Raw genomic sequence first — 144,179 nt, forward strand, 5'->3', positions numbered from 1 at the left:
TGCTCCTCTCCTTAAAAGTTAGAACACTTCAAGTGACTATGCTGACTGCCTCAATATTTTATAGGAATGCACATTTATCAGGCATCTGTTTCAGTTCATGCGGCTTGGCTCCTTTTTTTGTAGAGGCTGCTTGCCATTCTAGTCACAGAACAGGAAGAAATTCTGCTCTGAAACATGCTAAATGAATGGAGAATCAGGACCATGCAAAATATATGATTTCATTGATGGTGATATTGAGGGGAACAGAGTGAAGGGATTTGAAATCTCAGGGTGTCTGACAGTTCCACTAACACAATATCCATATTTAATGGTATTCCTCTCTGTGTTTTCTTTATTTGCTTGCTTCTTTTCAAAGGTAATCCCTTAAGGATTCCTCATTCTTCTGCAAAAGTTTCTTAACAAGAAATGAGAAATGGCTGTGTATCCCTTTTGCAAAACGAACCAATCTGGAATAAGACTACAAACAGTAATAAAGATGAGAAAAAATCTCCTCTTTAAAAAAAATTGTTTAAATTATATAAGAAAGAGAAACAACCAACTCACATTTCATCATATATTATAAAACATTCTGTTATTTTTACAACTTTGGTGTTTTACCATGGGTAAAATCTAAGCATTTGTGGAAGTTCTGATTCAAAACTCACATTAAGAGGAAAATTCAACTTGCTGTCAGTTTGGGGATCTGATTAAAAGCTGGATAGGGAGTTGACAGGTGAGACATCAGCCTAGAGCCAAGCAGAAAAGAATCATCTCATCTGTGATGTTTTTAATATTTCAAAATTAAGTTTATTCATATTCTGAACGAAAAATCAAACTCAAATTTTTCCATCAAAGAGAAGAGCTTTTCAGCTATAGTGGCTAGCCTCTAACTCCAGAACAAAGAAATTTGGGGATGCAGTGAAAGCAGTGTGGTTTTAGTTGGCCCTGTGGCTCAAGGTGATCCATGCAGAGCAGATGTGACAGAGTCACAACCCTAGAGTCTCTGCAGAGTGCAGCTGAAATTCACACCCCGCCACAAAGAGGGAATGGCTAAGTTAGGCAGTGTCAACATGTCACTGCCAGGACCTGCTTTGGGATGCAGACCCTGAAATTAAATGCTTGAGAGGAGGTTAAAACCAGCTCCTGAAATCTTACTTTGATTCCCAACTCTTTAAATCCTAGTTACAGCCACTTCATTCCGGAGGGTGGAGAATGGATGTTAGGGGTTTCTCTCAAGAAAACCCAATAACTGTGTATTTAGCCTGTAAAAGATCATCGCTATTTCAGTCTTTCAGAAGATTTAGAAATCTGATGTTGTCTCTTCGAGATCTGATCTCAAAAATTGTATAAATGTAAGTGCAGGTGTGTGGCATAATACTTGCATCCTTAAGTAAGGCACGTATGTGAAACCCTCTGTTTCACAGAGAGCAGTGACCCACTAGAGTCCAGAAACACGGGCATGCCTTCCCAGCCACGTGCCAGGCACTGGTACCACATGAAGACAGTTTTGGTTCCAGATTTGAAGGATTCAATCCAGCCTGTTTGGGCACTGCCTACCCGTGATGCTTGGGTCTGCATCCCTCTGGAGGCACGGCACCGAAGGAAACCAACACACATGCTAAGCAGCTTGCTAAGTCAAAAGAGAATGAGTTTCTGACAGACAACTGCAATAGTGTCACCAGCTCTGCTCTCCTGGGCAGCAGGGAGCAGGGCACACTGCTGTAAAGTGGTGCTATGCTGCCAGGGACAGCAGCTGAGTCCCTCTGAATTACCCCAAATGTTCAGCTTTTGGGGAGAGGAGCTGTGCATTGGGAAGAGCAGGCTAAACTTTCTCTTCCAAAGCTGGCATGTAAAGATTTGGATAAGCATTTCTTTTTACAGAAAAGCAATTAACTTGCTGCTCCTTTAGAAGTAAGAAATATCTCATTCTCTTTCTTCCTGCAGTCTGATACCATTATTTGTTCTTTGCATTTAATATGATTATGCCCAACTACTCCAGGGTGCCAAAGCTCTAAAGAGCAAAAACCAAATATTTTTTCAATTTTACTCTGAAGATGCTTAAAAATAGCAAAAGAAATCTACCATAAAGTCTCAGTAAAATATATATATATATATATATACTTGAGCAGACCTTTTTTCTGCCTGGTTCAAATGTGCCTAATCTTTTTCACAATTAGACACATTAGAATATTTACATTGGCTGACATTAGGCAGGTTATCAACATCAGCAACAAAAATACAGCTACACAACACTTTCTGCCAGGGAAGTCAAGATATAGAAATGGATAGCATGGGAGGAACCAGATATTCCTGCATACTCTCTCCTCCTACAGCTGCTGAGTTTTGGAGAGTAACATCCTCTGTGATGGCACCTCTGCCTGCCATGGAGCATCCACAATGTGGTGTACAAAATGATCCATCCCCACCTATTGCATTTCACAGCTGTTGTGCAGGAAAGACCAGAGTTTTTGCACTAGGAATTTCAGGCTTAAATAATCAAAATCACTAATTTTTACCTGATCTTTAAAAACTTGGATTCATTACTTCTTGTTTTTCCAATTCTTTTTACCTTTTCTTTCCAGAGTTACCTACCTACATCTGCTGCATCACATCACATCATTACATCAGTCTCCTGGTTTCACTGTCTGCATTTGCACTCTCCCCACTGTGGGGAGATAAAAGACAGGCATTGCACATCTGCCCCCCATGTTTCTGCACATGGAGGATATCAGTTTTGTTGCACCTAGCAAACACAGAATACTCTCTTCATCTTTCAGTGTAACCATTTATGCTCTCACATTTTCTAGTCCTTTGGTTCAAGGTTTTATTGAAGAAAACGAAATGTGTGTAGCTTCCAAGACCGTGATAAAGGGAATGGCAAATGGAGAGGCCTCTAAAGCAAGTTCTCTCTATTCTTCATCAAATAATCTGTTCTTATTGCTTATGGACTTTTTCAATAGCTTTCCAACTTATGAAGTATGCTGTGGGGCAGTGCTACAGTACAGTGGCTTTTAAAAAAAGGCTCTCTAAAGGTTCAGAAGGAAGAAGCATATTTTATTATACATTAGATAAAAAACTGCCTTACAATAATAATTGGACAGCATTTTATATTAAAGCAGAGAGAAGACTGAATTATTTCTCTCCCTGTAAAACTGTCTCAATCTCTTAAAACATTGAAAGTTCTCAGAGACTTTTCAAGGTCCCAACTGAGGAAAAAAACAAAGTGAGTTACCAGAATCCATCAGCTATTCCTTCAGCACAGAGGAGCTTCTAGGATTTGATCTTGCCTTTTGTAAACTCTTGAGATTCAATCATAAAAGCATTTTATTTTGCTATTCCTTTCAGAATTTGCTTAATCTCACTATGCAGAGCCAGGTGGGGAAAAAATTCTGAACAGCAAATTTCTAAGAGTTGTAATGACTTGTAGTGGTTTAAAAACCACAAAAAAATATTTTATGCTAGAGAATTAGCTTAGTTCTAGATATGGTGCCACAGACAACCCATGGCTTCAAATTCCATAGCTAACCAGCATTTTGACAAAACCAGCCCTCAACAAAACATGGCAGAACTGAGAAATACTCACTGGCAGAAAAACTAACGGTGATGGAAAACCTGAATTAGCCCTGTGTGGACTGGAGAGTGCTGAAAGAGGGCACAGTATAACCTTTTGCAGCACCATAAGCACTACCTAGAGAAAGTAGGCATGTGGTGTCGACACTGAAAAGCCTCTTAGTGCCTGTAATATGTTTGAGCTTAACAGCTCTGTAGGAATGAAAGTGCAAAAATCCCAACAAACCCAAAAGTCCAGTGCAATAATTTTTAAATCTAGCTAAGAGAATTCTGTAAATATAAGAAAGATATGAAGAAGAAAGAAGAGGGGAAAAAATGGTAAAATGTTTTCAAGAAGTTTGGATGTTACCTAAACAAAGAGTTTCAAAGTCAACGTGTACAATCAGTCTGAAAAAATGCAAAAATATTTCCTCTCTCTTTTATATAATATATATATGAGCATTTCCTCAGTGGTTTTCAGCAAGATATTGTGGTTCTATAATATTTCTTTTTTATCTTTTTTTAATAATATTTCTTTTTTATCTATTTCATGTTCTAACCCATGAATCATTTGTCACCGTTAAATATTGATCACTGGTGCATATTAGTCAGAGTTGATTGCATCAGACTGGTTCTGATTATCTGTATTGGTCTAGATAGATTCCCTTCTCTAAATGACTCTGCTGAATGACTGATGACTCCAGTGACGTCTGCAGAGTCTGAATATTACTTAGACACTCCGAGGTTTCTGCAGTCTCTAGAACCGCCTGGTCTAAACAGCCATAGATCCAGGCATGTCCTAAATTGGGAGGGTTCAGAGTCAAAATCTGGACCTGGATTTCCCTGAATTTCCCCTGCTAATACAGGCCCTGGGAGCTGGAGGGCCCTTTAGTCACCTCCTTCTTGCTGCCCATGTAGGCAGGGATAGACACAGTCCCAAGAAGATCAGAGACATGGACAAGGTTGGCATGTTATGGAGACCCTTACTCCAGCACCGGGGGAGAAGGTGTGCTATGCTAGCAGGAGAGATGGTTTAGAGACTCCTGAGCTCACTCAGGGCCATCTGTGCCTACATAAACACAGGACTGGTTTTTGAGCATGTAAGGAGAGATCGAATTGGTGGGGTGTGAGTGTGAAACGCATCAAGTGCTGCTTAGGATTGCCCTGTCATCGAGGCAGAGCATCTTCACAAGGCTGAATGAGTGCTGTACTTACAAGTGACTTAGAGCTCTGGTCAGGGAACATGAGTGCACTCACATCCGTCACCTTGGTGTAAAGCTGGGGTGATGCCACTGGAGATGGGTAAAAACATCTGAATAAACAGAAGGTATGTGGGATCAGTGCTCAGGAAGTCTATGAATAGAGGGATAATTGATTACCTTGTTCTGAAGAGTCTTGAGCCTCTAAGTGTCTAGGAGCTGTGCCTTTCCAGGCAGGTTTTCTGTACGGTGCAGGAAGCAATGCCTTCCTCGGTGTGCAGCACACTCCAGCTCTTTGCAAAGGTGAGGGAGAGGTCTCTTTATGAAGTCAGGTAGATACTGACAGGGAAATTGTGATATCTTAAGCCTACAGACTTAATTGGGTTTTGCTAATATGGGAGAGCGTGTTGTTGCTTGTTTATGGATATGCCATATGACCAAAGGTAATCAAAATCATAGTAAGCTTGGCTAAACAATACTGCTGAGTGGAATATCCAGGTTCCTGGGCTTAGTGCAGGGAGGAGCTCCATGCTTTTACAGGTGCGCCTGAGTCCAGAGCTAACAGCTTGAGGTGCAAGGTAATCCAAAGCCGACAAAGCACATGGCTGGGTCCATGTGGGCTGACTTTGTTACTGGCTGTTGCTGTTGGAAAGAGCGTGTGGATGGCTGTCGTCAGAGTTATAACAAAAGAAAGCTCAAAGGAATGCCAGCTTGGCTTTGTTTTTGTTGTGGGTTGTTTTTTTCTTTTTTCCTTTTTTTTTTTTTTTTTTTTTTTTTTTTTTTTTTTTTTTTTCCTTTCCCTATCACTCAGCTGCACTGAAGCCCGACACCTCTGGTAGCCAGTGAGAGGCTGGTTTTGTGCTGCGCTTTTACGGGAGAAGCCTGGCTGCATTAACTCTTAGTAAAACAAGCACCTAGACAACCTAAGCAAAATCCAGTGATGGAGGTCAACTCCACAGAAGCCAGCAGCAGCTCCCAGGGAGGCACCGGCTGTCTGGATCTGACCTTTGTCACCCACACTGAAACGGTGACTTTCACAGAGGTGGCAGAAGAGGAGTGGGGATCCTTTTACTATTCCTTTAAGGTATTACTTTAAGGCGTGCATTACTTTTCTCAAATGCTTGTAGCTTTAGAGCATTTTCAGCACATATGTGGGGATATAACTAAGATTGTTGAACTTTTTTTTCCAGGTATTGGTGGGGTTTTTTTCCCTGCAAAGACAGCTGACAGCATGTGTGAGGCATTTACTGAAAAGCAAAATACTTGTAGAAATTTGACTTCAGATTTACTCGTTTTAGCTAACTCTATCTCCTTCCAAGAAAGGACAGTACTGGTTTTTTTGTAGAGGTATTGTAATTATACGTGCATCTTTAGGCAAAAGCTTGTATTTTTCTTAGCACAATTTTTAAATGTAATTCCTTAGAAGCATCATCTTGACATAGGGAATTTCTTTTCAATTTTCCAACTGTAACAAACATCACACACAAGCAAGAGGCAGTTTTTGTTGTTGGGATTGTTTAATCATGAGGGACAGGTTCTAATTAATTTAGTTGCTTGTTTTCTTGTTTGTTTATTTTTTGGTAAGTTGAGCAGGGGTTGCAGTGTCTCTTGAAATCAGTTTTTAAGGATGCATCAGATGAGTCATTCAGTAGTTAATGCTGTTGAATAGAATGGGAAGTGCATTCAGGCATCTCCAAAACTAAACATCAATATGTGAATGTAGGAAAAAATTAGAGAAGTTCTGAACTTTGTATTTCCTGCAGATTTCAATGCCTGTTGCTACTGCTTAATTTTGTTCTGAATGCCACGTGTCACTCTGTTGTTATGGTGCGTTGTACAAGTTCAAGTTGTTAAAAAGTCTGGTTTGGAGTACCCTGCCATTCCTTCTGGAGCTCAGCACCCAAGAGACCAATTTCAGCTGGAAAGATACAGGCATTTCTATCATTTGACAACATGTGAGGTAAAAAGGGATATATTCAGGAGCAATTTTTGTGTCTGTGAGATTGGTAGTGCTCTGACACAATCCTAGTGGAATCAGTGGAATTACAGCAGGTTCCCAGCCCTGATAAAGAAAGAGATGATTCATAGTGCTAGTCTTATTAATGAGGGTCTCTTCTAACATGCTACTTATAATAGCTAAGGTAATACTTCCTACCTAGGATCTCAAGGGTGAAAATTACTTTTTATTCCTTTTTTTACTCTCCATGTTGGACTCCTAAACTGCTCTTGAAAAAGAACTCACAAGAGACAAGAAAAAATATTTTAACGACTTTCTCTTTATCTCCTGTCTTCCTTTCACAGTTAGGGCTGTAAATCTGAACAATGTCACGGGAGCACTATTTTATAATGGTAAAAGTGACAATTAATTCCATGATTAGAAAGTCCCCAGGCAGAAAAATGCTCGTTAATAGGAGAGATTGAGTAAATTACAATAATTAAGAAACCAAGGATAGTCAGGCATGCTCATCCATTGCTAAAGGAAACGATTCTGCAGCCGAGGGCTTCTCATTTGACTGGCACTTCAGTCTCTGTTGGATGCCTGGCTCTGGCACTTGTAGCATGAACTTTGCAAGGAGACTCCCTGATTTCACATCAATTGCTAGCAGTTGATAGGCATGGAAATATTTTGACTCCAGAGATGAATGACAGCTGGTGCAGCTGTAGGAAAGGAAGGAGAAAGCACCTACTCTGATGACTACAGTGCAGGGAAGACAGAGCTCCCTGGCAGCAATTTCAGCACTCTGTAAAACTCACATGTGGAAGGTGCTGCTGATACCTGTTGACTCAGCTGGCCGTTCTCCACCAGCTCTGCCCATGTTGTGGCTGCCTCCTCACCCACTTCAGCAAGCCAAGCAGCATTGTCTTCCTCTTTACAATGCTATATTCAAGCAGCTAAGGCAATCCAAGTTTCAGTTTGGAACAGGTTGAATTAATTTGAAAAACAGAGTTCAGTGTTCAAAATGTAGCTTACAAATAGGGTTTGGATTTTCAAACATACTGTCTCCTGTGGCTGACTATGAAGGCAGGGTGGGTGAGTGGTCACTACACAGGTTAACCCCTGTGTGCTAGGGTGCAGACAGAGCACACAAGCTATTTCTGCTTGGAAAATTCAGGTGTAACCTACCTGGAAAACACAGGAGTGTCACAGGAAAACATGATCTGAGCTGATAAACTGATAAACAGAGGCTGGAGAGTGACACCCCGTACCTGTTAATGACTTTTTAATGATTTTACCCAATAAGAACTGCAAGGGTATCTCATATGCTGCTCAAACTATATGAGCATGCACTGGTGTCTTTTCCTCCCAAGCAGCAGAAAGACAGCCAGTGCCCACCCTAGGTAGTGTCTGTGTTATACTGTGGTGGCAATGTAAAAATGACAAAAGTAAAATGATTTGCATTACAGCATTTCAGCGCTTTAAGTCCTGTTAAAGGCTGAGCTGTGAGTGCTTCTCTTTCAGAAAAAAATGAGCCTCTGTCTATTCCTCTTCTAAACAGCTAAACCCTGCACAGTTTCAGATTAGAGAGTGTTTTGCTAGTTCAAGTTTTGTTGTCTTTTTGGGGGGAAGACGGGAGGGGATCTTGTTGATCTATTTTCACTCAAAGATAGAGCATTTCCTCCACTTAGAGGAATACAGATTTTCTTCTGGTAGTCATTACTACAGAAGGGCTAGCTGCTCACCAAAGCTTTGCTAATGAAGTATGATTTGGGGCCATGTAACTAGGCTGACTCTTGGCATACAGAATGGCAGCTTTTGAGGCAGGATTGGGTGTAATCATGCACCACTCAACAAGCAAGATGAGCTGGTGCTTCCCATGGCAAAGACACTGCCTCATTCCTGCTGCCATTTAGGTCTTGCTGCTGTGTTATGGCTAATTGTCCTTGAAAACCCAATCATCTTTCTTCCTGGATGCCTTTCTGTGGGGTATCCAGGTAGGTTATTGACTTAAACTGCAAGGAATTCTGCTGGCTGTTTCAGCACCTAATTCAGAACAGATGTGCAAATTGGTATTAATTGTAGATCCAGCCTCCCAATCCAAAGGGGAGTTCATTGCATCCCTTTACAATCTCCTCCATACGTGCTTAATCCATGTGTAAAAGGGCTGTAAGTAAGCATCAACTGCACCTGCCAAATACACCAGTCAAGAGGGAGCAGATATCATCTATATACCTGTAGCCTTTCTCTACTTCCTCTTCTTAATTCTGCAAACCTGACAAGATACAAACCAGAAACCTGCCTGGAGAAAAGCTGGAATCTCAGGATAGGTTTGGCCTGATTTTTCACAGGGTTTGGGAGGCTTTGTCAGGGCTGAGGGAAGACTCTTGCCCTGTCAGATACTAAACCAAACAGCCCAGAAGCTTTCACAATGGTAGGAATATGTGCTTGTCCTCAGAAAGACTGGGTAGGGATCATGTCTGTTTTAAGAGCTCTGCTGAAAAAGAAGATGCACTGCTTTTATGCAGGAAAGTAAAGATTGGAGTGCTCAAGAAGAGAAAGGAACAGCCACTGCGAGTTTTCTCAGTGGGACTGTGTTCCCACCATAATTTCCTACCTGCCAGCAGAGCTGGGAATCCATCAAGTAGTATTTTTTTTCTCTGCTGTATAGAATCCTCACCTGTGCAGCAGGACACAAAGGTTTTGTTGTTTACATCCAAAGCTGTTGTTCCCACTGCCAAGTGGGAATCCCAATCACTGGTCCAAGTGTTGACACTCTCCTGCCTCTGGCCCCATGAGCCCTGGTCCTTGTGCCACGCAGCATTAGCACAGCAGTGACACTGAAGTGTTACAGCTCTCAGGAGAAACTGTGTGCCTACCAAAACCATCACAAATTATTTTAAACATATGTCTTTGACTGTCCTCCCCACACACTGTAGGATTCAGTGTACCTGCCTGTTTTAGTCCATGTAGCTCAGATATTAAACAGGACAGCACAACCTAGCTCAAGTAAGCACAATTCTAAGAACATGGGCTGCTGATCCATGGAGCTAATGCTCTTTACAAAGGTTGGGGGTTACCATCACCAGCAAAGAGCTGAGGAGACCAATGTGACGGTTTTGTAGGACTATCCAGTTACATGGATTTGGCTCTAAGTGTTCTCAGAGACTGCTGAAGTCACAGTCTGATGTCCCTATCCTTTCATCCAAAGGTAGGAGTCGCTTCATCTGAAAAGCATTTGCTTATGCTATTGCTCATTCTGATTTCCAAGGAAATATCACAAATATAATAGAATACATAATAGGAATATAATAATAGGTGCTGTCAGATTTCTGGAGTAATCCCTGCAAATGCAATCACACATTTTAGAAAATAGGCATATCAAATAATTCAGAGGTAACTTTACAATCTTTCAGTGGGGAGAGAGGAGGAGGATTAAGTTTATACAAATAAGGTGTCAGGAACTTCTGAACGCAGCCTCTGCAATACGCTGTAATGACTGTTGCTGTTCCTGAGAGGCTGCACTGAGAATGATCTCCTTGGGAAACTGCTGCTGCAGTGCTGTTGGCCAGGCTGGCCTCATCCAGTGGCTTAAACACAAGACAGAAGTAATCTGGCAGTACGACAGCACAACAGGGAGCAGCTCTGACCTGGTTGATTTGGGCTGTTCTACACTAGCAACCCTCATATACTGTCCCTGTGCTCCACAAGGCACATGGTTTACACCTGTCTGCCTCTCCTAGATAAATATGCCTAGAAAGTATAATTTGTTACATTTTTTGAGCTCTTTTAATTTTACTGATTAGACATATTTAATAATTTTAAATGATTAAGAAAAACAACACTTCAGCATTTTAAACAGGGCTGTCAAAAATCATGAATCTATGGATAGACCTGTGAGTGACCTAATATTATCTTTCCACATAGAAAATATTCTACAAAAAAATAGATAGGTATACCATAAAAAAATTATGTTTCCTGATGACATTTAAATCAGGATTATCTGTCTAATTCTGTGGAATTTTCCTGGAGTGCAATAGGTAAAACATCCTGCAATAACTGAACAGTTCTGCCTGCATTTATTATCTATCTTGTACCAAATCACGACAGAATGGCATGTAAGAACTATTTGGTGATAGAACTGATTTGTCACATTTGTTACTGACTGTCACCATCATTCCTAAGGAGAATTTTGGGGCAGAGTTGGGGCTTGTTCAGCTGTTGAGTTTGGAAAGATCACTGCAACTAGCATGCATTAGATTGTGTGTACCAAAAGGACCCTGCTCATTCATGATGGTGAAGTCAGAGCTAAGAAAAAGGGCTTTTTTAAAAGTTCACAAAAAAAACCCCGCAAACAAACAAACAAACAAAAAACCCAACCATACAGCTTTGCTACATTTCAAAAAGATGAGAAAGTAATCTTAATAACAAAATTGCCCCTTTCCATAAGAAGGTGTCCTGGTTTAGTGAATAGACTTTCTCAGCTTCTCAGTTTCCCTAAGTCTAAAAGGAAGAAAATGTTATAGATCTCTCCTCTATGTAACTCAAAGCCATAACCGACTATGAGTGGAATACCATATCAACACAAACTCATACAAAACTGCTCCTCAAGTTCAACAGAACAGAAAAATCAACTCCAGCTGTGGGCTTTTCCCAACTATAAGGACTCCTTGGGAACTGACAGCACGTTTAATATGCTGTGAAGGTTTCATGTGGAAGTGCATCCCAGCTTTGCCAGAATGTTCTGTAACCTTGGGCTGGGAGGATAACCCAGACAGTTCAGTTAGAAAGCATCTCAGTGAGGCAGACTCTGCACAGGGGATACGAGGGCTATCTAGCACAACCAGTAGCATTTAAATGAGAAAGCATTTAAATCTTTAATTTAAAGATTCAGTCCCAGAGTCAAACCTGGGGCTGAGCTGGTGTTTGTGCACTTTGAATCAGGCTCCATTCCAAGCCACACTAATTAAAAAACAACAACAACAACAAAAACCAAAAAACTCCTAGAGGGCTTGTTGACTGCCCAAAAATGTTTCTCTCAAATTCAATCATTAAGAAAGCACTTTCAATGACAAAATATAAACCTTAGCTTTGAACTTTCTTTTCTCCCAGTCTTTCTTACCTTCACATGAGTATTCCCTGGGTTTTTAAGTGTCAATCAAATTGTTTTCCCAAAGTTTTCAGGAATATCTTGTGTGAACTTTGTGTGGAACCATCTTCTCAGTTTTGCCTTGCTGGATGGAGGACCTCCTTTCAAAATGTATTTGTATTATGGGATGGACAGTACAATTTCTGCCTGCTTGTGACAGCTAAGGCTGAAGATTTCAGTGACCTTCCCAGTTGTTTGAGCATGTTTCTTTCTTACTGAGACAAGGCCTATCAGCAAATGAATCAAGAGCTTTTCAGCCATTCTTTTCAGCTTTTCTTTTCTTGAGTATTAGGAGATGACTTGGATTAATCATCTGAATCGTCACATTTTGTTCATCAGCATTTGCTTTGTGAAGCTTGCTTCTAGCCCAAGAAATCTGTTTGTTGGCCTCTTCTTGTAAGATGTTTGGTGCCCTGTACTTTTTTTCCTTCCTGACAGGAAGAATGGCTGTCTCTACAATTAAAGTATACACAACGCACCTACAGCTTTTCTTCAAGCAGATTGCTGTTAGATTGTGGGTTTTTTTCACAACCCAACCGGTGTAGAAAGTTTCAACAAGGAAAGAAATATGGATGTTTCCTTGGAAGTTTAACTGAGTTTGTTCTTTTTGTGCATTAAAGAACACCTACTTTGTAAGCATAAATATAGTCATGACCCCTTCAGTGGCATCACACTTCATTTCTGATAGACCACAGTTTAAGCTGGTCACACCTGGCAGAAATTCATCATCTCAGGACTTCAAATAAATATAAGAAAAATGCTAACTTATGCTTTTAAAGTCATTTTTCCTAAGACTGATACGTTTTTGCCATTTCCATGCCTGTAGCCTTTACACCCATATTCTTTACTTGCAGAGCAAATTTTAATTTACAGAGATTCCCAGAAAGATCTGAGCTGTTCATGTTTCTGTGATATAATAAATAATATGCAACATGTGCAAAGCACTCATCTGATTATGTCTGTTTAAGTGCTCTTTAGTTTTAAGAATATTCCTTAAGAAAATAGGGTTTTGCATACTTGTGTGTGTGCATAATAATACAAGTAGAGAAAGACCTCTGGAGGTTGCCTGAACCAACCACTTGAAAGGAATCCAAACAATGCCAGAAATCTCAGGGCAGTATCTGTTTAAATTCTGAATATCTCCAGGGATGGAAATCCCACATCCTCTCTGGGTTCTCATCCTAGTGCTTGACCACCCTCATGAAGAACACTTTTCTCCTTACTTCTTATCAAGATGTCCCATGTTGCAACCCTTGTTTGTAGACTCTTGGCCTTTCATGGTGCACATCTGAGAAGAATCTGGCTCCACTTTCTCTGCACTCTCCTCCCAGATAGTTGTAGGCAGCACTTAGACCCCAGAAAGCTCCTTTAGGGTTTCTGCTGTGGAGGAATCTGACAGTATGGAAAAGGGATGTTTTATTATTTTTGCCTTGTTCATTTATTTAAAAATTCAATTCATTCTATCAGAGGTTTAGCCAGCTCTTTTAAAACTCCCTAATTGGGTTAATAAAAATATTCCCTCGATTCTTTTCAGTTGCAGTCCAAAGTGCAATTTACCTTAGAGCTAAGTTGACTAGAAATCCCTGACAGAAATCAGTCAAATTGCATGGCACCTGTCTGCCTCTGGAAAATTAATTTTCGTGGTGTTTTGGGATTTTTGGGGGGGTTGTTGGTTTTGGGTTTTTTTGTTTTTTTAAGGGTTTTAGATTTCTATCATAAATGGAGGATGTTAAAACAGCAAATCCATCCTAAACATTTTCAGTTTTCAATGTTCAAGATTCCAGGTCTTCTACAGTAGGATCAAAAAAATTTGCTAATCTAGACTGCTCCATTTTTCTACATGGTCTGCAATTAATGTGATTATTTTGGAGAATGAGAAAAGATTTTTCTCTTTTTATCCCTCTTTCAAGAAAGTGCAATGCAATCTACTAGTGGTGAACCTGACCACAAGCATGACAGCTAGCCAATTTAACAAGGTGATTTATATATTCTTCTCATGTGTTAAGAACACTCTTACAAAATTGTTTGGCTTTCTCCATGATTGCAGCTCTCTTACAACCTCAACTGCTGTAACCCTAACTCCATAATTTTTAAAATATAGCAAAGGCAAGATCATTTGTGTATTCTCAGAGTTTATCAACTGTCAAGAAAAAGCTATTCAGAGACTTAAGCTGCTGCTGGCTTGTGATATGAGGGATCATGTCTCTTCTTCACCTAAGAGACCAAGAACATGGTGTAGAAAGACAGCAGGTCAGCTGGACCAAGAATTTACCACAGGCCTGCAGTCCTCCTACTAAGAGGCCAGTCAGCCACTCTAGGCATGGAGTATGTCTCCTTCTCTTTTTCTAGTTGCTCATTTCTTACCTGCAAACCTATTTTTTCTAGGTTGTTTCCCAAGCAGCCTCAACAGCTAGAGTTAGACTGTTTTAAACTGTTCAAGTGCAAATAAGCTTTGTCCACTGATAGTTGAACCTCTCTTTCTGTTAGGCAATTTCTCTAATATCAGACAAAGGCTTCTGCACCTCAAGACATGAGGAGCAGCACCTCCACTGGAGTGGGCCATCAGGAATATATATATCCCCATTCCATAGTCACAGCTGGTGCTGCCCAGAAAAAGGCATACAAATCCTGAGAGAAGACAAAACAAGCAAGTTGGCTGGGGAGAACTGGAAGGAGGAATGGAATTGTGGTACCAAAATGCCACCCTACATCTCCCAAAAGGATTTAATTATGGTCTTGATTAAAAGGATTTGCAGGGGTGATCTTTGCCTCAAATATAAAGCACAATACACCTCTGGTTAGGCTTATTCCAGCCTCTGGATTCAGAAATTTTATTAGAGAAAGAAAATGACAAGCCTTTTTTTTAAAGCCAAAGGAAAATACACACAGTCTTCCAACAGGTTTTCTGGCTTATATTTCACCCATGAAGAGGCATTTTCTTCATTGACTATACCTGGTTTTAATCTTGGAGCAACATAGCAAAACACAAATATGCTCTCTGGATGTCAAGCACTTCCATGCTCCAAACACAGCAGTCTTGTGGAACAGCGGCATGTGCAGTTGTCAAGTCAAGCCAAGGAAATCCTCTTGACTTTCATTTGTTGGTGACCTTAATAATGTCAAAAGCATCTCTAACTTTTCTAACCTGAAATAACTGCTGTATTACACTAGCCTCTCATGGCATTCTCATCTAGTGTAAATATTAATGCCCATTTCAAAAGAAGTCCTTGTCAACAGATGTTTGGGAGATATTATTATCTTCCTTTTTATCAGACTGCTTCTGATGTTTGCACAACATATTATTGAGGAATGTTTTTTGTAAATTACCTTGTCCAGGATTGTTATTAAGAAAGGATTTTTGTTTGATGAATGGACAAGACATGAAATTTAACACTTCTATGTCTAAACAACCTGAAGATGATTAATAAAACTAGAGAAAATTCAGCTGGAGTGAAATTCGAAGAGCCATCATCTATCTCTCTGATCTAAAAACTATTTTTAAGGCCTTCACAGATGAAAGTTTTACTGGCTCAATCAGTCTCTCTATCTATGATATATTTTAAAGCCTTCTTTTTCTTTTTAAATTTTCATCCTGAATTCTGTACTGTAGTTTTGATTTTTATTCAGTCTGCAGTGGATCTAAAGAAGAGATTAGTCCTTTACAATTTTACATTAGTCTTTTTGTATCCTCAAGGCTATGTTCATCTTTTCCTGGACTTAGCAGTTTGTTTCATTCAGTCGTTTAGCCTGAATATGCCCTTAATGACAACACATTTGTGTGTCTGTCTTGAAGCACTGTGCCCAGCAGTGGGCATGGCCCAGTGGAATGATGAGAGCAGAGGCACATGAGCCTGGTGTTGATCCCAAAGTGCTGGTGGCTGTTGCTCTCATGGTAGGATGATGCCATGATGTTCTGGGGCACTTTGCTCTTGTGCTGCACGTGAGGGTGGATGTTTTGAAGGCTGGTCCAACCAAGTGTGCTTACACTCTACACTGCAGTGCTGAACTCCTCCTTGGTGGGTAATAAGTTAATTTTTTTCCCAGTACATGTTTCCAATTCATGAAGATAATTTTGAATTCCAACCCTAGCTTCTGCAAAGGCCTTTATCACAGTGGGCATCCCATTAATAACCATGGAAGTTTTCATTCTTCAAGTTAACACAGACTGAGAGAGGCTGTGGTGATTTAAGTTGCCTATTGTTATGGCTCCTTAATCCCCAGGAATGAGATCTTTTTGCCTTTTGTCTGAATGGCAAATAGATTAATAAAAAATTCTGCTTTATTTCTTTGTCTGCCAGACTTACTCTATTTTCAGTGTTTGCGTTTTTAAGTTATCTATCTTTGCAGTCTGGTTTAATTTCTGGAGTCCAACATTGCTTAACTGTTAGGCATTGCTTGTAAATTGGGGGAAGGAATTTAATCTGACCATTTTTGCTGTGCTCCTAGGGTGGGGAAACATCCTTCTAATACAGCCTCTGTTGCCCCTTGCTATTTCCTCTGTGGGAATCATAGGATTCTCTGGGAATCATAAACTTGTTCTGTTCCTATCTATATCAGTATAATACAGGAATATAATTCCTTTCAAGAAAATGCTCTTCTGATTTTGTACCAAAGAAAATGGGAACAAGTCTAGTCCCATAGTTTTCTTTATGTGAGAAATATGTTTTCTGAAATGGAAAAACCAAAACAAACCCTGAGGAGAAATCATTGATTTCAAGGACAAAAGTGTTGTGAAATCTTATCTTTTGTGATTTTATTGCCTTCCAAAAAGACATTTCCTTCCGATTTCTGTACTAAGAAAATCATGCCCATAAAAATAGTTTCACTGTAACTCTGCCACACGTTTTTAAGGACATTTGTTTCCAAGAAATTTAAGATTTGCAGATACCCCCAAAAGATAGCTTTTAGATTAAAAATAATAATAATAATTCCAAGTATCTAGCCCACACAGGTTGTCTCATCTAGGTCACTCTATATTCAGTGGAAACAACCCATCCCAAGGTAGGTGAGATGAGTCATCTCTGAGACACTGCCATTACCTAGACAATACTGAGACAATTTAGAATAGCTGTGTCTCTTCGGAAATTTAAAGTTAGGTTAGATGGCATGAATGGTAGATTATGCTGGTGAAAATCATCATGCTGAGAAAAATTAAATCCTCTTTACATGGCCTTCACTGTTTGCTTAAACTAATTTCTGGGCTTGGCATAGAGTGCAACACCAAATTGCTCCTCATCAGGTCTTGCTTTGCCTGCATGACTGCATGACGCACAAGGCAGTGTGGCTCCCTACCCGGAGCAAAGCTGGGGCTGGTTCCCAGGAGAGGCTGCCCAGGGGGGGCAAAGAGAGGGACTATGAGGGATAATGACTGCTGGCCAGGAGTGGGACTAAGTGCTGAGAAGGCACTAAGGCTAATTACAAAGCAAGATGTTCCATGTCCCTGTTCCTTTCATTTCGCCTTCCCTCCCCACGCTCGCATGAAGTCAGCTATTTTCTTTGCAAACAGAAAGAGCTCTAGTTTCTGCTCACCCATAGTTGCATTAAAAGGCTTTTAATGAGTGTTCTCCCTTGGCTTCTGCTCTACCATAAGCCCAGTCATGTAGGTGGGGTCTTATTGACAGCATCTTTCCCCCAACCTTCTCAAGGACATGTCCTTAAGGCCACGTCTGTAGGGTCAGCACCTGGCACTCCTCCTCAGCTCAGCCCTTACCTGCCTACTCCATTTTCCTCTAACTCCCACGTTGTGAGTTTGCCGTCTGGAATGGGAAGATCCCGGACGACTGCATTGACATTACCTAAAACTCATCCCAGTTGCTAGGACGTTAAGATTCGGTGTGCACTCACCAAACAATCAAACGTGGACACATATCCTGGCGATCTTGCAGCCAGAGCATCCTGATGCTTTGAGAGCATGAGTAGCTTTCTTACTTCGTTTTCTTTGTACACACACCACTAGGGGACGTTTTGTCATCACGTTTCAGTCGCTACACAATTACACTTTTCCTTAGTGGGTCAAGCTTCCTATTCAGTCATGGTACACATCTAGATCATGGAGTGGATGTCTGAATTTCATATGGCTCGTGAATGACCCGAAATTACTGAAGCTGGGAAAGAGAAAAGTATTTATTTCCCCCATTCCTCCAAAGGAGCCCATCTATCAACATTCCTTATGAAGTGAGGCAGCTGGTTATTTCACAGCTTGCTGGAGCAGCACAAGAAAGCTGAAAGCTGACTCTCATTTTAGCACTAAGTGCAGAATATAGACACTGATAGTGGTTTTGTGAAGAGGGAAGTAATGTACAGCCACTGCAAACCAAACTGGTGATGTTCACTAGCAGCGATGCATGTTAAGTATTTTCTGAAAAAAACCAAGACTGTCTTTTAGATTAAATAGTTGAAATCAATTGGCAAAACTCAAATTCCACTCCTGCTTTCCATTCTCATCTCGTTTGTCTAAGGATAAGTGACTGTCTATCCAATCACCCATGTATATGCTTTTTCCCTTCTTTCCATTGCAGACAGAGCAGCTGGTGACCCTTTGGATTCTCTTTATTGTTACAATTGCTGGAAATGCCATCGTGCTCTTCTCTATCTGGAGGAGGAAGCGGAAATCTCGAATGACCTACTTTGTTACTCAGCTGGCAATCACAGGTAGTATCTGGGAAGGGAAAGGGCACCTGACCTGCACAGGGATCACTATTAAAATAACAAGAAAATGCGACTTGAATGGTGAAGAATTCAGTTGCCACCTATTGTCCAGTTGCAGTTTGCCATAAAGCAAATGGATGGCTGCTTATCTTAGGGCTCATTCTGACTCTGATCTAAAAGGATGTTGCTAGATGTAGTAGTAGACAGCAGCTGCAACTCACTAAATCTTATCTTCCAGTCTGAGTTTGCATCTGCATTTCCCAGAAGGTATGCCACCAGCTGTTGTCATGGAACTGCTTAAATTAAACTAGTTTAAGATGAATCTCTTGTAGTTTTTTTAAAACTACTCCATCAGTTATGCTCCTGCAGTGAAAAGTGAAAATAACTTCATATTATTCAGTTTAATGAAGTAAGGGAAATATAATGATATAAAGGTGGAGAGGAATGTATTTAGATTTTTTTAAATGGACAAAGGGATGCTGATCCAAGGACTTTGTAGTTCTTAAACAGAATGTGAAATGTATAGAAGCCTGGTTTGTAAAATGTCAGTCTCAGCAAGAAGGAAAGGAAATGAGTATAAGCAGCACATTGTTTCTCTGTGGTCTTGAATGGACTACATTTGGGGGGGGTTAGGTTTCCCAAGGGAAAATATGTGCTGTTTCTATAACAGTGTCCTGCAACTAATCCCTGCTTACAAGACATCTGTGTTGTACTGTTTGTGTATATAGGATATATTTATATGCTTTCTATTGCTTTTTGCCCCCCTAAGCTATGGTAGGAATGACAGCATTTTTTCACTAAAGAGCCATTTAATATATGATTTTCCAACAATACCACATCCTCCTTTGTGTCTCTTGTACCTATGTATAAACTGGAAAAACAAAGCACTACACTGCCCAATTTTCAACTTGTGTTTTTGTGTATAAATTAATTCCATGGTCTCAACCACATCTTCTGAGGAGAAAGAACTGCTCTCAGCTCTCAGCTGAAACAGCTAGACCAGGGTGTCCAAACTGATGCAAAGAGGCAGTCCTGTAACAGGTGATGTAAGAATCCTTGCAAGGTGAGGAGGTGAAGGTTTACAGTGACTCCTCTTCTGAAGTGCTGACAGCTGGTTTTCCTGTTTGCCTGAGTCGTCTGTAATAAATGGTTTGACTTCTTATCTCAGTCACGACCTTTATGTCACCTCCTTCATGTGCCAGTGGTATTTTCCATCAGGTAAGGCAGGTCAATACAGCCTCACCCCACAGCTTGGAAGCATCAGTCACAGATCAAGCATTACAGTGTTCACAGGATTTTCAAAATAAACAGTTTCTGCTCAAAGAGTTCCTGATCCCAGATGAATGGAATGTACTCAGGCAGCCAAGCAGAAGTACGAGCAAAGAACAGAAGAGCAGAGGAAGCCCCAGATGGATGTCATCCATTTTCTACTTACCGTCGGTGTACTGGGAGGAGTCTACTGCTGTTGCTGTGCTGGATAAGTGGGAATTTTTCCATTTTGTACCCATAGGAAAGAGGAATTTTTGTGTTAGAGTGGAAGTACATGGAGGACTCTTCACTAGGGGTTTAAATATTGTGAGCATGAAGAGAGAAGAAGGCATTGCAAGTGCAGTTTTGAGGGAGCTGAAAGAATCAGTGTCAGTGGCAAAGACAACAAGGCAAACATACCATTATATGTGGGCAGCAAATAGTCCTATACAGCTGATGTTATAATTTGACTGAGATCCTTGTGTTCCACTTGCTGATTCTTCTGACTTCCCCTTCACTAAAATTATCCTTGACTTTTAAAATTGCCTGAGTTCAACAGTCTGTTCTATTTCATATTACAAAAATTCACATAGAAATCTCACTTGACATTCACATCTGCAACGTTAAAAGAAGTAACTCCAGCTTGAACAGCAAGGCTCCTTTCAAACAATGTTGATATCTGTTTTGTGATGCAGGAGTCAGAACTCTAATTTATCTTCCTGCACCAAGACTGCTTGTCAGTATCTTGGCACAAGGAAATGACTTAATTCTTGAAACGGAGCCATTTCACTTTCTTATCTTTAAAAATATTATTAAGAACAAAGCGAGCTGGCAGCAGCCATCATCCTTTCACAACAAGTTATGAGGTAGACGCAGAACATTATGAAAACACTGAGTTGTCACATTGCTTTGACAAGCCAAACATATTTAAATCCTACCAACTAAAGCCTAATCTCCCGGCAAACAGTTTCTGCTTAGTCAATATTACTACTTCCATCTATTTTGAGGTTCTTAAAATATTTATTATTTCTGCCCAGTAGCAGAAAGAAGAATAATGTATATAGCTTTATTAATGCAGGCATTTCAAAGCCATTTAATAACTTCTTCTCTATTGATCTGTGGCTCAACAGTTGAGTGGTGCTCTCAATTCTCATGTTTTCCCACTAATGAGGTACCAAAATGAAATTAAAATACAACCTTCGTGTTGGAATAAACAAGGTATTCAAAGCAAAATCGTGCATAATACATGAATAGGAAGTGAGTGCTGTTGCTCTTCTCGACTGGTTGCCAAGCCAGATGCAGATGAGAAGTAACTAACTGATTGAGGCTTCTTTCAACACTGACAGAATTCAATGGTTCAGCACACTCCGCAAATCTAGAGATAACCCTTTCTGACCTTTTACTACATCATAATTCAATGTGGTGCTCAAGGTTGCAGGGATCTGTAGAAATGTGAGTAATCCCTTCAACTTCAGAATGCTTAAGGATGTTCCTGAAGCCTGGATTCACAGTATTTCACATTAAATACACACTTATACAACGCTTGTGTCAGTACCACATTTAAGTTTATGTCTAGCTCTCAGTTCGTGCACAAATCTCTTTGAAATTGTCTGGGAATTAAGCGCTAGGAAATCAGCTAAGAGTTAACAGCTGAGCTGAACAATAGTACTAATCACTCAGCCTCAGCTAATTTAACAAAGAGGAATATTGCCATGTTTGCCTTGTGTTCAGTTTTCAGTTTGCCTTTGGGCATATTCCTCTTCTGTAAAAATGTTGTTCTTAGAAACATGTTCATTTGTACAGACTGGAACTAAAGCTAGATTTCCTGCAGATTTCTATCTCCAAGGTAATTTAGTTTCTCAGAAAGAGCAAGCTCTGACGATTACCCTGTGAGGAGGGTATTTCTAAACACTTTTCCCCAAGCAGATTTCTTCTGAGTTTAGCACAAGTTATGCTCATGGCATAGCTATCTCTCCTGGTAGGAAGTCTCTAACATCTTCCCCCACCTGATGTCATTTCACATAACTTCAGAATCTTAGTGTATTTAAGATGTTTGTCTCTGACTGAAATCACCGTGTGGTTCAAGATCAAAGAGTGGGATGAGTTCACAGGCACTGTAAAAAGCTGGAAATATTGAAGTAAAATATGTTATTTCCAGAAAAGATGGTTTGCCCACACATTTATATCTGTATAGATTCATTTACCCAGCTCTATCAAGTGAAAGCCTTCTTAACTTTACTCTCAAAATGTAAAAGCAGTGGACATGAGGTATATATCAAACCCAATTATTTGAGTAGTGGAGGATAAAAAATGTAATTCATGGGTCAAAGAGTTAATACAGTAAGAACTATTATTATTTGACCAATTCCAAAACCAATCAAGCAATACATTAAAAAAGTCTGAATTTGAATTTAAATAAATGAATTGAAAAGAATGAATGAAAAGAAAGAATTTTGCTTCTCATTATTTTCGATTCAACTTTAACTACTATTGACAGTGGAATGTATTTAAGTTCTTTTTATTGACAGAAGTAGGTAGTTTATTTAGATCTTTTTCTCCAACATTAACATCTGGATATTTGGAACATGAAATGTCATGACCTTTAGCTCAGTGTGTTTCTATTCCACCATTTAGCAGAGATCAATACTTTAGGAACAGTGTTACATTTTGTCCACTGTTAGGAATAGAAATACATGTAGGCACTTTACTGTATGCCAAATTATAGCTGTAGTCTGGCTGTCTTGTTTGAAAATTTGTGCTCACATAGGTATTGCTGTGGCTGTAATGAAGGGAGAAAATAGAAAGAACATCATCTAACTTCTGTGGTAGCTTACATATAAGCAGGAAAACAAAAGATTTTTTGTAAACGTATGTAGCTATACAGTTCATATTATGATATAAATACCAAATCCCAAGGGATGACTTGAGAATGACATTAAAAATTCAAGAAGGTAATTTAAAATGTGATATAAAGATATTTGTATCATTCTTCAGTTGCTTCAGCCATCTTCAGTTGCTCCTAGAAAGTTGAAGGCCTTGGTCCTTATCAGCTGCATTAATTTTGTTTAGTGTTTGGTAAAAAGCCAACACGCTGAGAACCTGCTATGAGAGGGCAATGCAAGCATACAGGTGGAAATGGACCCTGCTAAAGCAAAGTGTGCTGCTTTATTTCTGTGCTGCTTCTGCCCAGAGAGAGCATGACTCTGAGACTAAAACCAAGTGGGCTCAATCACTGACTTCTAGAGGGCCTTTGGATTAGAGGACTGGAGGCAGAGACTACCAACTAATTTTCCGGTTAACTGCACTAAATCAGTGCATCTAACTGTGCTGCTACAAGAGCTAAACATGAACAAATTTTGTCCTCCTTTTCTTCTTTTTTTCCCCCTACACCAAAACCAGTAGGGCACTGGCAGCTTTAATAGACTGTGCCTGTCCTTCAATAATTTTCTTCATTGTTCTATGTGACTTGAAAGAATGAAGATGACTTGCTAATTCATGATGTGTAGAAAAGCTTAATATAATAACACCATTACCAAAATTAACATGTAGAACATGATTAGCAGATAATGGTCTCTGTTCCAGCTTTTCATCTGGAAAATGATACTTGGAATATTTCTGCACTTTAGAGAAATCATACTTACAAATTCATCAGTTTTACAAGTACCTTAAACATCACAGTGATTAGGAGCATTAGAAGTTAATTGCACAGAGCCAATTAGCAGCTAAATCAGCAGGTCACCTTAATGGAGGTGGACTGTTGGCAGCCAAAAAGTCTATATAGTTCCCAGTTATACTGGAAAATTTTCCTATCTTGCCAGCTGGGTCTTGGCTGGAACCTGCCAATATGATCTACACGATTGTCAGCCTAAGACACAGAAACTTAATGCACAGAACTGAACTAACTCCCAGAAATCTGTCTTCCTCCTCTTTCCACACTAATTGTCTGCTAATTTGTAGGAAAACTATTAAGCTGAAGGAAGGTGAGAGGTTTCATCACCTGCAGAAGAGAAAACTTAGAGGAAGTTACAGTTGTACTGCAGAATTCATTGGTAAAATTGAAAGAAGGACATGTGCATTTCTTACATTCATTATGTCCTAAAACCTCACGAAAGTGTAACTAATGTAAGGAAACTGTCTCTGCTAATGGATCATTTGTGTTCTGCACTGCATGCTCTCATAACTGCTGATAAAGGTTTGTCGAGATTGAAAAGAGTGTAATTTGTTAATAGTGCCCCAGGCACAGACACAGAAATTTTACAGTGTACCCAATGACATCCAAATTCCCAACTAATGCAAACAGCTTGGTTCCCAAACACCCAGGTGGAAGTCTAAGAACTCTGCAAATCACCTGACTGTACATATGCCTTGATAAACAGGGAAAGGAATAGATTCCATCCACCTTTCCTCCGTAGGCTATGGGAACTATAGCATTTAGTACAACTTTCATTCACAGAATAAATGTGATACAATTCACCAAGAGCAAAAATGGTCTCTGGGAGTAAACACAGCAATATAAGTATTGCTTATTCAATGCATCCCATGAAACTATGTGAATAAGAATATTTGTTGCATAGCTGCATTAGTTTCCTGGAAAAGAAGCAATCATTTTTTCCATCCAGATTCTGCCAAGAAGACTAATTTAGTAGGAGGAGAGCAACATGGGACTTACTTTAAGTTCGGTATGTATTAGCGTGCCCCCACAAACTGAGACAAAATGCAGGATAAGATAAATGTGGTCATAGCCTGCAATACCCTGTGGCAGCATGAGGCAAACCAGATTTGCTATCCATGGCTGTTCCTGGCGATTTAGTAACATCTAGGAGAAACTCAAATTCTCCTTTGAACTTTTACTCGGATTTGAAGATGAATCATAGTTTGCTAGTTTGTCATATGAAACTTGGACACTAGTGCTGTACAATTCCAGCTTGATATTATGAATCATCTTATACTATACTCTATGGTTTCTAATGTAAAGAGCCATGAGTATTTCTGGATTTCTGTATGTATTCATTTATCTCTGCATAAATGGTTAGTCAAAACACAGTTTCTATTTTCCCGAGTAAAATATCTAATACATGCATCCCTCTTAAAATGCATTTTCTCCCAACCAGTCCTGAAGTAAATGAGGTGAAAAGTGGAATATTCTCAGAAGGTAGGAAAGGAAACCAGAAGTGAACATCAGCATCAAAACTGAGAGATAGAAAGAAGCTTTATGTGAGGGGGAAATGTACTCTTTAGGGGTATCAAGGTCTCTATTTCAGTGTTTGGTCAGGCAGCCAAAGGAAAATGCTCACAGGAAAGAGAGTAGATATCATGTTTTAGAGGTGAAGTCATGAAACAAGAGGTCTGACATAGAAAACTTGGTATCCTGAAAATTCTTTGTTCTGGTCCAGTCTAGCAGTGCAGGAACATTGAATTCGGGACTAGTGCTCAAACAATCCACGCAGTCACACTACTTCCCTGTGAGGTGTAAAGCAAAAGAAACTTCTTTTAGTGCAATATTTACCTCCTTGAAAAGGTAAAGTTATGATACACAATACTGAGACAATAAGAAAAAAAGGTAGAGAGACGTGGCAGTAATTCTGGGACCTAAGGGTGTGGGATCACCTTTAACTTTATTGTATGTGCCCAAAAGGATTGGAGTCAGGCAAGACTGAGGAAAGATATGAGGAAAGACAAAGAAACAACAATGGATCAAATCTTGATGCAGTAACCAGAGAGTTTAAGCCAGAATGAGGAACCCAAAAAACTGGCTGGGAGCTATTGTAGAGATGGGACATTTGGAGAATGCAGAAATGAGCTGCAGGTTTGCTGACAACAACTTCTGCTTTAGAATCCAATTCCAAACCAAATCCTAAGTGTCTTTAATCAGCCCACAGATGGAAGCCTGTTATGTTATATTTTTCTTAATGCTCATGTAGTTTTATATAATTAAATGCTTTCTCAGGAGCTCACTAGAAAGTCCAGGGCTGGACACAGGATTTGTAGGACTTGTGTTTGGTAAGACTCTATCCACTGGAGCTCACGGCAGTAGGAAACAGCAGCACTAGCACAAAAAAATCCAAAACAACAAAAACAACAAAAACCAAACCAACCAACCAAACAAAACCAACCAAACAAAAACAAACAAAGAAACAAAAACCAAACCAAACCAAACCAAACAAAAAAAACCCAAAGCAAGCTGATATGCTGTAACTATAAAAGTAGAATGCAGCGTCCCTCCCATTAGTGGCAATGTAAAGCTAATGAGCTCTCCAAATTTCCTACTGGAAAGCAAGCGTGATCATCCCCTTAAAACCCTGTAATGACTTTTATTTATATAGTCTGCTTTAATCTTACAAATGCAGGAACAAGATGTCCATGAATCATGATTTGTAATTAATGCAATCACAACCCACAAGGCAGACATCCTTAAACCAGTGTTTTTCTTTCTGTTTTCTGTGAACAGTGGTCTTCAGATCCCTTTCAAATAGCAAAAATCATTCTGCAGTTTAAAGCCAAGCACAGAGCTGAGATTCAGACAGGCAAGGAAAACTCATGAAAAAAGTATTTTCTTTCCTCAAAGTACAGTATCTAAATGCTGTACTAAATTGTTCTGGAAGGGGACAGTTTGTGTGTTTGTCATACACAGGGGCTCAGGGTGGAGTTTTCAGAGCACCTGGGCATATAAACTGTATCTCCCTCTGTAACTGCAAAACAAATCTCCTCTCTGCTTGTCAGTAGTTCCAGTACCACTTTTAGTGTAGAATATGGTCATGTGGGTTTTTTTCACATTCCAGTGTACCACCTGGGACCTGAGAATTTAGCAACAAAGGTGATATGCTCTCATTTCATCTGCATCTCAATCACTTCAACACTCTGAAGCCAGATATATCCTTTTTTTTTTTTTTTTTTTTTTTTTTTTTGAGTTATAAAGTATTTTCAGTAGATGTGTTGATTCTTGTACAAAGATTTTGATTATTTCCTTATATAGATTTTAGGGACTTAATAGAATTCAGTTCATAAATTCATAATCCTCTTGCTTCAAAAGCAGGGGAAAAACTAACTACAACGTGCCTATAAATACACAATACAGTGTGCAATGATTGTTCCTTTGCAGTGTATGTGTATGTTTAAAATCACAAGTAGGCACCAGACTTCTGTTCCCAAGTCATCCAGGAGCGTTTCTGTGTGTGCCATGCCTAAGGTTTGGGCCCCTGGACATCCCCCAAAAGTAATAAAGTATTAATGTAACATTAATATTGTAATGTAATTTGTGACAATTCTATCTCTCCAAGTTCACCGCAGATAATATCATTTTAAACTAAGATGAGATCAGTTGTTCTGTTTGCTCGTCCTGGCTGATAAGTCATTTCTGAAAGTATTTAAAGTGATGAATGGATCGTTTATGCCCTATCTTTATCAAAGGCATCATTTTCTCATTTCAATAGACACACAGAGCCTAAACTTGATTCCACTTACCCACCTGCAGATATCCAAATAGGAGGTCCACATCTACCATTTCTATTCTTTCAAAAGAAGCTCTCACTCCTTCAGATCTTTGCATACAAATGTTTTTCTTGACTAGACATCTGTGTGACTGAAATGAAAGCATTTCCTTTCAGCTGTTTTTTGTTGGGTTTTTTTTGCCAGTAGCTTTTTACCCCCCACTTTCACCTGCAATATAATTTCTCTAACACTGTGCTGAGACTTGCACTGTGCAGCTAAATTACTGCACTGTCACAGCTCTGCTGATACCAGTTGGGCTTTGTGGAGATTATAAATGTTTGTATGGGCAACTACAGCACTTTGAGAGCTGTAAGAAAAAAATGCAGTGTGGTCTGGGCTCTTATGTTAGAGCAGCCATGTGGTATTTGAAAGAAACAGCAAAAAGAACAACAAAATTCTAATCTTGGTAATTTTTCTAGTCAGCCATGTGAAATGCAGATTAGGCAAAGCATCTTCAGACACTTTTGTTGTCCTAGAGCTGGGTGGTTGACTAGTAGGTGACAATGTATATTTGCAGGTCTTTGACCAAAGCAATTTTAATCTGTGACCTTCTCCACCTGAGGAGGTTACTGTTATTTGGAACATTACACCTTTTGCATTATATAATATCATTAATACTGAGATTAGCTCAGCTGGTGAGAGTTTGGTGCTAATAATGCCAATGTTGTGGTTATGGGCCATTTACTTAAGAGTTGAACCCTTGAGATTCCCTTCCAACTCCGAACATTCTGTAATTCTGTGTAATAGCAGGGAGAGTGGAGGGCAGATGCCCAATTAGACTCTTGCCATGTGTATAGAAGCAGGTCTGAAGAAAGCCCATATCTTGGCATCAGTCCTGGGAAGAAAAATGGGACATAATTGTCACAAGAGATAATTGGATTAAATCTCATGACTGTATTCATGCACACCGGTGTTCATTTTAGGGATCATTCATGCAGTCTACTTCACGCGCCTCACTGTAGGCATGTAAGATACAAAGTCACCCTCCTCATGCTCAATTTATAGCTAATAGAGCAAAACACTACAAACAGCTCTATACTTGGGCTTAAGTTTCACTGACTTGCACAGAAGGATTCAATTCCTAATTTAGATCTCTAAAGTTGATTATATAAATCCTTCCAGTGTTCATACATCACCAAATATGTCAGGATTACTATTCACTTTTGAAAACTAAGAACCTAATTTTCCTCCATTTCAATCAGACCTCAGAAGGCTCTGATTCAAATCCCATCCCCAGACACAAAGTTTTACACACAAGATCTTTCTTGGAACCTTTCCATTTGTTTTTTAAGCTCAGCAAGACGTAACAGTGTTACCTGATGGAAAGTGCAGGATGACTTTTGTTCTCAGATTTGTTTCTTAATTGGCATCTGAAACTTGTCCAAGATTTTCTAGGCACTGCCCAAAAGATAATTTGTTCATAGAATCACAGAATCATTTAGGTTGGAAAAGATCAAGTCCAGCTTCACACTGCCAACTCCATCACTAAATCATGTCCCTGCATGTCACATTGACATGTCTTTTAAATACTTCTAGGCATGGTGATTAACCCCCTTCCCCAGGCAGCCTGTTCCAATGCTTGACTACCTTTTATGGGAAATCTTTCCTAGTATCCAAACTAAGCTTCCCCTGGCAGAACCTGAGGCCATTTTCTCTTGTTCTATTGCTTGATACAAGGAAGAATAGACTGCCTCCCAACTTTCTACAATGTCCTTTCAGGTACCTGCAGAGATCTAAATAGGATATGGAACAAAAGTGTAGTTTAAGTGACAAATATTACTCCAAACACGGGCATTGACACTACAGCTGCATGATTAGCCTTAAAGGAGAATCTTTAGGATCATAGAATAGATTAGGTAAGAACTTCAAGATTGCTGAGTTCAGTGCATATAAATGCTGTGCCCCACTGTGTTGGTGGAAAGAACCACTTGAAATTACTGAAGGATGCAATATGGATCTGATTCAGTTCCTGCACACATGTAATACACACACATCCACACCCACTCACCCACCCACACCATAGCTCTGAAATCCAAAAGAGACTTGTGGGTAAGTCACACGTTTCTCCACTCCTATTATGTTAGCAGGCAGTCTGCTTAACAAGAACATGATCAGTCAAAGTAGGATGGAAATTACATCTGGAAAAATCTCCAAACATTTCATTTACAAGTGAAACTCTTTTCTAGTTCTTAAGGAATAGGGATAACAGCGCTGGAAAGCAGAAGTGGTTGTTGGATTATGCCAGTTTCTTAGAGGTTACTGATAACAAACAAAAGGATTTTTTTTCTTGCAGGACATTTTTACTTTCATTGTAAACCAGCAAAAGAGAACAATAGACAAAACCTTATTTAAATATGCCAGAAACCTACACACTAGAAGAGGGGAATAAGGAGTTGTGTACATGAGGAAAAGGTTTGCTTTGAAATTGTGGGAACTTGAAGATACATGACAAAAAGAGATGTTTGTTTCCTAAAAAAAACAAAAAAAACCACAAACAAAAACTTATATACATTTTGAGATGGTATTGGTTTTTTTGATGGACATTTTCTAGTCTTGAATGGAAAAATGATTTCTACACCTTTTCATTTTCAGCTCCTACAGGCAGGGATAAAATCAGGAGCTCATACCACATGTGGAAAGGATGGAGATCCCTCTTGGAAAATGGCTTTTCTATGCTGCAGAGATAGGGACTGTATAATCACTGCCTTTCTGATGTTATGGGAGTGCTGGTATTACTGCTATATTACTAGTAAGTCCAGAGAAAAAAATTGAGATATATTAAATATGGTAATTTCAATACTTGTTATGAAACTGTCTCTCCAGTGATATCTGGTAAGCCAGCTGAAACACAAGAAATAGCATTTGTTGCTCAGCCATCTTTGTTTCAATGAAACATGCAAAACTTTTAGAAATCAAAGGGACATTCTTATTTAAACACTTTTCTTAAGAACTGCAAGGTCACAGCTGTTTGCCCGTGGAAGTCAGTAGCAGATTCCCTCTTAAAGGGCTGAAAAGTAGAGTGGCTTTTTGCCTCATCCTTCACATGGAATCCAGTGTCACCACTCCTGAGGATAGCTTTGTACACAACCCTGGTAAAGTAAGGATCTTTCAGTGTTCTGTTCCTCTTTTTGAAAGGAGGATACCATGAACATTTCTTCCATCTTTCATTCAGAGAATCAATGTAAATTTGGATTCCTGCTCATCCCTGTCAGAAACACACGCAGGCACAAAGCAAGCTTGACACATTTTAAGTACTGAGCTTGTTAGATGGCACACTCCCTTTGAAGTAATCCTCACAGTACTGGGGGCATGAGACCCATGAAGACTACTATAGCATCAATCCACTCCTGGAATCCATGCATTTGCGATCTCAGGTGATCTGGTCTGATGAGGTTTTACAGTGTTGCAACGCTCAAGTATCAAATAAGTTTCTTTGTGTCAAAGAGTTATTAGCGGCAAATCTGATTGCTCTAAGACAGAAACTGTAATTAAATTTTAATGCACAAAAGACAGCACAGCGATAAAACTACCCACCTGAAACCTTTGCTTTGCTAAGGTGCCTAATCTAATATTAATAAATGACAACCACATCAGTTGCATATCAACCTAGTTTCTCTGAAGTGTCCTTCTATAATATGCTATAAAATCTTCACTCTCAAGCTGAAGCTTCCTAGACAAACAAATCATTTATGTATCCTGTGTCTTTACAATCTGGCTGTAAGTGAAGAGCATCTCTTAAGTCTCCCTGCATGGGTATGCTGGTACTTACAGCTTGCCAGGTTCAGTGGGACACCACAATATGGGACTCATCCAGTGCCTCCCAAATTCCCCGTTTGTCTTCCATGCAGCAAATAAACCAACTGGGTTTGTTCAAAGTAGAACACTGTCTGCACCCCTCAGGTATTTCTCAAAGGCAGGTGAGTGTTTACCAAATTCTTGTTAAACCAGATGTTTTTGGGTAGTGTGGGCATGTAGCACCTCAGCTTACCTGGTCCTGGTTGTAAGAACGAGTGCAACAAGGTTCAGTGTTGGCCGTCTTCTGAGGCATTGGACAAAATGGATGGTTGATGGAAATCAGCATGGAATTCTTTTGCACTGTGTCTAGGGCAGGGAAAAGCATGTGTATATTGCCTCAAGTATGTACTTTTTGTCAGTAATGGCATTAAAAGCATGTTTTGCACTCTGAAGTTACCTCATTGTAAGTGCATACCATGCCCAAAGGCATGGAGCATGAAACAACTTGTTTGCTTGTTTACTTGTTTTACTTAAAACTGAATTTCAGCCCACTGCCTACTAACTTGTTTTTGGTTATGGTGGAGGCATAAATTCCACCACTGAAAGTAATTTTCAAGTGCTCCTTTTGAGAGGAGCATTCACACTCCTATCTAGACCAAGGTCATCCAGATCAAATATCTACATTCAGAGCTGGAAGTGGAGAATGGAGAGAGGAGCAGCGGAGAGGAAGAAATGAAGGCAGTACAGTTTACTCACTACTAAATGGGAGTCCCTAATACACCAAAATACACCAGAACGGATAGTAATTTCCATTTTAGTGGAACTCCTGAGCAAATACAGAAATTGTTATTGGGATAAAGATCTTGAGGACAACTGAAAAAATAAATCTTATGTTGACAATTTGATACTGACTTGAATAGTGCCTATTGTCTGTGTGAAGGTCTTAGATGTTCCAACATATCCTGCATCCTTTTTAACTGCAATTTGCAGAAATGTTTCTTGAGGCCACAAAATCTGGACCCTGTAGACAGTATAAAGTTTGTGCTCAGTTTACAAAAGAGCTAGGCAAGATAGAAAAAAAGATTAAGAAAATAACACCAACATTTGCAGAAAATAAAAAAGGTAGAATTCCCCAGCACACTGTAAGGATTAGAAATATTTATTCAGCTCTTGAACTCTACAGCAAGTCTTGTTGCTCTTCTCTTTCTGGGAAAAGCTCCAGGTCACCTACATAGGTTCTGATTTTGAGAGAAAGCACATTCTCAGATGTTCTCCCAGTTCTTCAGGTAAAGAGAATTCATATGTCTGAACATAACATTCATGGATGTTTCCACCTTGGGAGATGAGAAGATTGCTGCTTAATGCAAGCAGAAAATAAAGCACTATGCCATTTTCTCGGTGAACATCAGGATTATCTTTAAAATAGTTCTTTTATTATTCTAGCTGGTAAAGCACACACGGCACGTGGTCACAGATCACACTCTTGCCCTCTGTGGCCTTCTCATGTCTCCCAGAACTCTCACCTTGGGAGCAGATTCACATTAGCAGGTGAGCCAAAGCACCTTTTACAGGACTGGGCATCTCCTGAGCCTCCATGGTTTGGGAGAACACTCATTAGTAGAAAGGAAATGGTTCAGGATGCTCTGAAAAAGTTCCTTCTGTAGGAGATGAGATTACTTCAGGAAGAATGTGCCACCTGCCAGTCAGTGAGCTTCCCAGCAAACCAAGCTCAGGCTCCTGACTTCTTGAACTGGAGGGAGGGTCAGAGTCAAACCAAACCACAGTGACTGGCGGGAGAGCACAAGCTGTCAGCAGGAAAGTCACGACACCAGCTCCAAGAGAACACATCTCAATATATTACAATGCTTTAGGAGTATTAAGGCCTTCAGCTTGTGTAATTTAGAAGTTATGAGCACAAAGGGCATTTGCCTTTTAATAATGTTTTTATGAGCTGCCTGAGTGGCTTGCAAGCAGTTCAATATCCACTACTGCATACCATTACTGCTGTAGTTTCTAGAAGGCTGCTTGCGAGACACAAGAAAGAAAATTACTGTGATCAAAGTCAAATTACAAAACACAATTGCATTTCTGTGAATCGTCTACCCAGCTAATACAAATAGACTGGAAAAAATCGATTCAACAAGATCGTCAGAAAAACAAAGCCATGCTTCCAAAATCATGCCCCTTGGAGGTATGCTTTTAAATACCTCTGTGCTCCACTTACACAGTTTATAATGTCAATGTGAATTGGAAAGGATCTGTAAAAGGAAATGGTTTTGGGTTCTTCTCCTGGATCTCTTTGTGTGCAGATACTATCACAAACAAAATATTTTGCTCTTGGTAAAGACTAATTTGATCATTCTGAAATATCACAAATTAATGGACTCCTGCAAGATAGAGTTTTGCATTTTCAAATCTATCTCTAAATCTTTAAACACTCATTATTATACCAAATACATTTTTAATACGAGTGCTTTGGTGGGTTAGCATTGTTTTCAGCTAACAATATTTCCACAATATATTTTTTGTGCATGGCAGAAAACGTTTTTGAAATGAGAGTGGTTATAAATTCTTCATATTGCTGAATTTATGAAGTCTGTTGATTAGGCAATTTATTCCTCACAAAGATAGTTGCCAACCTAAATAATTCTATGATTCTAAGATGTTTATAAAAATACTCACATCCTTTTCTTCACCATTCATTGCCTCATATGCAGATAAACATACTTGGATCTTTATTAATTTTTCCCACAGTTACATTTTTGGTGTGAATTGTAAATAAACACAAAGCTTTATATTCATTCAGCATTTGGGAAGGCATTCCAATTTTAGAAGTACTTTGCTAGGATGTTGACTGACAGGATGGGAAAAAGGCACAAGTCAACTGATTTTAGCTTTCCAATTAGTCGTTTACACTCTTTATAGTGAATCAATCTCAGTCAATTACCTGCAGGGAAAATCCAAACATTTGGTTATTAATCTCAAAGATGCTCATGCATTTTTGGTCAGAAGAAGAAGCCAGATACTTTGAAAAAACAAATGTCTTTTATGATTTTAGCATGCTGAAGTTTCAATTTTGAGTTGCGACTGCAACATAGACGCAGCTTCTGGCTGGCTGGCTTAGCCCATAAACTAAAATTTAGATGAAATCCAAATACTTTTGACACTGGTGGGGAACTTTGACTCCATTATAGCAAAGCTGTGTGTAGGTCTTGGAGGTTTTTTGTGCCCTCCTATCAGTCTCAGGTCGAGCCCTTTGGGAACACAGAGAAGGAGTGTCTACACCCAGCACTGTCAGAGAGGTCTGACTTGGCCACTCTGACAACATCTGATGCTCCAGTTCCATGTAGTGCCACAGTCCAGATGTGGGCACAGCCTTCATCCAGATCACTAACATAGTTTGGGAAAATAGAGCAGCTGCATCTCTAAGTCTCACTGGAAAAACAATGGTCTGGTTTACTGCACCTTCTCATAAATTAATTTCTTCAAAACACCACATTTTCGAACAAGGCAGAATGCAAGAACATGAGAGGTTTTATTCTTCTTGCATGAAATGTGGCACGGGGGAACATGAAGGGCAGGAGGTGAACTTGGGGTTTTCTGTGGGGATCCAGAACAAAACTAGGCTTGAGAATGGTTTAGGAAGGCTATTTTGATAACCTTAAAAAGGTTATTTTGGTTGCCTTTCCTGTGGCCCAGTGGTGGCCCTGAATATGTTTTGTAGATACATTCGACAGTCAATGAAATGAACCGTGCATTTTCTAAATCAGCAGCAGTCAGCTTTTGCTGTGCCAATTTATGTCAGTTTATAGGAAGCCTTAATTTTTGTTTTGACAGCTACAGAATTGTTACGTGGTCCTGAAGGACTGATTATGGTTTTCCTATCTTCAGCCTGTTTCAGACATTCAAATCCTAATGACAGTTGTGTTATGTTTGTTTTTGGTTTTGTTTTTAATGAAAGGTGCTTGGCAGATAAATTGTATAATCCTTTGGGTCCAACATTTCAGCATAAAGAGGGGAAATGGATTTCTTTCTGAATTACTTGGAAAACATTATCTCTAAATTTTATGGATTTCTGTTTGATTCCCTGACGGATATCCAGGCAGGATTGTCACCTGACATAGAGGACATTTATTTTACAGTCACTCTACATGAGAGTTTAACTTCTATTGTTAAATATAGGTAGATGTGCAGACTTTGCTACCTGGCTCCTTCACATACCAGCAGTGAATGCTGAGAAACAGGATTGCACGAGCGTGGTGCTGCCAACAGCATGGCCATAATGACTATGCTTTACTTGGAATCATCACTTAGGATCTCATTAGCTCACATTAAAAGACATGACTTTAAACTTTTGACATCAAAAGTACAAATACATCATTAGCACTTTTTAGTCCATCATCTGTACTGCAGCACATGTAGTTGCAATCAAACAGAAATTATTCTAGAAATAGCTTTTGCATGCACTAAAGTTACATTAAGAAGATCAGGATTTTTCTATTCCCCTCTTGCATATTAAAGAAGTGATATTTTACTTAGATTTCTTTGTGTCACTAACAATAACATTGACACATTTCCCTTTACCAATCTTTGCAAAGGGCTGTAGGACAACACATCCAACATTTTCATGTGGTTGTTCATCACCTGCCAATATGTTCAACTCACGTTCATGTGTTTTACAGGTTTTCTCTGGAGACTCATTTTAACTCCATTGCCTAGCTGGTAACCAAATGTTTACAAATGATTTGCAGGATTTATGGAATTCAGGTCAAAGATATCATGTGGTGCTACAGAGACTTAGTTGCTCTATTAAGACCAAATGCTTAGAAGTCCATTTTGGCCATGTTTAGCTCAATTACAGGACTGAGATCCAGGCCAGATGTAATGAATTTTCAGCCCATTCTGGCATTGCAGCATATTTAATGGAAAACAGCTCAGTGTGTGTTTCCCTGATCTACCTTTTCCACATGATGATTTTACATGGGAATCCGCCAATAAAACTTAGCAGTGTGCTTTTGTTCATGCTATGAGCAAACACCAGGCGGGACAAAGCAGATACAAAAATAGGAATGAATACTGTTCTACTGTTCTGTGATGGTGATGCCTTGGGAAGGCTGACCTGAAACAGAGACTGGACAGAGATAGAGAATAAAGTGTATATTTATTGAAAGGCCTTTAGGGTACACCTTGGGCAGGACAAGAGCCTGACCGGGGCTACACTCAAGGTGGACTTAAAATGGTCACTAAAATGGATAACTGGTCATGAGGTCTCACACTTTTGTAAGTTTTGGTCCATTTGCATATTGGGTTTAATTGTCCAATTACAGCTTTGGGTTGTGAAGTATCATTCTTCTTGTTTCTCTCTTCAGTCCACTGTTGTTTATGCTCTTGGGCCTGAAAGTTGAATTCGTTATCCTTGGTCTTCAGCAGGAAAAGGATTTGTTTTGTCTACCTACTCTGTGAAGAGAGCTCACTAGCCCTTAATATGAGGCTCAGAACTACACCCCTAGGGAGCACAGAATCTGAAAAACTTGAAAGCTAAAACTTAAGACATCAATGGAAAGCCTAAGGTTGAACAAAAATTGAGCTGCAGCATGCAATGTCGCTGCTTGAGCACTATGGGAGTCTGATTTACCATTTGCTGTGAGGGAAGAAAGAAGGCTTTACCCTTACCACTCCTACTTAGACTAAAGTATCTGCATCAACAACATCTGAGCCAACTAAGGCTATGTTGGAAGAAATGTGGGTAATCAATTACTATAGTGACCTGGGTGCCTGAACGATGCAAACAGAAAATACTCTTAGGATAGTCCATATTTGGATGAGAATAACCACACAGTTTCTGTTGTGACCAAGATATAAACCTGTAGTCCTTCAAATACTCAAGATAAAGAGCTGGCAAAAGGATCAGTATAGAGGATTCAGAAGTAGCAGCAGAAGCATCTATATACAAGATGTTAGGGAAGAAAATAATTAAAAATGGAATTGTTTCATACTTGGTATCTCAGAAGGTAATTTTTTTCTGGAAAATTCTACAAGTACAGGCACTTGAAATATATAGAGCAGCAATGAATTACAGTGTGATTCCTTTGTCTTTTGAAGAAGCATATCCTTATTTTTCTGTGTTTAAGTAAGACAAATTGATCCAAAGGAGCGTGTCTTCTGCATTTACACTGAGACGCATGCTCTTTACACAGAATGAACCACTGAACAACTGCATGCAACAAAATAATATTTCATCTAGTAGAGAGTGGCCTCATCTATGCGCAAGCAACACAAGATGGGAGGAGAAAACTTTGTCCTAGCCTTCAGAATTATCACCAGCTTCACCTGCCCCTGCATATTCCCCCTAAGGACAACTGCCAATCCCAAACCATAGTATCTGCAGAGGTCTGAAGAAGGTGACATCTGAACGAAACTTACTTGCCTTTACTGTCCTGACTGGTTCATAATTCGTCCTGGTTCTACAAGAAAACAATTCCCCAGTCATTTCTTCAACTTTGTGGGAGGCATCAGTTTTTCTGAATAATGAGACCACTGCTGATGTGGTGATCAAGCCCTCCTTTTTGCCCACCCCTCACTGTATTTGATGTGGTGCTGCTGTTCCTGTTATCCTGCCCTGTTTTGGTAGGTGCCATGCTCCTTCTTGGCAGAACTGCTGGATCAGTCCAGCCCCCTCCAGCTGTATCCCCACAGCAACGGTGCAGTAGGAGATAATGGTAGAAAGAGATATATTAATAAAGGCAAATTAATCAAAACCTCAGTACCTTTCACAGTGGCAGGGAATGTTGAATTTTAATTCCTAGAGACCTGATCTCCAGTACTCTTGTAAGCGCTGTTTCTGAAGAGGTTGGTATTGTGCAGTATATGCTACTGTCAGCCTTTCATCTTTAAACCTGTATCAGCTATGGAGTGAGGCTGGAGCCTCACTGCATCCATCCTTTACAACATCTAGCCTAACAAGACCTGCCTCATCTCATAAGAAAGTGGATCTCAGAGCAGAAATATAAGAAATGCAACAAATAAATTAGATGCTCACACAATTCAACAAAATTTTCTGTCTCTTCCTATGAGCCAGAAAGAGAAAGAAAGCACATTTTCTGCCACAAGAAAATCCATATAGTTTTAACAGGTCAATTCAACAGGTTTTCTCTTGGTAATTTTCAAGCAGGTTTTGCTTCATACACTACATTTGGTGTTCTGTTCCAGGCTGCCAGGCTTGTAAGAGAAAATGCCCAAGAGCAGCACAGTACACATTGTTTGTACCTGTGGCAAAACTGCTCCTGCTCCAGTGCAAAACATGTGCTCCAATGCAGGCACCACAATGGAACAAAGCACTTGTGGGTGTCTGTGGGCTTCAGAGATTTTAGCCTGCCAGGCAGCTGCTAACATTTTCCCAAGGAAAAGTTTCTCAAGAAAGCTTTTTTTCAAAACAATCTTGGTAAACAACTATCCTTTCTCAAAACAATCTTTGTCCAGCTGGTGTTTTGCTATTTCTCTTGTTTAACCAATGGGATCAGAGAGGGTGTCATTTCTATTCACCAATCATGTTAAGTCTGTATTGGAAGACATCATGAAAGGTAGTAAGGATTGAAATAAAAAAGCCTGCTTTTTCTATACTTTTTGCCCTCTGAAATATTTGGAGTCTTTCATGTCCCACAGCAACAGGTGTCCTTGCTGATTTCCCACAAAAACTTAGGGCATCCCAAAGGGACATTTTTCTGCCAGATTCTCCAGCAGAGAGCTGGGGTCCTTGCACTATGTAAGCACAATCATATCCACTTCATATCAACACTTCTAAAAGAGTTAAAACCAGGAGCAGTAGATTCATGGCAGCTCCTGGGGTTGCCAACCATCCTCCCTATTGGCCCCATCTCCAGCATGGTGCCCAGATGCTCTGCAGTGCTGGAGCAAGGGGCTGCAAACCACCATAAACTCAGATAAATGCACCTGGAGGGGTTGTGAAGAGGAGGAATAAGTTGTCCAAGCATGAGGGCAACTCTTGCATCCACCCTGCTCCACACGCAGCCCCATGCTGCACCACGACGACATGGAGAGGCCACACACCAGGCTCTCGTGGCTCAGCATTTAAAGAGCTAAAATGTCATAATTTGAAAGGGCATCTTCTACTTACCTCATAAATACCTTGTCCTGCAGATACCCAGATCAGGGATACAAGCTATTTCACTATCTGCTTCTGAATGAGAGCAGAGGGCTGGGTATATTTTTTAGGAAATTTGGTCACAAAATTATTTCTAGTGCAGTGAGTACATGCAGAGCCACCTGTGAAATATTCAGTGGAAAGCACAGACTGTGGGAAGAGTGGGAGAAAACAGGCTGCAGGGGTGTCTGCAGGAGGTAGGGCACCTCCCAGTGCTCTCTCTGCCCTGTGACTGTACTAAGGCCAACCTTCAGGACCCCTAAGAACACCTAATTTAAATTGCTTGCACCCACTTGCAAGGCAAGTTCACAGCACTGATTCTGATTAGCTGACAGCACATCAAGTGTGATACAGAGCAGCAAGGTCAGAAGGCAGTGGCTGCCTCATCAGTTCAAAAATCATGGACAGTGATTGTTTTTGTCATAGGGCAGTGATGCCACTTTTGTTTTTAAGGGTCTATCACTCCATTGTAGGCAGATGTTAGTGAACTGCTGCTTCTGATGCTTCCAGAGGACATGCTCCTTGGGAAGTGGTAGGTGATGGGAATGTGCACCACGAGGTCCAAAAAAAATGAGCCATGTGAAATGCTCAACCCCGACCAGGAGCTTACACCCTTTGTCTTGCCTTACAAAACGTTGTGTTGCTTTGTGCAGCTTGGTGCTGTCTATAAAGCACAACACAATAATCCTCGTTAAAATGGAATCATTCCGTAAGTGACATGAAAAAAGAGAGGGTATTTCAGTAAGAGCCACAGCTTCACCAAGAAGTCATGGATCACCACATCCAGCTTAATAGAACTGTTCTCATCAGGGGAAAATGACACTGCAGCTGAGATGACATGTGGAGCTTTTTAACCCGTCGCAGCTTACCAGCAATCTGCTTTCCACTTCTGACAGAAAAGACTTTCATCCTCTGGGTAGAGCGTCTTCAGGGAAGAGTGGTGTCAGTACTAATAATAAAATGATAGAGATATTTTCTTGTAGACTTGCTAGTGCAGATTTTTGTCTGAACCTCCTTAGTTGTAATGAGAGGAATATCCTGAAGTCTGCACAGGTACATCCCTTTGGTAATACCACCAAGTCAATGAATTTCTATGAACATATTACTTGAGACATGGAATCTGACAGTTCCCATGCCAGATTGCTAATTACCTCCATTAGCTTTCTATAATGGACTTCTTTCTCTGTGGAGGGCTTTTTAAACAAGATTTGTTTCACTTACACCAACAGCAAGCTGACATTCAGATTTTTTCTTCCAAGGACAGTGATTCTTTTTTACATTTTTGGGGTCAGTCACATGAGGAAGCACCCATCACCCAAGGTACTGCAATCATCTCCTGAACCAAGCGGCTCCTGGGCTCAAAAGTGTAGAGGCAATGCCTGCACTCAGTCATGCCTGTAAAATAATCCAAAGGCATTTTGCTGAATGTGATGGAAACCTGGGTTATGTTGGCCTTTAGGGCCCAGGATTTTCACAGGTTGTTTCAGTACCTGACATATTTCCCAACAACAGATGCTGTAGCTCTATATTCAGCATGTTTCAGTCTCCTCTGGGAAGAACAGGGTGCTTCTCCTTCTCAGGCATTTTCTTGACCTTTTTGATAAATGCTGTTTAAAACTGCTGCATTTTGAAATGCTGACAGGTTTGTAGAGACAGACACTTGTTCTCCTTTTGAGGACTGGCTGTGGCCATGGTGGCGACAAGGAGGAGGAGGCAAATAAAGGTTTGCAGACCTGTCCAGTTGCACAAACCCTACACAGCTGTTCTTCTCTCCCTCTGCCTAGGCAAAGCCATCTTTACTCACTGCCTCCCTCTACTTTTTCTTCTTACTGAAATCTCACAGAATTTTTCTTTTACATTTGTTCATAGAAAATCCACTCTCCCTCAAGAGAAATCTTCTTCCGTTCCTATCACATTAGGGCCATGTCCTTTCTTCAACGAGGAATTGTTTAATCTGTACCCTTCTTTGAATATACATGTGGCTTAAAAGCCACAAATTACCACTTGCTGGCATCTTTATTTTGTATCAAAAGAGAATACATTTTATTAATTGAATTTCTGCCTATTTTTCTGAGTAATTAGATGGGCCTATAACCCCACTGTTGCCTAGCAATGCTGACACAGTATCACAGTAAACACACCGCTGCTTAGTAAAACAATTTAGAAGACTATGAAGAAGGCAATGGCAATGACAAGCTTGCACACAGCTGTGAGTGAAGGTTGCTTAGGACAGTTTTTAGAAATTATTTGGTGCCATTTGGCCCAGAACACTCTTCAGTGAAAGAACACAAGTATTTAACACGAGCCACCAGCTTTGTAAGGAGTGGTGAGGGTACTCAAAGTAATGAGGAGCCTGAGGTTCAGAGCAATGTATTGGTTATGCCAGCTTTCTGTACCTGACATCCATCACTTAGGGTGGCACTGATGCAATCCAGTGACACAGCTTGAGGTGTAAGCTTGCCAAAATCAGCCAGGGAGTCTGTGATCTGCTGAGATCTCATTGCTGAAACCAGCTGACTTCCACACACTGACCTCTACGAGAGCAATTCAAATTACATGACAAATGAGGATTTCAAGACACTGTGGTCATGGATATAGTTGCATCTGAGATTATACAAGGGTGAGGAGGATTCATTTACCAGTGGCAAAAGGTCTGTTGGCAATTCATTATCTCTGTACCAGGTTTATAGTGCTGGCATGCTGGGGCTTTGTGTAAAAGAATCATGTTTCTTTGTGTAAGAAAAAATGTTGTGAAGGAGTGAAAAATATAAAGTTTAGTTATGGTTAGTTTAGTTTTGGTGATCATAAAATAACAGATTAATGAGCAGCATATTTAGTGTCTAAGTCACTAATAAAGGTTTGCACTAGGTACCTGTGTCTCTGGAGAGTACATAGCAATCCTTTGTCATCATTTGGAGGTTTGCTTCATTTTCCCTTCATGCTGCCTGATCAGTGGTACAAAAAGTATTATTTACTTGGAGGGCCTACGTAAAGTCTGCAGGACAAATCCTTGAGACATGTGTGGTCATACTGAGAGAGCTTGGTCCTTTGCAGAGATGGGATAAGAAACACCCTCTGGAGCAGTCAGCAAAGGAATGAAGGATCCTCTGAGAAAAGTTAGATTGGTACTTTTAGGATTGGAAAGACAAGAGATAAAACCCAAGAAGGACGTGAGGGCACTGAATGTTTCTCTAAATAAAGGGCATTGAGAAATCTGGCTAAATTTGGCCCACACGTGCACCTGGGTGTACTGGCTTTAGTACACACGTGTGTTGTGTTCAGGGGCACGTGCTTGGAGGCTCATGCCAAGCCCTCCACAGCAATTCTGAAATTCAGCAACAGGGAGCTCTTAAAACATACTGCTGAGGGAGAGGAGCTGAGGCTGCCAGCACAAAAAAAAAGCTGTGAAGTCTAATCCTCCTTTAAAAGCCTCTGGAGTCACCTAAAAAACCTCACTCAATGGCTCTCAAGGGAAAGACAATCCTGAGTTGTCTTTAAAGCTCCTGAAGTACTTAAGGCTATAGATATATTTGTAGGTAATGACACGCAGTGGGTAGAGACTTGTAACATGAAAAGGCAGAGCTGATATCCACATTCCGTATTTCTGGAGAGGGATCTGCTTCTGCTGCATAAACTTTGCCATGGTTCCTGAGCCTGAGCACTGGCTGGTAGCTGCAGATTGTGGGATCCAAGGAGGGCAACCCTGGAGAGCATCAGCTGAGCCTCATTCCGCTTTGGCTCTCCATCACATGAGCCAGTAAAGTGGGGGTCAGCCACAGGTTAAAACCACGCTCCTAATGCAAACTAAAAAGCTGACATGGGCATAAGCTGAAAGCGTGTTGTCTGGGACTGCCAACTTGCTTACCTGAAGGAAACCATCAGGATGCTGTCCCATCTCCTGCCACAGCTGCAGGATCCATCTCTAAAGCACTCTCCTGATGCATTGAAAAGGGATATAGGAAAATGGCCATGAGAAGAGGGAAATGAGGGGGTAGCTGAGGTGCTGACCCTTCTTTCTCCCTCCCCTTCCTCTTCAGAGCACTGGGGTTGGCAGGAGGGAGGGCAGCCTCTGTGCCCTCCCCTCCGGAGGAAAACTGAGCCCTGATTTACCACCTGCTTGGCAGATGCTCAGACCATCAAAAGCCGGAGGATACCCTGAGGTGAAGCTCTATTGATGTGTAATACTTTGAACCAATATATATTTCATTACTGTAGAGAGAGAGAATATGAATTAATAATTCAGGAGTAAGGAAAGGGAAAGGGATAGGTTGGAACCGCTGCTGGAGGATGCATTTTACTATTTGAAACACTTAAACTCTGTGTTTTTCTCAAAGACTACCTTTATTATAGACCTACAGTCTTTTCAGAAAAGTCTTAAAGCCACTGTACTCATCAGAGGAACAATCATTCCTTATCCCATCACCCTAATCAATGAACATTTAGCTTCATGTTTCAAACCACAGCCTTCCTTCTGCAGATTGTCTCTGATCCAGCCTCTCTCTGGAGGCAGAGGAAGAGAGGAGATACAGAAAATGTGGCTGGAAAACACTGTGAGAATGAAGAGCAAACCAGTATTAATTGAACAGTAGTCTTAAGGAGGGAGGCAATGTAGTTGCACTAAATGTAGTTACACTAATTTAATTTTGAGCTGAGCTTGAAGAAGAAGATAAATGAAAGAAGAAAATGAGGAGATAAAAGGATTACTGATACAGAAAAAAATAACTCTGATTTTCCAGTGAAGCCAAAGAGGTTGCTTTTTCTCAAGCTGAAATCCCAATTTCCATCTCGAAATATCTGGAGTTTCTGTAATTTCAAAGGGCTTAGAAGAAAACTAATCTGCAAAACATGTGCCTATTTGCTTGGAAATACTGTCCCAAACAATTTATTTCTCAAAACATGTTTTGAAATTGTTGAAATATCTTGTTTCCAAAAGCATACATTTCAAACCAAAATCTTCTGATATGAGGTTTAAACTATCTTTATCAAACTAAAATTTTGATATGGTTTTTGAATGTGTAATATGGTAGTAGCAAAATGAAACACTACCTCACCATTTTATTTTTTTTTTAATATAGATTGAAGCTTTTTCTTCATGTTGCTCGGTTTTGTCCTGAAAAATTGCACTAAAACTTCTCTTAACCTGTTTTCTCCCTTTGTGGTAATCTGTGCGAGAAGAGCAACATGACATGTTACTTGAAGTGGCAGCACATTAGACTCATACACATTTTCTTCTATGGACTGCACTGAAAACATTTATGTTGTCTAAGTGAGAGAAGTTGGTTTTAAAGACAAAACTTATTATCACGCATATGTAAAACAGGAGTACCCATTCTTGTGATTAATTTGTAAAACGTGCATCTCTGTGAGCACTCACTTGTTCAAAAAGAAACAGAACAAAGGCTGGAATATCTCCTTAGATTTTCTTTCAGGAGCAAAAAAAAAAAAAAAGGAAGAAAAAAAGAAAAGATAGCCTGAGGTGTATTTAATTTGGCAAATATAAAAGTAAGGCATAAGTAGGTTAACTTTAAGCTGACAAAGCACAGTTAGTCATTAATTAATTAAGTTTGCAAATTAACTCCTGACAAAATTTCCACTAACTTCAGCAGCATTTGGTTGCCACTCCAGGTGATTTCGCAGGAGGCTTTTTAAAGTGAAATAACAGATAAAGAATAAAGGATGTTAAGTGGTTCAGTATTTGTCACAGCTGTAGTCAAGCTGACACACTTAGACACTAATTATGGGATGTTTTCTGAGGCTTTCCCAGTTCCTCTAGCATACTGGGCTGAGTGGTCATGGTTTGAGTGCCCCTAGGACTGGGGAGCTGATACATCCCAAAGGTCCTACCTGCCTCTGTGCTTCAACTGAAGTCATGAATTTGATTCTTTCAATGCTTCTTCATTTAATTTCTTTGTAGATTCATTCACAGGACTCATCAACATAATGACTGACATCATTTGGCGCTACACTGGAGATTTTATGGCCCCTGATATCGTTTGCAGGGTTGTTCGCTACTTCCAGGTATAAAAACCTTGTCCTTTTTGCCCCCATAGCAGTAAACTCTGGCAAAAGCACTGCATAGAATTTTTTCTAGCAGCAAAAATATTAAATGTTGAGAATGTTCATTTAAAGGTAAAACATGTTAGTTAGTAATTAAATCTTTTAAATTTTGTGGACAGGAAAAATACCTGGATAAATATACAAGGGGGAGGGGTTCCTTTTTTTTTTTTTTTTCAATTTTTTTTCTTTTAATAAGTTTTGCACCATTCCTAGTTCAGAGTTCTTATTGACATCGTCTTCTGCAATGAATGTGTCTCAACTGTTGTCTTGTTGTACTTTCTGCCCCAGGTGGTCCTTCTCTATGCCTCAACCTACGTCCTCGTGTCACTAAGCATAGACCGGTATCATGCCATAGTTTACCCCATGAAGTTCTTGCAAGGAGGTAGGAGAATTTCAGTACCTTGCTATTGCTACAGACATTATTGAGTGATTTTTAGTTTTTGAAATCCTTAACCTGGTTGCTATGAATTATTCATTCCTGCTCTAGCTACATTTGAACTCTGTTACAATTTCCAAATGACGAAGTAGCTGTGGTTTCAAGATTTATTAAACTCCACTTAGCCCTCAGCAGTTTTTGTAAGTATTGTTAGCAAAGAATGAAATGCCATTTTAAAAAGTATAGTGGTTTTCAATTGTATTCCAGCATTTTCAGAAGGTTTTAATGGACAAAAGATACCCCATGTTCCTCTAAACTGACTGTAGGAGTGGCAATGTCTATACTGTCTATTTATTCACAATACAAAATAACTTGGATGGAGGGTGCGGTACAGATAACTCATACAATAGTTTGAAGTATCTTCAAAAGAGATAGTATATAAATTTGGGTATCTGTTGTTTCTTATAATTTCCACTGTTGGTTTGGTTTCAGGTTTTTTTACAGCACTCAAATATATCCTGGGCTCTTAGCAGTACAGTTTAAACCAAATTATGTCATTCCCACAGAGCCAAAGTGGGGCATTAAGTATGTGGCTCTGAGTGAAGAAACAGAGATAGCAGGTGGGGAGGAAGAAGAACAGTTACAAGATCCATGAGGTCCGGAGGATGTGCTTTAATCAGATGCAAATATCATTCTTGTTTTGGAGTAGTGAGGGCTTTTGCCAGACAGCTCTATTAAGGGACTCAGATTAATGGTCCTTCCTGGCCTTAAAAACCTGTGAGTCAGTCACAGCTTAGACAGTGGTGCAGCTTTGGCAGATGTTAAGGTCTGAAATCTTCAAATACTTGTGTGAAATTTAACTTTGTATTCCCCAGTGTGCAGACCAACTCTTTCAGAACAGGGAGGCAGATATCAAGGTTTTCCCAGTGGGCTTTGAGAGGGGTGGCATTGCTTTACAGCCCCTTCAGGAGGGCTCATAAACCAGGAAGGGCAAGGGCTCACAAACCAGCTGGCTGAGCAGGATGAGCTGTGGGACAGACCTGCTGGCATTTCTGCTTCATGCATGGTACAGGAAAAGCAGTGCTTGTTAAACAACCCCCTGAGTATAGTAAAGAATTCGATGGGTAATCTTTGAAAAGAACTTTGAAGTTGAAAAAGAACCCATGGAAAATCACTTCAAATCTTTGAAAAAGCCTTTTTAAAATCCCATTTCCTGTACCTTTACCATAGTTTTTTGTCTTTTCTTTTTTTTTTTTTTTTTTTTTTTTTTTTTTTTTTTTTTTTTTTTTTTTTTTTTAACTGGAGAAGAGAGGATGATTGCCCCAGCTGAGGGTAGCAAAATCATCAGTTGGGTGCAGCTCTAGTCGGGGGAAAAAGGTCATGAGCAGAGAGAACACTGACAAAACCCATCGACCTCTTGCAAGGTCTGGCTACACACTGATGCACAAGCAAAGACAAGGCAAAAAGAAGGCAGCTGTAAATCCACAAGAAGGGTCTAGAGAGGTATATTTATCATAGCAACTTTCTGGAATATACATAAAATGATCGCCTTTTGCAGCCAGCTATTCCTTGCAGAGGTGCTGTGTGGGATGCTTTTGAAATGCCCTCTTAGCTATTCTACAGATAGAGAACAAAGAGATTTACAAACCTTTGTCATTGGTAATGACATAGAGGAACTTCATGAACAGTTCTGAGTCAACCTGTGGCAAATTTCTTCGCAAAATGAAACACTCATCCCCCCAAAATCCTTCAATCAAGAAACAAAAGAGTCCTTTATTCTTACTGATTTAAAAAATTATGTTTCCATGTAACCTTGAAATATCATTTTAGAAAAAAAATCAAACATTCCACTTTGAAAATGTCAAACAATTTTTTTAAATTGTGGTTTAGCTATTAGCCTCAAGTCCTATTAAAAAGTATTTGCAATGAGCTGTTCTTTGCATGTTTTTTAAGAAAACAAACTTCAACAGCTGGATATTTTATACTTTGCCAATGCATAAATGACCAGCAAAAGTGTAGTATAGGAAAAAAATATGCTTTTTAATCCTAAAGCTTTTACTATGAAACACCTAATCCTACAACAAAAAGGGTATTAAGAAAAAAATTCAAAATAAAGATCAAAAAGAAAATAAATTGAGAAGTTTATAGCAGAAAACATTTTGTGAATACTTCATTATGTTGGAAAGGCATATGCAAGCAACATGCAAACTAAACAACAGGTGAAAAAAGAACTGCTTAAGCAAATGACAAAACCCAAAAAGGTGTAAACTGATCCTTGTGTGGTTTTGGGCTGAAAACAGTGCTATCACTGAGATTCTGGAACAGCTCTAATCTCTGTGGATTTAAACCCCAACTTTAAGATGGTACTCAATTTATCAAAGGATTGCATAGCACTGACATTGTTGACGGCAGGAAGCAAAGTGCCTTACAAGGGGTGACTCTGTCCCCTATTGCTGGGAGCAGAGAGATGTACTCAAACCCACTGTCACAGTCCAGGGAAGGCAGGAGCAGAGCAAAGGGGACAGTCACGTCTGTGACATCTTTTAGGAGAGTCAGAGCCAGAGCTCACAGCTGAGATCCCCACTCCAACCCTGAGAGTTAGTCTTGGCCACCAAGGTTTGAAAAGCTCTAAAGGAAAATGCTCAGACTGGTACAACAGAATATTGTATTTCAAAAGTTATTTGTTTGATTTCATTAATAACTGATACAGCTCTAGTTATGTGATTGGCTGGCATTTAGAGCATATTAGAACTGTTAAAAATGCAACATAAAAAAGCCCTGCTGGTGAGGCAGAAAATTAACATTATTCTAATAAACCAAAAATCTGCTTACTTACCAGTGCCTTGTAAAGCCCTTTAGAATAACAAGGCCATATTCTACCAAATGCATGGGACATTTAAAAATAAAAATAAATATACATTTCAGGAACAGTATTATGAAACACAAAGAAATACCACTCTTGCTCAACCCATATTGCTCAGTTCTGTTCAATATACAGTATAAAAAAAATAAGGTTTCTTTTCTAGCTCTGATCTTTTTTAGTTAGAAAAGCACAGGTGGGCCCCACTGAGTAGCATGATTGTAGTTTAAGTAGTTAGCTCACATTTGAAATGTTCTCTCTGTCAGGAAATATTTTGTGAATTTTATTAATATTCCTTTTGTTAAGTTTATTCTGTCATACTTTGGGAAACTTCACAGCTCTCTTTTGCCTGTACAATATTTATAGCCTTAATCTAACCCTCTCACTTATGCAGATGTCATCAGAGTTCCCTTAAGCCCTAGATTAGCAAGACCATACTTTCCTGAACGTGGGTAGCATTTAAAAATGAGCAGGATAACTGAGTATTTGCAATTGATGTTTTATAAAGCATAAAATTACTTTTTGAATGTTTCGCCCACATGCTTTTGTATTGCTCTTTGAGCTTCAAGGAAGAAAGACATTCTTCTTGATATGCATAATTTAAAGTGCTTTTCTACTTCACACACAACCTCGGGTGTTTTTTAGGACAATAAAGTACTTGAACACTAAAGCTCCTCAGATTAAAAAATAAAAAAATCTGTCCTTCTTGCAATCTGGCTGAGGAGGAATAAGTGTCACTGATAATCACGGGCACTCCACAGATCAGTCCTTTTTCCCCATTTTCAATTCAACTCACTTTTCAGCTAGAGCTAGCTGGAATGCAGCCAGAAGATGCAGGTTTTTGAAAATTAAAGCCTTGGGTCTTTTTGCTCCAAACCATTGATATTCACAAAATCTTGTGGGTACCACCAGACATCATTTCATTTCCCACTTTTTTTTCCTCACTTGGCAGTGGCCGGAAATCAAGAGGATGCAGTAACCCAAACCTGATGGAGGTTTTGGGATCCTTTAGCTCCTGTTCTTCACCATGAAGTCCATCAGGATCTCCCAGTTCTTGTGTTTTGCAGCAGATAAAAACAAGGCTGGGCACTTGAGCATCATTGTCTGCCCTGTCTCATGGTTAGCAGTCCACTCCTGGCATATTTTGGGGTTATCAGCAGGAGCTAAATTTGATCCCCACCATTATACAGAGAAGCGCAGGAGATGCTCAGGCTCTTCAGGCCCACGTTTCTTTGGGACACTAAAGTTGCAGATGGAGTTAAAGGCAGCTGGTTCCGCAGTCTTGTTCTGACCCTGAACTGAGGCATTTTCTTTTTCCTCACAGGAAATGTTTTGAAATCTTTCTCACTTCAAAGTGCATCACTAGGCATGCAGTAGGGCAGGCCTGAGGTCCCTAACATGCATTAATGAAGTTCTCTTGGTGGCATAGAGATACTATTTGCATTTCATGTTTCTGACTTGCTGACCCTGACCAGTGCCTTTCCCATAGTGTTTCAGATTCAACAGGCCCTAAGTATCCTCAAATAAAACTTGCAAAGTACAAGCTCATAATGACACGACAATTTATCATGAGAAAGAGAAGAAATCCTTTTTCTCCTTTGAAGTCTTTCAGCCAGCTGCAGCCTAAAATTCCCTTTCTTCACAGAATTTCCTCCTCCTTCCTGCCTTTCTGTCAATAGTGCTGCTAGGGCTTACTTGCACCAACAGTCCCAGTGACACTGTCTCTTTGACTCTGTTACACAGAAAGGCAGGCAAAAGTGCTCATTGGAGTGGCCTGGAGCCTCTCTTTCCTGTTCTCCATACCAACTCTGATTATTTTCGGGAAACGGCAGCTCTCCAATGGGGAAGTGCAGTGCTGGGCCCTCTGGCCTGATGAGTCCTACTGGATCCCCTACATGACTGTTGTGGCTTTCCTGGTGTATTTCATTCCTCTAATCATTATCAGGTAAGTCTGAACCCCAGTCAGCAAATGTGTGGTGAAAGCTGTCAAGTGTGCAATCAGCTTAATGCTTTAATTTCTACTCATTCATTACAATTTCATTTCCATACCTGCTGCATAGCTGCTTTGGTTTTTATCACATAATACATGGGTCGTTGTACTTGCCCTTGGGTGTTCTCTGTGTGGTATTAACAGCCAGAAACATTTTCTCTGAAAAAAGGAATGAATCTCTAAATGTGACCACTTATCTCCACAGCTTCAGGCTTGAAAGATGTCTTTATAAACCCAGTATGATGATTTGTCCATTATTACAAAAGATAATTTCAACAGAGGAACAGGAAACTGCACTTAACACCAATTAAACTAAAATTAACTTGAAGTGCTCTTAAGCTTCACAGTACTCCACAAGTGTTCCTTCACCAGGATTGGAAAGAAATCTCCAAGTGCTGAAGTTGCCAACTACTCCTAAAATATGAACAAATGTAATTCTTCCGGTTTTGTAATAGGAAGCCTAAGCTGCAGATATTTTTGAGAACTGATTTGAGACTGTGCCCCAAATCACAAAGACCATCTGCAGAAACTGTACTAAACTAAGGTAAATGAACATTGCAGACTGTGCTTTGTGATCAGCCTCGCTCTAGAGCACTGCCATTAGGTGCCATTAAACAGAAGTTAACTAGCCAGGAGCAGCCACCAATGCAAAACAGGAGTCAAAATCAGATGTGGAATGGGAGTGAGGCTTCCTAACTGCCTCAAAATGCTGCCAATGACAGTGAAAGTTCTCAGAGCCCTTCGTTTTCTTTCTTTCACCAGGTAGGTTAATATCCTATTTCTTGGTGTCCATCTCTTCTTGTCAGGACCAAGAAAGACTTGCTAGGACTCCCTTTCCCCCCCATAATTTGGTGACAGGCTTCTTGGACGGTGAGAAAAGAGCTAATTTTGCAATGTCTCTTGGATTTATCTCTTGGTCCATCTGCTTTTCCAACAAGTGATGAGCCATGAGTCTCCCGTAGCTTCCTGCTCATTAGTACCCTGGGTGAGAATGGGGTGGGCAGAGGCAGATCTCTTCTAGATGATGACAGGACTGATTACATAACCTAAATAAATGCTTTGAAGTTTATTACTATTTTATCACAGAGATTAAGTTCTGCAGCTTTTAATGGCAACAAGTTTATCCCTCATAGAATCAAAACCCTGTGGTGCTTGAACTCATCTAGCTGATTTTTTGATATGGATTCAAAACAGACCAGTGTTGCTCCCTAGAGAGAAAGGATGATTTTTACACTTTGCTCATAACATGTCAGTTTGCTAAACCTTTCATTTTTTTATTTTTTTTTTTTTGTGCCAGATTGCATAGACATAATTAAAAAAATTCAAGAAAGTTCTCCTTAAAGAAAGGACAGGATGACAAGAGGAAAAACTGCTCCCAAGTTATCCTTCCTGGGTGGGATAATTTCTCTGCATGTTTTCCAGTCTCTGAAAGCCAACCTAGTTTTCAATATGCAAAAAAATATTTTTGGGAATACGTAAATAAAAATGTGGGTAGATCTGCAGCCCAGCAGTAGCAGCAAAAACAATAAACATACACTGCACAGAGAAAAAGCAATTTAACAGTGAAAGAAATGTCACTAGAAAATGTTGAGGCTGGCTATTGCTGTGAAAGGGGTTCTTTTAAGAGCTTTCTCAAATAGGTAGCAGTTGGGAATTTCTAGCCAGCATCTTAAGTGTCTCAGGAAAAAGCCCCACAGCCTGCTCAATTACCAGCCATTCCATAGGTGTGTGAAACATCTCTTTCACACTCAAACATACAGATTTGCATGGTTTCTGTTACAGACCAGCCACTCCTTTTACACACCATCTATACTTGTTTGGCAAGAAAAGGCAAGCTACAGAGCAATAAATATTTCAGAGCTGTTGACATTATGCTCCCCTCCTCCCTGCCAAAGAAAGATATTCAAACCAGATCAGCTCTGTGACTTGCTTTACAGTAAATCCCCAGAAGCAAGAAGGTGATGAAGACATGAGGGGAAAGAGAAAGGCAGCGAAACTGGCATTTCATGAGATTGGCCTGACATCTGAGACATGAATAAAACATCCTAAAATTTTTTGTGGCTTTAACCTTAAGCAACATTCACACAAGAAATTTATGGCAGGACAGGAACTAAAACCACTGGGTTTTGAGCCAGGGGCAGCGCAGTGTCCATCACCTGCCCAGAAACATTCCTGGTTTCAATGTTTATTAACACAAATGCTCCTGTGTCCTTGCCAGCAGGAGCCAGATTTTTGACAGGTCCAAAGTGGTGTCTGGCACTGGAAGGAAGGAAGGGGAGTGGTGCAGGGAAGGATTTATTTTGTGCTTATTCATTTCTAGTTGTCAGTGATACTATTTTCTTCAGAACAGAGAGGATTGTCTAAAACCACAGAAAAAGAGGATTACCATCAGGGCAAGGTCAGCAGAGATATTATGAAAAAATGCCATGCAATTTGGAAGGAAATGGCTATTTTTTAGAACATTTTTTAAGTCTCAAGCATAAAAGCAAAAGTTGCAGCTTTCCAGCTGATGTATCTGTAAAACATCTGGCAACATAGCCTGAAGGTGTGACATCAATTTCTTTAAAAATCGTTGGCAGTGCAGGAGTTTAAAGCTAATCCACCTGATGTGGCTGCAGCATACAAATACTCTGGTAAGCAGTTTGTGGCCTTAGGAGCAGCAGGAATGGCTGTTAACCTCTCCAGGGTCTTGGTTTCTCTGCAAAAGTTTTGTTCCACCCAGTGCTTTCAGATGCACAGGGGGTATGATGATAAACGAGATGCTGTTTCATAAGGGTGAGAGAGATCATGTACATTCCAGTTGTGTGTTCCTTGGTCAAGAGATTTTTTGTAAAATGAAAAGCATTATTTAATAAGTGTAGGAAGGCATTTTGTGATTTTTTTTTAATTTAATGACTTTTAGCCAATGATGTTGTTTAAAAAAACCCACAACATAAAAATGGAGAGAAGGTCCATAAATGTGCAACTGAAAAGTCAAGGATCAGTAGAAGAAGCCATGAATATATACAAGCCAGAAGCCAAGGCATACACTACACTTAGTGAGGAAGCAAGGCAGGCTGCACACAGGGAAAAAAAATTAAACCTTTTTTGCAAGAATTCATATTGTTTGCGCAGCTACTTTATTTTCTCTGCTGAAGTACTCTGATTTAGCTGCATGGCAGGTGTCTGATGCAATGTGGGACACTGGCTGGCAGAGTTAATTCTTAATTAGTTCTGCTGCCTGAATCTGCTGAAAACCTAACCTCTAGAGCAAAGCAGTTCACTGATGACAGCACTTTTTCTGGTGCTGTTCATCTGAAGTGCATACAAAGGATAAAATCTTACTTTTCAGGTGCAGGACTTAATTCCACACCAGATATGCTGCTTTGGCTGAGCTGTTTTCACTTGTTACAGTCCAGACACCATCATCTTTTAAGCTTCTCTCATCCAGCCCCCAGCTCTCTCAGTAGAGCTGTTTTCACGTGTTCCTGACAGCCTTCAACTAACTCACAGGAGTTGTGTTATTCATAACACTGCAGCCCATGCAATGAATTATTTAGCTGATAACCTTATGCTCACCGTGGAAAACCCTTCCACTGACAAGCTAAACCCCCAGATGTGGTGTGAGCAAACTCTACAGATTCCAAGCCAATACATGAACCTGAAGAGCACAGCATTCTCTCCCCCTCAGCCCCTGTTTTATAAAAAAACTGGTATGTATAGAAAAGTAATTTATGAACAAAACTGCAGCAGCCTGAAAAATTTTAATACTTCTGAGGTCTCTTCCTACTGCTTCTTCACAACTAGAGAATCAGCAATCAGTTATCAAATAGCTTGTGGTTTTTCAGCAAGTTTTTTTTTTATCTGATTATAATACCAGTGAACAAGACCTGAATAATGAAAAGAAAATGAAAAGCTATGATTGATATTTTTAACTCAAGTGTATGGACATCTTTGAGAGCTGAAAAAAGTGGAGAATATTTATTTTTTTCATATGAAAACTTCCCTTGCCCTTACTGTCTCAATGTTGTACAGGAATACCCACAGATCCTGACTCAGGTATTTCTATACAGTGCTTAAAAAATTGGCCTGTTCCTTCATATTTACATTATTCTACCACTTCTTCTGCAGTGATATTATTAACCTATGAAACCCCACAAAATTAAAAAAAGTAATTAGGGAACCTGCAGTAATTAGTTCTCTTCTCTTCTGGGACAAGTGTCATCAGCTATAACCGAAGCCTTTTCTCCCATTCTGAAATGCACTAAGTAAAGCTCAAATGGTATCTGAGATAGTTGGAAGCCTCTGGGCCACTGTTGAACAGAGGTTAAATGTGGGTCAAATCAAGATTACAGGCTGCTCTCCTGCAAATATTTTCACCTGGCCCCCTTAGAACCTGTGATGGGGAGACAGAAGAGCTACTGTCTTTCTATTCTGCATTACTACTCTGTGCCAAAACATAATTATGTTGAATATCCAGAAATTCAGAGGTTTTTTAGCTGTTATTCATGATTTCTAAATATATTTTTATATTTTAATATTATAAATATAATACATAGACATTTACCTAATATAATTGCAAACTCATGTTTTAAAAATATTGCTAAAGCTCTTGAAGCACAGAGGAAGAAGATATCCATCTGCTGCTTAAAATCTAAACTCCAAAGAGAACATTTGCTTTGGAGCAGCTGAAAAATAATTAGAAGAAAAAAAAAAAAACCAAAATCAGCTAAAAGGAAAAATATGGAATTAAACCCAAGGCATTGCAATGATAGAAAAAATAGATTAAATAAAAGGCATTTCTCTGAATTAAATCAAATAAAGGGACTGGAAATACCAATAATAAAAATACCAAAGGTCATTTTTTGAACTTGATTCAGTGAGGCCATTATTTTTTGCCTGCAATTTCCATTTCTAAATAAAAACTCTAGATCTTGTGCATATGTTCTGATATCTGCCCATCTCTTCACTTACCCATTACATGTGCCTGCAATGGTTTGTTCAGATGAGATTATTTTCCTCTTTAGACAAATAGTGCTGTAAATTAGCTGCCATAAAACAAAGCAGCTGTTTCACTTTGCACAAATAAAGTATAAGAAACAATAGGCAATACTGGATGATAAATAGAAGAGATTAACAGGGAGTTTAAGTGCTCTTTTGCCATGGTAAAGGCTCATTTTACTAGAAAGTACAGAGGCTGTGTGGGACGCTGTCATAGTGCAATTATTTACTTTAGAAAAGTCTGCATTTAAAGAGTGGGCAGATGAATAAAACTTCTGATGGTTAATACCAGTACATAGATTTACCAGAAGATATTTTATTTAAAAAAAAAAAAAAAAAGTGGACTATGAATTAAAATACAGATGGAGTGTAATTATTCACAGTTGCATTTGTATGACTAACCATAAGTTAAGTATTTACATGGATAAAAAATTCTGTAGTTACCAATGGGGCGTACTAAACAACACCATTAACTAATAGCAGGCTATGATGAACATGCCTCTTAAACATTTATAATTCGGATCAAGCTAAATTTATTTTGGAGATGAGAAGAATTTCATTTCTGAGATACATCCATAATGTGAGCCATATTTTTGTATTTTTCTGCCACTTCCCGAGATACACATTTTATCAGGGTTAGAAAAATCAGCACATTTTTAGATCAACAGCATGTCCTTTCTATCCTGTGGTCTTCAAAGCTTGAGCAGCTACTTTTCAGAATAGCTTGGATGAATTTTCCATCCAGGTTTGACTTTCCTACCTTAGTAACCTTTTCATTAGTCTCTCACCTACAACCTGGGCTGGAAGACCAGAGCACTGTGCACTTACAGATACAAAGAAGCCTGACAACATCTGGACCTCAAGAGCTGCACATCCCATCTCCCAGTGCTTTCAGTGGAGACAAGGGCAAGCAGCATGCAGGTGTGACATGGGTTGGAAAAAGAGCTTTATGGCAACATGTACCAGGTTCTTCTATGTCTTGCCAGTGAAGGCTGAGCAGTTCAATGTCCAGAGGAAGCGAATAGAGATTAGGATATGGTTGGAATGGTGCAGACTATTTCCAAACATTCCTCTGAATACCAGTTTGTCATCTGTTCCCTACTACTCTTTGCTCATCTTCCACTTCATTTTTCAAGTGAGAATTTCTTTTGAGATTTGACCAACCAGGCACCTTCTACAAGAAAGAAAGGAGTTACAAATGTATTCTGAAAGAAAGTTCCTTTTCCCTCATAAGAAAAATACTTCTCTTCCATAAGAGCCCTCTTTTTACTTCTGTGGCTTTGAAACACACATGCAGTTGTCTGTTATGATCCTATGCTTTAGGTATTTCTGGAAAATTCAGTTTCTCAGCTCTAAGCGAACACAAGCGAACATTGCTGGGAGAAAAAAGAAAAAAAAAAAGAAAAAAAAAAAAAAAAAAAAAAAAAAAAAAAGAAAGAAATTAAGAAATTAGGCACTACTATGAACTGGAGTCCCAGAGAGATGAAATAGTAAATGAATAACTGCAGCTGGCACAGGAGTTGCTCCGTTTACCCAGCATGACAAGTGACTTCTCTTTCCTGACACCAACCCTGAGCAGCTTTGCACCACCTCTAGTCCACTCCTCGTAAGGAAGGCTCCAGTGGCTTCAGCTACAGAGAAAAGAAAGATGAACAGAGGCAAAAAACCACACACAGATCCACTATGTTGGCAGCACTTTATAAGCTTATGGATGAAGACAAGAATTCAACTTTCCTCTGGAGTTCTAAAAATTAAGGATTCAAATGAATCAGTATGTGATCTCATATGTGAAATGCCAATGAGAAGACAGAGGCTGTAACTGTACCTGGCAAAAGACATGCCCCTACCAGGGCTCTGCAGCCAAGAGGGCAGGAATTCTGGGGTCAAAGGGAAAGCAAGTGAGAAGCCTGGCTTCATAATTCAATCCTTTTGGCATTTGGCTGAAAGCAGGGAGTCTGAATATTTTGACTACAGTGTTAGACTCCTTTGTCCTGATGCTTAAGAAACTCTGAATGTGTCCTGCTGAACAAAGTAAAATCTGCATCAGAGAGGACATTATCTCAACTGCAAATAAAGAGGTCAGGCTAGAGACAGCAGGCTAGGAAGAAAATAGAAACAGGACTTTTAAGAGTGAGCTAGTAAAATTTTCAAGATGACAACAATTATCATGATAATACATTCTGATTCATTGGAACAATTGAAGGAGAAACAAGTACGTGAATTTTCCACGCTCGTTTGTAAAAAGTACAAAGAAACTCTCAAGTGTATGAGCTGTTAAATAAACAGGCTCTTGAAAAGCCAGGAGATAAAAGGAAAAAGTTCAAATCAGCTGGGAGCCAAGCTGGACTTTTGAAGGGATTAAGGAGAACAAGTTGTAGTCCACGGCAGATGCAAGCAAACCCCTCACTGGGCAGGGAGGCTACTGCTCCACTGCACAGCCCAGACTGCACTTCGAATTTACAGCTCTCACCTACTGAGCCTGCAAACCAGGTGGCTCAAACTTCCACATAAAGGAAACCTCCAAACCTTCATAGTTTTTGAGCATAAATTCTGCCTTTGCAAGCACATCTAGCAGTGGAGGATGCTGTAGCAAAGGCTCATGTATCAGTCTGAAAGGACTAATAAGAATAATGCCTCTTTTCTGATAATAAAAAGAAGCTACATAACAGTAAGACACATTTTTGCCTCTATAAAACACTCAGAAATTATGTCCTTCTTTACACCTTTTTCACATAAGGACCACTAAGGTTTATGGCAATTAAAATCCTCAAGCAGGATGTGGGTTTAAACAGCTCTTGAAGGAATTATTTTTATCTATTCTATATTAGATCAATAGAAGTCCAGATTGGCTACTGCACAGGGGAAGTCCATAACTATCCAAGGTCATTGTGTACTAGGGCACTTTTCATCTTTCCTACTGAAAGTATATAAACCTCTCTAAATATGCAAATTGTGTTGGATCTGGTTTTGAATCATCTAAGTCTTCCCATTTATCTGACACTTCTCTCCTCCTTGATTTCCACCCAGGACCCTGAGACCCAAAACTGACCACTGCTGTATTTATTTGCATTTGTCATGGATCTTACCCTTATCAAATTCCCCAGGGTGAAATTTTATTCACCAGCTTCATACTCCAAAATAACAGCAAAATCAAAACATATATGCAGCAAAAGCAGGTCCCTCCGTTGCTACTCTCATCAGAGCTAGTTTTCTAGGGCTGATACTAAGATGGATTTGGCGGGCTCAAAATCACCAAAGAGCATGAAATATTTCTTGCCTGAAATATTTTTGTCTGGATCACTGCATTCCTCTGAGCCTCAGATTTGACACCTACAAAGCCAAGACAACCATAAGGACTAACATGGTGAAAAGCCTTCAGATCTCCTTATGAAAAATACTGCGGGAGAGTCATAGCATATTTATTATTATTATTATTGTCATTTACTATCATTATTCCTATGCAGTCCCACAATCTCTGTGAACTCTTTTCACATAGCTAAGAGTATTCTTAAAGCAGGAATGACCAGGATGTCTGTTAAATTCGTTGTGCCTAATACCAGCAACTCTCCCCCTTCTGCAGCGTCATATACTCAATTGTGATTCGAACCATCTGGATGAAGAGCAAAGCTCAGGCTGTCATCATATCCAGCTGTCCTGGTGAGTCTCAGCATACCTGTGACTCCAGCCTTGGGATCCAATTCCAGCTGATCCTCACAAATCTGGGAGTGCTTGGACATGCAGTATCATGTTGGGCCTCCATCACTGCAGTGGGAATGGGGTTTCCATATTTGTTCATTCATAACTCATTTCAACATTATTTACATTTTTCCTTGGACACTAAATTCTCTTAAGAGACATAATAGACAATATCTGTGAGAAAATGAATAAAAAGTAAAACCTACTTATTCCAGAAGTTAGAATTCTTATTCCTATAACTTTGTCCATTTCCAGAATAGTTTTTTTCTAGCATATACTCTGCAAATTTTTCATGTGTCTTCATATGTCCTTGCAAGTCTGAATTTTGCTCAAGGTCAGAAATTCCTGGCCACAGAAAGCTATGGAATTATCATCCCAAGACTACACATGCCTCAATGCTTCAGGAAGATCTACTCTGCTTACTTTTTCCCTTTTTGTTTTGGGTGGCTCAGATGTTGATTGTCCAGCTTGAGCAGACTTGCAAGTGTCCAAATTTCAGGAACTACTGAGGTCCTGACTGATGCCAGGGAAAGATGGCATTGTGTATTCCTCTCTTGACTGTCAAGGTACATACTGACACATCCACACACCAGTCCAATTCTTTCACCAGCTGAACTGTTCTTTTCCCAGGTGGCAAGACCTCCAGTGGCTACAGCAGTCGTGGGTTCATATCCAGGGCAAAGGTTAAAGCCATCAAGTACAGCATTGTAATTATCCTTGGTGAGTGAAAAGCCCCACAGCTGGTAGCTAGTGAGGATGCTGACGTTAGGAAGCTCCTTTTCCTCAGCAACCTCTATCATCAGAAGACAAAGTAGATGGCTTGGAGAAGGTGGAGAAGGAGCTTGACTCAGACACCCGAATTGTCTTCTGATCTTGTCCTTCCCCTCTCTCCTGGCTGATATATTTCTATTTTAGGTATCTGACATAAGTCTTAAATTAAATTAGATGCACAGTCTCTCGTGTGCATAAAGCAAGTAAAGAGACAATGTCTAAAAGGAACAAAGGAAGGGGTCATTTCTTCCTATCCAGACTGCCAAAAGATTGGGCAACTGAGTTGTCTTTTAGGCTTAGAGATGCTGAATGGAGTGTGAGCTGCAAGGGAGAGAAGAGGCGAGATGTGCAGCAATTGTATTTGATGTCACGGGTGTGTTGCCTGCCGAGATGGAAAGAATAAGCTCTCCTTTCCCAAATGGGCAGCAGATGACTTAGTGCAGGTGTTCTCTGTCTCCTAGGGAAATAATATTATTCTGATGCAATTAGGAGGCTGATATTCTATCTCAGTAAATAAAGGCAGCATTACACAGAGCTGATTAGCTGCCAGAGACATGGAGGAAAGGAACCAAAGCTGTTTACTCCCAAGGGCTGACAGTCATCCCCTGACACTGAAAAAGAGACTGCTTCTCTTTCCAGCACTGTGCAAAATTCAGATTGGAGAATATTGTGATAACAGCCACTTGAGTAGCTAAGCTCACTGTCTAGTGACAGCATCTGCAGACATGAGTGAGGCCAGTGTGATTCATACTTTTCATAAGCCCAAGAATAGCTTCTCCATGTCTGGACTTTTCTGTGTGGCAATCAGGGAAAGCTTTTGTCAGACACAACTACTACTGCAAGGCCGTCAGATATTGAGAGCTCACATGGATGCTCAAGTATTTCAGCAGGCCTTGATAATGTCAGGCACCCAGCATCTTTTGATGTGCAAACAGATTGACATCTAAAATCCGTGGATTTTTTTAAAGCCACCTAAAGTTCTGAATAGTGAGTGCTATGATGCATACTCTGACACTGTATATTGCTGTTTTGCATCTATCTGTGCATAGACACCTCCTGTTTGGTTGTTCTAGAAAACAGTATGTGAGCTTACCTCTTCTTTGCACTTTTAGTGAGCACTCAGCTAACGGCCAGCAAACAAATTCTGATTAATGTGACAAGAAAATAGGAATGGGGTTACTCTGCTGTCTCATTTGGGTCAGGATGTGATCATGTGTCTGATTTCACAATTGCCTGTATGTTTGCAACCTAGGTACTTATAGCTGTGTCGAGTGAACTGCCTGTCCCAGCATTTCTATGCAAATCATGAATCAAAAGCCCTTGTGAGAAGAGATGGCATAGAAATTTGCAAGGGACAGATTAATTCTCTATGCCTGTAAACACAGCTAGATCTGTGGCTAACCTTTTTCCCTACCACGTCTGAACAAAAGCAGAGGTGATGAGCAGTACAGTCCTCTCTTCTCTTCCTCAAATTCATCTCTCAAATGGCAGTACAGGAAATTAGAAGAATCTTCCTGCACACTGCATGTACAGAGCACCTCCAGCCAGCATGCCAAACAACATGTTGGTTTGCCATAATGCAGTGTGAAAGAGTGTCACTCCTTGCTCCTGGGTGCCTGAGAACCTTATTTTAATAGGTGGCTGTGACAAGCAGCACTGTCACGGAGCAGCACTTTGGCTGCGTGTACATTTAGATTGGCTGCTCACTCTGGGGACCATTAAAAGAGCACTTCACTATAACTGATGATGCTTTAACTGGCTACCTATTTACCCTTTATGTGTTGTGTAGTGTTCAGAAGTGTCTCAATATGTCTAGAGGGAGCACTCGAAACACTTAGAGAAACACACATAATATATTTTATAGGCATTAAAATAAAAATAAAGACAAATAAAAGCACAATCTAATAACTATTCTCTTAAATAAGATCCTGAATGGGGAGAGGGTTTTTTTTCACATGAACAAATATTTATGCGTTGTGACAGTTACTCCATGAGTGTGTAATTACCTCCCTAAATTGCCAAACTATCCAATGTCAAGCTGTTCCTCTCTCTGTCTCTTCTACAGCATTTATTCTCTGTTGGAGCCCTTATTTTCTTTTTGATATCCTGGACAACTTCAACATACTCCCTGAGACCAAAGAGCGCTTCTACGCATCTGTGATTATTCAGAACCTGCCAGCCTTGAACAGTGCCGTCAACCCCCTCATCTACTGCTTCTTCAGCAACAGCCTCTGCCCCCCTTCTGAGTATTGCTCCTTTACTCTCACTCTGACTACCCCTAAGAAGGGAGGGAACACACAAACACAGTGCCTAAACTGATTAACTGTTTTTGATTCCTTTAATTCTGACCATTCTTTATTTTTTGTAGGGAAAGAAGAACTCAGAGGCTGGGGGGAACTTTCCGGGAAAGAAGCGATGGAGGGCAGGAGATGCAGGTCCTGTCGAAACCAGAATATATCTAGCACAGACAAGGCCACACTGGCACCTGTACAGAGGAAAACAGAGGTCCTCCACCAGCCCTGCACACCGTGAAGTGGATGGACACTGACTGGCAAGAGCCAGAATCTTGTACTCTTTTGTGTTTTCTAGCACATATATTTTGGGTGGGCACTGCAGCTTCATCAATTGCACACTGCCAGTGCCAAGCTCAGTGTGAGGGGTTTGCAAGCCTCTGTCGTGAGGCTTCATCTTGACCCTCTGTTTAAAGCAAGCTGTAATCTATGTGCTCCACACAGAAAAAATAATTGTAAATGGTGTCTAGTCAGATTCTTCTCTACTTTTCAGGAGCCACTGAAAGCCATCTACTGCACCATCTGGCTCTTATAACTGATAGAGTGTTTACAAGCAATTACAGAGCAAGGACCCCAGTTAAAATGAAAACACAGGCACTTTTCCAATGAGAAAACACCATTGTCTCTCTATGTAATTATATCTTGGTTTCATACAGAGCCACTTACAAAGTCATAGCCAGAGAAGAGGGGAATGAAGGGCTAGGATACTACCTACCGCATCACCTGGTCCAGCTTCTCAGCTCACACCAGTGGCCCTGTCCCTATATCTCTTCCTCCTGTTCCAGTGTGATATTTCCCTGCTTTCCTACCTCGGCACATCAGTGGCACCCCAGTATCCCAGCAGGACTCGCACACGACACCTCTGAACAGCCATTTATTTCTGAGCTGCTCATGAATGGTTCACCAGCCCCTCCCAGACCCCATGGTGCACCCCGTGTGCAGATCCTTCCACACCTCTGTGGCAAAGGCTCTGAGCAGCCGCTTCAGGATCCTGTGGGGAGCTGCCATGAAGGACACTCAGCCATGCAGACCCATCTCACCATCCACACGACAGAATTCCCCCTGTAAATCATCCCTGTCATTTAAATATTGCAGGGAACCACACACATCTTTGCAAAAACTCAGAGCTGGAAAAAGACCCAAGCAAAATGACAAACCCAAATTACATTTAGGAAAAAAAAACCCAATCTGTTGATGTTCCAGTCTTATGAACTCAGTGTAGGTTTCACAGAGGATCAATGGTAGGCAGAAGTTTGCTGCTGAGTGCCCAAGCACCTGGGCATCCTTTTTCCTAAGCCCTCTGGGCATCTTCCCACCACACTGTTCTCAAATGTAAGGAAAAATTTCCATGCAGGTGGGGGGGTTGATATTAACTCCAATGTTCATTTTACTACAAGGCAGCTTGAAGTATTTGTATTAAAAATGCACTCTAACCAGCGGTATGGCAACTGAGTTTGTTTTCTCTCAGAGAAAAAATTATTCTTACTTAAGCAAACTCGGTTTAAGAAGGGGTTTTTATTATTGTGATCTTTTGCAATGAGTTTGTTCCCTGTATAGCAAGAACCGAATAAAATTTATTTATAATCGTTTATATTACAAAAATACATTTTCTTAAGTAGAAGATATATAAAATCATGGAGCTTTATGTTCTCAGGAAAATAAATAAGGTATCTCTTTTTATTACCATGAAGTTCTGTTATTTAGACACTATGTCTAAATTTTGCTACTGCTTAATTAAAACTATGAATCTGCAGCAGCCTTTACAGCAGCGACCTTGGATAGGCTGTATATAAGAACCAGACAACATTTTTTTTTCCCATGGGCATGTAATAACTTTCCTAAAATTGGACTGCTTTTTTTAAGCTTCATAGATTGTAGATTTTAGCTTTTTCATCTGATAAATGTACACTCGCTACCTACTTTTGAACAATTAATGGAGTTTTTAGACTTAATACCTGGAAATCAGATAGCATTTCTGAGCAGTACTTTGATTTGCAAATTTAGTATGACTCAATCCCACTAAAATTTACATAATATTCACTGGGGTCACCACATGAATTATCCCATCCATCTAAATTAAGCATATGCATGAGTCAATGTAGGACTCTGGACTGAAATAAAGTCATCATCCATTTATTTTCAAAGAAAGAGCTTTTTGTTTCATTCATTATTGTACTATGTACCATTTACAAGTTGTTCTTATCATTTTTCCTCTGGATATGATTGTGATGCCTCTCCTCATATGAGAATACTTCAGTTTAAATGGCCTCACACTGCTTTTGTCTGCATCCCTTCCAAGTGTTTAAATACAGGAATAAATAATCCATCTTATTTTCTATGCTGCTTCCTTACTGAGCAAGAGATGCCATTTTACTACCTTTTTCTGTTCTCCACACCTTCTGTTGTAAAGCTGAGTTTTTCCATTAGACTGGAAAACACTTGCATAGTTCTTCTCCTTTGTCTCGGGGGAGAGAGATTTAGGGAATTTCAGCTGTCTCCAGTTAGTTTTTTATTCCTTGTCTGCAACTCGCTCTGCATCTGTTGATTGTTTAGTTGCTTAATGGTGCTAGAGTTGTTCTGACAGAGCCCACACTTAGGAGGAGGCAGCAAAAGTCAGTGTCAAGGTCTGATTGCCCAGAGAGGGGGGCTGAACACAACAAGAAGAAGGCACCTAGCTGCTTGTCCTTGGCAGCCCAGGAGGAGCTCTGGTTTTCAACAGCTTTCACACTTCAAGAAGCATCTGTGAGATCCTTCTGACATTCCCAGAGTGAACAGAAATATTCATATGCATGACCGCTAGGACATAAAGCCTTGTATGATGATAACTGTAGGTTCCTGAGGAGCATGAAAAATCAGATACTCATCCCCTCTGAGAAGTCACATCAAGCAGCATAGGACTAGGATACTTTCCAAACTAACACTAATCCAAGAAAATATGTATGCTTCCTGTGCAAGTTTCAAATAAAATCTGAATGAGAAAGCTATTTAATTCTCCTCTGGATATTGTTGATTTAATTTAAAGTTCAGCTCTCTTATACCAGATTTCCATCTCTTGCTAAATGAGTAAAGCAGTATTTTGTCTTTCAACTTATTTTTTTTTTTGCCTCAGAAATTTTTGTAGCCTCTTTTGTTTTTACTTTGAAAAAACTAATGCAAGGCAGTAAAATTCAACATTGTCCGCTGTGACCGTTGATGCAAAATGCAAAGCAAAACTCTACCTAGAAACATGTCTCAGCCTCTTGCACACTGCTAACCCAGTGCTTAGAGGTGCAGACATTATCAGTCCAAGAAAAGAAAAATATAGCCACTACTTTGTTGTTTGTAAGTTTGGGGCTCTTTTTAAAAGATATTTTTCATAGAAAAATAATTACACTTTTTTGAGGTAACACAGGATGATTTGACTTCAACAGAGTAACAAACAAAAAAAAATTGTTCTTACACATCTCTCATTTTTGCAAGGCATAAATGAATGAAGGTCTACACTCTGCAAGTTACCTAAGCATTTAAATATGAATTTTTTTAGTGAGAATCAAGCATGTCATTATAGAAGTGGACTTACAAAACATGCTTTTGGAGTATAAGGTATTGCAAGCACCAGACCCGTCCTAATAACAGTCTCAAAAGAGAAATAAGTAAAAGTAAAAGCAAGTCTAATACTTATTTTAGTTCAAGGCCTGACATTTGAATACCAGAAATATTTTCTTGACAATACAAGATGCAGAAAATCAGGAAAATCTTCTCTCAAACCATAGGGCCCTATGAAAAACAGAAGAAAAATAACACAACTGAACCCCCCACAACACTGGCAAAGAGTTTCTCAAGATATGAGGACTCTGAGGTAAGTCTGAGGCAAGATGACTGAGAATAGTCTCTTGCCTCTCTTTGCAGGGAATATGCTTGGTGATAAGAGGCCCCAGGTTCAGTGTCCCTGTGCAGATACATTTCAGACAAGAACACAGAAAGCATCACGCTACCTGCCACTTCACTTTACCCCTCACTAGGGCTGCAGGTACTTTTCAGAAACACGTGATGGAAAAAGAACAAAAGAAAGAAATTGCAGAAAGCACACTAAAAAAAATAACTACATACATTTATGCTGTGGGCACAAGTGGCTTTTGTCAAGAGACAAATCATTCCACAAATAAAAATAAACTGGTGTAGAAGCTATCTGTGTGTACCTTGCATCACAGAGCCTTGGTGCCTACAGGAGCAAAAATTTTAGTTTATTCATCAACCTTGACAAATAGGATTAATTTCTGGAGTAAATACACTTTTTAGTGAAAGGTAAAATATACTTCATTTTCTTTAGCAAACTGATTTATTTTACACAGAGTTTAATGAAGATAAGCATTATGGCTGAATGGCTCATTAGATAATCTCTTGTCATTTTTGATGGCATCTTATTCTGAGTATGCATAAAATATGAGGGTAGAGGGTTAGGCATACAAACATATGCACGAATTTACAAATAGACATCATTGATTCCTCAGACTGAGTTGGTTACAGAGGTACATATTTAGAATCTTTGTTGATTTAGACTCAAGCAAGGCAAGCGAAAATGTGTTAAAATTCAGCAACTTTAATAAACTCAGTAAACATGAACAGAGTCCGAGGCATCACATGGAAAGATGATCTTCAGGACCCAAACAGGAGAAATGTGATAAGTACAACACTGCGTTAATAATCAATCATATCAAATATGAGAAACTCTCTTGTAAATTGGGAACTCATCAGCTGGAAATGTCTGAAGAGAAGAAAGCCTTGAGCATCCTCAGCCAGAGGATGCCTGGTTGCTGACACCACCACAGCCAGTGGGGTCAGAGGGGTCAACATGATTGCCACAGGTATCTGGTGAAGAATTTGTCAGAACTCCAAGACTGTGTGAGTGTCACTGTTGCTCTCTGATGAGACCACTTGGTGTTAAACAGGAGAAAGAGGGAACGTGGAGAAGGAAAATCTGAGCTTTTGGTTTGTGTAGGCTAGAAAGCTGAAAAGAGATATTTCTGCTCCTGTTAAGACAATAATGTCAATGGGAAAAGGAAGACAAGGAAAAAAACTACTTAAAAACGTTAGTCTGCCACACTGCAGACTGCCCTGGAACCCAGTCCCTGCCCCCTGGAATAATCTCACTATGAATAAATTTGAACAAATTCAACTAATACAATGATCAGCCTACCCAGACCTTGTTGCATGGGTTGGAAACAAGCGTTTGGGTTTAAAAGAGCCCTTCTAGTTTCTGCTATGGCTGTTTATTGACATCTAAATCCACAGCAAGGCAAGGCTTTCTCTACAAGTTTTCAAGGGGATCAGGAGTTGTTCCTCTCATTTTGGATCTTGGGAAATGGCCATGCCTCTGTAATGGTGCAGTGAGGAGACTGAATATAAATAGTATCAAAAGGGACTTCTATTTGGAGAGATAATGCTCTCTTAAGTCAAGCTGAGAGAGCTAGAAAAGCCAATGAACATACTCTCCACACTGCTGTGCTGCCAACTCGCATCGCAGGTTTCAGGAAAGTACAAGGTAGCAGCTGGGCCTTTTTGCTTGTGTTCAGGCTTCCAGGCTGAGATCAATACTGATGAGAGCAGAGTTATACAAACGGTGCTCTTTGAAGTATAATCCTCTGTCCTCTTTGCCCAAGACACTCACACTCTTTGGTCTTACATGACAACCTTGTGCTGGAGCAGCAGCCCACAGCTGCACTGGTGGCTTGCAGACAACCTGGATCCACTCACCGCTGTCTGGGCTTCCACTCTACCTTCACACATGCTCACAGTTTTACAAAGAACTGACTAAAAGCCTGTAATTGCATAAGTTATGTAGGGAGTGACAGCAGAACTCAGCCTCCTGGGCAGGAAAGACTAATGCCAATGGGAAAAATTCATGTAACAGTAAATTGATAAAGTGTCCTTAGCTTAAAGGATCTGGATCCCTTAAATGCTTTACACAGAAAATTAAAGATAAGTCAGACTCCCTTGATCATGCTAAAAGCTAAAAGGCACTTCATGTAGCTTCTAAGGAGTGAAAGGAGACTTTAAAGTGATAAAGTAGCAAAATATCACCAAGTCCCATTTGGACGTCATGGCTCAATCTCCTCATGGGGAGGATTATTCCAAGAGAGTTTTTAAAAACTTAGACAGGGGATTTACTGATTTGTATATATGTAAGGTAGGTGGATGAAGCATGCTAGGTTTTAATATGGCACCAAAATAGTAATTTAAATATGACTCAGCATTATGGTGTTTATGAGATGCTGTGGGTATCAGGTAATCCACAGAGGAAAGTCAAATATCATCAAACACTTGGCAATTCCCAGAAAATTCCCCAGAGAATGGGCTGGTAATGTGGGACAAGGTGTAGGGCCATCTGGAAATAGTTACCGTCAATCAAGCTCTTGCAGAATTTTTTTTTTTTTTTTTTTTTTTTTTTTTTGAGAACTTTGAAGTATTTTGCATGCAGGGAACATTTTCTGGATCAAATGGAAAAGAGACCCGATTCAGCATCACCATGGCCTTGGCCACAGGGTTAAGCAACATGCTTAAGCAAGGTCTTCACACAGCTTTTCAGATCCAAAATCCCTAGGGCTAGAAATAAAGAGATATTTCCTGACTTTTGCTCCCACATGGTGTCCAGCATCCACTCTGTGGTATTGAACCCCTCAGACTCATTTCATGACTCTCCATTCTAGGGAAAAAGATTCTCACAGAGGAGCACTCTGGAGCTGTGTTGTAATTTAAGCCCAGCTGGCAGCTAAACACTACAGAGCCACTTGCTCATTCCCGTGCCATGCTGCCCCACTGGAACAGGGAGGAGAGTCAAAAGTAAAATTTGTAGGGCTAAGAACAGTTCGATAATTGAAATGACGTAAAATATAATAATAATAGTAGTAAATTGAAAAAGAAAGAGAGAACGCCCAAGAAAAACAAGTGATGCGCAAGAGTTGATCACCATGTGCTGACCAATGTCAAACCCCATCTCCACAACCAGTCATCCTGTCCAGGTAACTCCTCTAGTTTAAATTTTGGGCACGACATTCTACAGTACAGAGTATCCCTTTGGCCAGTTGAGGTCAGCTGCCCTGCCCATGCTCCCTCCCAGCTTCTAGGGCACCTGCTCAGTGGTCAAGCATGAGACACGGAGAAGTCCTTGACTCAGGGTAAGCACTGCTCATCAACAGCTAATACATCAGATAACAGTATGTTATCAATGTAATTCTCATACTAGACCCAAAACACATCACTCTACCAGCTACTTAGAAGAATCTAACTTCATCTCAGGCAAAACCAGGACAAGCTGCCTCTGCTTTCACAACCCTCTGCAGCTCCTCCCCTCGTTCTTAGCCTATCTTCCCTCCTACTCCAAGATTTTCATGTGGCTTGGGGTTTCTTGTTGAGTATGGAAAAATGTCTGCATTCTTATGAGAAGGGAAAAAAAGAAAGAAATTTCATGCAAATGAGCATAACCCGGTTCAAGAGGGGGGAAATGGCTCTGCCTCAGTTTTCTTAAAGAGCACTACTTGGCCAGGAAGAATCGTGGAACACACCATACTGCATGACTACAGTAAACCTTCATTTCAAATCCCAAAGCCGTGGGTGAGATATCTAATTAACAATATATGGAGGCAAGCTGTTGATATGGCTCACACAGGGACTCAGTGAGATATCAGAAAGAGCCTGGTGGGAATTCAGCATTACACACTTCCACCTGTTTAATATTTGGAGCCAGCTTCTCTGTTTATGTGTTTCAGTAGGTCTTTATCACCTTTCATTGAAGATATGGTGGGTTCATTAGATCAGGCGCACATCCGTATATCGAGGAACGCAAGCATGAGCCATTCTGAACCACAATCAATTATCAGAAAACAGGCATAATTTTAATTTTATAATTATGAGAATAATTGCGAAAGATTAGTAGTCTAGCCAGCTGGAGACTTTGCAAATGCCTGAAGGCAATTAAGCTGCTCTATTTTGAAAGTATCTAATAAATTTAATTCCTTTTCTTAGATAAAGCAGCATGAACTTCAGTTTGCATTGTTGGAGGAGGCCTGTTGGGTGATGAAAAATATTTCTGGTAGATTAACCAAGTTCTATCACAAGTCAGCAAGATTCTTTTTGTTGGTTTCAGTAGGAGTTGATCAGGCTCTGTTCAGGAAGAGCACAAGACCTGTTTAATGTGTTTACATTTACTATTTCGGGCAGGACTGAACTGATTTAACTGCCAGCTCAAAACAAACTGACATTTAAAAAACAGGTTGCAGAGACTTCTTTTCAGGTCGGCCAAGCAGAATGCAAGGAGAAAAATAGTGCACACTGACAAAGAATTATCTAACAAAACACCTAAGAAATGGGATGGGAGGAACCACTGAAATGGTGACAGTGGTAAAACAAGTAATGCTTGCTTTGTGTTTCACAGGCCATTCCTTTTTCTTGAATAAATGCCCTGATACCCTGCTGAAATTCAGTGGATTCAAATTACACTACAGACAGGAGAGACAGGAATATCAACAGTCTTAAAACAACATGTATTTGATGACACTATGGGACACAAATCTTTCTAGGATTTTTGCACAAACCTCAGACATCTTCTTGACATTTTTATGGGTTTGGCAGTGGTACAACATAATTCCTGGATCACCAAGTATGCTCAGAGTCACATCCATAGGAACTAAAGGCAATCTCAGGGAAAATACAACTCTCTCTAGTCAAGATCTAAATTCTGGTGAATTTTACTTCTTCCCGCCACAAACTGGGATTGAGCAGCATATAATCCATGCTTGAAAGGTCCCAATAGACAAAACCCCTTAAACTCAATAAAATGTGCTACCTTACCCTCACACTTTGACAAAAAGTCATAGATAGGCTTTCAAAAGTGGGCTTGGAGTATTTCACAGGTGTTACTCTGAAGGAAATGGATTTGTAGAGAATTTTTAAAGCCTGACAGAAGGCTCACATAATATGCATCTCTGTGCAAACTTTAACATAAGAAATGCTGACTTAGAAATGCCGTGGAATAGGAGGGACATTGTTGAGAGAGTTTCAAAGGATGGCCTTCAAATAACACTAGATATTTTGGAGAAATAGAACTATGAAAGGTGCTTTGTAGTAGGATCCATGAGGGGTGATTTTAGATGACTGGCTTTAAGGCATCAGTGGCATTGTGTGGCAAAAGCTGATACGCCAAGAAACGCTTATAATGCATTGTAATTACGAAATAGTTAGCTTCTGACTGTGATGGTGTGAATTACAACATCTGTATTGTCTCACTCTTCACATGAGACTGAAAAGTTTTTAAAACATCTCTCAGTTGCCCCATCTCTGGATGAGAAAAAGGTACAATCCACCATCACTCTCATCATGGAGAGTTTGGAGACTCATTGTCATCTTCTCTTTAATCTTCTTTCTCATCTTCTCACCCTGGGGGAAACCTTGGTTTCTGTGGGGTAACTTGTACCATATACTTGGCGTCTGCAAGCCTGAACCCCACTCTGCAGAGAGAAGGAATCAGACTGAAAAAAGCACAGGAAATATTTACTCATAGTCAAAAGCCATGTCCAAGCCCATCATTTGAGTAGCCCTCCTTATAGCACTCATATGCATGAGGTTGTGGGCAAAAAGTCAGGGGTCACAGTATCCTGGTCATTCTACTCCATGTTCAGAGCCAGTTTAGATGGCTCTGCATGCTGCTGCACCCAGCTGCATCCTTAGACATTGCCTCTGCATATATACCACCCTTCTGTCTAGGAGACAGCCAGGCCAACTCTGACATCTGTCTTTTTAGTAAAGTAAAAGCTCTTGGATAAAAGACCCAGCATGTCTTTTGTTTGTGCTTTGCTGTTTCTTCAGAGAGAAGGTGAGCTTCAGGGTAAAAGGGCCCTAAGTGCTTGTCTCTGCCAAGACATTCTCATTTAAGATTAACAGTATAGCAGTCTGATTTTAATATTTCTACAGTGCAATAAAAGCCACCCACCACTCCATTTCTGCTTCACAAAGCTAATATGACTCAGATAATTAACTCAAAGACAAATGATTATCAAGCTACAGGACATTCACCAGTGGAGTCATTAAATCATTTAAACACAGAACCACTGCTCTATTGACTGACAATCTTTATATGATTAGCTGAATTCATTTCATGATCTTTTCAGCCAGCAGCACAAAATATGACTGCAGTTTCCCAGTTTTCCCCTTCTGAATTGCTACATTAGCTGCCTCTGAAGTTTGAATCACAAGGATTTGTGAAGCTTCTGCTGTTATCTATTATAGTGATTTATGGTTCATACCATTTCAGGTGGCATACCTGCAAGCAGAGACACAAGTGGCACTTCTGCTCTAAAGCTGCTTTAAGTTCTTTAAAGCATTGCTGAAAAGCAGAGGGGGGGGGGGGGGAAAGACTTTTCAAGTAGAGTGACTATCAGGAAAGTTTGTTTACTACAACTCACAGCTACGATCAGAACTGCAGCATAACATTTTTGCATACCAAACCCCCCGATTTAGGGCATTCTCCTGCCACCCCATTGCAGCTTCATAAATCCCTTACAGTGCATCAGAAATTCTCCTGTCACCACATTGCACTGTGTTGAAATCCAGAGCAATCCCACACAATCCCTGATGGCAGGGATCTCTTTTCCATCTAATCCTCCAGCTCCACTTGCTATAGAGAAAAGGGACAGGCGGAAACGTGGGGGATTATTGGGAACAGGCAGAGCCAGCTGCAGGTGCCCTCTGCCAGGACTGAGCAGGCAAAGATTGGCACTCTGCCACCTTCCACTGAAGGACCTTTCCCCAGGGCTCTTGCAATTGCTTTGCTACCAAGTGTATGCAATTTGAACCCTGTAGGCAGATCAAAAAAGAAAGTGGAGAAATATCACGTTGATCTGATTCAGTATACTTATCAGTGATTTGAAAACATAAAGGAAATCGCTTCTGCTAAGCTATGCAGATGTCAAACAGATAAACACTGATGAGGGCTGAGTGTTCACAAAAGCAGGACAAGGACATTCAGTAAATTAGTCCTATACAAAAGGTGTATGAGTGCAATCAAGCACCAAACTATGCATCAAGGGGAAAAGCATGCGCCTCTATCTAGAGAAAATGGTGATGTGGATGCAAAGACCAGGACTAGAAAGGGACTAGAGATGATAACAGTAATGAACAACAATGCATGATCTCCCAGTGTTATCAGGGGATCAAAGGAGTTCAGGGGGAAGAAACAAGGAGTCATTCAATACCCTTCCATACGCAATAGGAATGATGGACATTAAAATCACAACTTTTTCAAAAGGCTTTTACAGATTTTGGGTGTTTTTAACTACTGGAGGGAATTGCCATGAGGAAGAAATACTGGACTTCTCATCTTGGTTGTTTTTTTATCAAAGCTGAAGAGCTTCTCTTTTATAAGTGCAGTTCAGCAAGCCTTCTTCAGTTTATGGTATTTGAAAAGCAGAGTTGTATTCTGCATGGCTTTACCTCATCCCTTTTAGCAATAGTTAGCCATAACGAGTAATGGAAGAAACAAAAGTAAAATGGTTGTCCAGCTTCCAACATGATTTTTGCATCCTTGGTTTGGGATAGAAACAAAATAATGATTATTAATGCGGAATCAAGATCAGTCAAGTGCCCCAGTACATGTCTTCTAGGACACATTGAAATGGCACAGGGAATCCAGTGGCTGGGTGAGGTCCTTCATCCCAGCAGGACACAGAGTAAACAGAACATCTTAACAGAAGGGATGAACAAGACCATGGTTGGGCAGCAGCAAGAAACCCACAGGATTATGAAGGAGATTTCCTGTTCCTATTCATGTCAATGGAAAATCTGCTGTTGAAATCAAAAGGAACACACAAACATTAGTTTATCTGGGAGAAAGTCAGAATTTGGACAAGATTTTGATACTTTTTATGCGCTGTTGTGACAGGTACCTTATGAGAACAGGAATAAGATATAAAAAAGAGAGATAAAGAACAGACTGTGAAACCAGGTGCCTGAATAAATGATGCCCTTCTTAACACTAAGTTGGTATTAAGGAGTTTTATTCCTGTTTTCAGACATTTGGTGACACTCCTATCTATTTTGTCCCATGAACAAGGAACAAAGAGAACTGGATTTAATGAGAAAGACAATTACACTTGTAAGCAATCACTACAAATGAATTATTGTAATTAGCATATGTGCTGGTTTTCAGTGTCTGGAATTTAACACTCCTCTCTAACACTTAATCAGTTTAAATCTTTGTAAACTCTTAAATGATTGACTGAAATTAGCAGCACCTGCAGTTACAGTAGCTCTGGGTGGATTTCATATTGAAAATATCATGATTGCTATCTTTGGAAGTAAAAAATATCACAGAGAAGTGGTGAAATACCACTCCCTGTAATATTCATCTGTGAATGACTGCCCTGTCATACACTGCTTTTGAGTGTGTCTCCTTTTTCCTTTTTCAGATAAACCCAGCCAAGATCACAGTACTGGTAAAACAGTGTGTTGGGGGAGATGGTTTTTAATCCCTCTGTGGATGTCAGTTCCTCCTTTCCCTCTTCTAGCAATTGTTCTGCCTTGATGTAAATCTTTGCATGTGGTACTTTGCACATAGCAAGTAGGAAACGAGTGATTTTACATTTTCACAGTGCCCCACAATGATATTACAAATTGCAATTTTAATCTGCAATATGGAGTGCTTTTGGCTCTACAGCTGAGTCACTGTGACTGCTTGGACCTGCTTTTGTGATTTTGAGGAGGATTTATTTTTCTTAAAAAAAAAAAAAAAAAAAAAAAAAAAGTGCAGGGAGGTAGGAAAGTACTAAACTGGCTCATTGGTGCTTGGCAAACACCTGAGCCTTTTTCTCTTGAATGGAGGATTAGCGGGCATTAATCCTTCCTGAAGGCAGTGTATTCAGCTGATCCCCATGGGGAGTGTGGTCCACTGTGACTATTGAGATGTACAGCCTCAGAAAAACTTGACAACTGCCCTTGTCTAAGTGCCAGGATGCCTGTAGCCAAGCAGCAATGGGGCCAGACTTCCCCTTGAGAGAACCCTGGCACCTAGATGAGCAAGGAAAAATCTCTTCCCTCCATGACTCCAGAAACAATACTGGGGCTCCAGCGTGCTTAAGTTATCCTCATAAGACAGGCTCTCTTCGAAAGGACACGTATATCTGTCAGCATCTCGTGTGTGGGAGTGCAAGCACAGGGCCTGCAAGCACCAGGCAAGCCTGGTAAGAATCTTCACAAGAGTTATGCTATATTAATGCTTCATTCAATTTTCATCTCAGTTTTTTTAAGGTCTGAAACTGGAATCACACAAAGTAATGGCAAAGTTGTAGTAGCAACAAAATGCAGAATTAAGCCTGTTTTCGTTTTTTCTAATTGGAACAGGGAAGCAATATTATGACTGTTCAGGGGTTTTTCTTTAATAATGTCTCTGTGTTCAACTGCATCCAAGTTTAGTTTAAATATATTGCTCCCTCTTCAACTTCAAGCTCAGATGGTGGTATTTTTTGTTCAATAAGACAGATGTGAAAATAATTCATTACCTGATGTAATACTGGAGGCTGAGGAAATGCATTTATGAATGCTTTAGGGAATTTGTTTACATGCACTCATTCATTGTCTGTTTTACCCAGACTGAATGTCCTTTTTCTTTTTTTTCCTAAACAAGACATTTGGAGACATTTGAAGGTTAATTTAGCATTTCTCAAATGTCACCTAAACTCTGACTGATAAAATTGATCTAATTTATTTTCTACCCTTCACCACAACAAACTCTTAGCAACGTATTCACTTAAAAATTCTTTGGGCCGTAGTCTCTGCAAACTACAGACATCTAGAAGCATGAGCAGAACCCTTGGTTGTGATGGAATAAATCCCACTTCCTTGTTTTCCTTTGGTTTCTTCTTCATTACTTCTACAGAAAATAACAACAGGGCAGGCAGTTCCACCTGCAGGCATCTCCACTTACAGACAAGGGTGCTGAGAAAGAAGGGATGGGCATCCTGTAACAGCATTTAGGCTGACAGCTTGTTAGACCTTCGGGCAGCAACTCTCTGTGGGGTTTAAAGCCAGTGGATTTTCTCACAGCTGTTGGAGCCAGTCTGAAACTAAGGTGCCATGTGCATAGGAAAGACAGCTTTATTCTTGCTAGGGCTGCTTTTAGCCAGATTGTTTCTGAGAACCACTAGCATGCTGGGAGGTGGTGGAGACATGCTTGTGGAGGACAGTGGGAAGTCAAACTGCAGCGGCCCTGAGAGTTCAAATCTGCACCAGGATCACTGGAAGGGTGCACATATTCATGTGCAAAATTGCCTGCACACTGCCAAGCCTGATGAGAGACCTTTAACTGACAGAAAACTGGAGGCTCCAGTAGCAAACTCTTCACACTACACAAATTCCTGCCTCTCTCCCACACAGGGCGGTCCTGCCAAGGTCTTAACTCTGTAGACACACCAAATGAACATGAATAATGGGTACTCCAAATGGGTGCACCCGAAAGAATATGGGTGTTTCAGGTAAGACCTGTCTCTGGCTAGCCTGCCTGTTGACATTTTTATATTACTTGAAAGTAGACATAAATATCTAGATTTGTTAGGCTGCAAGTTGAACTTTAGCTGAACTCTATGGTTATGCTGTGGAAGTCAAAGATGGGTTGAAGTGAAATCTGGAGTGAACACTCTGAACATTAATAAGGGTTGTGATAGACAAAGCTAGCAGCTTAAATATTACTTAAAAATTATTTGGTAGATTGGAGAGCTCCCAGGTCATGGTATATGAACTGTAACTTACAACACTGACTGCAGAATCAGCTGAAATTTTCACCAAATCTGACCTAAGGGAATATGAAGACAACAGCATTGCATCATTTGGTAACAAAACAGGGAACCAACGAAGAGTGACCACACCCTAGACTGTTATTTCTCTCTCTGTACTGTCACATGAAGGATGAGAATTTCAAATTGTAGGAGTGTAATGAGCCAAGGATTTCTTTCTTTGGGGTCCCTCTTTAGAGGCATCTGGCTCGAGGCACCAGAGACTGTGATTGGTCTGTGCCAAAAAGTTATCTAGTGGAGATGAGAGCCTGGTGACAAAATTTCTCTAACACTGCAAGACAAAGGCAAAGTCAGGCCCCAGTGCCACTTCAGACTTCCCCAAAGTGAGCCTCTCCTTTTGCACAGGATGCATCTGTGGCCAGAGCAGGGCACGAGACACCAGCTGGTGAGTGTATTGCTCTGACCTAACCAGAGCTTCCCACCACAACTCCTGAAGAACAAATTCACTGTTAACAAACCCGTACTGAGGATGGGGAGGCTTGGTCCAAAAACTTGTGAAACCGCTGATCCCCACAATTTGGCTATTTATGCTTGCCATAATATATCTGCAGTAGTCCAACAACAGCAGGTCATCATCATTGCAAGAAGAGAGTCAGACCTCCCTGGTTACACAGTGGCCTTGAGCTGACTTCATCTGTCAGTACAGAGTGGCAGGAAAGATGAAATGAAGTTGCCTTCCCAACACAGCATCCATCCAAAGGTGTGCTCAAGTAAGCTGTCCTGAAACAGATGTGGGCAGATGGTCAAACTCCAAGTTTTGGTTATTCACACATTTATGAGAAAAACGTAGTTCTCACAATTGTTACTACAGCAAATTCTCAAACAATATTTCTTTTGCTGCTGAACGTGACTTTGTTTTATTTGGAAATATAAACCACAGTGAGTAAAGTCTGTTTCACCAAAGTGAAACAATAGCAGAATGAAGGGAAGGAAGATATTCGAAGTCACCAGGAGGAAAACTGCAATTTTCCAATCAGCTCACGAACCAGAGTTCACTGACACTCTGACAACTAGAGTTTCAATCAGCCTGCAAATTCTATTTAATCTAATTTGCTGATGAGATCAGGCCAAGCCTTCCTATTTGTTCTGTTCCTTGATCTAGTGCTAACCACACATGTTGCTGTAGCTTGTGCCATCCACCCCTGCACCCTTGGGACTCTCCAAGAACAAGCATATAATGCCTGTTACCCTTTGGTGATAGCACAGAAAAATCCTTTTTTAACAAGTCAGTGCTAGTCTAAGCAGACAAAATTAATTACCAAAAATGCAATAGAGATAAAACAGCCTTACCATGGTGCAACTTTAGAGAGAAGGAGGCTGATATTGTCTCTGTAACTATAATTACATAAGAGGCATGTAAAGCAGCAACATAATTACTCAGCCCACACTGTAACTGTGCCTTGGAATTGCGCAAAATTGACAGAAAGAAAACAACAAGTAAAGGGTCACAGCAACACATGCTGTCTCCAGGTGAGGTACAGTCAGTTACTATGTAAAAGACTAACAAGACAGGGCAAGAAAGAGAATTTGCCATGGAGAGGTCAGACCCCAGAAGATGTGGATCTGTGCCACATTCCCCCTCCCATGTGGGAAACTGAGCTTGAATTTGGCAGCTCAAAACTCCCACGACATTTGTTTAACCCAGTACAAACGATGGCAATGTGGTTTATCCCCTGATCACCTCATCTGCCAGGCAAGGAGGGAGAGGAGGAAGGATCATGAGCACATTTCCAATAGGACAAAATTGCCCCTTGCTGGCTGCATTTTTCAAAGTGAGCCAGACACTGCCCTTCCATACATTGGATCAATGCAGCACCAGCAGAACTCTAATTCAGATGGGTACTTAAAAATATAACTTTATGCCACCAATTACCCTTTTCACAAAAGGTCATGCTACCATCTCTACAACCCCATCCTCCTGCGTGCCCTGGGACATTTGCTTGAGGGGGATAAGAGCAGGGACAATCCTTTAATATGGTGCATGAAATTAACTGCATTTTCTGTAACACCACTGATGCAAAAAACACATTTAGGTGTGTATTTGAATGGAGACAGGCTGAGCACCAAAATGCAAGTTCAGTCCATCGGTTCCAGGTACCGGACACTGAGTTGTCTGCCCTGGGGGACCCCAGCTTCTCCTGCACCCTTCCAGCCCCCCATCCACAGCACACTCTATACCATTGATAAACATCTCCCAGAAAGTGAGGAAACTCCTAGTCTTGCTAATCTGAGAGCAGAAGCACAAAAGCAAGAGCAGGGACACTTCAGGGAGCTCACTAAGAGGCTACATGCCCGGCTGAAGGAAAGTGGTGACAACCACACATCTACAGAAAATCCTATCAAGCCTCCTCTGCCAGGAGCTATTTTTGCTCTACCACATAGACTGTGATTTGCACAGAATGCTCCGAATTTCATCCTTAGCTTTCTTTGGGAAATGGATGGACTTTCCTAGAGGTTTGTTGAGCTTGCACAGTCAGCGGTGTTCATGGACAGCGTCCAGAAAGGGCCACTGTCCAGACTGATGCACCTTAATCCACAGAGCAAGAGGGTCAGTTCTGCCAGAGTTCAGCCTCCTCAGCTGGAAGTGAGTCCAGAGCAACATGAGCAGAAGCATGGCTGTAAGAAGATTTCTTTACTGAACTTTAAAGATTAGATACCTTTATGAAGCAATTTTTGACCTTCTAAAAATGTCATTTTTATTCATTCAAGCAATTTGCAACATGAAAGTTTAAATATTATTCAGGGGAATCCTTTGTCCTTTTCAAAATGCCGTTATATTCATCATCATACTTGCTATTTATATGCCTCTCTAGAATTCTATTTTACAACAGCTCTGAAAACAAAGTTCACGCCCTTTAACCACACTTTGAATTCCTCTTTACTTGCATTGCCTCAAGAATTTACACCACACTGAGCTTGCTGCAAGGCTCTGAGGCTGTTTCTTTACCTTCTTTGAAATATATTTGTCTGAAGGAAGGAACCAGGGCTGTGCTTCCCAGCCCCCTCTCAATTCAGACGAGAGCCCCACGCTCCTGCAGTAGCGCCAGCTGTTCTCTGGGCTGCAGGAGGTGAGGGCCCCTTAGCGATCCTGGCACCACTCTGCTCTCCCTCATATTGGTAGAGCAATAATTCGGATCTCTGCTCTCCCTCACACTGGCTAAGCAGTGTTAGGGATGCAGAAACATCTGCACAGATGCACACGAGATGGCTTTTCATCTGACTGGGCAGGATACCAGGACCGCTGCAACTCAGAGACATGTCTGCCTAAATATTCAGGGCCAGCGCTGCCGCAGCTACTTTGCCTTTGTCATTTGAGCTATTGAGATGAAAGCTTTACGCCTCTGCTTTTATGCCAGCTACAATCTTTAAATCTCTGCCCGCAGAGTCGATATGCTTCCAGCCCTTAACCAGCCCCATCCTTATTTGTACACAGGCAGCAACACCACGTCAAGGAGCATAAGTGCTGCAGGTTTCAGGCTCACTCCTTGTCCCTAGCTGTAAGCCAGCACTTGAAAAAAGAGAGTGCTTAAATCAGCCTAAATCCAAAGGAAAACAACCATTTCCAGAATGGCAAAATTCCATTACTTTTGCATTTCCATTTAAAGTGAGAATTCTTTTCTCGGTTATATATTAGCATCTCATCTAGTTATACAGCTTACAAAGGATAAAATATTGACAAAACAAATTTTACACTGAAATGAGCTCTGTTTCTGCAGCTACCTGAGCAAAAACATACAGAGAATATGAAAGGCAAGAAAACCAATTTTCTAGAGCTCTGACACACTGAATTTATACAGATAACAGCATATGAAACTGAAAGCAAACCCCAGCCACCTCGGACCATGACTAAGTACCCTTGGATTGAAGTTGATGATGCGCATTCCCTCAGTTCAGTGTTTCAAATTCCTTGTTGTGCTGAGCTTCATTCCCAGTCAATTAGCAGATGCTACACTGCGCTGCCAGGTAACAAACTGATAGCAAATAAACAGTCTTTCAACCAGACAGCAGTAATTCAGGTCTTCTAGGTGCCAGGTATCTTGGATGTGCAAGATTCTAGAAATTCCTCCAGGCCTTTGCATAATAGGAGGGCACTGGATCTGTCTCACTCCATATGGGCTGCTACTGGGTACTGAGTCATGTTCAGCACATCAGTCATTATTTTTTCAGCACTTCAGTGTCTGGGACAACAACTGCTAAAATCTTATAGCTCTGTGCTAGGGAGGTTTAGATTGGATACTAGGAAAAATTTCCCCACCAAAGGGGTTGTCAAGTGCTGGAACAGGCTGCCCAAGGGAGTGGTTGAGTCACCATCCCCAGAGATATTTAGAAAAAGCATAGATGTGCTGCTTAAGGACATGCCTTAAAGGTGGACTTGGCAGTGCTAGATTAGTGGTTGGACTCAATGATATTAAAGTTTTTTCAACCTTAAAATGATTCTAAAACAGTTTTGCTCCAGGATAGAGACAGCTGACCAGTGCCAGCATGGCCAGACTGTATCCAGTACCTGTCCTGGGTGATACAGACAGCACCTACCTACAGCACTACAAAGCCTGCTTGCTTTGCTCAACACAACCATGCACCACAGCCAAAAGACTAATTATTCCCATACTTACTAGCAGTTATCTCCTGACCTCTCTCCAAATCTCTGGCTATTTGAGCTGAAGACTGGAAATTTTCTCCTCTCATATTTGGCACAGTTCAATCACTTTACATTTTGTTCTGGACTTTTGTACCTATGTCTGTGTTAGCTGTTGACGACAGCATAATATTATTCTCCCCCATTTAGCAATTTCTACAGTCTAAGCCTTTCCTTTACATATCATACAGTTGTTTTCTTCTCTTTATATCTGAGGAAGAGTAGGGGGGATGCTAAAGGAAAATAAAAACCCCTTTACCTTAAACAAGGTATCTCAGACACAGATACAATTATTAAAGCTCCTGCTCTCCACCTGCATGTGTACACTCAGGCTGGTGGCTGCTCAGGTACCTGCTATGTACCTTATTTATCATGCACATCTCTGTCTCCTCCTAATCAAAACAATCTGAATGTAAGCTTGATCGACTGTCATGAAACATCCAACATTTTACAAATTATGGGAAAAAAACTATCTGCAATTTTAAAATGGAGTTTCTCTCCCTGCAAGAGGAGAGCTCTCAAGCAGAGGTGGTGAGGTATTCAGCTGTGGTCAGTTCTCTACCCAGGACACATTCATAACATATTTTCACAGATACTCAACTTCAACATCAAAACCAGTCTCCACTTTTCACAATTTCATCTTTAGGCTTTGTAGCATACAGCATGTGTCACAGAGGGCTTGCTAAAGGTTTTCCAGAGTGCATGTTTCCTTCATCTCTCAGCTCTTGGCTGCACATGTCTACACATAATTTGCACAAGCACTTTAAATTAACTTTAATTTCAGCAACACTAAATATGACCTTGACCTGTTCCTGTATCCTGTTCCCCATAAAGCTGCAGGAATGCCCTAGCTAACCAAAGGAGAGGGTGGAGGTGGAGGGCCAGCAGACCATGGCTTCTGGCAGCAACAGCAGTTTGTGGAGCTGCTGACATTGGCTTTGTACTCAGAAAGCAGGCAGCCTTTTGAACTGTCAGAGCTTTCCAAAACAATTGTCTGGTAAAATGTACTCTGAGGACAAAGCACTGCGAGGATACCGTGAATGAAATCTCTGATCCAGCACTGTGCCCAACAGCAATCCGCTATTTGGGTGCCCTCGGACCACACAGCACATGTGTGCATGCCTAGACCCTGGAAAACCCACAAACGTGTCAAAGTTAATTCAAAACTAACACAGACCAAAATTAAGGTTGCATGTGAAAATTAATTTATTCATCCTTTCTGCATGTGAACATAACATGTCATAGAATAGAATTACAAGCACAAAGTATATTTGATTTATATAGCACATGAAATAGGCTACTCTGATTAATTCTATTTCATTAGTTTATCATGCCCCAAATGTTCAGTGCATGGCCACACTTCTTTACTCCATGCTTTTCAGATGTGCTGCCTTAGATTTCTGTTTCATATCTACCATCACAGCACAAGTTTGCATTAGATGCATCAGTGAAATGATGTCCCCAACACGCTTGTGAGGAAGCCCATCCTTCCATCCCTATCGACACAGAAGAGGAGTCTTGCATCACCTGATCTAAACCAATACTTTCCAATCAAATTTTCTAGTGGCTTCATGGACAGCTGCAAGTGCTCAGCCCCCTACAGCAGATTCCACTTGCATCAGTGATGGGGCTTGAACTGAGAAAGCCTTGTTCACCCTTTAGTTTGGTTGACTTAGTTAAATTATCAGCAGATAACAAAGGGGATAAGATATGACTCAACCACACCTTGGGAAATGACCCACTACATTAGAGAAGCACACATCTCTGCCTCCTCTAGAGCTGTGGGATTCTGCAGGTCAAGCGCAGACACAAACACATGCTCCACATGCTTGTGATCCCCAAGCCAGTCCCCTTGAAGTTGTGTACCTCACAAGACCCACAGAAATGCCTCAGCTCCACAGCTTGCCTTCCAAGCCCATGCTGATGCTTATGCCTGCAAACCTACAGGACCTTGGGCTGGACCTAGCTGCATCCCCCTCTGGCTTTTTGTTGTTCCGTTGGAAACAGGACTACAGTCTCTGTAAGGCAGAGGGTGATTTGCTACAGTATCTACAGCCCTTCAAACAACATTCAGCCAGCCTCCTTTTCTCGGTCCTCCCTCCAGCAGCTGCGGGTCCCACCTGTGCTGACTCAGGAAGGGCTGGGAGTGCTCCATAGGTGGAGCCATCACTTCCAAGCTCTTGAGCTATGGGGGTGTCACAAAAAGGGCAGGGATGTGCATACGCTCACTCCTTGAGAACAACCTGCAGATAAGAGGCAGGAGAGGGGCTTTTCTGTCTGGAGTATGAGAATGGAAGTAATATCTTAAAATCAGGCTGATGGAACAAATATGCCTTATAGATACCTTGTAGGCACCTCAATCCTTCCAGTGAAAAGTCTCTCTCTGCCTTTCATGTGCAGAGCTGTGGGAAAAAACGCAGAAATATAAGCACTTTCCAAAGGAAAAAAAAATCTAATTAACAGCCCTATGAACAGCAAAGCCTGCTCTCCTTAGCTTTCCCTCCTTTACCATAATAACCCCCTTTTTCTCTTGCCCTCACTACACTTGCATAGAGACAAAAGTGTTTTGGGGCAGTTACTCAGGCAACTGGGTTCTGCTGCTTTTGCAGTGCTCAAGGAAACACTGACCTCTCTTGCCTTCCTCCTGTGTACCAGTTTCACCAAAACCTGTATGAAATATCCTATTAGAGCTCTACCTCCCCATCAAATTTCATTGGACTTAGGTAAGAACTCAGGAGATTTTTGGTAGGGCCTGATAGAACAGGATAGATCTGGAGGTCCAGCATCCCAGGCTTTCATCAGTCTTGTTTGACTCAGCCACTGAAAAAAGCTGGTTGCTTGTCTGTGTATTTCTCCATTATGCCTTTTCTCCTTCATTGTTTGAAGGTTCCTGTAGCTGTTTGATGAATGAGACTACAAACTCAGCCGATGAAAAAAAAATTATTTTCCCAGATGAGTTTCATCTGGACCAATTCCTGATTAGTTTATGGCCCTGGCTGCATGAAATTTCATGCTGGCATGCATGCTGGCTGGGGGACAATGAATTCATCAGTGGCACTCATGTTCATGCTGTCACATATGTGGAAATATAGCTTCAGCCAGACAAAATCATTCCACCATTTTAATATCACTTACCTTAGAAAGGCTTTAGAAGATTGTATTTAACATTCTCATAACTATATTTTGCATTAGCCATTCTCTCAAAGTTAAATCAGATTTTCATTTCTTCAAATGTTCATCCTCCATTTTATTTTTAATTCAATGAAGAAGAAAAAATTATTGATGTTTTTCTCTAATTGAATGTGATTGCTGTATCTTCCCTCAGCCTTTCAATTTTTCTCAGTCTCAGAATAGTTCTGGGAGGTGGAATTACAGCTTGTACAAATTGTGTGTTTAGACTTCAGTAATCCTGAGGAAGTAGAAAATCTCTACCTCAGGGAAAGTTTAACTTATCCTCTTCTAAATCCTTCCAAAATCAAACACACATGCTAGTAAACGGACAGGGAAGTTTCATCCATGAGATGAGACTGAACCAAACCACTCATGAAGCAAAGCCTGATTAATGGGTTCCTGGATACTGGAAATGTAGAGTTTAACCAAAGGCAACCTCCCTGAAGTTGCTGGAGTAGCACTTGAATGGCATCTCACCCAGCAGCGATACCTGCCTGACCTCTGGCATGTGAGCTGTGCAGGTCAGCATGCTCCATGGTGACAGCCCATGGCACAGAATGTGACCTCCCCAGCTCTGAGTGTGTCTCCTACATGGACCTTTCCGGTCACTCGCTGCTCCCTGTCTTGCTCTCACAGCTGTGATTTAGGCAGTCACAAAGGAGTCAGTGAAACTCACGGTGTCCAAGTGTGCAAGTAATGCCCAGAAAGATTCCTTGCAATGGACCTCTGGCACTGACTGTGCAGAAACAACAGATACAGAGAACTCAGTAAGCTGAGCCAGCAAGAGGTTTTGGCTTCTTTGCTTTTTACCTTGAACTTGTCTCTTTGCTCACGTACCCTCTGCTATCTTCTCACATGGCAACAGAGAAGGGTGTCCACAGTCAGGCAGTCACCTTACATAAGAAAGTATGAAGGCTTATCAGGAGACCAGAAACTGAGTAAATGCATCTGTACTGTTCACCCTCAATTCTATACCAAAATCATGTGCTTTCCTCATCCTTGGTTCTTAACAAATGTAATCTGACCCACCAAAACAGATCAGTGTGATCTGAAACACTCTGAAAAACCATCAGAGAATATCTTCTCACATTCTGGCCCCTTTATCAGAGGAAATTGCCCTGATTTATGGAATGTACAGTAAATTTTTCCTGTGTATTTTCTGTAATCTCCCGTCACAAATTTGCAGAAAAAGTTCCATAAGGAACTGTAGGCATTTACAGAGTGGTAGCAACATCAAAAGGTTCATCATTGTTGTTACTTATTTGTGGAATTTAAATAGGGGAGCACAGAACAGGGAACCTTCCAGTGTAGTTGCCTGCCCTGCAGAGACAGCATTTAAATTCCTTTAGTCACAGAATGGAATATTATTTTTAACACAAATGCATTACTTGAAGTGCAGCAGTTATAAGGAGATGAAAAAACGGTTGGGGAAGAAGGGGAAAGTACAGTGTGAAGCAACAGGGAACAAAGGTCCTGTGCCTCATCTCACTGACAGCAACCATGGGCTAAGAGGGTCTACATGATTTGAAACAATTCAGAAAACACACCTGTACACAGATAAACCAAGCAGTTAAGCTGGTAAACAATAGTGTTATGAAGTGACACCACCAACCACAGTCCACTCCAATTTTGTGGTTTTTAACACATGTCCTCTTCTGATTCAAAAACTCTGGCAGCAGGAGTGGGCATTGCATAGGTCTCATGCTCATAAAGCACAGCTCTTCATAAAAGCTTTCCAACTGAACTGCTTAGCATAGCAGAGCAACAACCTGATGCTTCTTCAGTGACTCGTCTTAATGTGCTTTAACATCAGTCTTGGAAAGAGAACTAAAAAAGGAGCCTCAGAGTGGCAGGACTTCATAATATTCTTCATGTGGCAGTAAAAACCAATGCACAAACTCTAGTCCTACATCCAAAGCAAAAGGGCAGCTTGAAGCAGTGATCATTGAGGATCAGGAAATCTTTTTAAAATAAAACTTTATTTCTTTCTTGAAATGCTTTCAAGATTTACTGTTATTATCACTATTACTACTCTTTATAACAACTATTATACACATAGCCTGGAGTAAGCTACTTGTTTCTCTCCCTTTCTCTTGGGGTGAGAGTTTCAGTTTAAGTAGCCAGTTCTGAGTGACTGACTTGACCAATACTTTTTTTTCTGGAAGTTGGGCCAGGACTGCACACCCTAGAATGAAGGCACACAAAATAATTCACAACTTTAGAAAAGCCATTCCTTCACCTCTTTTGTACTAAGCTTTGCTCATTATGTTCCCAGAGATTAAGAATCTCAACAATCCCTCATTTTGTCCAGAGTGCCCCTCCTCTGTACGTGTACTTGGTCACATTCATTAGTCAGACAAAATTATACTCCTTTCAAAGGACTGCACCATGATGCAGCATATAACATTTGTCCAAAGTACTCTTAACATGAAATCAAAGTCCTTGAGAAACTTGGTCAAACCACTGGCCACTATGGCCTAAAAAAAGATGTCATGCAGACTTCCAGCAGCCTGAAGATTTTCAGTAAGGCCCAGGTCTGGATGTGCTGCTTAGGGTAGCAGCAACATAGTCCTCCCTAGGACCAAATCCAGCTCCTACTAACTCACCGGTTCAAGACCACACGCCCTGATCATTGGCACAAGCCAAGCATTTGGACAAGATTTACTAAAATCAGGAAAACTTAGAAAACACAAACATCTTCTCAGGTTCAGCCATACAATTTTTGTCAAGTCTATTCTGTTCAGTTTTATCCCATTTCCCAGCACTGAAGAGAAAAAGAATAAAATTAAATGGAACACAAGAAAAAGAAGAGACATTCCAAATGAAGTCTGACTTTATTGAAACCATGTTTTCTTTGAACAGTCCTGCTGCCCCTCATTGCAAATATTTATGCTTTCCAATTTATTTAGATTGGAACTCTAGCGCTTCAGTACTTCCTGATGTCTAAGGACAACCTTACAAAACAAGCCATCAGTGCTGACAGGTTTCTTTCTGAATTCAAATACGAATTCAGTTGCACATCAAGGGTTCAAAGGAAGGCAATAAGACAATATGTCACAAGCTCCTAATTCAACAGCTTTTTTACAATCTCTTTTTATTTCAGGCAAAACCTAATGGATGAAACAAACCTGCAGTTCTTCAAGTGAATAGTCAAGACCTAATTAGCTTAAAAATTAGTTACAGATTCTGTAAGCACAACTTGCTAAGTAAAGTTTCATTGGTTTTAAGCACTGAAGGGAGTAAATTAAAGTTCTGAATAAAGAAGTTGTGGAATACAACTTCTTTTGATTATCCTGTTACTGTTTATTCTTTCCCAAAATAATTTTTCCTTTTATTTTTCAAGGTCAAGCTGGATGAGGCTTTGAGCAACGTGGACTAGTGGGAGGCATCTCTGCTCAAGGCAGGGGGTTGAACTGCATGATCTTTAAGGACCATTTCAACCCAAACCACTTTATGATTAAATTATGTAGTAACACAGAAATAGCCAAAGTGCATAAAATGAAACATTCTTTATGCAGCAGCCAGTAGCACAACTGCAGCTAAATCCAGCAAGGATCTAGAACAAAGAAAATTAAGCTTAAGGAAAACAGCTACACCTCGTGCTTTTATACAACTAGTGTTTTGAGTCAAATAGCTTTTGAAACACGCCAGGAATGTAAAAATTTCTACTAAATGCATTTACTAAGCTTGATTCTAACTTTAGCTTTTTCAAAAAAAAATTTAATAAGAAGTGGAAGATAAACTTCTCCAACTATAGATGCATTACATTTTAACATTCCAAATAAAAGCAAGACAGCAATTCATACACCATCATAAAGCTAATTTAGGAAAAAGAAAATAGGAGGCATCCTACTCTGAGCTATTTTCAGGCTTTGCTACCTTGCTTAAGCCAAGAAGAGCAGGATTTTCAGAAATAGTTGAACTATAAAAGCCAATACTTCAGAAGAGGCTAGGATATTTTTCGCAGAGCTCAGGCAGAGATACCTACACCAAAACACTAACTGCCTGCAAATAATGTTTGCTAACAACATCTCGAGACACTCCAGGGACTTGTAGTCAGAGAAGCTGAGCAACTCGTTGCTCAGTAACATGAAGATGATACAATGCAGGTGCTCGAACACAGGAATTGCCAGTAATAGAATTAAGATTTTGGTGCACTGGCATTAAAAATAAGCTTAGTCAAGCCTCAAGAAGGAACCAGTGTTATTTGTCTCCTTTCATATAAACATTTAACCAAGAGAAGTTTTCCTGTTGCAAGGCTCAGTATCACCTTCAGCCTAAAAACTGAATCTCATCCTTCCTACCAAATGCACAAAACAAATGCTGCTTTTGCTCAAGACGCAATTTAAACATTAATAACCTTGACAGGGATCCTCTCTGAGTCCTCAGCCAGATATGAAATCAATTTTATTCATTCACTCTGTGTTTTCTATCCATATGTCATGATCTATTGGCAATAAGTGTTCTATATATGCTGTAGCAGGAAATAATAAAGTTGTTGAACTATTACATGATGAACCCGCTCAAACAACTGATGCTTTCAGACATCATATGAATTACATCACTATTGGAGAATTATAGCATGAGATCAGAAACAAGCCAATTTACTGAAAGAGATTCTGCCTTTAACCTGTAATCTATTACTCTGTTCCAATCTAAAAGGTCAGCTTAAAGCTCCACTACCAACAGTTCATCTAAACACTTGACTTTGATTTTGTACTGAAAGTGCTTATATTGTACAGCTACAGCTGAGAACTTATTATAGCACGAAGAGGTTTTGCTACCCAAGCAAATTCTGCACAGCTGACCAGCTCTCATATTTAGAACCTCTGCACACCATGCAGAAAAGCAATGCTGATTTCTGACACCCTTAATTTATACTCTTCCTTACATACCTGCTTTTGCTAAAGGAGTTTTCTTCACTTGGAGTTGAGTCCTGTGCTTTGGAACTCCATGTCTTAATCACAAAAACTCAAGAGACTGATGTCAAGTTCATTGTTTCAACTGTAACAGGCAAAAAAACTTTTTTTTTTTTTTTTTTTTTTTTTTTTTTTTAATGGTATTTGAATAGAATGATGTCCAGGGCAGAACTGAATAGGATTTAGCACTTTAATTTTTCAAACGTGCTTCATCTGGATTCCATACTGAATATTAAGCTTGCTCAGCTATCAGAAGTTTGATACCAAATTGTAACTATGCCCATTGTACTGAAGAAATTTAATGCAAAGCAAGCAATATTTCAGATTCCAACAGACAAATCAGGCAGATTGTCATAGTTTAACCTAAGCAAGCAGCCAAACCCCACACAGGCACTTGCTCACTCCACCAGTAGGATCAGGGAAACAATCAGGAGAGCAGAAGCCAGAAAACTCACGGGTTGAGATACAGACAGTTTAGGAGAGAAAGCAAAAGCTGCACACACAAGCGAAAAACAAGGAATTAATTAAGTGCTTCCCATGGGCAGGCAGCTGTTCAGCCATCTCTAGGAGAGCAGGGCCCCACCACACACCACAGTGACTTGGGAATACTAACACCATCACTCTACATATCCCTCCCTCCCTTCCTCCTCTCTCTCCCCACTTTGTTATATAGTAAGCATGATGCCAAGGTCTGGAATGTCCCTTTGGCCACTTGGGGTCACCTGTCCTGGCTGTGTCTCCTCCTAACCTCCCATGCACACCCAACTTCTTGGCCAGTGTAGCAGTTAATGCCTTGGCTCCACCAAAAGACACCCACAGTCAAAACCAGCACAATGATCCAATATTACTAAAATTTAATGGAAACCATCTTCAAGTATGGAAGTGTTCCAGTCTTGTGCCTGAACTACTCCAAGGTCTGTATGGATTTAAAGCTGAACTTACTCGTGTTACACATTTATCAATTAGGATCTTGCAAAGAGAGAAGTAACTTCAGTAAGAGCTAAAAAGCCTCCAACTTGTGTTTTCTGGTTGAGGTTGCAGTGATAAGCATAATGTTAACATGGTATTCCTATGTGCTAAATGCTGTGTTATTTCAACAAAAATTATTACCATTGAAACTGAGAGCAAATTACTGAGATGACAAGAAATTCAGAACATAAGGCACCTGATTCAAGAATTCACATATTTCTTCCTCACAATCATATACTGCATTTTTTACTCCATATGCTTTCATTACTAAATGTTATCATAGTAATATCAAAAAGATTAAAATAATTCTTTGGATTTCAGAGCAGTTCGAAGAGAGGGACAGCATAATATGCCTGGAGATGAAAATTTGCAGTGTCTGGCCATGTACTGAGTAACGGTCACCCCCTTAAAAAATGATGAACATTTTTACTAAAGCACATCTTTGAACCTTAACTTTCAAATGTTTCTTCATTCCACCAGTCTTTTCACATATTCCTGCACTGATATTTGAATAAAAAGGAAGCCAGAGAGAGGTGTGTGAGTTCGTCTAATCATCTGCAGCCCTTCTGTGCATTTCTGTAGTTGAAAGTTCAGCTTCAATCGTATCTGCTGTGGTAACTGTGTTAAACTTCAGTTTAACAGACATAAGAGAAGTGTAACACCTACCAGAAACATGAGAACAATTTCCATCTTACTCTTTTTTATTTAACCACGTAAGTACATGTCAACAGTTGGCATAAACTTCATAAAAATACAGTACCTTTCTGTGCCGAAACACTATTCACAATGTTTATAGAAAGACTTTTTTCCTGCTTCCTTGAATTCAATTAACATTTTAAAAAGTACTTCCCAAAAGCCCTTTTTTTGTGAGTTTCCTTATAGAAATTTTTCCAAAATCTATTCTGTAAAAGTTAAAAAGCTAATGCATTTTCAGCCATTCTCCCTCACCCTCTCAATAAAACAGATTATAAAAAAATAAGACGTTTTAGAATACTGATCAGTTGTCATACTACTACTTTATCACATGTTCCCATTTAATTGACACTGTTACAGGCGTGATGGATGGTGTCCCTACAACATCCAGGATCACCAGATGCTATTAGGGGCTAAAAAGACCAGTCATAGCAACTGACCGATGTGAACAAAAAAAAACTGAGTAGAAACAAATCCAAACTATGAATGATAACACGGCGAAACATCAGACCTTAGAAGTCTTATGATGCTGTAGAATCACAATTACTGTGACAACTCCCAATGGCAACAAACATACAAAAATTCTACCAAGTCAGTTGAACGACTTAAAGGGTGTCCTCACACCGGGTATCTCAGAAAGTGAGTTCTCTATTATCTAATTATAATACTGGTGTGACATCAAGATGACAGAAAAACAGCAGAACCAGTCTAATAATGCTGGAGCAATTATACCCACACAACTGACTACACCCATAGTACAACTGGGATAAATTTAATTTTTCCTTTAATGCTGATGAAAAAGTCCAGGCAGGATCTAATATATGGGGAAAGGAAAAAGAGCATTAAATTCTGAAAGTAATTTCTTATCAAGTTAGGCGCTGAAGGTCTAGTTAAGGCAGTGAAGGATTTATTTTAGTATCTTTCTAAGGCTATGACAGATTTTTCCTGAATAAAGCATTTTCCCTTAAAAATTTCATGTATATTATGCCAGCTTATTCTGAATGCATAAGAATGCTTAAAAACCCTTGGACACTGAGAAGCTAAACTATTGCTTACTGCAAATATTATCCTTATTAGTCTTCTTTTTTTAATATCAATAGGATTCCAATAACATGCACCAAAAAAATGAAGTTTCAAGTCCACCTACGGACTTTTCCATAGCTACTTTTAGCTCTTTTTGGATCAGTGTTAAATAAAATGTGCAAACATATAATCATTTGCATAGCAAATCTCAAGGGACTGACCCTGAAATAGAAATCCAAACTGTTAGGTTTAAGATATTTCTATAATCAGAATTCACTTAAAATGGTAAAAAATAAAATACACATTTTTCCATTTTAAGTCTAGTAAAAAAGGTATTTCTGACTTAGAATTCTTACAGTTACTAGTCTAAAGATTTGAAAGACTGATGCTTCATTGCATGAAATGTTATTCCTTTGGAATCTTCAAGACTCTGTAATTGCTATTTTCAAATACTGTGATGAAATATGGCCTGGAATCCTTGCTCATAAGGGTACATAAAGGAATTTTTCCTCTATTAGCAGGATCTTCAACATCCCAAATTTCAGGCATACTGCAGCCAGGCCTAAAAAACAGGAATATGAAAACAGAAATTAAGAAATTCCATTAAAAAAACATGAAGCTTGCTTCATAGTGCCCCATGAATACATGATTATCCATCGGTATTTTAAGTTTGTCTTTATGACAGAAAAATGATCAGATTAAAAAATCAATAAATATAGTAGTAATTTAAAAACAGTATTGAGAATGTGTAAAATGCATCCAGCTTTTGTGGTCACATAATTAATAAAGAATTAATTTGGAGGAAGCACATAACATAACGCAAATTATGCAAGACATTATACATTACCAGGGACCCAGGATACCTTTTACCAGGATAAAAGATCATAGCCAACATCAATTCCCTGTACAGCTGCCTTTCAAAGTTATACTAACTGAGAAATTTCTAATTTTATCAAAGATAATAGCAAAGAAATTGAACAGATACATTTAATTTCATTATAAAATAGAGTAGAGTAGAGTTCTGGAGGACAGAAAGAGAAACTAAGGGGGGAGGAGGGGAAAGAAAAAGCATAGCTCTTTCTGAAGAACATCTTAAATGTGACAAAATTTTTAGTGACTATTAGTGGTCATAACATTTTTGTGCTCCAGCAATCTTTTACTCTGCACCTTTCACTCATACTAGGCTTTCATTATACACACACATCTGTTCTTGCCACCAGAGAATAATTACTTCTTTCCTTTGTAATGACTTCTTTCCTTCAGTGTTTTCCAGTGAAGTTTAAAAAACTATACAACACAGCCTTCCAGGTTCACACAAAGAACACAAGGTTGCTAATGAGGGTAAAGTCAATTACACCAATTACTATCTACAGATGCTGGATAAAAATCTATTTTGGACACTTTTAATAAAGAAAGCACAAATCAACATTCCAAAACTTGATATGAATCCTAGACTACATACTTGAGAGGTGTATTATTCTTGTGAGAAAAAGGGAGATTACTTACTTTTTTCTGCTTACACACAATGACTCTTCAAGGATGTAGTAATTCACTCCTAGTTTTATCAAATCTCTTTTTACTTGGCTTGCAGGCTTTCGACTGTACATGGAATACACTACTTTAGTTCTGGCCCTTCAAAAAGAAAAATCTAAGGGTTAGCTGGAACAGAGCATGAAAATGTAATCTTTAACGTTAGACTGGAGAGGAAGGTTATTTTATTTCACAAGGTAACTATGCTAAAGCAAAGTTTACATTAATAGTGCCATTTGCTTAAGTGTGATTACGTCTTCACAAATACAATGATTCCAAGAACAAGTTATACAGCCCTTTGGTTTTTCTGCAGCAGGAGACAATTCTGTAACAATACCCACGGTTACTGTGAACTGAAAGTGTAAAGATGTCAAAGCAATGCATTCACTATGTAATACTCAAGGCTGGAAATGACCCTGCTTGGGCTGGGGTGATAGGAGGAATCTGCCAAGGCTCTCCACAGAAGATCCCCGTCACTGTGTGGCACTGTGGCCAAACTGCCCTTGCTGGGACATTTTGAAATGCAGAGCACAAGACATGGAGTCTGCCTACAGTGATCAAGCAAATTCAGCCTTTGGACACAATGATCCTGCTTCAGAACTAGATGACCTTTCAGGTCCATCCAAACCAGGCCAGTCCACATCACATCCAGTAACATCCTCCTCTGAATGCGCAAAGCATGATGCTGTTAAAGCCCATTCATTTTCTGATACTTAACACTGCCACTGTCTGTACCTTATTATTCCCAAACATGCCCTGTCCCATAATTTTGTAACTAGGACAGAACATTTCAGTTGAAAGGGACCTACAGTACTCATCCAAGTCCCATCATCTGACCAGTTAATGCCAGGCATAGAACTAAGGACGTAAGGTATGAAAATGAAACCTTGCCCTTTGCTGTTTTATCCCTCTCTATCTTGCTGCTCTCTTGTTGTGTTGGATTTCTTTAAGGCAGTTTCACCAAATAAACAAAAAACCCCTACAGTATTAAATTTAGTAAAAGAAATTCATGACCTTTTCAGCTAAATCGATTTCAATTTAGGCAACTATGTTGATTTTGAACACAACAAGAGTACAAATCTTAGTAAATCCACTACAAAATTTCAGCTTTAATAATTAATCAATTATCACAAAAAAATGACAGCTAATCACAGAAAGCGAATAGAAATAAATACTCTGGCTATCTTGGAAAAAAAAATTATCTGTCTACAATGTCAGGAGTAACTAGAATGAAGAAAGAATATAATTTTACAAATGAGTCCAATTCCTTAACTTAATTCTGATTTTCTTGTATCTAAGTCTGAAGTATTATCTGTCCCTAGAGTAGATTCTTGCTGATGAACACAAATCCTCAAGAATAATGCATGTGTTTTCAATCTGACTGAAATAAGAAATCCCATTCTATGAGGTTTTAACAAATTTTACAATATGACATGATGCCAATCCTACAGTGTATTACAAACATTATGAGAATCAATAGCAGGTGCAAATAAAACCTCAACTGCAAAATTTACCTTAATCCTGCATCTTCATAGTGAGGATGATTTACAATAGGACGAAGTGTAGACAATTTAACACTTGCCATTGTAGGCATTGCTCCTGCAAAAACTGCATCTGAAATACACAAAGGCATTTTTGAAACCAGGAATCATACAGTTAGAGAAGCAATTCAAATACCAGAACAGTAATCCTGTAGAAAAACCACAAAGAGGGTAGGGAACTCCTTTTTAAAAAGCTGTATGTGACATCAACAGGAAATCAGTGTTTCAGTTTGGATTTTTTTTGAATACAAGCCATTAGATAACTAAACATCTAAGAATGGAGATTTAAAGCATCTTATTTTTCTTGAATTGGTAGAATAACATACTCATTATAACAACACACTTTGTCACTTCTTTCACCAGTGTTAAATGGGAAATAAAATCTCAGTCCATTGTGGCTTTAACATATTTTCCTTCTAAAAAGGCAACTACATTGTTTCCAACCATTTTTCTGACTCATCTTAAGAAAAGGAGGGGTGCAGCCAACAACACACAGAGGCATTTTTAATTCTCTTCTTGCAAAATGGTGACCATGGACCCACATACAGGACCAGTGTCATTTACGTAAAAACCTATTTTAATTGGACTTTTCGTTGAAAATACTCCACCAGTGGCTAGAACCTCCGTATCAGTAGCCTGGAGTCCAACAAAGCCAGCTTTTGGTGCTTTTTTCCATTGGACATAGCTTTTATGTGGACAAATAGACATGCCAGAGCCACAGATAGTAGCAACACCTCTGCACTCATTTGTGACAGGTTTCATATTTCCATCTCACAATAAATGGGGACATCCTACATTATTAAATAGTTTACCTTGTCTGGTATTGACTTTTATCCACTCTAAAAGTTCTTCCTGTGGCAAATTGCTAAATTCTCCCATGATGTTCCACTGAGTTCGAAGATTTGCAGATCCCTCTATTGCCATCAATGCTAAAATAGCAAAGACCAATGTTTTGGGCTGGATTTTATAGGAGAGCCATCCAAACAACTGAAATGCAAGAATCAATTAAATCCTAGACAACAGTTCTGTAATGTTATATGCAGAACAAGTCACTCTTATTTCTCTACGAGGAAACCTAACATATAGTGCACTACAAAACATCTCTGCTATTTCTTCTCCACTAAACTTCAGATTATAATTAATAGTATTATAATATAGTTCAGAATATTATATACAGTACATATTGTATTTCAGAATATAATTCCTAAATATTGTTCATGTTTAACAAATATTGCACATTACATTTACAATTCTAAATAGATAAAAAAAGAACTAAAAAAATTCAAATTAATGTGAACTTTTAAAGTTGTAACTCAAATGTCAAAATCTGCAAATAGAGATGATTCAATAAAGGTAGCTGGACTTTTACAGTATTTTATCTCCTATTTACATCTAGAGGTTTTTTTTCTGTAGTACACAGATTAGAGATTGTAGTGCAAACTTCTGAAACATTAGAAAACCAGACTTTGAGGATAGTATGTTTAATGCTGCTTTATAGCCTACTCTTTCCTTTCTTGAACTGGTGCTTGCCTTGTTTCCTAAAGGCAATTTGCTGGAAGCTCTAAGCAAATATTCATATATATATATATATATATATATATATATATATATGAACATGGGCAGTTGAAAAAGTAGTATTAAATTTGCTGTGTTGAAGCTTAGTTTGGGCAGGAACACTTTATCTCATCCATATTTGAACTAAAACTTAAATAAGAAAGTATAAGTTACATTTTTTCCCAAGATGTTTTTAATTAGAAACTTCACACTTCAAAAATATCAAACTCACACTTAATAAACACATTTCATTCATAGTACCATTACCTAAGTTTTTTTAAGTAAAGCATGAAACAATAAAACTAAGTCTCAGTCAAAGCTCCCACTAGGCTGACTACACCAATCAGGAAGTGTGTGCTATCTTTTCTATAAACTAACCACAAACTACCTCAGATTATTAAAATTCTCCAGCCACCTTTCCAAAAATTCAGTGTACTCTACTCTCATCCCTCAAGACTGACTAAACACCGAGAAACAGCCATATTATCCAGGGAAAGTAAATATCCCAAAACAGGCCTGACCACAGTGTGGATCTGGAAAAATGAAGAGAAATTAATTCATTTGCAGGTTGCTCTACATGAGCAAACCTCCTTTTTTATCAACAGTTACAAAAATGTCACTTCACTGACATGTTAGAACTTTGACAGTTCCACAGCTTTTAAAATCAAAGAAAATTACATTACTGTCATGCTTTTATAAAACCTCATTGATGTTCAAAGTCTCTGAATTTAGCACTATTAAGTAGCCTAGAATGGCTGAATATATATGAACTGCAAAAGAAACATTTCTTTCATTGGCTGCTGTTTCTTATGTGTTTTTTAATATCAATTCAAGGGTTTTGGTTGGGTTTTTTTTCACAAATGAATACTTTAAGTCTTTCTCCAGCTATTTTATTTTGTTTTCAAAATTTCTACTGGGACAATAGGAAAAGAAAGAGGAAACGTGGGGAAGCAAATGGCCAAAAGTCTGAACAGAAACAACAGCAGACATTAGTCTAACTTGAAGCACAAACAGTAAATTAAATGGCAAAAATGAACTAATCCCTAATTGGATTACTCCTCTTCGTTCAGCTTAAGAGAATTCAAGGTTCAAATCCCAGGTTTCTAATACTTAAAAATGCAGCTGTACAGAAGAAGGGAGTTACTCCCTTTGCAAAGATGCAGCTACTTTATATTTTCATTTCATTAAGAAACCTTTCTTGAAAATGTTATGAAGTGAATTACTTTCCAGTGAAAATCAACATCAGTTCATTTCTTTTCATCAGAATGCATTCCAGACAATGAAAATATTCTTTATTAGAGAAAGAACATTATCATTTTTATTGCCCATCAGCTGCCACAACCTGCTGGTAATGGAAAAATGGAAAGTGCAGGGATTCATGCAATAGGCTGAAAGAACACAACACACAAAATTTCTTTTCCATGTGCAAATAATTTTTAGCCTCCAAATAAATTAAAACTGAAGATAAACTTCCATGGTCTACTAGATGAAAGGATGGTGTTGACCTCAATTACAATAAGGTAACTGCCTATCTTAAATTTGCTGAATTTTTTCTTGCATCTGTAAAACCAAATTGTCATTTATTAACTTATACTTCATTCAAACACGCAAAACTTTATCCAATGATAAAGTGTACCGAGCGTTAATCAATCATTTGGTCACAAGTCCCATCTTCCCTTTCTTCCATCCAAAAAATTCTGGATCAGTATTGCACATACAGTTGGGTTTTTCAGCCTCAAAAAACTACTCCTCAGCAGCCAGCAGGATAGAAAAAGTTCATAAAAACCCACTTGGATATTTTCCTGGCCCTATAAAAACAAACAAATCAACCAAAACAAGAACCAAAACAACAGGTTTTCTTACTGCTTGCTTAAGTCTTAGAACCGATCTGCTCAGTGGCGGCTCAACACTGTTGAGACACTTATGGGCCACTGTTTCTCTATCATGCTGTGTTGGTTTGGCGCAGCCTGGTTTTGGGTAGCAGGGGGCTACAAAGATGCTGGAAGCTTCCCACCATATCTGGCAGAGCCACTGGCTAATGGCTCTGAAGATGGACAAGCTGCTGGCCAAAACTGGGCCAACGAGAGAGGCTGGTAACACCTCTGTGACGACATATTTAAGAACAAAATCAAAACAAAATTCATGGGTTTTGCTTCTAGTCAGAGAAGAGGAGATGAGAAAAAGTGAGAGAAACAACACGGCAGCACCCGGATCAGTGAAGAAGGAGGGGGAGAAGGTGCTCCACGCACTGGAGCCAAGATTCCTCTGCAGGCTGTGGTGAGACCATAGTGAGGCAGCTGTGCGCCTGCAGCCCATGGGGATCCACAGGGGATGCAGAGATCCACCCACAGCTCATGGGGATCCACAGGGGATGCAGAGATCCACTCACAGCTCATGGAGGAGGTGCCCATGCCAGAGCAGGTGGATGCCAGGAGCAGGTGTGATCCAGTGGGAGACCCAGAAGACAGAGAGGGGCCCTGCTTCCAGGCTGAAGCAGCCTGTCCTTGGAGGACTGCATCCATTCGAAAGAGAGACCCACGTTGCAGCAGTTTTGGGAGCACTGTCTGCCTGTGGCAGGGACTCATGCTGCAGCAGGTGTGTTATGGTGCTGCTTGTGAGAGCGGAACCATGCTGGGGCAGTTCATGGAGAACTGTCCCTCGTGAGAGGGACCCCATGGTGCAGCAGGAGAAGGAATCCTCTCTGGAGTCTCTCCTCTTTGGTCAGTGATGAACTGACAGAAACCCCCATGCCCTGTCTCCCTGCACTATCAGTGGGAAGGAGGAAATGGCTGAGGAGGGAGAAGGTGTTTTAAGGGCTTTTTTTACTTCTCATTATCCTCCTCTGATTCTGTTAGTAATAAATTTCACTTTGTAATTGAAGTCGAGCCTGTTTTGCCATTGAAGTATTTCTCCCAGTCCTTATTTCACTCATGAAGCCTTCGTTAATTTTTTTCCTTTTCCCTCCTTTGCCCAGCTGAGGCAGGGGAGGGTGGGTGAGTGACTCTGGTGGGTGCCTGGTGTTGGGCCAGTGTCAAACCACGATACACGCGGAAGCCAGTCCTGTATTATCTGGATGATTATCAGCCTCTCCCTACTAAAGCAAGCACACATCCATCAGACCAGAAAAAAATCCAGCTTGTCTTCTAGGTATCAATCAGCACCAACCTAGGGAACACACAGAACAGGCAAAAGAATCTTACACTGTTCCCCTTCAAGTTGGGCTCACTTCAACACTTCTCCTAAGGCCCAAGCCAGGGTGAGGATATTCCCAGGCTGTATTGTATAGGGCTGCTAATAATTTATCCCCTTCTGCACAAAATAAATGTCTTACTGCAGCAACCTAAAGCCTTTCCCAAGCACTCATGACCTATTTCTTTCAAGTCAACTATGCTTCCATGATGCTGCAATGAAGGAAGGAAAAGCCACTGGACCAGAGTCACCTGGTCCAACAGGAGCAGCTCCAAGAACAGGTGATCATCTGCAATTGCAGCTCCCTGAGAAGCTGACTTACACTCTACAATAGGAATCAGCAAAACAACCACACAGCCAAAACGCAATTGGAAACGGCAGAAAAAAAAATATTGACAAAATACTCTGAATCTGTTCTCCTTTCCAGTATTTAGACACTTACGACATGTCTTCCTCTAAGATCCAACACAACAATTATAAAAAGCACCTGCATTCACTGACTGGCCTTAATGACCTCAGCTGCAGTACTAAAAACCTACAACAATCCAGTAAGAACTACCAAAATGCTACTACTCAGATGCTGTAAAAAAAGCCAAAAACACACGATGCAGCTAAAAAAAAAAAAAAATCAGTACAGATTTTACAGTGGCACAAAATATATAAATACTTTTAGTTCTGAACTTTATTACAAAACTCTTCTACCACCACCACAACCAATGGGGCAGAAAAGCCCATCAAGAAACTCTCAGTTAGAAAAAGAACTAGTAACAAATCAACTTTGGACAACAACAACTTAAATCATAATTGCTATCTAGAAATCACATGTTAAATCACACTTAGAAAAATACTCAGTGCAACTGCTATTGCTTAAGCAACCAGACCACCTAAAAGGATGCCAGCCTTTCAAGAACAACTAAGAGTTGGAAAACCAAACGCCTGTCAATCTTCCAGAATTGCAGTGTGTAAAGGAAATTCTTAAGTCCCAATACTCAATTACAAGGTGGCTAAAGAAAGAGGTTTTGATGATCTGTTAGCATTTTGTATTTCACCTGTACAGGTTCATTTGATGTTGGCAAGCACACAGCACTTTCACTTAGGCCAAATATATCAGGCATCAATAAAGGGATGAGCACAACATTTATGCAGACTGATAGTGTGTAACCTGTCCAGTGTTATAAAGAATTACCCTTCTCTAAAGATCATTCAGGAAGCTATTCAGTTTTATGGAAAAAAATTATTTGTTCAGCTGGCCTAACATGATATAGCTTTCTCCTTTTTGCATAAATCTGTCTCATTCACTCGTCTTCCAGTAGTTTGACACAGGTATTAGCTGTTTCACAGACAGGAACTGCCTTCACCACACCACCCTAATTCTGCTTCAGACACTTTCTACAAAATCACAGTGCAGTGCAGGGCAACAGCCCTGCTGCTTGAGCATGGTCACCCAGAGCCAAGTGCCCAGGCCCATGTCCAGACAGCTTCTGAATACCTCCAAGGATGGACACTCCATCACCTCCCTGGGCAACCTGTGCTAGCGTTCATAACTCTCACAGTGAAAAGGCTTCCACATGTTCAGAGGGAACTGTCTGAATTTCAGCATGTGCCCATTGCCTCTGGTCCTGTCACTGGGCACCACGTGAAAGACCCTGCCACTCACTCCATCAGCAAACTTGCTGAGGCTACACTCTGCCCCACCATCAGTCCATTAACAAAGACACTGAACAGTCTTGGACCCTCCCTGGCCTTCAACAAGACTCAGCACCACAGATCATCCCTCTCTGGGGTCCAGCTGTTCAGACAGTTTTCTATCTACCTCCCTGCCTGCTTCCCAGACAAAGGACTACTTACCCTACTTTTGCTGCATGTTCAGATGCTAAATCGGCTATTTAAACAGATTTAATCACATTCACTTCTCAAAAACACAGATAATGAAACATGGAAATCCTATTCTAAGACCTTTTATATCTGGAGGAAATCTAGTAACATTTGATGCTATAGATGATTACACAGTACAAAGATTAGATCTCAGTTAGGCATATGAGTTTTGATTTTTAAGACAGAAATGCTTTCAACATGCAAGACTTCAAACAAAACTTCTGGAAAGAATTAATAGGCAAAAAATATGCAAGGCAATAAGCTCTGAAGAGCTGTGAAAACACAGCGTAAACAAACACTGGATAAAATTAATAGTCAATAAAAACTTGCAAGGCATAGAGGTGTGCAAACACAGTAAAATCTAAGATACGTCTTACCCTGCTCAAGCTCAATACACAGCATGTTAACTTGTACAATAATGCAGTTGGACAAGTTGCATAAAGCAAGACTTTTGCTTTATTTGGGAAGAAGGGAGAATGGAATAATTTTTTGGCAGACAATATAACCTCGTTTATTTTTACCTGGTACCCTCAGATTCAGCAATTACACACAGAGAAATCTGCTTTAGGACAACTATCTGTGTAAGACTCTTAAATACTGAGATAGCTATAGGATAAAAGAGACCTTACCTGTTTTGAACACACCAAGGAAGCCATAATACACAGATGTGGCGTTAAAAACAGTTTTAGTCTCATGATTAAAATTGCTAGGACACTGTATGCCAACAGCTGCAGTGCATGGAATACCAGCTGAAAAGAAAAATAAGAAACCACAAGACACAGAAGCAAATTTGCATACTTTTCATTTCTGCCTTAAACACACAACTTCATTTCATTATAGCTTAAATGATGAGCTTGTCTGAAAGAGTCCAAGTAAAGATATTCATATTTCAGAGGGTGATAATGACTTTCTGTTATCTTTTATCTAAAGTGCATGCAGCATGCTAAATGGAAAAACAGGAAGGAGAAACATTATCAATAAAAGGAGCTAGAGAAACAGCTAGCTATCTAAAAAATCCTTAGACATTAATAGTCAATTATACATGTAAAATTTCTTGTATAACCTCTTTATAGAAGTTGAGACCCTGGTTTTTAGTGCCCAAAATACCCAAGTATGGAATAAGAGAAGCAAATAATATCATCCTTGATAATCACACAATCAGAGGCAGCTTGCTTTAGTATTCTAAAAAGCATCAGATATGCCACTCACTACTCCTAACATTAATCTATGTTACTTGTCAAAGTGCTGTGCTAAATCAGAGGCATTTTTGCAATCAGTGCTTTTATCTGATTGATTATCATAGAATCATTTAGGTTTGAAAAAGATCTCTAAGATCAAGTCTACTCATTAATCTAACACTGCCAAATCCACTGTTAAACCGTGACCTCAGTGCCACATCTACACGTCTTTAAACGCCTTCAGGGATGGTGGCTCAACTCCTTCCTTGGGCAGCCTATCCCACTGCTTGACAACACTTTTGAGTATTTTTCCTAATATCCTAATATGCTCTAAGGCAACTTGAGGTTAAACCATGACAGACATCTACCAACTCTCTGGACCACCTGATCTCAGTGTTTCACCACTCTTATTGTAGAAAGATTTCCTCCTTATAGCTGGCCTAAATTTACCCAATTCCAGTTTTAAGTCATTATCTCTTGTCCTATTGGAACAGTCCCTGCTGAAAAGTTGTCCTCATCTTTCTTATAGGTCCCTTTAAGCAATGAAAGGCACAAATAAAGTCTCCCTGCAGCCTTCTCTTCTCCAGGCTGAACACCCCAACTCTCTCAGCCTGTCTTCATTGTAACCTGCATTTCAATACTGAATATTTGCATTAACATTGGAATAAAATTGTGCAAAAAAAGGATCTTACCTCACCATGGTTAAAACGTTCTTCTCTGAAAAAAATAACACCCCAAAATCCACCATTATTTATGTACTACAGAAGCAGTGGTTTTATTTTAAAATCATCTCTAAGGGCATTAGAGAATGCAACTAATCCAGTAATCACGAATCAAGTGTCAGATTTTTTTCCTCTCTATGCAAGTTTTGAAATTAATCGCAAATCGTAACTAACTTCCTCAATCCCTGAATCTATTTGGAAATCTTGAGTATTGATTTTAGCAGGTTTTTTTTAATTACTTCCACAAGATGAAAGTCAGGTATCTTTATAACCTTTAAGAAAATAATGGGGGAAAAAGAATTTGCGGTCACTATTTATAGTAAAAAAGGCACATAAATACTGGTTTAGGAGCAGAGCAGAAAAGTAAATCATGAAATATAAAATCTAGGCATAAAATGGGTCTAGCAGAGGTTTAGCAGATAACCTCAGTTTTAGTTATAATATAAAAATACCATTTGTAATACATCTATTCAGTTACTGAAGTGCACATAACTAACCTTTTAAAAAGGACTTACATAATGTAGAATTCTGAATTATGTAGCATTTAGCAAATCAAATAAACTTCCAACAGAAAATTAATTTTTACATTAAAAAAGAAGACAATACTTACTTTTCATATTGGCCTGTGTGAGATAATGACCATAGAATATATTTAATTGCCTAAAGAAAACGAGAGACAACAAAAAGTATGAACATATTTTCAAAGCCATTTTGAAGCATTTTCAACATTTGCTAAATTAAACTACACCTGGGTAATCTCTTTTTGAGATAACGCTAAGATAAAAAGACACGCAATGTTTTAGCTAAAACTTCTTTAGAGGATGTTTAATTAGCCAGGCAGTTAGTAGTTATCCCATCTGCTCCAGTGCAAACTGTAAGTTTTTACACAAATTGTACATAATCAAATTTACAAAAACAGTTATAAACTCCAGTTCTAGTACTCATCAGCTACACAACAGATATTTTTCTGGTGCTCTAATATCATGTTTTATCATTGACTCAGTACTGGACCCTCACAAAAATCTGTGTAAAGAGAACACAGAATTTTAAATACATGTTTTTGAAAAACTGTATTTTTTCTGACTGTAATGGGTTTACATGGTAAGGCTGGAGGAGCATTTTTTGCAGAGGTGGCTTAGGGAAGAGGCCAGGGGCTGCCTCCATGTCAGAGAGAGCCAGTTCCAGACAGCTTCAAACCAGATCTACCACTGGCAAAGCTGAACTTACCAGCAACACTGGTGGGGTCCCTATCGATAACACGTTCACAAAAAGGTAACTCTGCAGCAGGTTTAAGAGAGAGCAGTAAGAAATCTGGGAGTGCAAGGACCCTGAAGTTACTGAAGTCAGTGAAGGAGCATGAGGAAATGTCATGAGAACCATGAAATTCCAGCTTTTGAAGAACACCACAGTGATGTCTGTTTTTTTCCCCTGGAAGCCCATGAAGGATTATGGTGGAGCAAATAGAAATTCACGTGAGACTTGTGCAGGAATCCATGCCAGAGCAGGTGCACGTGCCTTGAAGGATGCTGCAACCCACAGAGAGTTCACAAAGGAAAAAACTCCTGGCAGGAACTGCATCTTGTGGACAAGAGAGCAGGTTTTCTGGAGGAGCTACAACCTGTGGGGGACTTATGCTGGAGCAGTCTATTTCTGAAGAACTGTACCCCATGGAAAGGACCTATGCTGACCCAGTTCTTAAAAGAACTGCAGCCTATGGAAGGGACACGTTGAGCCTGGAGATGAGAAGATGGTTTTAGTTTTGGTTTTGCTTCTTGCAGTCCTACTCTATTTTTAATTCACAAAAAATTGAATTCATGTTTGTCAATTCAAGTCTGTTTTGCTCATGACAGTGAATCAGAGAGTGAGGCCCCCCCATTTATCCTGACCCATGAGATTTTTCTACTCTTCTTTCCCCATCATACTGAGGGTAGGGAATGGCAGCACAGCTTGGCAAGTACCTGGTGGTCAGCAAAGGTTAACCCCCCACATCAATTTCTTCCCATCCCAAATAAATAAACAAATAGCAATCCCTTAAAAAAATTAAATATAAGTTCAAGGTAAAGGTGAGTCACTAAATCAATCACTTACCCTTTTGATGATTACCCCAAAAACCACCAGAACAACTGGCAATAAAAGAGTCTTTGTGTATCTTACTGGAGTCTAAAATGGAAATCAAATTAATTAATTGCTTTCCTTCACCTGTAATTATTTCAATCACCATTTTAAAGAAATTAATGTAAGGAGATCTTCCTGGAATAAAATATAAATGTAGGGTCATCAGTAAATTATTTCCAGTTCTTTGGCAAGCCATCCAAAGATGAGAAATAGATTGTATCTCATCTGAATTTGAGCATTATGGGTTGACTAACCTATAAACATTCTAAATGCATATCTAGGGACTGATAAATTAAAAAAGGCTATTAATGCCACATTATGAAGCTTCAATGCTGTTCTGTAATCTAAACCTACCACATAAGGCCCTTGCAGCCCTCAGTACATTTTCCACATAGTAAATACTAGGTACTGAGAGTCCTATAAAATCTTGTTTGCAGAACTGTAACCTTTCATTTATTCCTGAGGAAGCACTTCTTTCATTCAAGCAAGCACATTTCTTAAATCTAACATTAAAATGTTGCTTCAGTATAAGTTCACTTAAATGTAATAAACCAAATTAAATTTAGCTTTAGTTCATTAATTTCTCTTTTCACAAGTATGCACTTGAACTTATGATGGCAGTAGGAGGTGTGGTTCTCAAAATGTTTTAAGTTACAAATAAAGATAAAGCAAGAAGTTCCCTCTTCCACAATCACATATTTTGACCAAATTACCTCTTTTTCCATGAAGTCAAACTCGGCAGCGCAGGTATACATTAATGTATCAAAATCCTTGTAGCCAATAAACTTAGATTTCAATATATTTCCTATATGAGCCTGGTAGGATATACAGGAAATTGCAGTGAGCAAAAACTGTCCTGTTTTCCATAACGAAGTAGTATAAATATGAGAAATTATATTGTATTGAGAAATATTTTTAATTAGAACAGAAGTTCATACCAGTTACAGTACTGTCACAAGAGCACCAAGAATCTACTTCGCGTGTATTAAATAACATCTTTGAGTCTAACACAGATTGTACAGTGTTAAATAAAAAGCAGGAAACGGCATAAAAACGGTCTTACCATTGTGATTGTATTCAACAAGAGTATGGACTTGCAGTCATATTTTAAAGCATGACCTTCCTACATTTAACCCCTAGATACACATCTGCAGACAGGTTTTTAATAATAGAATAAAGGGACTGAAATACAGCAAATGCTGTACTTGTAACAACAAGATTTCAAAACTGCCCTGAAAATTAGTTTGAGAGAGGAGTGAACGGACAAACTGAGTAAATAAAGGTGTAGGTAGCAGATACCCAAGACAAACAAAGCCCTATAAATCCACATTTAAAAACAAACACATAAAGCACTCACTAAGACAAAAGTAAAGATATTTGTGTTTTCACAAATTTTGGTAATAACATCTCAAACTGATAATACATAATGAAAGAAAAAGCAAATATACAATCTCTCTCCCACTTCTGCAAAACAAATTCTGGGAATTCAGGAAAGTGTATCAGTAAAATGTCAAAAAAAGTATTAGGAATGATAAAATTTTTGAAAGACACCAACCAGATACTTTGAGAAGAGAACTTACATCATCAGCTATTCCAAATACAAGAGAAGTCAGGTATTTCAAGGTGACTGTCCCAAATAACCAGGCACATCCTTCAATGACCTTGAAAAATATATTTAGAATGAAATGGATGTCTGTACCACTAGTCATTTTTTTAAAAGGCTTCTTAAATGTAGTTACTACTTACAAACTCTCCTATGTTACAGCTGAAATAATTTTGTGCAACTGATTTACACTATAGCTGTACTACTCCATACAGCATTGTAGCAGAGGCAGTATCAAAGTTAACTTTAAACAGGGTCAGCCTCAGTGTCTCTTCCATCTGTTTAGCACGTATCAGTGTGTAGGGATTGTTTTTGGACAAGAGCTGCTCTGTATTATCAGGTTGTACTAGCCTGGTAATTCAAATCTTTGGAGGAATTTGCTGATTTATTGTACTGTCTCTAGATGATCTGAGGTTAGAAGTTGAAGGAAATACAAGCAAAGTATGTAGAGTTACTACTTCTAGTTCTGTATCAAGTTTATTGTGGTAGCAGGACGGTTAAATTCTTGGCAGTGTAGCTTAATCTAGCTAATTCTTTATAAAACTGGATCAGCTGAATAGGACAACCTGTCTCAGTATCTTGTATTTGGGACTCACAGCAGATGTTTTCAGAGAGAATGCAACAAAAAAACTGATCTTTGCCCTAGTGTAACTAGGGTTTTTATGTGACGATGGGCTCATTTAATGGCTGCTAAGAAAACTAAGTACCCAGGAGGTATCCTAATCCTTTAATGAATGCCTCTGGGTTTTTTTCTTCCACCAGTAACTTTCTTATTCCTTATAAGCTTACTGCTGCTATCATAAGGGGCACTAAAAAAACTATAATTATATTCTACTTCTATTCACTGGTTTTGTCATATTTACCTTTATTTTACAAGATACAGAATTCTAATGTGTTTTAAAATCTCAGCTATTTGGTGAATCTACATTAATAATTATCTTCATACTCAATGGTAACAGATTTCGGGAGAAATCTAATTTTTAATTTTAATTAGGTAAGACACATTGACTGAGACTACATGCAGTATTTACAACATTACACATGAATTTACAAAATAAAAAACAGAATTCTGCTTTCTCTACAGCTCCTTCTCTGTGATTTTCCTTTTTAGTGCCTGCTCAGTAATGAATTGGTGTGTTCAGAGAATTTTGTGTAAGAATACTGAGATTTCTCTGCTGAATGGTAGCACCTTATTTGGGATCAATTATTTTATATATGCTTTTAGGGGCATGGTGGTCTTCTGAAAATTTACCATTTAATCCCACCCTTTGTTTCTGATCTTCTAACATTCATACCTTATCTCATGGAGTTTAATTTCATTTATAGTTCCAGTTAGATAGCTTCTCCAAAAAGTTCCTGAAATTTATGTACATTACATTCACCCACACACCCTTATCTACATCCTTCAGAGAAGTCAAACACTTTTGCAAGGTGTGACTTCCTTCCACAAAGGCTGCACTGGATGTCTCTCATTATACCGCACATACATACAGCTTAACACCTCCCTGATCATACAAGGTTTTTTTCTTTTACAAAACCCAGATTTATTAGTTTGCCGTTCCACAAGTGCCTTAGACCTCCACTTCAGAAAGCTGTCAGGAAATCTGCCTACACTCTGCTTTTCCCTGGTACTACAGCCAGGCATGTATACATGCAATGCAGTTTGCTATAAATATTTTAATTCCTTCCTATTCCAATATCTTCATAATAACTGTATGAATTTCATGCAGTTTTGCTAACAGCTTGTCCTTCATTTAATAAGAATGCCTGTCTTAAGTCAGGCATAGTCTTGAGTAGGCTCACCCATCTCAGGTGTCTTTACATGTTAACTTTATGTCTTAAGCAGCAAGTCACTTCTCATGTTTTCTACAGTGTTACATTTTATTCACGTTAGTTTTGGGAGCATTCTCCCTGTTTGGACAGGACTTCTACAACCCTCCAACCTCACCCACACATCCCACAGTATTTCACTCTGACTTGCTTCCCAATGTAATTTCACGATGTTTACTGTTGTCATAAAAATATCCTTGAAAAGTTATATAGATATCCACATTTTAGTGAATATCTAATGCAGTACCTCAATCTCCATTTCTGCAGGCACTGTTAGCCTTTTACTTGCTTTTTCTAAATTGACCTTTACTTTAAAATGATTTCCATACAGATCTTAGGTTTTGTAAACATGTCAAGTTGGCAATTTAAAATTAAATGTGTTTCTTCAGGAATTCAAGAGTAATTGCTGGGAACGTTGACAATTTATTAAAAGACAGTAGCTCAGCTATATTTCTTGATTTTCAATATTACAAATGAAACCAGAAGTTGTTTCTGTATTTGACAAAAAGAAACAAACAAAAAGTCATAGTTTTTTTCTGAAATTCCTTACCCATACATAGACTTCTCTTTTGCGCCTTTTCAAGACTTTCGGACTCCATTCAAGAATTGCCTAATAAAAAAAATTAATGCATGTTTTTAGGTAACATAATAACAACAAGGTATTCCAGTACCCCTCAGAAAATGAGAGGTTTTTCTTTTTGGTAAGCCTATTGCATCATGTATTCATTTATTAAAAAATCCTCCATAATTAACACAACCTGACATATGAATATACATAGTATGATTTCACCCTGCACTGCCAAAACTTGCCATCGTAAAAACTCTTAGTCCAGTTCGAGTACAATTAATGGAAGACTACTTCTTTCCTTAAAGACATTCTGCATTATTCAGTTCTAAGTCTCTTTAAATCAAAAGCTATGGGAAACTGAGTTCTGCCTGCTCCTGTGGATGATGAGACTGAAGCAATAAATAAATTACTGGCAGTGTAATACAAACAATTTTCAAGTAAGTCAACAGAGCACAGAGGGCGATAGGAGTCACTCCTGTCTCACAATATGTTCATTTTATGACACAAGGAAGACCCATTTTAGGCTAATTTGATGAAGAATGTAATTAAAAGCTTCTGAAAATCCAGTCCATATGTGAGACTGAGGCCATTACAAGCAACGAATACTTTTTTCAAAGCAGAAAAAAGGCAAGGAACTCAACAGGTTGAGAACTCAACTCAACCTGTACTTAATATATAATTACAAAAGTTGCTACAAGAAACCAGAATAGATTCATAACAAGCAAACTATACTTCAGCAAATATGCAGCCAAGACAGTTTACTGTAGCGTAAGTGAGAAATTGCCAGACATTTGCTGATCGACAAAATATGAACAGACAAATAAAATCAGAAATTAAGATGATTTACAGTAAGCTAAATCGGATCTGTTCACAACACTTAATCTCCTACTTCTTATGTACATAAATCCTTTATGAGGAACTATACAAAACAGAAAGAGGTTGTGGGGTTTTTCCTATTTAAAGAAAAATTAAGAGAATGAATGGTGAGATGAATCTTTAGTGAATAATTTTGCTAACACAGCAGTATGACGCAGCAGTTTCAAATAGTCTTAAACCACTGTTGTATATGGTTTAGTCATTTGTTCTGCACTAGAGGATTTACTATCAAGAAGAAGCATTAAAATGAAGCTCCTGCTTGCTCATGTTCTTGTTTTACAGTCACTTGCATTGAGTGAGTCAAAACTTTGACTGTTTTACAGTCAAAATTACATACATGGTAAATTTTACATTTTTATAAAAAGAAGAGAACTATAAAATAGCAGCTGCTATAGAAGAGCTGAGTCTTTACTGAATTTCTCTTACAAAGATGTTTTGGTGTAAATCCATGATTTTTTGAATTAGAATTTACCCTTTCACCAGATATCTTTATGGTCTAATTCTGTTTCTCATGTGAAAGGTTTCTCATCGGTCTGGTAATGCAGCAGTTTCACATTTTACATCAATACACATATAACAGTATAGCACTGCAGTCTTAGCACAGCAGATAATTCTTCTTAAGCAACTTACCGAGATAACTACTAAAGATGCAGCATAATACGATGTCAGTAACATTGAATTACCAAACATCAGAATAAAACACACAAGAAGAGATATCTGAAAGAAAAAAATAAAAATTATTTCATTAAAAATGGAAAAGGTAAGGATTACCAAATGTATTAACAGCTTTAAATTTAAAAACATCTACTTTACAGCAAAGTGCGAGCCTGATACTCACACTTGCAGATTTGTTCTGAAAATACTGATTGCAAGGACTTAATGGCAGCAGGCAGCCAAGTGTAGACTGTTTTAATTTACTTATTAGAAGTATGTAAGAACAAAGCCTGGTCATAGGATAAATTTATATAATGCAACAACTACATTTCTGAAGTTACTTCTAATATTCGTTTTTTTCTAAATTACAGTATGAGTTCTCCCCATCCTGTTTGTTACCTTCTAGAATTCTGAAAAAAAAAATTAATAAAATGTTTGATGTCTTCTTTTTTCCTAACTGACAAACACATGTTCAAAATACCATCATCAGCACAGTCAAGGAAGCAGAACTCTGACTGCTTGATCATATGCACCTAATTACACCAGTTTGAAAGTCAAGGCTGAAATACAACTTTTATCCACCAATCCTTACCTACTGTGTTCTCTTTGTTAACAGAAAGCAATCTGAATTACATTTTCCAATTTGGAGGGCAAAAATCAATAAGCAAACTCTGTCTTCTTTTATACTCAGGAATAAGGAAAAATAACACAGTAATTTTCAGACTTTTCTACTCCCCTCTTCACATAGTTAAGACTTTCATTTTCCACAGGAGGAGGGTAGGATGAAGGCAAAAATTGAAAACACCACAGAACAGACTGGCAGTTTACCCAGTCACACAAAGCTGTCTCTGTAACATAACATGACTGTTTATCTATCTGAAAATAGGCCATTTATGGCACTTCGGCACCTAAGTTATGCTTTAGCAATTGACATAAGCCTGAAAGCTTAAGTATGTCATCCTGCTTCTGTCAAAAAACTAGCAAACAAATCTGCTTATTTTGTCCCTGCTTTATATGAGAAATGAGTCGCATAGAACTTACCACTGCCTTTAGTTTACCATTTACAGTGTTTAAAAAAATGTTTGAAAACCTAGGGAATACAACTTAGTTTCTTTTCTGGGGAAATATTCTCTTTTCGCCCCTTACTGATTTAGCATAGCACAATGTTAGCAAAAAAGCCCCCCTTCTAAACACCATCACATTTCTTAAAAAACTTGTCTACATCTTCCTTTATATTTAAAACTGTAATCTCACTTCAAAAAGCAAAACTTGATCATTATCTCAACTTTAAAAATTAAATACAGGTATTATGCAGAAACTTACATATCTTTTACTTATAATTTCCCTTCTTTCTTGACTTTCTCACCCAGTTTTGAATAAAAAAGAAAAAATTGTTTTCAACTTAACAGTTTATTTTCTTGTCCTCCTTTCTAAGTATCTCCCCAAGCAGTTAAACCACAAGATCTTTGCATGGCCAAGACTACAGCAGTTTTCAAAACCCTATTTTAGTTCCAAACCAGATCCCTCCCTCTCTTATCATTGCATGTTCTCAACCTTTGTGCAGCTAAGGAAAACACTTCTGACAAATGGTCTCTTTTTTATGCTTTGACCTGTTTGAGGGAACTTAAGGGTTCTTTAAAAAAGCATTACCATATGAGCAGATAGTATCTTCTGTAATTTGCTGGAGTCAATATAACCCATAATACACACTGCAAATAACGAAGCTATCTAAAATCAAAAGTGAAAGGGAAGTTAAAACAAATTGCACTGGTGTACTCCCATATGCAAAAGAAAAGATTATTGAAACAATCATTAACTTTTATTGCTACTTTTTGCTAAGTACTTAGGCGTTTCGTAATTATTTCTTTCAGAAATCTTGTTGTGGTGCTCTAAATAAGAATCATCAAATATAGCTGAATATTTAAGAAACAAGTATTCAACTTTATAAAAATACAGGTCACCAAAATATAGCACTAACACATAACTTTTCACCTTTAAATTTAAAACAAAATTAAAAAGTCACCGAACACAAAAAAACCCAAACCAAACAAACCAACCAAACAAAGAAAAAAACAAAAACAAACAAACAAACAAACAAAAAACAAAACAAAACAAAAAAAAACCCAACCAAAAACCCCAAACCAACAACCTTAAAATATATCAGTCAAAACCACAAAAGAATTACTCATTAATTTTAAGTTTTCAGCAAAGTATGAAAACTTCCACAAATTGCCACTAAGGAAAATAAGACTTGTTGACTTATTGATTAAACAGCCTCTTAAAATACATATGGGAAATTAATGAATTTATAAAGTGAACCTGAATTTTCAAATTTCAGGCTCAGCATCTTAAACAGGTTATGCTGACGAGTTTCTCTCAATATTTTACAGAATTTATTTGTTTCCTTTTATGCAGTTAGAAAACTTGCATACCACAGCTTATATTGATTGTTTAAAGCTATCAACTCAAACCAGGGAGTATCTGCTTCAAGTAAGGCAGACAAGTAAAAGGTCTGGAGACACAGATGGATTTCAGTCAACAGGCTACATTTCAACCAATTCAAACAGTAAGAACTTTGCTGTGTGACAGTATCCTACTGTTCCAATCAGCATTTACTAGACTTCAGTGCTAACTACAGTCACCCCAGCTATCCAAAATCTCAGACTACAGCACTACTCAAGAACTCATCAAAATTATATAGGAAATCATGCAAAATCATGCCATGGTATTACATGCCATGCAAACATAGGACATTGTAAAATTTATAACAGCCTGAAGAGATGCAAGACAAATGCCTTTTTGTATTTTTGTGCTTTAAAACAATTTTTTTTCTTGTTCTAATGTACTGATCTCAGGCTAGAGCCTCCTTATACGGGAAAAGTAAATATTTTTAGTCCTGGAGACACAGAATGATAAGTGTATAAATGGGCAACTTTTAAACTCAAGTCTAGAAAAATACTGATGTGATAAATGATGAGAACCTTTTGTGACAGTGAGAAGGAAATCCGGCTAAACGAAAAGTTCTGGTATAGTTGTGAATTCAATGGCTATCTATACAGAGCAGTCAATTTCTCCAGGTTAGACAAAGAGGCTATTGAGAGGTAAATATGGGCTTACCTGAGTTAGAAGAACAAATTGAGCAAACTGCCAGGGAAGCATGAAAAAGATATTAGAAACACACAGTGCAATCAAGCTTCCTTTATTAATACTCGGAATCCTTGGGGAAAAGAGACAGAATAGGCATCAGTAAGTACAATTACACTGGTGTTTGCATATAATTGAAAAGTACAATAGAAAATGCAATAAAAACAGTTACCTTGGAAGATAGCTAGCAATATTGATCACCTACAAATAACACTGCTCAAATAAATTTACTATCTTTTTTCTTGAGTTTCCATGACAACAGCTCTGATGTTTAATGTTCCTTAACTATTTGATGAGTCACTGATTACCAAACAAGTCTTCTCCTGGCAGTATGCAGTACAGCAGGCCAAAGTATGTCATTTGCAAGTGCTTCACCTTCTTGTGACAACTCTACAGTCAGGTCACAACCATTTCCATTTCAGCTGAAATCACAACTGTTTCAGAATGGTTTCTGCATTTGAAAGTGATTTAACTCTTCTCTCTCACATTTCTTCCATATTTACTTTCTGCTAGCAATCCTCAGTGATGTTTCAGGGAAGAACACAATGACAAATACATGAAACTCATCTGTAATTGAAACCCTAGTCTGTTCTCCACAAAGAGTATTTCTTCATATTTTTATTTTTCTGAAATAAATGCTATTTAAAATATTTAATCCTGTGTTAATTCTAGTTCCATTCTGAAACGTCATGTTTCTAATTTCACTAAGTTCTACAGAGTACATATCTTTTCCTCATAAAAAACACAAATTAGTGACAAGCTTGAAATACTTTTGCTTTAAACATCAGTAACTATAAATCAGTATGACCTAATAAAGGAAAATTGGTGGTTATAAGTACTAAGATCAACTAAGTCATAAATACATTGTAAATTTGATGCAATGGAGTTGGTGGAGAAGCCCTTAAGTAGGAACGGTCATGCTTATTTTCTAAAACAGAGGCAAGACAGTAACAATCATGTTGCAAGCCAGAAACATGTAAAAAGCAGGGCTAATGAACTCAAGAGCACGCCTGCATTAACGTAATTAGACTGCTCTAAATCGTTGAACTAGTTAATGAGACTAGATAATTAATCATAGAAAACTGCAAGAACATACTAGCTTATGGGTGCCTATAGCATCCTCTGTTGCAAAGCATAGGCTTACTCTACGTGCAGCCAACATACCACTCTCCAAGAGGGACAAAACCAATTGATGAAGAATCAGCTTGTTTCTCATGGAAGGAAGGGACACCAACCAAAAACTGATTTTTACTTTAGATACGTATTTGCCAACACAGTAATTCTGATTTTTATGTTAATCATGTCTTCAAGGTGCAAAGTTTTTCCTTTTAATAAGTGAGTAATGTGACTGCAGTTCTACTGGTGCAGCGTCTGCAATGTAACAGCCACAGGAAAGGTTCTCTGTTAATGATACCATTGTTACAGCATATGGAGGCATTTAAATAAATGTCCTGTGACATTCGATTTTTTTAAAGCATTGTTAAGACCCAGTATAAACTGAGAGGTACCTGAGAATATAGGTCAAAAGCAACATCTGCATCACAAGGAATGGGTACGAGAAACTTTCACGAAGAGGTGGAGTCCACATGACACGAGTGCACTAAAAATAAGAACTGGGTTAGATGGCAACATTCACTGACACATTTCCATAAAACCACACATTTGTACTTCAAAATGAATTATTACAGATACTCCAATAAAGCAAAAAACCAAACTATACGTGGTTTTAGTGAGAAAGTTAAAAAAACAAGTCAGGAAGCAGAAAAGAGGAAGGAAAAGGAAGTGGCTTCCACACTTGAGGCCTAATATACACTGTGTAATTAAACTAGATCACTGCTTTTGCAAAATTAAATGTGGCAGCTAGGGAACACCAAGGAAAAAGCAGGACAGCAGCTACCTGTCCCTGGTTCTCCTGAAATTATCAACTCTTCCAGGTAAATGATTTCCAAATTCATGCAGTGACTCGCCACACTTAGAGACAGTGTTGGGGAGATAATCTGAAGGATAAACCAATATATTCCTCATTATGATAGAGTTCTTCAGGTTATAAACACTTTGCATTTCTATTAGTAACAGCACATTAAGTATACATCTGAAGCTGCCTTCCAAAACAGGCCAGTACACTAAACTCATGAAATTTAGTTCATACTTATACACGACTTATGTTTTCCACTCTTTAACCCTAATAAAGCAAAGCATAATACAGTGAAGTCAACTGAAGAGCTCTTTCATTAATTTCCTAATTAATGGGGTTCATGACAAATAAATAATGGGCCTTCTGGCAAATGGCTCAATAACAACTGTTGTCTCCAATGTTTATATACAGCTCTTTATAAAGTGCTTGCACTGACCATCAAAAAAGAACAAATACGACTTTACAGGAGTACTTTGACATACAAAAAACAGGTTCCAACTGGCTATCAAGGGATTTGCATTAAAAATTAGAAGTAAGTTCTTTAAAACTAAAAGAGGAAAATGTAACTCATCTTAACATGGACCATAATGAATCTATGAATCTTGTAGGATACTGTTGCCAGGATGTTCCTTCTCCTTTGCTTCCTAGAATCTTCAAACCATTTTTCAAAAATATTGTTTTACCAAATAAGTCACTAAAATTAACATTATATAATTCCTTGCTTATTGCCTTGCTATTTCCCAAGTACGTTAAATTAATAGTGTAAAATAAAAACAAAGTACAGAAACCCATCCCATTAATCACAGTCTCTGACATCTAGAAGCACTCTTTGTAAAAGCAGCACCAATTATCATTAAAATAAACCTTTCATAAATATATGTATTAATGTGCTGTCCTCAGTTGACTGCACAGATGTTAATTTTTTTTTAATAAGCAATAAAGATAATCATGATTATTCTAAAGCAGTGTAGTAATTTTAAGTATTTTTCAAGACTACAGCAACATTTGGTTTACCAAATCTTATGATACTGGAGGAGACAGGAAAAAAATGATGAGCATATACAACCACAAAAAGGAAGTATTACCTTAAAAGTGGACACACTAATGTGGGCTATGCTACTTTTCTGTATTTGGAATGCAATGCTAAACTCAATCATCTGTGCATGATTTATCAAGGCTGTAAACTCATTCTGCTGCAGGTAGAAATATATCAGATTTGTCTAAGTCTGCAATCATTAAAACACAGTAGCACAAGCACAGCACATAAAAAAACATACAGCCTTAGGGTCACTAGCTCAAAGCCAGAGAATCATTTTTACACAGCATTAGAGCTGAGATACCAAGGCTTACAGACCAGGCTTTCTTGTGTAGCTCAGTCCTATCCTTCCCAAATAGGAAAGGAAATTTTTAGCAGCTGGTCTAGCTCGACCGCACGCACCGTGGACCCACACAAGATGATTTACACATAATCACAAGTGCATCAAAGAGCTGGGCATTAATTACACTCAAAGGCACACCCACAGCATAGGATTCAACAGAGCACCCAGCCAGGAGAGAGCCCCTGTGCACCTGTAACTAAGGTACTACCGTAACTATAGACACAAGACCAAATAAGCCTGAGTTACTTCATTCAGATACAGTCCAAACACAAAGTGCCAGCTGAGATCCAATGCTGCACCTCTGCAAGTATTTCCTATTGTTCTACATCTGTGTAGAGCTATGCAGATCAGATTTCACACCATTCTCCAAAATACATTATCTGTGCTTCTTCCCCAAGACAAGTCTTTCACAGAGAGAGAGAAGGTCTCCTACAGTCACCTATGGATAGAACTGCACTGTACCACAGTGAAATAAATGGGTTTTTGCTACCACTGCCTCGAAGTTTTCAACGCATTTCTTTCTGAAGGTACACTTACCACCTTCAGAGACTTGGCAAAACAGTGCCTATTCTATTAGCATTCACTAGCAAAGGATGAAACATCATTTCACTTCAGGATGCCATCAGGAATAGAAATCCACATAAAATGCTGTATTTACACTCATATAGCACAAGCAAAGTTTAGCAACCCTAATATTTACCTGTTCTCAACCAGACAGTTCAATATCCATGGGTTGCTTTAATATGTTTTAATTCTTTAAATATTTAAAGACACTTCAAATGGAACTTGAAAATAAAATAGCTATTTCATCACACAGATTTTTGTTTTATAAGGAAATTGTCAAAGCTTACTGTGAATGCAAGCATCTCTAATTCTGTTATGCACAATACACGTTCTAACAACTCAGTGTTCTCCACCAAGTTCACCTCAGTAAAATAAGAAAACAAAACATAAATTCAACCCTAAACTAAATTACAAGGTAGTTAGTTTCCATTTAGAAGATCTTTACAAAATTCCATTCATAAAATGAGCACTAAGGAAAAAAACCAAACAAAACAGCCCGAGGGAATCAGAATGAAAGCTATGAATTTTCTTCCAAAATATGAAACAATGGCATGAACAGCATTAACTGGGAAAACCAGGAGATGTTTTAAGTGACAGTTTCTTTTTTTTCACCTTTCCAGCGATGCAGCTTATTTAAGTTTAGCATTGGAATCCTTTATATGCATACACTAGTTCTAAATTCTGTGTATCCTTGGTATAGTTTGTAAGTATATACAGAGGTTTCTTTGCACTTTTCTTTGTATTGACGATTTTCCAGTAAAAGATACAGCAATTTAAAGAAGCTTACTCGTACGGTACATGTAGCCCAGTTATGAGTGGTATGGGCACCAAAATAAAGTATTCTGATGTTTTGAAACTTGAAGTCATTGTGCTACTAGGTTTCAATCTCAGGACCAATTTACAGTATATTTCCTTTATGATTTTTTTAGTTTAAGCACTGAAGTGACATTGGACTGTGCTATGCAATTTCCAGTCATGGTCTTTTTTGCTTTCAATTGTCTTATTAACTTATTTTAATTGACTTTTAATTGACTTTATTTGCATTCAATCTCAAATAAAAAACATCAGTACATTTAATGAAATGAGAATTAGCTTAAGCTTCAATAGTAACTAAGAAAAAAGGAGTGGTGGGAGAGGGAAACCTACCTCTCCATGATTGAAAAAGAAACACAACACGGTAACCAGGCCACCTAGACGACTCCCACTGTGAAAAGAAGAAAAATAGGTACAAGAGAATCTTATAACGGTCAATGTTGCTTAAAAAAGGCAAAGCAGCACTTGTGTACAGCTAAGTTTAGGGAGAAAGGGAGGAAAGCTTTTAAGCATCAAGGGAAGGCAATCAACTGAATCCACACAGTATTAAAATACCAGTTAGTCATACTGTTTATTTCAGAGCAAACCAGTCCTTTATACAACCAATCTTTTTTGCAGAACACCGATTTTGATGTTAATAACTTGGAAAACAGTTATTCCACTGCTCACAAATGTTGATTTAGATCATTACATCTGGTGCTTTTAAAAACGAGAAAATATAAATGCAGTACTTCTTGCCTAAGATGTTGAGCAGTAAATTTCAGAATCTGCCTGATCAATCACCCAACAGGAAATTTTGGTCTGGGTCTGAAGATTAATTTAAAATAATCAAATCAAGCATATTCAAAAAACATACTTAAAAATTAACTCATTATATGTTCAAAAATTCAATTGTGTCTTGCATTATGTGAAATACTGCAAAGTTAACACAAGGAAGCTTTTTAAACCCTTAAGTATTTTTTACATTTCCACATCAATCAAATCATCTATTGAATAAATAGCAAAAGTAAACATAAAGATATTACTTAGATTTTTCCCATGTCAAAAGAGTAATAGATAAGGTTCCTATTTGTTTAAACAGATTTGTAATTACTCAAGTTATGGGATATAAAGCAAAGGACATTTTTGTGCAGTACTCTGAATGACAAGTTCACTACCACTCTGAATGACAGATGATACCATTTTTGCTACTAAACAAAAGCAGCAGCCAGCTGTTAAGATTCCTAAAAAAAAAATTACCCAAACCAAACAACGAAAAAAAAAAAATCAACAACCCAATAAAAAAAAGCCAGCCAAAAAACCTCCCTTCAAATCCTCTCAGATCCTTCACCCATCACTAATACACAAGTCAAACAGAATCAGTAGGTTCTGGGCACAAAATCTGAGGATTAAAGATACTGAGCACTAAAATAATCTCACGGAATTGTGCATTCTTGCACATAAAACTCAACCTTACAGCCTGTAAATTCGAAAAGCTTCAACGCTAAAATGCAAAATGACAAAAAGAATATTAAAAATGCTAGCCCTAGAAACAAAATAAAAATTTGCCAAAGAACACCCCAAACCAGAAACAAAACTCAAGGTCTATGCTTTCTAAAGAAAAGTAGTGACAAATAAAAAGCTCACTGATTTTTCAATGATATCCACATGTAAAATGTGAATTTCCCTTAGGAGAAATACTGACAAGCTAATGACACAGATATTCAAAGTTTACCTACTTCCTCAAAACAAGCACAAGGCAACTTCCTGCTTTTACTGACAGTGTCTGCCCTGGGCTATTCCATATTTTAATTATCAACACATGCTTGAGAGAGAGAAAGAAGAAAGCCCATGACAAAGAAACCAGAAAATGAATGAGGGGGAAAACCAATCACAAGTCTCAGAGGAAAATATAGTTGCCTTTGACTTTTTGGGAAAACACATGAAAACAGATGTAAACAGAAAATGTATTTCTGCTCTACGTGGAATCTATTTTTGTATGAAAGTGTATTACAGCTCCTGAAAAGTATGGACAGATACTGAAAACACAAATTTATAGAAAAAGGGAAGTGCATACAATTTGTCCAAAAGAATGCATTATGTCAAAACATATTTTGCCTTCTCAGTTAAGTTAAAATGGACATACATGCAAACATGACCTGAAGCAAAGCATCGGGAAAACCCCTGTCTTGGTTAGAAGTACACTGTTATTCAACTTGTGTTTAAAAACGAGTTACAGTGATAATTTCAAGAGCAGAAACATGTCAAAAGCTGTTTAAAACACATACAACATACAGTGGTATCAATGAGATACCACCTCAGAGAAATTTTCCACAATTTTCTTCCACCATCATCATTATTTTAAGCAAAGAGCTTCTCTATTTCAGTAATTTTTAGTGACAACGTATATGTAAAAAAAAAAAAAAAAGTAAAATAAAGCACCACTGCTGTACAAACAAATAACCAATATCCCATAAAGATATTTTTATGCTCACTTTCGAATTTTGTGTAAAAACTGACAGCTAATACCAACTAAATAACACAGTCTTAACTGCCTTACCTGAGGTATGTACCATATATGAAGAACAGGGACATCATGAATCCATTCAACAGAAAAATCACAGCAACGTAAAAGGAAGCAGGGTCTCCCAACCCTAACAAAAAGCAGTTAATATATATTGTCAAATATAGAATGAAGGCCACATTGGGTAGAAAGCATCATACAATCAGTATATTATCTTAATATATCTGTATTATTTATAAACTATCAGTACAATATCTCAGTGTATCTACAGAAAGAGACAATTAAAAGTAAATGTAAAAGTAAGGAAGACTATTGTGAAGATTCAATTAGGAGACCACACCTTTGAAAAAATCCAGAAGTAGGGGTAGACATAACACTGGGGCAGTCAGTGACAGAATAGCCAAGAGGGATGCGTTAGCTGCAGAGAAAAACCTGTGATGTTTAGAAGGTGGAAGTACTGCTAAGAATATTCTGCAGGCTACATTTTGACTTCATAGAGCTTTTTAAAACAGGTTTGTTAATCCTAGACTCTCACTTCTCATCTCTTGCAGGAATAAACCCATCTATAAACATATCACACACAACGCTCTTTGCTTTTTTGTTTCATTATAAGCCAAGATATTTTCCAGTAATGCAAGTCTTTCAATTTATTCATTAACAGACACTTCTGCACTCGCTCTTCTGCTGTTATTCTCTTTCCCACTATTTCTTTAAACCCTCCTGGCTCTAATCATTTTAGCAATAGAGCATAAAAAGCCTTATTCATTGAAGTGAATGGCAGCAGAACTTCATAGTTTCATATGCAGAACTGATTATTCCCCACTGCTGAAAATACAGCAAGACAGTTTTCTAAAGTAAGATGATGATATGCTCACCAAACACAGTAGTCTCAATAGCTGGTGCTTCTGTTGGTTTTGTTTTTACAAAAAACAGGAATGAAAGGCTGTAAACTGTTTATTGCTTCTTACAAAATTAGAGAAAAGTGAACCATTCAAACTCTGAAGTTCTTACAGCCTTTGTGCAAAGAAAAAATACTACCCTGTCATCACACAAAGGAATTCAAAATGATAAAATGAAACAACTCCACAAACTACCATCTATTATTCAGCTTCAACTGACTGTAGAACACCTTGAAATCACTTCTTGGTAAGGCGTTTTTATTGTTTAAAACTTACTTGACAAGCCAATATTTCAAACGTGGGGGAAAAAAAAGCAGCAGAGTCCTTGCTTTGGTATCAAAATCAAGGCATAAGGTTGAAATTCTTATGCTGAAGAGTAGCTCATGAGAGAAAGAGGATTCTACTCAGCTGCATCACTAAGATATCTCTAAAAAAACTCCAGAATTGAGGGAGGAAATTTTGAAATGTAGGAACTTAGACTGTATTTGGGATCCTTCAGAAATTACAAAAAATTAATACATGTACAGTAGGCTTCCAATTACATTTAGGACATCTTATTCTTTGTAACAATCTGACATTATGAAGGCTCAGACCATAACTGTGAAGTTTTGAAGTCCAGGATAGGAATTCAATCTGGGCAGAAGAAGATTCAACCTTGGTAACAGAAGAATACTTATTATTTCTCAGACACATAAAGCCACAACTGTACGTTTCCAAGGAGAAGCCATGATAAAACAGAATTTACCTTCACAGCTTTCAACAGGACTAAGCCCTTTTCCTCTGTTTACAGTCCAACATGTCTTTGTTGGTAAACCAAGGAAATCCATAATGGTGGTATACATGCGGTACCAGCTGGCAAGGACCACCTAGGGGGAAAACAGGATTAGAAGTTGCTGCCCAGAGTAACCTCTCATGACAGCTGGCCCTCAACCACAATCATTTTCAAACTCAGGATTTATCTCAGCAGCTTAAGCACTTTTGACCACAATTTCCTAGAGGCATCTAATAGACCAAGTGTTCATTAACAGACTAAATTATGCCTATTGATATTTAGAGGCTTTATGACAGAAATAATTTCCTGCATCAAGCTCTAATATTCAGAAAAAAATCCTACATACTGCATTGTCTGGAAGGTTCCTCAATTGAGCATTTTTGTTTATCAGATATTAAGACCACAGTTGTTGTTGACAGAGGACAGTTGACCAAATTGAACTAATTCAAGCCAATTAATTTTTTCTACCTCCCAAGAATACTAGTGGACCAAATCTTTAGGATTTTAGGTCTGCTAAATTCTAATAGGTTAAATTTAAGAATGCATTACAAAGGCCTTCCAGATGCAATGTAAGAGAGCATTTCCATTTTCCATGCAAAGGCTGTGATGTTCTTATAACAACTCAATTAAATCTCAACACCTGACACAGAAAACATCAGTACTTTACACACAGCAAAAATGACAACTCATCTCACAGCAAAGTCATTAGTTAATAACATTACCAAGCTATTCTGTCAGGATATAACTGACTTTATAGAGTTCATAAATGAGTAATGTGGCCATTCTGGTTGAGCTGCTTTGAAAGTTATAACCCAAGGGTTCCCAGACTGACAATATGTTTCACCACTGCAGTATTAGCTGCCTCTGCCCTGTGTCACAGAGAACATATATAAGAAAGATGATTCTTTCGTCTCGCTCCCCATACAATTAATAAAACTCTTTATGTCACTTCTATCTTCAAGAAGGTCAAGAAGGAAAAACAGGAATGTGTGTGAGAATGTGATGGAGTAAATCCTCCTGGAAACCACTTCCAAACACACAAAGGACAAAAAAGTGATTTGAAGCAATCAGTGTGGATTTAACAAAGGTGAAATCACACCTGCCCAGCTTTATAACCTTCTGAGATTACTGTATTGATAGATAAGGGGACAGCTGCAGATTTTTTTTAATCTAGTGCCAATCTGTTCTACATCTTAAGACTAGATGATGGCACAAGGGAACATCCTCAGCAAGTCTGCAGGATAAACACTGGAAAGAGTGACTGATCCTTTTGCTGCCATTCAGAGGGATATCAAAATGTAGGAGAAATGGGCCAACAGGAATCTTCCCAACAGGGAAATGCAAAGTCTGTATTTGCAGTGCTGAGCCGCCCAAGACAAAAAAGACACAGAATAAACGATGACTGAGACAGACTCTTTTTGGTTGACAAGAGAAGACACAATGAGCACAAATTCAAATACAGGAAATTCCACTTACACATAGCAAAAAAAACTCTTTTAATTTGGGCGTGGTCAAAGACTGGAACAATCTGCATAGAGGTGGAGTATATCCAAACTGCAACTGGAGATGACCCTCAGCAACCTGCTCTACTTCTCCCTGGTTTGAGCAGTGCTGAGACTAGTCAACCCTCAGACAGCCCTTCCAACCTACACTGTTCTGGGATTCTAAAATTCATTAACTTTTAATACCAAGGCTCCAATCATCATGGCTCACTTCATCTGTGGCCTTCACACCCTCCCAATGCAAATCCTCTATATTTAAAATATGACTACACCTTCCTAGACCAAGACTCCATGCCTCAACACTGTGCGTTACGCTATCCTGAGTACAGTATCCTGAATTCCTGGAAGCTTTCTACACATCTGTGCCCTGGTGCTTCTGGCAGTGCATGTGTGCACATATGAACCAGGCACCTGCTCCATCTCCAGACAGACATCAACAGCCCTGGAGAACCAAATCAGTCTCTTTCTTATCACCTGAATGTGCTTTGTTAGGGACATCTGTATGGCATATTTGCATCACCAGCCCTGAAGCTGACATTACCCAAGCATATAAAGCATTGTTGCCAAACCAATGTTGCACCAAAAAAAAAATCCAAATATTATTTTAGCAACTTAACCATTTAACCTGTTTATGCCATGAGTGCCTGTGTATGCTACAGATTTTACAAGTGAATACTCCATAAAAAGGTATAAGGCTAGGTACTTAATGCAAAAAATCCCTTTTTTTGCCAAAAGCAACTTTACATGAAACAGTTAACATGGTCATAAACATGGAAACAAATCAGAAAGCAGCACAAAATTGCTAGGTCAGTTGGAGCACAGTGATGTTTCTGGAATTTCTACTGTTCTGTATCAGAGAAGGCAGTAAACACAGAACCAGGAAAACAAAAGCCTAGCTTTCAGACCCTGTGGACCAGGCCAGTTCTTTGCTGTAAAAGAACATGTAGAAAATTCAAGCCCTTTCACCAGATGCCTTTGAGTGTGCACTTTAAAGCCAACTATATGGATCTTTCAACTCACATTATCATTATCACCACCACACACAAAAATATCAACTGTTCCATAACAATGAACATCCAGAGAGCAAACTTAACACATTATCTCTCCACCACAGAAACTAATGCATTATCTCTCTGCCACTTTTCATCAGAAATGAAAACACCACAATTACTAGAACAACCTGACTATGGAGCAAATACTTGGAAAATCAACTTTATTTGGATTATAACACTGTACAGCTACAAGGACTACCTTGTTGCTTTCAATAGTTTTTTTACTGCTTATATCTGTAATTCATATAAAAGATGTATTGATTGCTACACACCCATTTTACTTTATTTTCCTTTTTTTGAAGTTTTTAAGGCTAGTACTGGCTGTACATGCAAGCGAATTGCTTTACTTTTCTTAATTTATTTAACATCCTATTTAGCAATGGAATTTCCAGATTGGTTTTGATGAATTTTAATATCCACTAAACAAACAAACATTTTATTAATAGCCTTATTGCTATTAATGGGCTGAAAGAGCTGGAAAGATCCCAAAATATCAAACAGGAAATGAAACACTTTCAGGAAGCACGACTGGGTACTGAGCATCTGAAGGAAAAATTCTACTGCCAACAAATAAATCCACAATAATCTTCTCACCACCTAGCCCCATTATAATTGTAAGAGAATTCTACAAATTTGGACAACATATTTCATATGTCAAGCTGCACCTATTGACAGTTTTATAAACACAGTTATGTGGAAACAGGAGTACTCAAGAAATATACTTAAAAACCTCCCCAAACACTATTTACAGGAAGGCTGGAAATTAAGCAGTAAATGACTGAAAGGAGCAGAGGAGACTATTTGTCTGCTTTGCATGCCCACATAGGCACAGAAAAGATGAATGAATTAATACCCTATCACAAACTTCTGTGAGCCAGTATAATCCTAGAAAACTGAACGAAGAGACAAACCTACACACTTCACACTGTAATCAACCTGCTGTTCCTCCAGAATGTCAGCCACTGTATCTGATTGCTCTTGTTTTAATTTAATCATCTAATTTACTTAATCATCTTTCAGGATGATAATGATGAGCCTTTAAGAACAAGTTCATTTGACCAGTAATCTTTGATTTTTGGAAGTAAGACTATAGCTGAAGTCAATAAATCTTTGTCAGCTAAAGGAAACAACTCTTCAGTATTCAAATAATGTTTACAATGGAACATTTCTAGAACTGAATGGCAATCCCTCCGGAGTTAGAAAAAAAACATCCAAGCAAACCCTAAACAACTGAGGGTGCAACAAAAAGTGCTCATCTATATAGCATTTAGATCTTCCAGAGCAAGGACTTAAGAAGCAAATGAAACCACTACGTGCAGCTTGTACAAATACACGCACACCAATAACCCTTACACATACAGTTCCTGAAAGCAGCTCTGCTCCAACAGAGCAGGAGAATGAGTATAAAAGCTTGTACCCCCCACAATCACAGCCATCATTAGTTGCTTCTCACCAAAATAAACTGCTGCTCATACATGAAGTTACAGAAACATACACTAACCAAAGGAATCTTCCCTTTGCAAAATGTTTGACACACTAGCAAAACCTTAAGAGACAGAAACCTCAACATTTTGTGCTCTTAAAACACTTGTTCTTTTTACTGACAAAAAAGCAGAGTAGAAGTATTATCTAACCAAGTAACAAATCCAACATTAAGTATGTACAACAGCAGTCAGTCTTCCACAGAGGAATTTCCTCTACAACATCTAAGTAAACTATTACCACTCATGGATTTCATGGCCACTGTAGACTGTGATGTGCTTAGTTCTGTCAGTTTTGTGTGTCCTACACAAAATGGAAAACAAAATAACCTTTTACAACCTGTATCACTGCAGTCATTATTGTCACATACATCATTTCATACATCTTATCTCCTAAAGTACACAATGTCAGCAACCTACTTGCTTTCAGGGAAAAGAACAAAAAAAGGCAGGAAGTACAGAATTGGTCTGGAACTTTTGGGCATAAAATACTAAGACCGATAAAGCTTTCATACTTGATTGAAAATACCTGAAGTTTGGAAATTAATCACAATGTATGAAGTAAGTTTCTCATTTGAAAGCTGGAACTGAAGTACAGTATTTAAGCAACACTTCCTTAGTCACTGTATCTTTACAACCACATTTTTCAGAGTAACTTTTCTTACAAACTTGTAGGCAAAGCTAAAACAACCAAAGATTTGCAGAAGGTATTATATTTAAAATATAGCTCACCTCTGGGTAAAGATTGAACCTTTGTAAGGTGTTAATCACCAAAGGATATTCAGTTAGTTTGTCATTCATAATTGCACATACTCCACTCCAAAATGATGGTGCCTCAATAATGATCTTGAAGTAGGAATAATAAAGACCCTACAGGAGAACAGATTTATTATTTACAATTAAAGATACCACTTCCACTTCAGGAACCACTACATACAGGCTTCATTTTAAAACAAATTTTGTAACGTAGCAAACAGAACAGGCTTTTTGAAGGTGATTATCCAGCTTCCCAAATCTCTTCTACTACTGCCACCAAAACAAGCCATGTGGGTTTCCTTCCACTTTGTTTCATAGCATACCTGCCAACCTCTCATATGGGCTGGTAACTATTTATTACACAGCATTTCACAACTCTCAAAATAAAAGCAGACAAAAGGGGGGTGTGTGTGTATACATATATGCCAACATATATTAATTGAAAAAATATTTTGGAAAAAAGGCTGCATAAGAAGACTATAATTGAAAGCAAGATATAAGTACTTGCAGTTTTGTATTTTGAGTCCTCCAGAACCATACTTTTAGATTACATTTTAAGTGAACTGTGAAGTGATACATTCATCGGCATCAGCTGCAAGTCACACAAACACTCTGCACATAAAAGTGTAATACACAGTAGCTGTAAGAGATCAATACATATACTTATGCAGAACGTATGAAGAAACCTTGGAAAGCCTGTGATCAAATTACAGACAGAAGTTTTCCAAGCACTGAAACATAATCTAACCATTTCCGTGCGAAAAGCCATTTCTCTTTCTAGTGTTGACAGGTGAGAAAAATGACGGTCATTTTCAAAAAGAGTTGTTATGTGACACCTGCCAAAAAATAGTAACAATTAAAATGGAATAAAGAGGTTTAGAATACGTACTAAGTCATAGATACCAAGGAACATTCAATCAATACCCAAAATGTACTTACAAACTGCTACTGTAATTTACTCATATAGCAATATTCTCATCTATTCAGATAATTTTAAATTGAAAAAGTATGAACACAGAGTATTTATTAAATTCTATTATGGCATTAGTACTCATAACACTATCTATTATATATAAAACTGTAACAAATTTTAATTTAGGTGCAGAAACTTAATGATTAAGCAGCAATTTTTCACCTGAAAAGCAGGTTTCACTTTCCTCTGAACAGGCTTAAGAAACCTTTCCTGTCAGCTTCACAAGAACAGAATTTTTCAGCTAAAAGATAATTCAGTCTTGAGAGGAAAGTTCTAAATATAAATTATCCCAATATCTTCTCTAAAAATAACTAAAAATTATATTTTTATAATTTTAAAATATCATATTACTCTGAAGCAATAAATTTAACCTTACCAATGTAGGACTCCTGCAAAAACAGCTGTAAAGGAAACAAAAGGTGCGAAGTTACTCAAACATTGAAATGACTGAACATGAAATTGTGTTCACTGTAGTAATTGCAGTACTGCTTCAGAGATGCACAGAAGGTACTCAAGATCCCAGCAAACAGAAGAATAGGAACATCTGAATTAACCTCCACAACCAGGTCTTTGAAATTTTTCTGTGGTATTCAGCACTAGGCAACGTGCATTTCAACCTACATCTTGCATTGTTCAAGCTGACCCACCAGTATCTAATGCACACATTCCAGTTATCAACAACAAAACTGAATTACAAGCATTTTTTCTAATAAGCATAAATATTTTTAGAATTTTTGTGACGCCTACTGTGACTGTTCACTCAACTCCTGCTCAGATTTTCACTAACTCATGCTAAGGCCTGAAGCACACTACGAGTAGCACTGCTAGGCCAAAGCAAGGGCAACCAACAGGCAGGACCAGGTGGCCTAAAAGGGCTTAAGGTCACTCTGCAGCCTGCTGTCTCCTGCAGCCACCTCCTGGTTTACTGATTGTTTGGCAGCTTCTTCAGAATCTGCTAACTCATGGAATTGCTACAGACCAAGCTTTAAGGTGAAAACGCATCAGCTTAGCCGAAAAATTTCTGAAGCAGACCAGGCAGCAGCTGGACTCTTGAGGCTTTCTTGCTTCTTAGTGTGACACAGGTGATACAGCATCATGATGAAAAAGGAAGGATGAACACTCCCACCATCATCTAGGTAATTATTTTGCTGAGAGGCGCACAACTGAGAAATTTCAAGTTGAGCTATAAACTAGAGAACTTGAGTTCAAAGCCTCATGCCTTAAATGATGATTTAGTGAATTCCTACATTAGACTAGCCTGTACAAAGTGGACTGGCCCTTGTTTGTCATGTTTGTTTTTCTTTCCTAATGGACTCATAAAATAAATTTTAATTTACAGAGCACACTGTGCTGTAAATATGAGAAATCCAAATGGACCGTGACAATCAACACAAATCTAATTGAGACTGTAATTGCTAAAAAATTATAGACTCTGAATACAGTAAAGCTCCATTTGAAGACTATCTGCACTGCTGCCATGTAGGTACAGAACAAGAGAGGTAATCTGAGGGACAAAGGGAAGAGACAAATTCTGATAAAGCAGTGGTTTAACAGTCTAGGTCTCTGACCACTTGGGCATGATAAAATCCAGAGAGAGCAGGAACCACTCCATTTTGCTTGAGCAGTGCTGGCAACACATGCAGCTTACCACGGAAGCAAAACCTGCACTAGTGAGGGATAATGGGAAGGCATTTAGAGGGACCACAGTGCTCCTCCTAGACTGAAGGTGCCTCAGTCGCCCTCTAGGCTTTCTGCCATACTAAGATCTGGCAGACTAGTTGTCTTTAATTCATGAAAATCTTTATGGCTTATTCACATAAGCTGAATGGAGCAGGGAGAAAGTGGAGAGGTAAACCACATTCCCTGCTTATACACAGCTTTGGCCAGAAAGGTGCTGAGCCTCGTGTCCCTCTCCAGGGTGCTGACTGGCACACACCTTCCCTCCTTCTATCCCCCAGACACTGCTGTTGTCTCTCTGAAGATGGGGAATGGGTCATGTTGTTTGGACATTGACAAAACACAAAGAAATGCCTGCATGCTGATGCAGAATATAGTCTGAGAGTTAGTGAATGTACATTTGTTCAGGCTGCATGTTACAAGACTATCCCTGTCTGTTTCTGGAAAGCAGCACAGGGATAAGAAAGAAAAACACCTTGGCAAACCCACTAAATTCATGTGGAATGGGAGTGGACTTAAGGTACACTTCATGCCCTAGTACATATACCAAATATACATATTTTATATATATATATACACATACATATTTATTTATTTATTTATTCTGCATTTTCCTCCGACACAGAGCCTGGAAGTGCTGCTGCTGCTGACAGTACTTGTTATCATGGTCACAACAAGGCTCCTAACTGTAGTGTGCTGCATTATGATCTAATTTTAAAATTTAAGTTTTGCATGTGAAGAGATCCAAGGTGAAGCTGGTTAAGACAAAAAATAAAAATAAAATTTAAAAAACCCCAAAGCAAAACAACACAAATTACCACCACAAAACAAAAAGAAAAACACACACAAAAAAAAACCCTTCCAAAATTCTAAACTAGCTTCTGGTACAATTTAACAACATTGACCTCATGCTAAACACTTTGCACAGTGGGTGAGGCGATACTATACCACACTGAACCTTCCCTCAGAGTTTTAAAGCTCCACTTCCATCACTGAAATATGTTTTCAAGGACAAGCCTAGGTGCCAGCTAGAAAAATAAAACCTCAATCTTTCAGTTAAAACTTACTTTTTTGTATACTTTCTATGAAAAAAAAAATCACCAAAATTGCTTGGTGTAAGCAGAACTTAATGTTCTCAGAAAGGTTCAGGAGTTTTTTATACTAAGAACATTTATATTAGTTCTCATGGAAAGCTGCAGATGTCTTTTTCAGAAGAGCAGGTATTGATATGACGTGGAATTCCAGGTAAGCACATTAGCTCTATCAGCAATGCAGCAAACTGTATTCCATACCAAACGCATGTTTTGCGGCAATTGTATGGAAAGAAATAGAGCAGCCATACCTCTTAGTTACTGCTTATTGAATAATAGTTACACATGTGTACAAGCATTATTTCATCTCTCAGCAACATTCTCAAGATTCCCAGTAAGATTAGATGCTGAAATACATTCACATATACACACACAAGCTATAAAAAAATAACAATTTTAAGACAGATCACGTTATTTAAGAATATACAGTAAAGTCCAATGAATATTAGTTACCAGGACTGCTCATTAACTCAAATTCATGTGGTTCCAAATAAGTCAAATATGCAGTATTTTATTGATGCAAATAAATTATCTATTATTATGGAAATTACATTTCACATCCAGACATACCACTTATTCCATAGAGGAATAAAGTCTTTAAATCTGATTCTTCCCTTCAGTTAATGTTTTATTGAAAGTCAATGCAGTAAGTGTAAATACATTCACAGTTATTTTGGAGAATTTCATATACATTTTCACAGTATCGTTCTATTACAAGTACACAGTGAAGACCTTTCATAATCACACAGCAATTAATGTTAATTACTCATATTTCAAGAGACAATGGGCGTAATTCATAGACTTCCACTCTAAGTCCAAATCAGCATTTTTCAACAGACTGCATTGAGCCAGTTTCTGATGCAGCTCAGCTCAGTTAAATTACCACCCTTTGATCTCATTAATGTCCTTATTGGAGAGGGAATGAAGGAGGGGACAGGAAGGGAATACTATGGTCCTAATGCTATAGGCACTTACACAGCTACTAAGTACTTGAACTTGCAGATGCCATTTTCTCACCCAGCCTAAAAAGCCCTAGAAGCAAAGCATATAAGATTTTTGCAGACTAGGGCTATTATGTAAAATTTGATAGATTTCCTATTTTTGCCTCTGTGTTATTCTAAGAAAAGCAATATGAAAGGCATATAAAAAGGATCCTAATGCTGGAAATTAAATGCTGAAGAATACAGAATGAAGAATTCTTCTTAATGCTGAAGAATTTACTTACCAAGAGAACAATAAATGCTGAGATACTATAATCCAACAGGATGTAAAGGGTACAAGAAACTGATTCATATTTTGCAAATATCCACAAAGGGATCAGGTAGAAATACAGCAGAACTGAAAACAATGAGGAACCTGCAAGCATTGACTACTTCTGCAGTTTATTTTGAGATCCTGTGCAATATAATAAGAATGTCTTCAGGAATAAGGCCTCAAGTCAATGCTAATTATGAAAAAAACCTAAACAACATAATAGGGTGAAGTGATGTATAAGAACATCCTTGAAAGTCTGACAACATTACTGCTGCACATAAATTGGAGATAATTCATAAGGGAAAAAAATTCACACTCTATAATTAAACTAGTTTCAGCTGGGGGGAGCCTCTGTTTTTAAAAAAAGGGCCTTAAATCTTGAGCAAAGCAACAACAAAAATTCAAATTCCACTAAACTTAAGCAAAACTCACTATTTCATATTTAGTATACGTACATTCTTTGCTACTGCAAATACTGTATGCTGGTACATACTTCACTATTAAGGCTTTATGCCAACTGGAAAAAAATGTCCCTGAAATATTTAATAGGTTATCTGGGTTTCACGGACAAATTCAAATTCCAGGAATTATAAAGCTCTCTTCCCTAATCTGCTCTCAAACTTCAATCAGAGGAAAGCACTTTTCAATTCTGACCATCATTTTAGCATTTCTATGTCATTTAAGTAACTAAGAGTCTAGGAAATGCTGAATAAACAGACGTAAGTAAAACAATTCAGGAACACTTTATTCATTAATTAGTTTGTAAGCTAAGAGCTGCTTCCCTGCTACCACTCTGCAATGCAATTCATCAAACTGAAGAAACTCCCTCTGGCAACCAGGACTATTGGTGATGTGATTAACGGTACCAGCATCTTTGGAATACCCTGACAGCCTTTACTAAAATACCTTTCAGGGTATATTTAATGGTGCAACTGACAAATATGCTATTACTTAACGTTTGTTAACTTCAGGAATGCATCTCTTTGCAAATACTTTGTTTTTTTCAGGGCCTTAGTCATTAGCCATTTCATTATTTACCCAAAAATATTCCCAAAGATAATAACATCCAAATTTACACCCCTCTACAACTGTATGCACTTCCACCCATAATTCTTCCCCAACAAGGTGTTATGATTACACTATTTAATAACAGTTGCTGCCTTCCCCCCCCCCTCTAGAAATTAATGACTGGATAGGAGAAATCCATAAATATCAGGAAATTTTTTCCTATAAATATTGTGATAAGACATCAACTGCTACAGTAACAGCTTTACAAAAGTTACCAGGTAGGAAATGATTTCCTGTCCCTTTTCAACATCAGCTATGTTTTTTTTTTTCTTTTCCCAAGTTATATTTCCAAATATATTTTGACACAATTTACTATTCCAGAGAAAGAAAGATAAAAAGATCAGTATTTCCCCCTCCCTCTCAATGTATTCCTTCTACTTACCCAGAAGGAACGTAAGCCATATCTTGCTATCAGCTTTTGTGATGAAGGCCTTTCTGTCGACAACAAATACTGCCAAAAGAACACAAGCACCTTAAGCATCACTTAAGCAGTGCCTAAAAAAGAAATCTGAAGTCTGCAGCATTAGTTTTACGTAAAATTCTTGTCTAGACCTTAAAAATGCTGAAAGAAACTTCATACAGCAAGTTCGTAACTACACATAAAAGCTTTAAACATCACAGATTGACTACCAAGGCGACTATATAAATCATCAGGGTTTTAATTTCTGAAATAACTTTTCAGAATTTACTTGTCAAAAGGGATTTCCTACACAGCTATGTTACTGGCAAATTTTTGCTCAAGTAGAAAGTCAGACTTTTAAAGAATACACAACCCTCCATGCTTTTCGGCAGAAATAAGCTGGTCATGCCAGCAGCGCAAGCTGCGATAGAGAACACCACCAGACAGACTGTTTTAACAAGAGTTAGTTACACAAACAGCACGTTTCCCCACTTCTCCCCCAAAGGATGCTGAAGCGGTAAAAAGCCCTCTCCCTTTCGCTTCCCCGTTTCTCGCCGACCCCCGTGTGGGTTTTGGCAGCTTTTCTCTCTCCTCACCGTCCCCGCGCTGTGACGGGCAGGATGGAGCAGGGCCCGGGCACGGCGGGAGCGCGACCCCGCCGCCGCTGCCCCGGGCAGCGCCACACACCGCCCGCCGCGCCTCCTCCTGCCCTGCCCCGGGAAGGACCCGCCCGCCGCCGGACCCCGACCGCCGCTTCCCGGGGAAAGCCGTCCCGGCGCCCCGGCAACAGCCTCCCCGCGCCACGGGGCAAGGGTACGCCGCTTGCCGGAAAGAGGACGGGCAGCGGCGCTCGGCCCCACAGCCCTGCCCCCGGGCGGAAGGGCTGGCTCCCATCCCAGCGGGGGCAGAGGGAGCGGGGAGGGCGCAGGGTTCGGGGCAGGAACCTCACCTCGGAGCCGGTCTCCGCAGACGCGCAGGAGACTCAGGGGGCCGCGGCCCAGCACGTCCCGCTCCCCGTCCGCCGCGGGCCCCTCCCGGTAGGGTCCCCGGGGGTCGCCCCTGGCTCCCCGCCGGCCGCCGCCTGCCTTCCGCATGGCGCGGGCCCCGCCGGAGACCTGCCTGCCGGGCGAGTGCGGCCGGCGGCCGCGGCTGGGGCTGGCGCCCGGCGACTGCTGCTGCTGCTCCTGCTGCTGCCCGGGCTTGAGCGGCGGCGACTCTTTGTTCCTGCCTCGGCTCGGGACGACCATCTCCGCATAGTCCCCGCCGGGGCCGGGGCGCCGCGCCGGAGGGGAGGAGAGCCGAGCCGAGGGGGGCGGCGCTCAGCGAGGAGCTTCCCCCACCCCCCGGTAGGGCCCGGAGGCCACGGGGCGGAGCCGCAGCCGGCGGGCTCGTAGTAACGGGGCGAGGGGGCGGCCGGCCCGCGCTCCGCCGCCGCCCGCTCCGCCCGGCCGCACACGTGGGGCGGGGGCGGCGCTGCCGGCGGGCGGGGAGCAGCTCCCGCCGCCCCGCTCCGCCCCGCTCCGCCCCGCCGCTCACGGCGCGCCGCCACGGGGCCCGGCGGGGAGGAGGAGGCGGAGAAGGAGGAGGCGGGAACAGGCGGGAGCGGGGATCTTCCCGCTCGCTCCTTCCCTCTCCTTTCCGAGGGGCGGCCGCGGTTCTCCCGCCCGGCCCCGTGCGGGCGGGCCTGCCCTGCCCTCCGCGCTGCTGCGGCCTCGTCCTCCGACGCCTCTTGGTGTCTCGCTCGGTTGCCTTCGCCGTTCCCGGGCCGTTCAGCTTTGTAACATCGGCTGCTTAAACTGTGTCCACCCTAGAAGTTCGCGGCACCCCCTCCCCCGCCCAAATTCCCAAAAGTTTAACTTCCAGAAGGTAATTTGTCTGTGTTGTTGCTATGTCCTATAGGGCTTCCGTACCACGGAAAACACCCCTCTTCCTTCCCCTGCTCCTCGTTCTGGAGCGTTATTGTGGGGCTATGTGCCTTCGCAGTGCGGCCGCTTCGCTCCTGAGCGCCCTGCAGATCCAGCCAAACGCTTGCTTTGGGCCCAGAGGTTAAAAGGCCCCGTCACACGTAAGCTCTGTGTAAGGTGGACCCTTGAGACGTGAGGTGTTCAATGACTTTTCCAGAGCAATTATCCTGAGGAGCTCCCAGTCGCTATCGCTGAAGGTCTTACTCAAATGTACAGCACAACTGTGGAAATAGACCCAGCTACAGCAAAGCCACTGTTCCTCCTTGTGCTCTCCTACTCAGCACAGAGGAGCGCTCAGGCAGCAGCTCATCCGATAGGAATATAGTAATATATTCATTTAAATACCACTTTTGATAGTGTTGATTAACTGTAGCAGAGTATAAACTCTTCAGTAGCTGCGGCCTCTCCAAACAGACCCATTTCGCTCCTTCCTACCTGACCTCTTCTTTTTTGACTGCACCTATTCCTTGCCTCCCAGGTGCTTCTCATTGCTGTCTTCAGGCTTTTCTTTATCCCTCTGCACTCTTCATTTCATGTTTCTGCTCCCAAGTTTTCTGTTTGAATTTTCCATTCAATTCTGTTTACTTTTCCTAGCCTTTCCACCTTTTTCCTCTGACATAACATACGTAGGTTTCTTCTACAATGTTTACAACCTCTTTATATCCATCTCCTTTTCCTAATTATTTTTATGAATCCTATCCTGTGAAACACAAGGTTTGAGTCTGTGGCAAATACTAGACTAAGCATTTAAAAACTGTTTAACAGATACATAACTGGCACATTGTAAGCACAGGAAAGTAATTTTTGTTCAGATTCAGCAATTGAAGCAATGGAAGTGTAAGAACACGATGGCTTTTGCTGTCTTTGTGGTAGTAGTAAGGCTGCTTACACCTCAATAAGGGTGTAAAGACACAAACTGATACTAAACAAAACAGCCTGTGGGACTGACAGAATTCCTGTGTGTCCACAAGTTCTCTTGGCCCCATATTTCTTTCCTTGCCGGGGAGAAGCACTCTTCTACCGCTGGCTGTTTTGGGGGGATAACTGCAAAGGATATGTATTACACTGATCTCAAAAAAGCAAGCAAGGAAGAAATACAATTTTTCATATAAGACAGCCGGTCTCCTGAGTACCCAGACTCTTCTTCCAACATGAATTATGTGTGGCACTTTCATATTGCAAGAAACATTTATCTGTGCTTATTACATACTAAATATAAATGAAGGCATAAAAGGAACACCCTTCAAGTGTTTGAAGACTACATACTATTTTCCCCACCTGCTTTTCAGGAGAAAAAGGCCCACAATCTGCTGTTTTTGGTATTTGATTTTAATTGAGTAGCCTTGTTGTAAATTCAGTAACCAAAGGAGTCTATTGTTGCTGTCTGAGTGATTGAAGGGTACAGGCTCCAGATAGAGTTTTGTACGTAACCAGCATAGAAAAAGAGCAATATGATATGTTCTGCTGATTTTTAACTCCTGTAACCTATGTTTCAATTTTTGCCAAAATCAATAGAGTCATGGAACACTTAGAAACTTGAAGGGTTGACATTAATTAAAGTTCATAAAATTGCTGTGGAATGGCTCAGCCGTTGAGATTAACTGCGCCTGCTCCAGCCTGCAGCAGATCAATTACCTTCAGGCTGTTTTCTCTCAATAAAACTCTTCAGGCAATTTATTTCAACAGGTACCACCCACAGAACCTGGTTACAAAGGCACTTACTACTAAACAATTCTAAAGGTTTTAAAAGTTACTATAAGTGTGCAAAAACAGAGCATCACATTCTTAAATGTAAAGGTGCCCATATTCATCAACCATGAATTGCTATCAGAAACCTCCAACACTACTTCAGAAGAGCTGCAGTAGAGTACACCTCTGAAAATGAAATGACATTTTTTTCTATCTAACAGTAGTAAGAAAATAAAGCTTTGGTTTATGTTGTCACAGGAATTGCATACTTTTTTGAGAAGTGCTAGGTTTGATATCCAGCATCACGTTTCAGGCAGTGTCACTCATTACTAATCCTGCACATCACAGCAAAAGGAATGATTCTGATAAATCAGCCCATATGTTTCTGTTTATAACAAAAAGGAAGGAAAGGAATATATCTCTGAAAATAAATTTTATTTTTCTAAACTCTTAAGGGTGCTGAAGGCCATATACAAGTACATAGGAGAGACATCATCTTAATCAGACTGTCCTAACTTCTTTTGTCCAGGGAAAGCAAAATCCATAAGATGGTGTTCCTCAGTTTTCCACTGTCCCAGGACAAGGCACATTCTGGAACACAATATTTCTGTTTCCGCTAGGTCTTCTCTATCTCTTTGGTCACACATTTTCTATGATCACTGGACTGTTTGTTCGTATTTCGAAATCACTCTGACAGATATCAGCAATCTCAGCTGGGTAGTGGTTGTGACACACTGTCAGTGGAAATAATTCACAATTCTCAGATATAAGCCCCAGCTAGTGAAGCACATTGGCCTTGGCAGTTCCTGTATATCCTCTAACAGTATTTGTTCCTCAGGACGCTGGATGAGCACACCTCATTACCAAACAGTCCAGAGCTTGCTTTCCTCCCACTCATTCTCATCTTGTGTACTGTTTCATTACACCAGTTCTCTCTTCTTCTCTTGCCTCAAGTGAGATCTTCACTTTCTAGTTTATTACCAAATACCCTTCTCTCTTCAGTGACTTTCAAGGTAGTCTGAATAAGGGTGCCAGTAGAGATTCCTTTTTTCAGTCTGTAATGATGTTTCTTGTACTGCTCTGCTTTGTTCCAGTGGCACTGCCTCACAGCATATTCTGCAGATTTTGTGACAAGGCTGCCGTTTCCACCTACCACAGGGCTTTGCTTCTGTGAAGTTTCTGTTGATCCCCCACACTTTCACACGTTCAGCAACAGACTTAATAATAGCAGGACTGCATTGTAGCAAGTGAGGGAACTTCAGACTCCCTTTCCTTGGTTCATTTAATCCAAGGTTAGCATGCAGTGAAGGCATGTTCTAGAAAGTATGTCTCTTCAGAAAACCACTGTGTGATTGCTGCATGGTTAGATGTACTCAACCATGCATTCAATGAGCCATTTTGAGTGCTGACAGCAAGAGAGCTGCAGCAGTGTGGAGCTCAGAGCCTCAGGTAACTAACCGGGACGTAAGAGATCCATGCCATATGGCCATATCTGACTTAACTCATTATTTATACTACTTGAGCTTCAGTCACAGAGCAGACGAATTCTTACTTACAGAAAGATCTTTGTAAAAAGAGAAATATTTTGGACCTCTTGTTGTGACGATCAGGCTGAATATAAGTGCAGAAGACAAAGGAGTTCCGTAAGGCAGAGGTAAAGATGTAGAATTGCCACTGGAGTTTTTACGTGGAGGAATTTGCTAGGGAAAAACAAAAACAGCAGAATGCTGTGGCAAACTATTATAGCGTCTACCTTGTCCTATTTAACAGCTTTGTGGGACCAGTTCACTTCTGCAGGATACAAATATTCCCCCTTGAGCTAACCCCTTAAACATGGGGTTTATATATCTATATTCTGAGGAGGGGAAAGTATGCTCCTGGTGGGTTAGTAATCTAATCTCTACTTGCACGTGGTCTGCTCATATGTATCTTCTCTCACTTTTAAACTTGCAGTTGCATTTCAACTTATATATATATATAAAAAACCATGTAGAACTGGATTATCTGTGTCTATACGGCTAGCTGCTCACACAAGGAAAACCTTGTTTCTACTAGAAACAGATAAGAACATTTTACCTAGCTTGCCTACCCTGGCAACAAAAACAACTAAAGAAACAAATAATCACGTACTTTGTATGAGGGGTTCCGAAAGGCCTTCTATCTTTGACACAGAAATGACTTCCTTTGTTTTTATAATGTTGATTATAAGTCTCAAACTTCCTGCTGCCAGAATAACACTGAAGAACATTAGTGACTCAGAAAACCTAATTAGTCTCCACCAGAGTTCTTCTTTCTATGCTTTCATTTTCCAGTACCATATACTCATGCTACCTTAAGTGCTTCCCTGCAGCTCTGAAAAAAAATTGTTAAAAGAATAGGACTGCTAAATACTATGACTTCAGGAAAGAAATTTAGGCTACACTGAGAACCTTTCAGATAGTTCTAACGTATTTCCAGTTATCCTTACTGCAAACAGAACAATGAAAGCAGCACAGGCATTCATTTGTCCTACTGACCAGCTGACTGGGGAGATTTGGCAATGCCCCTTCCTTAGGCATGGAGTGTGATCATCTCCTCCCAACTGAGGCCTGGAATGTTTCTGTAATTTTTCATGGTTCTGAGGACTTTTAACTCCTCTGCATGACATAATCGCCTTACAGATTTCAAAATGAAGATCTCTTGCTGTACACGCCACATTCTTACTGCATGGCATTTGGCCACTGTGAGTAGTCATGCTCATTTGGCATAGATGCCATGATTCACAGCCACAGCAACTGCATCTCATTATGCTTCTATTTGGAGGAGCAAATTACAGAGTAAGTTATCCAAGGACCACAGAACTCAGTATTTACAAGCAGAAGTGATGGATCTGGCTTCCCCTAACCTGATTTACTAGCCACGGTGGTTTTACTTAATTTTTTATGGAGTCAGTGTTCATCTGCTGTGTCTCTAAGTAGCAGCTGCCAAAAGATGCGCCAGAGAACACGGAGGAAACAGCTTGCAGCGACAAGGAGAAGCTAAGTGATAACAACAGAACAGGACCATATGAACATGGGCTGAGCTACTACTATATTTCATGGCAGATGCTCCCTGTGTGAGGTTGAGAATATAGACACCACTTATGGTGGAAATACAGGAAGGCCAGCAATGGACTTAGAAACAGCAGAAAAGCAATGATCTGGAAGTGCTCACAGAATAGCTTTTCAGTGAACAACTGGTAGAGCAGCCAGATGTGAGAAACGGTGGGGCTCTTGAAACGTGTTGCCGTATTGAAGTCAGTATATCTGCATCGATGGAGATTTACTGGCAAATCTGTTTTGGCAAGAGAAGCTTGTGGACCACTGTGAAATACAAACAGCTGTATCAGAAACAGCAGCAGGGTCTAAGCTTGCCTATTCAGATGTTAGCAAGTTTATTTCTGTTTCACACTTTTCTTAGCCTGATTTTCATTTCAGTGGGGATTCCAGAATTGCTTTGCTGCCCTGGTTACTGGAGGTAGAGAAGAGGCACATTAATAGAAATAGAATAGAAACAGTAATAGAAAGTTCCTCTGGCAAACTGAACAACATGGCAGACAAGACTGAAGGCAAGATAATCCTGCACATCAAACACCCCTTAAATGACAAAGTCATGGCTTGGGAGTGCTGTTTGCTTCCTGTATATGACTGAGAAAGGGTGAATTCTTTATGACAAACTGAGGTGACTAACACAGTCACTGAGGGCCAGGGGGCATCCTTTCTTGGTAAATCTGGTCATTTTGCAAGATACCTTATAAAGAGGAGAGGAAAAAAAAAAAAGAAACTGAGGCTACAAACCCTTTAATCTATACCCATACAGAACTAAAAATACGATACAAATTTTACACAGAAAAATTTTGAAAATGGTCCGTGGAGTCCCTATTGGTGACTAAAAATAGTAGCTGCATCTTCTCATCTCCTTCCTCACCTTTTCAACTTTTTGACAATCTGTCTCAGAGCATGATCCTAAATACTTCATTATACATTCTTAAATTTCGTTAAGAATAGCACCCAACTCATGCTTTAAAGACTGTGTTCACAAAACCTTAAGATGTGCCACAGTGTCAAGCATCTTGATGGAATTCATCGTTTTTTTTCAATTTGTTCCTGTGGAAATTTGTAGTGATCGTGCCTTTACACTAAATTCAATCCCTCCTTGCTTTTTGATACTATTTCTCTAGTCTCTAGAACTACTAGAAACAAACAGAGCTCTTTTTCTGTTGGAATAGGGCATTTGTCTGTGTCCGATCAGCTGCGCTCACAAAAAGGCTCAATTACAGCCCAGTTTGAAGCGTATTTTTGAGGTCACAGTGCCCTCTACTGTCCGATGCATCCTCTCTGCTGCAGCATCATCATAAATAAAAACAACAGCAGGTGAAATAACACATTCATTTGTGTTTCAATATACTCTTTCTACTAGGCTAGTAGGCCAAGTCTGGGGTTGCTTGACTGATTGAAAAGAAAACAGATTGCCCGGGCCATTATAATTTCTTGCTGACTCTAATGCTGCTTTGTCAGAGTTGCTGATAATTTAAATTAAACCACTGATCTACGCAGGTCTTGAATCACACCTGACTTGTAAATGTTGAGTAAGTCTACATAAGGAAGCACTTGAAGATGCATGCAAAGTAAGAAGAACCAGGACTGTGTTTCAAGTGCAAATTGTAAATACCTCTGCCACAGATTTGTATTGCTCCAGGTGATCATTCCAGCTCTGCAGATACAAATTACCTGTTACATACAGAGGTGTTCTTTACAAGGTCCTCTTCAGTTTGTGTTTGCCTTCACTCTGTCCATGAGTGGTGTGTGGCAATGTAGGCAGTTTCACTTCCCTGTGAGTGTTGCCTGGAGCACCAGAGACTGTCGTGTGAGAGAGCCTGGGATCATTCCTGCTCTCCCACCAACCACTGCTCACAAGTAGCCACAGAGAGGGAAAATCCTACTTACTTCTGAGGTTACCAAAAACAATTTTAAAAAAGTATCTATAGGCAACAAAAATCTCTAGCCTCACCCACTTCTCAAGAAGCATGCAGCTGTTAGCACTGAAGAGATTATGTGAGGGGAGGGGGAAACCTTTTAAAATATACTGTTTGTTTCGTGTTCTCAATTTCTTTTTAGTTTGACAGAACAACTCATTATGCTCAGACGGCAGCAGCTGACTTATTGTTTCACAAGGCAGGTGCAACCACTCCAGTTCCTCAATGTGCTACAACTAGTTTCCCAGTAAGGAATCTTGTAGCATGGCTCCCCGTGGCATGACACGTGGGAGTTCAGAGGATTCCCCTTCTGGAGAGATTACACTGGTGATATATATCAAGGTATATACTGATGATGGACTGAAGCCTGAATATAGGATGGCATTCATTTTCCCCTGCTAGCCCCACAGCAAAATGTGGAGAATTCACTAAACAATGCACTTTCAAGCATGCACATGCAAGTGTATGTGTTTGCATGCATGCATATGTAAAAAGCATCTATAAAATACTAAAAATCCTGCACTGCTGAGCATGGAAGGCATACTTCACAAGACAGACTTGTCTTTTGCCAGTTCTCCCATGCAGCTGTCACATCATAAAGTCACAGAGAATTTAATTGAGTAGAGCTGTGGTTCAGAATGAGTCCCAGGGCTGCAAGAAAACTGGCCCACTAGTAGTCCCGGGTTTTGCTGAAAAAATACTTCCTAGGAAGAAT

General features: G+C 39.4%; 2 protein-coding genes across 3 annotated transcripts; one reads left to right on the forward strand and one right to left on the reverse strand.

Annotated features, from left to right (window-relative positions):
* Positions 1 to 5,406: 5,406 nt before the first annotated feature.
* NPSR1 (neuropeptide S receptor 1) lies at positions 5,407 to 62,284 on the forward strand. Of its 2 annotated transcripts, XM_066327508.1 has the most exons (9): positions 5,407 to 5,811; positions 18,331 to 18,463; positions 45,007 to 45,110; positions 45,438 to 45,531; positions 50,129 to 50,330; positions 58,936 to 59,012; positions 59,682 to 59,771; positions 61,888 to 62,068; positions 62,191 to 62,284. In XM_066327508.1, the coding sequence occupies exons 1-9, from the start codon at positions 5,668 to 5,670 to the stop codon at positions 62,282 to 62,284; spliced, it is 1,119 nt and encodes a 372-aa protein (XP_066183605.1). In that variant the 5' UTR covers positions 5,407 to 5,667. The 2 variants fall into 2 exon arrangements, with proteins under 2 accessions (XP_066183605.1, XP_066183686.1); XM_066327589.1 differs by lacking the exons at positions 45,007 to 45,110; positions 45,438 to 45,531.
* A 29,023-nt stretch (positions 62,285 to 91,307) lies between these two features.
* Positions 91,308 to 136,110, reverse strand: DPY19L1 (dpy-19 like C-mannosyltransferase 1). The gene is made up of 23 exons (XM_066321807.1): positions 135,768 to 136,110; positions 134,801 to 134,869; positions 129,705 to 129,729; positions 129,104 to 129,191; positions 128,332 to 128,469; positions 123,538 to 123,658; positions 121,930 to 122,023; positions 119,724 to 119,781; positions 116,228 to 116,319; positions 114,693 to 114,792; positions 113,226 to 113,303; positions 111,552 to 111,638; positions 110,028 to 110,087; positions 107,625 to 107,705; positions 106,758 to 106,859; positions 106,018 to 106,089; positions 104,540 to 104,589; positions 103,900 to 103,924; positions 102,659 to 102,778; positions 96,224 to 96,398; positions 95,385 to 95,484; positions 93,847 to 93,972; positions 91,308 to 92,902 (listed from the first exon to the last, which is right to left on the reverse strand). The coding sequence occupies exons 1-23, from the start codon at positions 136,063 to 136,065 to the stop codon at positions 92,746 to 92,748; spliced, it is 2,316 nt and encodes a 771-aa protein (XP_066177904.1). The 5' UTR covers positions 136,066 to 136,110; the 3' UTR covers positions 91,308 to 92,745.
* Between the last annotated feature and the right edge of the window lie 8,069 nt (positions 136,111 to 144,179).

This window comes from Sylvia atricapilla, chromosome 1, assembly GCF_009819655.1.
Source record: "Sylvia atricapilla isolate bSylAtr1 chromosome 1, bSylAtr1.pri, whole genome shotgun sequence".
NCBI lineage: Eukaryota > Metazoa > Chordata > Aves > Passeriformes > Sylviidae > Sylvia > Sylvia atricapilla.

Bases quoted from the DNA above. Each gene is read 5' to 3' on its own strand.
- NPSR1 (XM_066327508.1), top strand. From the start codon at position 5,668: ATGGAGGTCAACTCCACAGAAGCCAGCAGCAGCTCCCAGGGAGGCACC. The intron at 45,111-45,437 runs GTATAAAAACCT...TTTCTGCCCCAG, and splicing joins GGGTTGTTCGCTACTTCCAG to GTGGTCCTTCTCTATGCCTC. The intron at 45,532-50,128 runs GTAGGAGAATTT...TCTGTTACACAG, and splicing joins CATGAAGTTCTTGCAAGGAG to AAAGGCAGGCAAAAGTGCTC.
- DPY19L1 (XM_066321807.1), bottom strand. From the start codon at position 136,065: ATGGTCGTCCCGAGCCGAGGCAGGAACAAAGAGTCGCCGCCGCTCAAG. The intron at 134,870-135,767 runs GTGAGGTTCCTG...TTCTTTTGGCAG, and splicing joins CTGCGGAGACCGGCTCCGAG to TATTTGTTGTCGACAGAAAG. The intron at 129,730-134,800 runs GTAAGTAGAAGG...TTTCCTTTACAG, and splicing joins ATGGCTTACGTTCCTTCTGG to CTGTTTTTGCAGGAGTCCTA.